The 137,046-nt window shown below is 61.1% G+C and overlaps 5 protein-coding genes across 14 annotated transcripts in view; 3 read left to right on the plus strand and 2 right to left on the minus strand.

Moving 5' to 3' along the window:
• Positions 1-37,245: 37,245 nt before the first annotated feature.
• YTHDF1 (YTH N6-methyladenosine RNA binding protein F1) lies at positions 37,246-50,912 on the minus strand. The gene is made up of 5 exons (XM_045886094.3): positions 50,640-50,912; positions 50,438-50,462; positions 49,094-49,173; positions 40,173-41,693; positions 37,246-38,493 (listed from the first exon to the last, which is right to left on the minus strand). The coding sequence occupies exons 1-5, from the start codon at positions 50,664-50,666 to the stop codon at positions 38,467-38,469; spliced, it is 1,680 nt and encodes a 559-aa protein (XP_045742050.1). The 5' UTR covers positions 50,667-50,912; the 3' UTR covers positions 37,246-38,466.
• Positions 50,913-61,120: 10,208 nt separating this feature from the next.
• Positions 61,121-65,155, plus strand: BIRC7 (baculoviral IAP repeat containing 7). The gene is made up of 7 exons (XM_064571792.1): positions 61,121-61,493; positions 62,031-62,130; positions 62,396-62,477; positions 62,577-62,622; positions 63,867-63,965; positions 64,080-64,305; positions 65,020-65,155. Exons 1-6 carry the CDS (start codon positions 61,121-61,123, stop codon positions 64,298-64,300), a joined length of 921 nt encoding a protein of 306 aa, XP_064427862.1. The 3' UTR covers positions 64,301-64,305; positions 65,020-65,155.
• A 2,135-nt stretch (positions 65,156-67,290) lies between these two features.
• On the minus strand, positions 67,291-95,819 carry NKAIN4 (sodium/potassium transporting ATPase interacting 4). The gene is given in 10 exon segments (XM_064573562.1): positions 67,291-67,415; positions 68,728-68,788; positions 74,692-74,886; positions 75,754-75,834; positions 76,121-76,203; positions 76,206-76,257; positions 83,043-83,141; positions 83,316-83,478; positions 95,545-95,626; positions 95,780-95,819. Coding segments are annotated over 10 exon segments (981 nt in total).
• A 1,129-nt stretch (positions 95,820-96,948) lies between these two features.
• Positions 96,949-109,689, plus strand: ARFGAP1 (ADP ribosylation factor GTPase activating protein 1). 10 transcript variants are annotated; one of them, XM_045886098.3, is made up of 14 exons: positions 96,949-97,091; positions 99,822-99,885; positions 100,059-100,168; positions 100,350-100,521; positions 100,985-101,085; positions 101,904-101,990; positions 102,445-102,541; positions 103,950-104,006; positions 105,236-105,268; positions 106,057-106,086; positions 106,973-107,029; positions 107,506-107,565; positions 108,127-108,203; positions 109,027-109,689. In XM_045886098.3, exons 2-14 carry the CDS (start codon positions 99,826-99,828, stop codon positions 109,367-109,369), a joined length of 1,284 nt encoding a protein of 427 aa, XP_045742054.1. In that variant the 5' UTR covers positions 96,949-97,091; positions 99,822-99,825; the 3' UTR covers positions 109,370-109,689. The 10 variants fall into 10 exon arrangements, with proteins under 10 accessions (XP_045742054.1, XP_045742057.1, XP_045742060.1 ...); XM_045886101.3 differs by having other exon boundaries at positions 96,991-97,091; positions 100,059-100,094; XM_045886095.3 differs by lacking the exon at positions 96,949-97,091 and adding an exon at positions 97,119-99,419.
• Positions 109,690-114,744: 5,055 nt separating this feature from the next.
• Positions 114,745-137,046, plus strand: part of COL20A1 (collagen type XX alpha 1 chain) — a 26,637-nt gene continuing 4,335 nt past the window's right edge. Inside the window, exons 1-26 of the mRNA XM_045886291.1 lie at positions 114,745-114,826; positions 116,823-116,933; positions 119,423-119,566; positions 119,715-119,858; positions 121,093-121,251; positions 121,577-121,696; positions 122,176-122,340; positions 123,082-123,240; positions 123,476-123,645; positions 123,915-124,044; positions 124,789-124,934; positions 125,026-125,149; positions 125,311-125,450; positions 125,908-126,037; positions 126,516-126,658; positions 126,821-126,953; positions 127,298-127,440; positions 127,642-127,771; positions 131,364-131,399; positions 132,120-132,258; positions 134,067-134,209; positions 134,415-134,524; positions 134,989-135,147; positions 135,235-135,312; positions 135,868-135,960; positions 136,543-136,596. Of these exons, the coding sequence (XP_045742247.1) occupies positions 114,745-114,826; positions 116,823-116,933; positions 119,423-119,566; positions 119,715-119,858; positions 121,093-121,251; positions 121,577-121,696; positions 122,176-122,340; positions 123,082-123,240; positions 123,476-123,645; positions 123,915-124,044; positions 124,789-124,934; positions 125,026-125,149; positions 125,311-125,450; positions 125,908-126,037; positions 126,516-126,658; positions 126,821-126,953; positions 127,298-127,440; positions 127,642-127,771; positions 131,364-131,399; positions 132,120-132,258; positions 134,067-134,209; positions 134,415-134,524; positions 134,989-135,147; positions 135,235-135,312; positions 135,868-135,960; positions 136,543-136,596 (3,285 nt within the window). The remainder of the gene's footprint in view (positions 114,827-116,822; positions 116,934-119,422; positions 119,567-119,714; positions 119,859-121,092; positions 121,252-121,576; positions 121,697-122,175; positions 122,341-123,081; positions 123,241-123,475; positions 123,646-123,914; positions 124,045-124,788; positions 124,935-125,025; positions 125,150-125,310; positions 125,451-125,907; positions 126,038-126,515; positions 126,659-126,820; positions 126,954-127,297; positions 127,441-127,641; positions 127,772-131,363; positions 131,400-132,119; positions 132,259-134,066; positions 134,210-134,414; positions 134,525-134,988; positions 135,148-135,234; positions 135,313-135,867; positions 135,961-136,542; positions 136,597-137,046) is intronic.

Below are 137,046 nucleotides of genomic sequence, written 5' to 3' on the forward strand. Positions count from 1 at the left end.
TGAAAATCTCTGGGGTTTTTTCCTTAATCACTCTTACTGGGTGGTTATCAATTTTATTAATCTTTTCAAAGACCCAGCTTCTGGCTTTGCTGATTTCCTCTATTGTTGGCCTGTTTTCTGTTTTATGGATTTCTATTCCTATCACTATTTTTCTCTTCCTTCTACTTATTTTGGGCTTAATTTGTTCTTATTTTTCTATATTCTTAGGTGGAAACTTAAAATAATTGATTTTAGACATTTAGGTCTTTCTGCTTATCTGCTCTAAGCATTTAAAGCTTTCCTCTGTGCACCATTTCAGCTGTACCCCACAACCTCTGATATGTTGTCTTTTATTTCATTTCACTACAAATATTTTCTGGTTTCCTTATGACTTCTTGGTCCCATGGGAGATTCATAAATTTATTGCTTCATTTCCAAATATTTGGGGCTTTTCTGAATATCATATAGCCCTCTAATGTAATTCTATTGTATATAGAACATACTCTTCAAGATTTCAGTCTTTGGAATGTATTGAGGATTATTGTAAAATGTGCATTTTGCATCTGTTCGATAGAGTGGTCTGTCACCGCCGATTAGGTCGAGTTGGTTGGTGGTATTGTTCAAATCATATGTATCATTACTAACTTTTTTCTGCTTATTCTTTCCAAGACTGAGAGAAGGGCATTAAAATCTCCAAAGCTATGATTGTGGATTTGCCTATTTTCCCTTTAGTTATGTTGATTTTGCTTCACATGGTTGACGTTCTGCTATTGGGTGCTGCATGTTTGTGATTTATGTATTTCTGATGAAATGAGCCTTTTTGGGGATGAAATAGACCTCTTTTCTCTGGTGACTTGCGTGATGTCAGTGTGGCTGCATCAGCCCGTCCCCTCCCTGGGTCTCTAGACAGCAGGTACTTGGGTCTTGCTCCTTTGATTTGGTTTGACAATTTCTGCCTCTAAACCAGAGTGTTTGGTCCATTCACATTTAATGTGATTATGATATGGTTGGGTTTAAGTCCACCATCTTGGGTATTTGTTTTCCTTTTGTTCTATGTGCTTCTGACACTATATTCTATTCCCAACTTCCTTGGGGTAAATCAAAGTTTTTTTAGTGTTTCCTTTTATCTCCTCTATTGACCTATTATAAATAAAATAAACCCCCGTCTTATTAGTGGATGATCTAGGAGTTACAACATGAATTCTTAAATTACAGTAGCCACTTACAATTAATATTGAGTCACTTTATATAAAATGTAAGTAAGTTTACAACAGTATAATTCCATTTACTCACCCTCGTGTCTTTTATGCTACTGTTGACATACACTCTTACTTCCACAGATGCTATAAATTTCACATTTATGTACTCAAATATTTACCTTTCCCAGTGCTTTTCATTCCTTCCTATAGGTATGAATTACACCTGGTTTCATTTCCCTACAGCCTGGAGAACTCTAACACTTCTTGTAGTTTGTGTCTTCTGACAATAGATTTTCTCAGCTTAAAAAAAAAGTCTCAGATGTCTTTATTTCACCCTCATTTTTGAAGGATAATTTTCACTGGATGTAGAATTCCTGATTGACAGGCTTTTTTTTTTTTTTTTAACTAAGCACTTTGAAGATGTTGTTCCATTATCTTCAGGAATCCATTGTTTAAAATGAGAATCAGTGGGGCACCTGGTTGGCTCAGTTGGAAAAGCATGCGACTCTTGATCTTGGGGTCCTGAGTTTGAGCCCCACGTTGAGTGTAGAGATTACTTAAAAATAAAAATCTTTAAAATGAGAATTGGCCATTGTTCCCATATATATATATATCCTTTTTCTCTGACTGCTTTTAAGATTTTCCCTTTGTCCCCACCTTGTAGCAATAACTATATGAGCCTAAGTCTGCTTTTCTTTGTATTTGTCCTATTTCCTGTATCCATGGGTTGCTATTTTTAAGCAAATTGGGAAATATTTCAGCATTACTTCTTCAAATATTTTTTATGCCTTATTTCTCTCTTCTCTTTTTGAGGTTACAAGTACATAGTTACTAGGCCACCTGATACCTTAGTCCCATATATTAGCATAGAACATGCATTAGACCCCCTGGTCACTAAGGCCCTGCTGTCTTCTGTGTTCTTCCAACCAGACAATTTCAGACCGGTCTGTCCTCAAGCTAACTGACCTTTTCTTCTGCAGTTTCCAGTCCTCTGTTAGGCCCTTCCAGTGAACGAGCTCATGGTTCCCATGTCTCTGCTGAGATTCCCCATCCGTTCACTCATTCTGTCCATGTTGTCAGTTACATCCTTGAAAATATTTATAATAGACATTTTAAAGTCCTTATCTGCTAATTCCAACATCTGGATCATCTCAAGCTCTGTTTCCATCGACTGCATTCCCCCCCTTTCTTTGTACATTAACATATTTATGTTTAATTTTTAACAGGTTTATTGTATGTCACATGCCATACAGTTTGCTCATTTAAAGTGTATAATTAATGGCTTGTAATACATTTACAGAGTTGTGCAACTGCCATCACAATCAGCTTATCCCCCCCAAAAAGAACCCCATACCCTTTGGCAGTCTTCTGCATCCTCTTCCCCAGCCCCTGGCAGCCGCTGATCTACCTCCTGTCTCCATGGGTTTGCCTGTCCTGGAGGCACAGAAATGTCTGAGATCATCCATGTTGCAGGGTCTCAGTGCATCATCTGTTTTATGGCTGGATGCAAAAGGCTGCCCCAGAAATTGCTGCATTTTTGCCAAGCCCCACCCCCCACCATTGTGATTCTGACATACATGGTCCTGAGACCACGGCAAGAAATTCTGGTCTGTTTGATGAAGAGCAGCTGACATTAACTGGGGACCTCCTATGAGCCTGAGCGAAATGCCACCCAGACACAGCCTCGACTGACTAGCATACAGCTCACATACATGAGGCTGGGCGGCCACTGGCCCCATTTGTCAGATGGGGAGATGGGGGGCAAGGTTAAATGATTGCCTCAAGGTCACACAGCTAGCAAGGTGTAAGAGGCAAGATGGCCCCAAGCAGCCAGGCTCCAGAGCCTACCCCATGCCCCTCCTGCCTTCAGCCACCTCCTGGGACCAGATCGTCTGTCTGTGGGTGTCTCCCAGAGCCGAGGCTCCCAGGGTCAACTTCCCCGTCCCCATCGCCCACGTGTGGTATTTGCTGCAACTGCGCTAACACCCTGCATGGTCTACGAGAAACTGGTCTGCAGGAGCCCAAGCACCTGGTGAGAATATTTAATTTGTGTGTTTCCCTGGCAGCCCTCCAGAGACGTGGAAGTTGCCAGAAGAGCTCACTTTCTATCTCAGCACTTGGGCATCATGTAGCGCAAGCACAGACTTGATTTGAGGCCCCTCAGACTTCCGGTCCCATGAAGACTTAGGTCAGGTCTGTGGCTGGGCTCCAGCTTTGTGGTCATTCCTGCACCTGTCACATGAGCTCTGTCTGTCCAGGTCACTCAGCACTGACAAGAGGTGTCTGAGCCCGGGGAAGACCCCTCTGGACTGTCATGCGGTGGGCAGGCCAGGTGGAAACAAGGCGTGAGCCAGGGACTCACAGAGCGCTAGCTGAGCAGAGGTGAGAACACATACGGGAGCGATGCGGCCACGGCCAAGGACGCCTGTGGCCACCAGCAGCCGCCGGGGCAGACGGGGCTCCCCCTTCGGAGGGAGCACAGCCCTGCCCACCCTCTCACTTCGACTTCTGGCCTCCAGACTGTAGGAGAATGAATTTCTGCTATTCTAAGCCACCAGTCTGTGGTCCTTTCTCACAGCTGCCCTCTGCACCCACTGGGGATCCCAGATCATGCCTGCCCACAGTCAGAACAAACAGCACATCCCTGGAGAAACTCAACCTAAGGGCCAATTTTAAAAGGAGCATTTATTTTTAGAATGTGCTTTTAAATCAGATTGCAGCAATGTAAATTGCAATAAAAACAGTACAATCCCTCCCGCAAAGAGCCCACTCGGCAAAGTGTCCTTTTGTTCAGAATAAAGTACAAAATGATTTTTTGCAATAACACCAGTGACAGGCCGGCCCTCAAGGGTCAATTAGACCAGCTGAGGGGTGCCTCAGTGGAAAATGACTAGCATGCACCCCAACTCCATGGACAGGGGCGTCGCTTGCCTAGGTTTGTTTCTTCCCAGGACAGATGTCCCCTACTAGGATGGACAACAAGGTCCTGCCTGCCTTCCAGGTGGGGGGGCTCCAGGGTCGTGCTCATGAGCACCCCTCTGAGCAGATCCAGACGGAATTCACACGAACCTCTCGCTGGGCCTCTGGAATACACAGGGACCCTCAGTGTGGTCACAGTTCTAGATGCTAACAGGCAAAGCGTCCCATGTGACCGGGGTGTGTCCAGGCTTTGAACTGTGGCAATGGCAGCCGCAGCCGGAAGTGCCAGCCGGGAGGACGCTGAGGCCCAGAGAAGCTGAGGACTCGCCTGCAGTAACACAGCAAGTGTGCAGGGCTGCCATCTGGCCCCTCACCTCCGCCCACACGAGAAGGCGGGTCCTCGCCCCAAACGACCTGTAGGACACAGCCAGATGGGGGTGGCAGGCCCACTCGGCCCCCTGAGCCCCCAGACGGCGGGCGGCGCTCGGGCACGCGGTCTGCGGTCTGCGGCGGCGCCGAGAGCGAGCAGAGCCTGTGTGTGGTGGGTGCCCCTGTGCCCACGGATCTGCTCTGCCTCTGGGCAGCCTGGCACAGAACCAGGCCAGGTAAGGCTGCGTGGCCGCGTCCCCTCCAGAGCGCTGCCCACGCCCTGTTTGTGGCTGAAGTGACGCACAGCCTGGGGCCCTGCCCCCACCCCCACATGCTCCCACGACGTGGACTCCCTCGGCCGCCCCCTCCCAGGGCCCCAGACCGTGTCCAGGGCTTTTCCAGGCAGCCGCTGGAGGGGCCTGGGCTTGGATCTCAGGAAACTTCCTCCTCCGAGGGTGGGGGGGTGGGCCCCCCCGGTCCCTGAGCTGCCCCAGCTGGGAGCTGAACTTCGGGGCCTGTCTTAGGGGAAGGGCCCTTCGCTCGAGGACAGCAGTGTGGACCCACACCTGCTGTGTGACCCTGGGCGAGCTCCTCAGCCTCTCTATGCCCCTGTGTCCTCTCAGAAGGCTGCTGGCAACTGAGCTCCCACATGAAGCCCGAGAAGGCGGGCACCCCCAGGCCGGAGTCGGGTCTGGCCCTGCTCTGCACCCACCAAGGCCACGCAGGGTCGACCCTGTTGTAGGCGCTGGCGATTGCAGGATTGATTTGAGTCAAGACAGCAACCCCATTTTGCTAAAGCATAAAACTTTGCCTCGGTTTTATTCATAATGTTTAGAAATGTGTTTTTTTATTCATTTGTCCTCTGTCCTGCTGGGACTTTGATCACAAAGTGATTTTCATAGACTATGAACCAAGATGCCACTCGAGCTGGGGTCGTCCAGCAGAAGCAAGGCCACCGTGAGGCCACCTCCACCCAACACAGCCAGCAATGATTTAACTCTGCAGATTTTGCCTTTAATTACAATAAACAACAAAGATTCCAGAGATGCTCTCATTTTAATAGAATGCAGAGTTATAATTGGTGACCTATTTTAAGCAATTTAATTTTCCATGACCTGTTTTCCAAATTAACAGAGTAATAAAGGCCGTGTGCTGGGAGTGGGGCCGGACCCTCCAAAGCTGCCCAGGCCTGCGGCTCCGTCTAAAGGTGTACCTCTCGCTCGTGCGAGCACGTGGAGGTGTAAGACCCCTATCCCATCTAACAGGCCCAGCTCTAAGATCAAAGCGTAATCAAAGAACGTGAACAAGGACATCCCAGAGATCTACAAAATCACTATTAAAAGCCACCACTGCAGAAATCTGGCTGAAATCCTTCCCGGGACTGGAACTCGGGTCAGCCCACAGGCCAGGAGCCAGACCACCCTCCTAGCCCCCGACGCCCCTCAGTTCACACACGGGCCTCGGTGTGGGAGGGGTGAGCCTGCATGTCCAGGGACACGCCCACCCACCCTCCCTCTGCAGGCCATGTCCCCTCGGTGCCCTGGACCACCAAGGATGGGGGAGGAGGAGAGGACAGAGGAGCATGGCGGGAAGGTGTCCGCCCGCCCTCCTGTGTGCCCTTGGGCTGGCTGGCCTGCACCTGTCTGGGCTGTGGGAGGCCCAGGGGGGAAGCGCCTGATGGAACAGAGGCCCTTGGGGTGGCTGGGAGATCGTGCTTGGGGGAGCAGGGGTGTCAGGCCTCCATGTCCCCCTCTGTCAGACCGGGAAGGCAAAAGCCCTACCTGGAGCTGCTAGGAGGAGGGAGGGGAAAACAGGAAGTGGTGCCCTCCCCTCCCCTCCCCTTCCTGTCTCTGTCCCTCTCCCTGTCTGTCCTCCATCTCCCTCCTGTCCCCCTCTCCTTCCCCTTCCGGCCCCCTCCCCCTTCTGTCCTCCTCCCCATCTCACCCCTCCCTCTCCCCTCCCCCTTCTCCCTCTATTTTCTGGTTGCCCAATTCCCGCCAGCATCCAAGCGTTTGTTCTTCCCCACAAAGATCCACCCTCTGCTTTTAAACGAGGACAGAAGGCAGTTTCCAAAACACACATACAGAATAAAGATGCACTTTTGAAAATGGCAGAAGGCAAAACACAATGTTCCTCCAAGTTCACGTAAGAGACTCAAGGCAACCCCAATTTTCTAGCGTCTCTGCTCTGTGGAGCCAAGGTTCCTGTAGATCCCTCACTCACTGATCCCTTCAGTCCTGTCCCCACCCCCAAGGACAGCCAAGGCGCCAAGGAGAATCCATGCAGCTGGACCCCAATCATCCCTGGCTTGGGGAGAGAGGGACCCACAATGGAAGTGGCAGGAACGCTGGTCACTGGAGTACAGGAGACGTGTGAGGAGGGCGCTCCAGGCCCTCACAGATCCAGGACCCGGCTGGCACCGGGGTCTCCCAGGGTCCCAGGGTGTGAGCTATCTGAGGCACCTGAACAGAGAGCGGGGGGTGGGGGTCACCCGGTTAACCAAGCCCTGCCGAGCTGGGGAAGAAGGCCCTTGACTGGACTCAACCCCCAGGTCCCCGGGTTGGGAACCCCTGTTCACAGGAGGCAGGACAGAGCTCTGCCTCGGGGCCCACCGGCTACTGGGGGCCAGGACCCCCACCTACCTCCCATCCGCGGGCCCTCCCACCTGCCACACCTGCCTGGGGAGGAGTGGGGCTGGGACAGGCTTTGGGAGACTCACTGGCTTCCGCTAAGGAAATACAGGGAAATCAGGGCTCCACAGCCGAGCCCTCGACTCCCCCGACCTTGGGCACCATTGTCTGCAGGGATGTCCTGGTTAATCCTGCTCTGAGCTGGATTAATTTCCAAAGATAAAGCCTCTGATTTGATTCGTCTACGATGCTATTTGTGGTTCGGTCAGGCGGGTATGGCCCCAGCGGAGCAGGAGGTATTAAGTGAAGACCAATTTCCTGGGGACGCCAGGGATTACTGACCTGCGTCCACCTCCCCCGCCCTGCTGGCCACCAGCCGCTAGAGGGGCTTCACTGCACCGGGCTGCCCATGGTGGCCCGTGCTTCCGCAGAGCCCAAGCTGCGATGCACTCTGGACACTGGGGCTGCCCTTCCTGTGGCTAGACCTCTGGGAAGCAATAACAGCTCTTTCCTGGGTCCTCCCCTGGGAGATTAGGAGCTTCTGGCCCCTTGGTGACTCCCACGCTGGAAGGGCTCAAGGGTCCTTCCACAGCCCCACAGAGCTCCTCCCACCAGACCTGTGGGCTGCAGTCGCCTCTGGTCGAGCAGTGGACACCTGAGGCAGAGCACCTGGGAATGACACTGGGTTCAGCTGGAGGGTGTATGGGTGGAAGGGCAGGATTCCTGTCCTCGGGGAGGTTCATCTGATTAGAGAAACATCCTCCCGTGCCAACAATAGGACTTCATCAAGGGAGGGGAATCTCCATGGTGTGGATAGCCATGAGAACACGTGGGAGTGCTCTGGGCCCTGTTCCCCAGTATCTGTGGCATTGGCCCTCCTGGGGCTTGTTAGAAACGCAGAATCTCAGTGCCCCCCAGTCCTGTGGGTGATTCAAACATACATTTAAGTTTGATAAATTGCTGCCCTAGAAGGCTTCTGGGATTGGCTGGCCTGGTGGGGCAGGTTACAGGATGGGGAGAGCCCTGTAAGAGACAGCAGTGGCCACTGCACTAGACCATCATCCAGGGCCTGAAATTACATGCCGCGTGTCCTGCACACTCCTCTTTTAAAAGCAAGAAAAACCCCAGGATGTAGGTGCATGTGCCCATCACTGCGCTTCCTAGCCTAAAGATCCTCCTGGCATTTGGAGGGCAGAGAGCCATGACCCCACTGAATTCCACAGCTCATATACTCAGGCTTGGGATTCAGAAGATGCTCAGGAAACTCGTGGGTGATGGATGCATGGTGAATGGATGGATGGATATAGGTGGGTGGATAGATGGATGGATGGATGGTGGATGGGTGGATGGGTGGGTGGATGGATGGCTTTAGTGTTCAGAGAGTAAGAGAAATTAAAAAGCCAGATGAACCTTCCCATGCTGCTGATGGGAACATAAAATAGTGCAGTTCTTCAAAAAACTAAACATAGACTAACCCTGTGACCCAGCAATTCCACTCACAGGTGTATGTCCAAGAGAAATGCAAACATATATCCACAGGAAAATTTGTACACAATGTCCACAGCAGCTTTATTCATAATGGCCAAAAAGTGGAAACAACCCAAATGTCTAACACATGACGAGTAGATAAATAAAATGTCTATTTGTACAAAAGAATATTATTCAATCACTACAAGGAACAAGCACTGACACAGCCCCACATGGATGAGTCTGGAAAACATCCTGCTGAATGAGAGTCCACGTTGCACCGTTCTGTTTATATGAGATGTCCAGAACTAGCAAATCCTAAGAGACAGAAGTGGCTCCGTGGTTGCCTCGGGGTTGGGGGGGGTGCAGAGCAATGTTTGTGGCACCAGGTTTCAGGCTGAGCTGATGGGTGTCGTTAGGGCTGCCTAGATCTGTGGACCCCGTGAAAACCGTTTCATTGCACATGCTAACAGGTGAGTTTAGGGTGTGTGAGCTGTACCTCCATAAAGCTGTCATCCAAACACACAAAATAAGGGAAGGGGGAGACTACAAAAAGTGAGCTAGACGACCCCCTCACCTCTTCCTCCCAGGGGCCCAGTGGGTGGGGCTCGAGACAGGGCTGGGCCTGGGGTGGAGGGCCGTGTGTATGCACGTGCCATCTCCCGGTGGAGCAGCCCCTGCCCTCCCTCCGAGGGGCTCACAGCGAGCTGGCCCATGTGCTCCAGCCGTGCCCACTCAGTCCTGGGGCACAGCCACCTGGACTCTGACACCACACGATGGCCGTGTGTTACAGAAATGCTCACTGGAGCTGGGCTCTGGCCCCGGATCAGAAATGGCTTCCCCAGGCCGAGACCCAGGGACCCCCCCCCCCCCCCCCCGCCCAGCTGGGAGTGAACAGGCCTCCAGTCTGGTCCCCGCACGGGCTCAAAGGAAGCTGTGCGGACTTCTGCCTTCGCCTGGATATTCCCGGCACCAGGCATGGGGTCTGGCAAGGTTTCGGTCTCTGTAGGGATAGAGCCCCTCCCTAAAGGTGGGTGAGATCAGAGGAAGGCAGAGGGCCCACTCTGCCCTCCGCCCCACCTTGGGGAGCCTGGCAGTGGGCAGGCACCTGCAGGGCCCGTGGGAGCGGCTCTGGGCACAGCTGTGGGAGGTCCCTCCCAGGCCCACAGAGAGGGGCTGAGGTCCGAGGAGGATCCCAGCTGGCCTCCCCACCTCAGGGTCCACGCACCCTGCACATACCAACCAATTTTCTGGAGGCCTGACCCCCAGGCAGGGTCCCTCCCAGGTACCACAGCAAGCCCACCCAGCTCCCTGGGGCCCCCTGCAAGGGCCACCGCTGGGGCCCTCCCACAATGCCGACTCCATCACACCACAGGCTCCATGGCACACCTCTTCCCGGGGTTTGCTGCGGTGCTGTGAGCAGTGGGGCAGCAGGCCCTGACCTCCCCCAGGGGCACGTCAGTCTCCATGTCCTGCTCACTCCAACCCGGTACCCGGAGAGTGGTCCACAGACCAGGTCAAGGCAGACCCCCGAGCTCCCCTGGGGCACCACGAGGTCCCCTAGCCAACTCCAGCCATCCCAGGCCCCTCCTCCCTGACTTTGCTCACCTTCCTCCCTCTCCAAATCTGCCGGGCTACCCGGGCCCCTCACCTCACAACTGCTGCTCACACCAGCTCCCCCTACACCTGTCCCCGCCCATCAGCCACCCCCTCCCAGGTGTGGACACAGATCAGGAGCCATGGGAGTGACCCCTAATCCCTGAGGTTCTGGAGAAGGCTCTGGGCGCTGCCATCGGAGGCTCCCCACATTGGGCTTCCCAGGGGAACCCACGCATCCTTCCTCTTGGGGAAAGCGCCCTCGTAGCACAAAGCCCGGCTGGTTGGAAAACGCCCTCCCACCTGCCCGACCTCACCCACGCTGGGCCGGAGAGCGCAGCCCTTGCCCACTTAGGAGAGGGTCTCGGGGACACATGGGGAGGATTCTCAGGGCTCAGCGCCCAGCAGGAACTGATGTGGGGCCTCCCACTTGCCCCAAGAGCATCTCCACGTTCATCAAAGCTCCACCTGGTCTTCCATCAGCCCGCGGGAATGGGCCCCGCCGCCCTCCGCACGGCCACCCGGCCGTCACGCATCCTGGGCCCCGTTCCACAGCCGAACAACCGCTGTCTGGCTGCCCGGGCCCCGGGGAGCCGGGTTTGATCTCCTTCCCTCCCCACCGACCAGAGATGAAGCTGCTGCGCAGCTTTCAGGAGAGACGGGCATCTGCTGTGTTCAATCAGGAAGCCGGAGCGCCGCCCACGCGCACGCACACACCTAAGTGCACGCGCTCGCACCGCCCACGAGGAGATGGGCCCTTGAGACGCCCCCTCCGGGGAAAGCCGAAATATGTGCCTCTGGGTGCCTGTCGGCAGTGCGCTCTACTTTGCTGTCTCATGACCCCGATTAAATGTTAGTGGCTGACTTTGGGTCCAGTTCTTTTGATTTCTTAATCCTGACGCACTACTGACGTCAGAGTTAAGTTTCTTTGATGTCTCAAAATAAAGGAAGTTTAACACATCTCCGGGGTGCTTGCTGCAAGCCCCCATCTCCTCCCACGAGAACAGTGGCCTCTCCACGTCCCTCTGGGAAGGTGCGCGGGCCTCCCACCCAGCATCCACCTGGCAAGTGGGCCCTTGCCTCAATTTCCGGGGGCCATCTGCTCCGCCCTGCTCCACCAGCCTGTCTGGACAGGGCAGACAGGACTCCACGACCTAGAGGACCACAGTCGGCACCCAGGAGGGTCCCCTCCCAGGCACACCTGTCCAGGAGCAGGGGACGTGCTGTGCCGGGCACCAGCGCCAGTCTTGGGGGCCACAGGGCATGCCTGGGCCCCTCCAACCTCTGCTCAAGACTCCAAACCTATCTGGGTGGTACTGCCAATGTCCCCAGTTTGAAATCCTCCTTACATCCTTTCTAAACAAAAGGAATAAATGGCAACACCAGTCAGAGAGGGTCTTCCCACCACTCTCTTCCTGAAGGGCTGGCCCCTCAATGTCCACTAGAAACCCCTTCTGGGGGGACAGGTCCAGGACAGAGCAGGGTTGGCCCTTGGCTCCCCTGGCCTCCTGGTGGCAGCCAGGCCCCAGACGTAGGACCCATTGCAGCGCGGGTCAACTCCCACCCACCCCAGTGCGTGGACCTGGCAGTTTGGTCCATGGAGCAGAAGCCCGGTGATCTTGCTGAACAGGGCCTGAGTATTGACATCACCGTCCCTTCACCAAGAGCTACGAGATGGGGTGGGGGTTGCTGAGGACAAGGCCTGGTCCCCCAGTGCCTGTGGCCCCTGTGGACTTGGGGCTCGGAGATCTGGTTGGTGGGTGGCGCAGCAGGTGTCCGAGGACGTCCCATCTGGACCTGCTGCCTAAGCTTCATCATCACTGACCCCAAGCAAGGGATGTGCCCAGACTGAGTGCAGGACAGGGAAGGCAGGCAGCAAGGGAGCACGGGCGCATCCCAAGGGCCTGAGGTCTGCTGGTGGAAGGACAGTCCGTTTCAGCTCCCTCCTTGCACACCCCTGTGTGCAAACATGGGTACACACGTGCACACGCCACGGCACAAAGACATTTCCACCCCAGCCTATGGATTACTGGCTCGGGCTTTAGGAAAAAGGGAAAGAGGGATGAATCGCTAGGCAACCAGCCAGGGTTGCTATGGCATCTCTGAGAGCAGCCGGGCCAATCAGAGCTGAGTGCGGGCTGGTGTCTGTCAGCTCGGACCGAGAGGGGTACGAGGCAGGCACTGCCAGCATGTGGGGGGGGAGGGGGGTGGCGTTGGATGCAGACCTTGGCCTGATGAGGACAGCGCACTTCATGAATATTCATCGGGCTGATTGAGGCAAAGCCAATTAACCACTTGGTGGCTCAAGTATTCCTGGATCCATTTTCTCTTTGAACTGCTGGGTGGCCAAAGGGCAGGCTCCACGGACTTCCTGCTTGGTCCCGGGAGTGGTCTACACGGCTAGATGGCTTGGATCTTGTCAGTCCCAGCCCTGACCCTGGGTGTCCCGGCCACCATGCAGTCAGGGGCCGCAGCAGGGTCTGAATTCCGCCCAGGAGCCAAGAACAGCACGGTGGGGTTCCTGAAGGACAGGTCTGCTCCCTCCCTCGCCCCTTGCTCCCTGACAGGGGCAGTGACAGAGCAGTGACCACAGCCTTCACCAGCCTCTCCAATGTCAGCCCAGCCACTTCCTGGAGCCCCAGTTCCTGTCTTAGCCCAGGTCCCCAGAAAGCAGAGCCTGAGGCAAGGGTTACACACCTCAAGGGCAGGGACCAGAAAGTATGCAAAGGAATTTGGAGGACAAGGTGGGGGGTGCATGTGACTACTGGGCCATTACCTGCGGGTACGCTGCAAGGAGTCCATCCCGGCTGGATGTCCAGAGGACAAGGACCACTCCCCACCCCAGCCCACCCCTGAAAAGTTTGCAAGAGAAACTGCACCTACAGCAGACCACAGAGAGGGGTGGGTTTCTCTGCCTGGTCCCTCCTGTCTCCCTCTTCCTCTGGCCCAGGTTTGCCCCTCAGGAGCCCACCCCGTGCACTTCCATTGGTGCTCTCTGGGGCCACTTGGGGAAGCCAGGTCCCTCTCCATGACGTAGCATTTATCCAAATCTGGAGCTTCTGACCACGAGAGAAAGGAGGGGCTGGGGGCTGGGGGGGGGTGCAGGGGGCTAGAGGAGGGGTTGAGGGACCAGGCTGTCTGAACTCTCTTCCACAGCCTCCAGGCCCCTCCCCGGGGGCACCTGTGCCCCCTCCCCGTGCCCTCTGCCAGAACGCTGCCCCACGCGGGGCTCGTCCTGGAGAAGCAGGAGCCGCCACACACAGCCACTCTTGGCTCTTTGCACGTATTCAACAACAGATGCAACCATGAGATGTGTCCACCCATCCACACCTGACCCCCACCCCTGGCTCCAACCTCGAAGGGGAGGGTCCAGATAATGTCACCACGCTGCTCTGGGCCCAGGGCCCAGCGGATGCTCGGTGAGTCAATTTTTAGTGAGTGAGGATGAGAATCCCAGTAGCTTCCCAACTGTCCTTGTAACAAAAGCTTATCCGTGTCATTCTTTACGTTGACCACAGCCATAAACGGGACGCCCTAAACAGCCTCCCCCTTGGCCTAGCTGCTGACCATCCCTCATGCTGAGTGCCAGGCTGGGGGTCCCAGAAGGCAGGGCTCAGCAGAGCAAGCCCCTCCTGCACTGGAGCTGAACACCCAGAGCTTAGGGCTGTGGAGAGATGGGGTTCAGGAAGGCTTCCAGGTGATTCACGGCATCTGGGCCTCAAGTGGGAAATACCAGCATCCCCATGAGAAGACTAGCAGCCCTGGCCTGGCCAGGTGTGGTCCAAGGAGGACTGCTGTAGCCAGCACCTACCCAAACAGGAGTGGGCCCCAGCCAGGGACAACAGCCTGCCCAGCCTGTGCCCGGACTGACCCCACCCCAGTGCCTTCCTGAATCCGAATCCTGCATGTGGGACTTCTGCGATACCCTCCACTGGAAACACAGCCGCCCATCCCCATCCCCACGGGCACTGGGGAGCATGGGGGCTCCTTCCCAGACCCTGGCTCACCTGTCCTCTCCTCAAGTCTGGATGAGCTGTGCCCCAGAGCTCAGAGGGTGCAGAGCCCCCAAGCCCACCAGCTTTACAGAGCCCTGAGTCTTGAACATGGCCTGGGGGGTAGGGACCCAGCAGGCTCCAAGCACAGGGGTGACCCGCAGCTGGTCTGGGCTCTGCCCCTTCCCACACCCAGGCCCTTGCCTGTGCCAGACCAGGGGTTAGTGTCCAGAGGAGGGCGCAGTGGGGCCACATGCCCCGCAGCCTGCTGCCAAGACAGAGGGGAAGATCTCTGTGGCTCTGCACACCGGGGAGAGGGTGCCGGCTCACTCTCCGCCCCGCTCCTGACCTCCCCTGACCAGCTACAGGCCCTGAAGGGCTACTGCAGTCTGAGCCTCAGTTTCCCCTTCCCTGGGTGACATCAGGCCATCTCACTGTGCCTGGAACAGAGAGGAGGAACAGAGATGATCTCCACAAATCATCTGAGCCTGAGCCCTAGCGGGGTCTACCTGGGCCCTACCTCAGCTGGGTACTCTGCTGGCCTCTCCCCCATCCGCTGTCCTGCTCTGAGCCTACAGACCACCTGTCCAGGCCCTATGCCCTCCCTGCCCACCTGCTTCCTCCACCTTGGCCCTCCCTTGGCCACAGTTTCCCAGGTGCTACCAACTCCCTGCCCTCCCTTGACCCTCAGGCGAGGGGCAGTCACTGCTCTGAGTCCCCCAGGAATCGGCCCTGCACATCTGGGCCTGCAGGGCAGGGCCACCCAGCATCAAGGTGGTCCAGTGCAGACGAGGAGGAAGATGCCAACAGGCAAACACACCCACAGTGTCACATGGAACCTTGGGATCAAGAGGAAAGCCTGAGGGAGACTGGAGGGCTGCTCTGGGCAGGGGCCAGGTGGAGGGTCCAGATAGATGAGGATGGGGGGAGACCAGACAGGGAGGTGGGAGCCGTCATCAGGGCCTGGGGGCCAACTGGACACTCGGGGTGGAGGAAAGAAGCCAGAGAGAACCGTGTTTCCCTGTGGAGTGGACTGCCAGCAGGTGGGGGCTCCGGTGTCCAGGCAAGGGGGAGGGGTCCCAGCCCAGGGGTGGCAGAGGCAGGGCTGGCTGGGGGACCATGCCACAGGCAGGCCCAGTGATGGCTGAGGGTTGGGATTGGGGGGGATGTGTCCCAGCCAGTGCTGTGGGGACAGGTGACCCAGGCCACCAGGGAGGAGAGGGCAGGAGGCCTGGGGCCCAACCAGGCCTTGGGGTGGGGGTGCCAGAAATCAGTGGAGGGCCCCGGAGGGTCCTAAGTACCCTTCCTATCCTGCGGATGAGGCTGCCAGAACAGGGCAGGGTCTCCCCGAGGTCCAGAATTGCCAGAAGCCCCGTAAACAGGACACCATTGCACTCGAGGTGGGGGTGAAGTTTTCCAGCCCTGGGGGTACTTCCCAGGGGTTTAGAAACCTGCCCCTTGCCAGGGTCCCCTGGGTTCCCACCCCCCAGATTATGGGGTGCGAGGCTGACATGTGGGAGGGGGTGTGCTTCTGCCCCCATCACCTGTGAGGGTCTTCTTCACGAAGCACTGGATGTTGTCAGGTGAGCCCCGGGCCAGTGGGTGCCCTGTGTCCTGCATGTGGCAGAACAGGGCAGAGATGTGGGCACCTTCTGGGGGTCCTGACTCCCCCTCCTGCCCTTGGGGTTCCATCAGGGAAGAGTCAGGTCCAGCCAGCCTTCCCACAGGTGGCCTGACTGAGGGGAAGAAAGCCACCACGTGCCTGGACCCCAGAGGCCTCACGGGGGGTGGGGGCCGAGGGCAGCACCCCCTTGGTCCTACTGTCCCGAAGCTGCCAGGCCTCTGCTGTTCTGGATCCCAGGACCACCCCTTTGGCCCATCTTCGGACACGTCCTTTCTCCTGGCCCCTGGCCCGGTCCTGGTGGAAAGGAGACCCTGGCAGGTGAGGCAGGACCCTTCGAAATGGGAGAAGGCGGGGCTCTGAACAAAGCTTCCCGGGGACCCTCTGACTTCAGAAGTGTGCATCTGCATTAAAATGTTACCTTTACAAATGAAACATCTATTCTCCCAGAATTCTCTCCCGGCCGAGGGGGCAGGGGCTGCTATTGTCCCCATTTCTCAGATGAGGACACTGAGGCTCGGGTGGGTCGGAAGCCCTTGATGAGGAGGGAACGAGTGGGACCTGCCCAGGCCTGTCTGCTTCCAGGACCCACTCCTGCACCAGGAGGCCAGGCCCAGCCCGAGTCTGGACACCAGCAAAGGTGACCAAGATCGGCCGCTAAACTCCAGGGGCCGGGGCGGCCCCGCAGGAAGGTTTCTGGAGGGTGAGGGGCGGGCAGGGTCTGCGCGGGTCACCTCAGATGGGAGCGCCCAGGACAGCACACCAGCCAGCGTGGTCTCTTGTTCTCGACGTCGTGGGAAACTTCCACTTTCAGGAACGATTTACAAGAACATATTTTTGCAGAGACAAGAAAGCAAGTTTAGCATGGCCTCGTTCTCTGGGCACCGGCAGTAACCTGAACCAATTATTTTCATTAATATTGGCCTCGGCCCAGCAGCAGGACCAGCCATGGGAGCCTCTGCAGGCAGAAACCAGGGAGGCCCTGTTCTCCCCTGGCCTGGGTCCCGGGTGGGGTTCTGGGCACGCCGTGTGTCCCAGGTCACCTCTTGGAGGAGGGCAGAGGGCGTGGGGCTGAGAGCTGGTGTGGGGCCCCCCCAGGGCCTTGTCCACGATGGACAGTCCAGCCAGCCCTGCCTAACCGCCCCCACCATCGGTGCAGAGGATACAGCTCCCCTCTCCCAAGTCCTCCTCCCACTGTGATCTGTTTTCAGGGACTTGGGGATCCTGGAAATTCCTCTCTGCCATGAGCAGTGGCCCAGAAGCTCATCCTGGTGTGGGGCCCGGGGAAGGGTGGGCGGCTCCTGGGGGCAGAACCTGAAGTGGCGAGTGGGGCGACCATAAAATTGTTTGCCTTTAGAGTGAGAGGAAATGATCGTCCAGGTCAGCCCCTGAAGACAGGACGCAGGCGGGTGACCTCCCCCCTCTTCGAGGTGAAGCCAAGGTGTCTGAGTCAGGAGGAGGCCCCACCCTGGGGAGATGCCAGGGACAGGGAGGGCGCACCGGCCCCCAGGGCTGCACGGCCAGGCCCGGCCCTGACCCACTGCCCCACATGGTGAATGCGTCTGAATCAGCTGTTGCCCTCCCCGGAGAAAGGGCCATGGTCCGGCAGGGAGGCTAGGAGGACCACAGGGACAGACCCACCGTGGGGGTGCGGTCCCCATCACGGCGTCCCCGGTGGTGAGTCCCTGGTCCTCGTGCACAGCCCTCCAGCATGAGACCCTGGGATCTCCCAGGGAAGACGCTCTGCGTCCCACGGCAAGGCTCCATGCTGAGGGGGCTTCCACAGCGGGACAGCAGCCCGCAGACTGCGGACCAGGGCCATAGCAGTTTTGAGACGGCATGTCCTACGTGAAGCCTATTGCCTGTGCAGGGAGAAGAGACACCGAGGCAGAGTCCTGATGCTTCAGCTCTGATTAAACCAAACCGTGCACACTCGGGCCATGGGAGGGGCCGCCGGGGACATGGGGTCGCCATGCCCCTGCCAGGGCCCAGCACCTGCAGGCGTCGGCCTGTGTCCCCCCTCCAGCTGAGGAAGGAGGCCCCTCGCCGCACATCAGGCATGCTGGGCTCTGGCTGCCTCCCTCCCCTCTTGTACAGAGGCCATGACTCTTCCACCCGGGGAGGGTCCCGAGAGAGACCCGCTTCTGTCCCGGGCACCCGAGCCCCACGAACCCCCACGTGACTGCGTGCTGCTCTCAGCCCCCACGGGAGGAGCCGCTGACTGAAGGCACAACATGGGAGGCACAGCCAGGCGGTGCAGCTGGGTCCCTGCCCCTCAGCCCTAGGCTCCCTCATCCTCCTCCCGACCTCCCTACCTGGAAGGCGGATGGGCATGGGGGCCTGGTTCTCAGGGCTTGGGCACCGCTTCATGATCATTACCGGGGGCAGGATGGGAAGCAGAGCTGGGAGTCTCCGGTGCTCCCTCCCCGCAGTGACCCTGGGGTCAGCCCTGAGCTTCTGCAGAGCTGCCTTCCCAATCTGGGGCCCTCGGAGATGGAGATGGGGTGCCCAGCCCCACTCACCTCCCTCCTGCAGGAAAAACCCCCAAGTGCAGGGAGACACTCTCCCCTGGGGGCCCAGCCACTGCTGTCACACGGGGCTTGGAAGGACCCAGCAAGCCACGGGGGCTCCTTCGGAAGCTCTCCTCACCCACCCCCACCCCCACCCTGTGGTCTCCCACGGGGAATGCCTCCACCTTTCTTTCCACGCAATCTGAGTATCAGCCTTGTCTCCCCCTCCCTCGGCCACTGGAGGGGGAGCCCCGGGAGAGTCTCTCGCGCTGCCCTGGCCAGCAGGAAAACCTGCCATGAACTCAGTCCTTGTAGGGAAGGCCCACTGGCCAGAGGCAGAGGCTCCTGGAGGTGAGTGACGTGGGAGAGTTTGGAAAGGGGCATCTTACGAGGGTGTGGGCAGGGGCACGAGGGACTCCTGGCATCGAGGCTGTTCCCCTGCCCAGGCCAGAGAAGCATGAGGGAGCAGGCCCCTGGGAGGAGGTGCCACCGTCCATCAAGGACAGGGCACCCACAAGGAGGGCACAGGGGAAACACCCACCCACTCAGCCTCCGCCCTCAGATTGGCTCGTGCCTCCCACAGCCAAGGGCACCTGGAAGCCAGAGGCACAGGGCCTACGGATGCAGCCACCGAGGGCAGACAACTGCCCACGGGAGGGCAAACAGCAGAGCTTAGCACTCCTTCACGCCTTTGTCAGAAGTAGTATCTAAGACGTCCTCCGAAGGAAGGTACAGTGATCGAGAAGGCTCGAGACGCCCGGTGCCCACAGCACACGTCCAGGGCCCTCCTCGCCTCTGCCCCCGCCCAGCGGCCACTCAGCCCCCTGCGGACTTCCAGGAGGGCCCCAGCTTAGTGTCCACCTGCCTGTGCCCTCCAGCCTGTCAGCACTGTGCCCACGCCAGGCACACCTCCCCCCAGGCAGGCCCTGGGTGGGAAACAGCAGAATCTCTGAAGTCGCAAACTAGGACATGAAACCCGAGGCTGACTCAAGCCTTCTGTGCAGAAGCAGGCAGGGCCCCCCAGCACGGCATGGGGGCCTGGCTCTCAGGGTTTGGGCACTCAGGAGGCCCCTTGCCACAGATGCCCACCCGCGTTCCTCCTGGTCGCTCCCTTGTCCACTCTTCTTCTTAAGGGCTGTACTTCAGAAGAGTTTTATGCTTGCACCGGTAGGAAATGACTGCCATGTGCCCTAAGGAAGCACGAACCGCGATGGACAGACACCAGGAAAGCCGAGGCCTCACTGGACGCCTCGGAGATCGACGGCTCCCATGGGACACAGGCCAGCCAGCACCGAGGGCCCTTGTGCACACACCTGGCCCAAGGTGGGCAATCCCCCAAACTGGGCCAAGCCTGGGCCCCTTTGAGCGTGCCCCCTGTCCCCCGCCCACCACTGGGCAGGCCCCTGTCCACTGGCCCCACAGTCCTCCCCACACTTCCTGTCTCCTCCCTGAATGGCCAGGCACGCGGCCCCGGCTCCCTGTCTGTCCCCTCCCTGGACCCCACAAAGCTCCCGTACCCCATGTAATGGGTGGGGGGCTCTCGTGCCCCTCCCCAGGGTCTGCACTGGCCAGATAGGACGGTTGACTTTCCTGGGGTCCACTGTCCTTCTCAGTCCCAGCGACCAGGGTTTGTCAGCACCTCCAGCCCCCTCCCCAGGCCTGGGTCCCACATGCAGGGGGCTTTCTCCTGGGGGCAAGGACATTCCAGACATTTCTCCCCACAGGGGACACGTCCTGTCACATTTGATTTACAGGGCAGGAGGCATTGCTGCCCCTAAGAGCAGACAAGTGTAAGAAGGCCCTGGGGCCCCTCCAAGGACCCCACGTTCCCGCCAGAATCACTCATGAGAAGCAGGTGGCTGGCCTCCAGGACAAAGGTGTGGATTAGGGAAGAAGAGGGAGCCAGAGACTCTCAGAGGTGGAGAGGGTTCCAGGGCCAGAGAGGGAAGGAGAAAGGGGTGGCCGGGAGAGAGCCGAGGAAGGAGAGACCGGCGGAGGGCAGAGCTGTAGGACAAGAGAGCACCGGGACACTGGGATGCAGATGTGGACAAAGGGCCGGGCCAGCAGGAAGCCATGCTGTCCCTTCCCATGACCAGATCTGGCCCCGTCAGCCCAGCCAAGGAGGTTCCTGCTGCTCCCAAGCCGTTTGCCAGGATCCCCAACCTTCCAGGATCCAGGTGTGGGCGGCTCAGGCTCTGGGGCCCCTGTGGTGGGACACCCTCGTGGGGGGCCCTGAGGATGGAGGGAGAAGGGGGCAGCACTGGGGGCCTCGGAGCAGGGCAGGCGCAGGGCAGGCCACATCCCGGGCTGAACCCATTCTGCTTCATGCTGGGGGAGGGGGCCTTGCTGGGGGGGCACTGCAGAAGGGCCCGAGGAAGTGGGGGGCTGTCTGAGGGTCAGGCGCCCCCGCTCCCCACTCAGAGGTCGGGTTGGCCACCAGGGGGAAGCTATCCCTCCTCACCGGCTGCCCCACAGGGTGGGTGGCCACAGGCAAGGATGAGGAACAAAGCAGAGCCCCTGCCCCTGAGTGGGCTTGGGGGACAAAGGGCCCCCCAACCTGGGGCCAGGCTGGCCTCATCCCTCCTGAGGAACACATAACCAGCTGCGGTGTTGCTGCCCCTAGCTCTGCAAGACCCGGGTCCCAGAAGGAATGTCCTTTCCAGGGTGTCCTTGTCCACGGGGTCCCGCATGCCGGGCTGGGCCCCACAGCCAAGGGTCTCTGACTGCTCAAGGCTGGTGAGTCGGGCTCTGCAGGCCCTCCAAGAATCCCGGGGAGACCAGACCCCAGACACCTGTTCCAGGCCTCTTGAGTGCTTTCCGGAGGACAGCAATGGGGGCAAGCTGTCACCTCTCCCTGCCCAGGGGTCATCTGCAGACACCAAGACCCTAGGTGAGGCCAGTGGGGGCCAGCCTGGGCTCCCTCCCATAACACACCCTCTGGGAGGCAGTGGGGGACGGCTCCGAAGCCAGGACCCAGCCCTGCGGGGTGGGGAGGCTAGCCCGGAGGCAGGGGCTGGAGGGGCTGGTGGGGAAGGCAACTGGCCTTGCTTCTGCTTCCTAGCTGGGTGGCCACAGAGCTGCCTGGAGCCTCAGGGAGGTCCAGCAGGGGCGCCTGCGGAACAAAAGGCCTGTTCCCGCCACTGGCCAGGCATTCAGCCTCCACTCACGGCGGCCTGGGACCAGTGCGCTGGTGTGGGGGTGCTCTGCCTGGCCCAACCCAGGTGCGGCACTTACCTGGTCCCCGCAGCAACCACGGGCTGCCACACAGCCCTCGGGCCCAGTGCCCAGTCCTTCAGGGGTCAGGGTGGAGCCGCTCTGGGCTGTTGGGCCCTCTGTCCGGCTCTCCCGGTGGGGCTGGGCGGGGCCAGGGAGGAGGGAGCAGGGAAGGGGCTGTGGCCTCATCTCCATGTGGGGCCCTGGCCCCTGAGCAGCCCACCCCATTGTGTGCCTGGCCTGGCTCACAATCACAGCCTTTGTGGTGGCCTCTCCCACCCAGGGGAACTCAAGCATGGTGGGGGTCCTGGCCCCCCACCAGCTTGAAAGGGCAAGTTCCTCCTCCTCATGTGGGCCAGTCCAGACCTAAGCCAGGGGACAGGTGGCTGGCCCCAGGCAGGGACTGAGCCTGAGCTTGGGGGCAGGTTTTGCTGTGCTGAACCCCCACCTCCTAGTCCTACAGGGTGAGGCAGACAGGCAAAGCACGCTGAGCACGTGCGGGTGGAAAAGGCCCCAGAATGAGCAGCCAGCAGAGGGTCCCAGCCGGGCCGGGTGGGGCCCCTCTCCCCCGGGCCCCTGCTCTGCGTCTGCGAGCCTCACTCTGGCTGTGGGAGGAAGGGGGAGGAGGACCTGGGTGCGTCCCTCAGGGAAAATTACTGGTCAGGGGAGTTACTGGTGCCTGTTGGAGGGGATCTGGGCCTCATGGCAAGGGCAGGTCGTGGGTGGGGGCCTCCCAAGTCAGAGTCGGAAGCTGTGAACCATTTTGTGGCTACAGGGGACCCAGAGCAGGGAATGGGCTTGGAGTCCCTTGCAAACTGTCCCTGCCTCCCTCAGGCTGGAAGCCTCAGCCTCCCCTCCCCAGGCTTCAGCTAAGGCAAGTGCCACTGGCCTCCCGCTCTCCCCCACCCCCTGCGGGCGGTAAGACCCCAGTCCCCCTCCTCCCCCACCTGGGAATGGGGGCAAAGGTCAAGCGGCCCAGAGCCAGCTGTTCCCAGATGTGGCCATGGCCCCACCCCTTTCTAGAGGCACGATGAGCCCCCGAGGGGCGGGGGCGGGGGCGGGTGATGAGGCAGCCAAGCTGCGAGGGCGGGGGTTCTTCACCGGTTTCTGTGGGTTTGTTTAATCCCACGCCATTCGCCATTCGCAGGCTTTCGCGGAAGGCGGAGGGGAGAGAAGGGGGAGGGGATCTTGGCCCACGTCCCGCCCCCAAGAAGACACCTGACCTGTCTCCAAGTTGCCGGCCCGTGGCGAGAGGGGCCTTTGTGCGCACATGGAGGCAGCTGCCTGGAACCCGGAGCCCTGAACCGCCCCGGCTGCGCCGCCTCCCTGCGTCCTTCACTCCCAGCCAGGGAGCTCACAAATAAATCCACAAACACAAAATCTTGTGTGCCGGGGAGAAACTGCGGCGTGGGCAGAACGGAGAGCGGTGCAGAGTGCGGTGAGCCTGGGGCACGGAGAGGCTGGGCCCGCACCCACGGAGCCAACAGAAGCACAAACCCGCGCCGGGGCCTGGCAGCAGTAAGTTGACTTTTGTGAAACCTTCGGAGGCTCCAGGCCCATCAAGAAGGTCCCCACCAGACGGGGGGAAGAAGGGCGGGCAGGGTGGAGGCTGGAGGCGGGCTCCCTTTCCCACCCAGCACCTACTGGTCAGCTCCACCCCCACACCCAGGGAGGCCCTTCCTCCCGGAGGGCCAGGGTGATGGGTCGCTGGTTACTGGGAACGGAAGGGCTGAGCCTCTGTGCTCAGGACTCTGACATGTAAAAATGGCAAGAGTAGATGCCTGCCGGCTGTGCAAAAACCTGGTCTGATCCAAGAGAAGGAGAGCAACACCCCCACATCTGCCCTGCCCGCAGAGAGGAGGCAGAGTGGCGGTGCGGGGCTCGGCCAGGGACGGGAGCGGGTGGGCGAGGGGCAGTGACTCTCCCGGGGCCCAGGGGGAGCCACCCCGTAGAAGAGGGATCCGAAGGAGGATCTGGGTCCGTAAACCTGAGGAGCACCCCCCTTAGAATGTAAACAAGCTTCAGGGAGCTCGAAGCCAGAGCCGGCCTGGGCCCTTCCAGGAAGCCAAGGGTGGAGGGTGGCCGTCTGCCCTCGCCCCCTGCCTGGACCCTGACCTCTCGTGGGAGAGACAAGGCGGCGGGAGGTGAGACTGGGTCGGGGTTCGGTTTCAACACCATGGACAGCGGACCCCCTGCAGCCGCAGTAGGGCAAGGATGGGCGTCCTCACCACGCTGATACAGTCCCTGTGCTTAAAGTACCAGCTGCCCAGTGTCCCCTGCTCTCCACCCCGCCAGTGAGAGTCCAGCTGCGTCCGGCTGTGGCTGCGAGCCCCATAGGCTCGGGGTGCCTTCCTGAGTGTTGGGCTGGGGGTAGCTGAGGGTTCCGTTTCCGCGTGGATGGGTATGTTGGGAGGGAACATTAGCTGTGTCTCATGCTACAGAGAAGGGCCATCCTGACCCTGCAGAAGACGAGGAACTGCGGCTCCGAGGGTCAGGCTGGAGCGGCACCAAAGGGGGAGGGGAATCCTGCTGGGTTGAGGAGGGTGTGGGGGTTGCAGGCAGAGCGGCTTCGAGTCCAAACCCTTCCCAGTGGGCTCTCAGTGGCCCCCTCAGTGCCAGAGAGGGCCCAGAAGGAAGGAGGCAGGACAGTGCACCTCAGGTCAGTGGGCTCTGCAGGTGGTGCAGGGCCAGGTTGGCTGGAGGGAAGGAGAGGGGAGGAGAGGCCTGCAGGCCGGCTCTGGGCCTGCGACTCCCTCACCGTCTGCACAAGAACAAAGGCCCGTGGGGAAGGCCTGAGTGGTGTGGCTTAGGGAGGCACGGGTCCTTGGCCCCAGAGGCACGGACCAGGTGCGGCCCTCCGAAGGGCTCCAAGCAGAGCGCAGGCTGTGAGGTGCTGCGCGCGATCCCATGGCCCCCATTCCCCACACGGCGAGTGAGGATGGGCGGGGGTTCTGTCTCCCTCCTCCAGGTGAACACTCTGGAGGGCCGCACAAGCGCCTGCACCCTGTGCTCTCTCCACAAATGCCTTCCCGGCCTGTGGAGGCTGGAGGGGGCCCCTGGGGAAGGACGGTTTGTGAGCTGAGGGTGGGGGGAGTGTGTCCTGGGGAGCGGTAGAGGAGCCCAGCCTGCGGGGAAAGCCTGGGGGCAGAGGTGTGTCTGCGGGGGCGGCTCGGGTGTGGGCCGGCAGACCTGGCTGCGGGCTGTCAGCGGGCGCCGGAGGCGCTGCGGCTGCGGGAGGAGCGCTCGGGGGCGGGGGGCGGGGGAGGCGTTTCCGTGGGCAAACGTGTGGCCGCAGGGCGCCGGGCACGGTCGAGGGCGCCCGAGGGCGGCGTCCGGGTGAGCGGAGGAGCGCGCGGGGCGGGACGCGGGGAGTGTGCGCGGGAGGCACCGGGCGCGCAGTGCGTGTGTGCGCGTGTGCGCGGCGCGCGCGCCCCGCAGTTCTCAAGGACACCTCGGGGAGGCGGCGGCGGAGCCGGTGTCCGGGTGACGTCACCGCGCGCCCCAGTATAATCGCCCGGTGCCCGAGCCGAGCGCGGATACGCGCGGAGGCAACTGCGGCGGCGGCGGGCGCTGGTAGTGTCGCGCCCGGGCCCGCCTGGCCGAGCAGGAACTGGGCGCCCACCGCGCTGACCCCGCGGACGCCCGGCTCCCAGCGGGCCCGCGGCGCTCGTGGACTTGCCCGGCTCTCTTCGCCGCGTCCACGCGCCCTCCTGCGCCCGGGGCAGCGGCGTGCGGGGCCGGCGGGCGCCGAGGAGGAGGCGGGAACGGGCGGCGCTGGGAGTGGAGGCGGCGGCGGCCGAGGAGCGGCAGGCGGCGGCAGCTCCCGCCCGGGACGGGTAACTGCGCTGGGGGCCGGCCGGGGCGGGCCTGGCCAGCGGCCTCTCCGGGTCTCCCGTTTCTCCACCAACGGCTCGAGCGCCTTCTCCCCGCCCCGGCGCGTGGGGAGGACGAGTTGGCTGGGTTGAAAAAGACACTGGTGTTCATCTCTGAGCATCGAGATTCCTTCTTTGAACCGCATTCGTTGCGCGCTCGTGGGTCCGGCCGGGGAGGGCACACAGCAGGGGGAGAACAGCTGCAGAGAATCTGGCGCTGCCCAGGCGGAGCGGGCTCTGCACCTCTCGGCGGCCCGCGGGAGGCGGCGGGGCGCGCACACGCTCGCTCACCACCTCGGCTCCTGCTCCTCGCCGAGAGTCCATGGGGCTCCAGGCTTCGGGGTCGCCCTCAAGGGGCTCGCTTGGGGCCTCCTCCCTGCTGCGGAAGGGAGAGAAGAGTGGGCTCCTCAGAGTTGGGGGCGGATCCGGGCTGGAGTCCGAGGAAGCACCGTCGGCCTGGCGCAGCGCCCCCGCCCCGCCCGCCCCGCGCCGAAGACGCTGGAGCGTTCGCGGCCTTGGGGCGAGGACCCCACGCGAGCCAGAGCCGCGGCCCCGACCCCGGCCCGGCCGCCCGCCGCTGCCTGAGGGCCCCTCTGCGTGTTCACAGCGGACCTTGATTTAATGTCTATACAATTAAGGCACGCGGTGAATGCCAAGAGAGGCGCCTCCGCCGCTCCTTTCTCATGGAAATGGCCCGCTAGCCCGGCCAGCGCGGAGCCCCTCCCGAGGGAGGAAGGCGAGCCCGGCCCCCGGCGGCCCCTCGCGCCGCGGACAAATCCGGCGAACAATGCGCCCGCCCAGAGGGCGGCCCAGCTGCTGGGCCGGGGACCAGGCCGCGGGACACAAAGGGGCCCGCTTGCCTCGGGCGTCGCAGGGCGGTGGGGGTGACCGAGGGGAAGCCTGCGGTCCGGACGGAACTGCGGCCACCCGGGCTCGGCCCCGGCCACGTGCGTCCGCAGCACGGGGCCCCGAAAGGCCCGCAGCGGGCAGCAGGGTGTCCGAGGAAGAGCCGAGGCCGGGAGACAAAGAGAGGGTCCGCAGGGAGCGGCGGAGTGGGGGGTGGGGGCCGGCGGGGCGGGGGGGGGGGGGTGGTGCGCCGTGTGCCAGGAATCGGCTGTAGGGGGCTGGGGGGGGCTCGGTTTGGGGAGGTTGGTCCACCACGCGGGCGGGTCGGGCGCTGTCCGCGGTGCTGGCGGTGGGCCGGCCCCACGGGACAGGAGCGCCACGGGCCCGGGGCCAACTGTGTCCTGGAGGCCACTCGCCCCAACTGCGGGCCCTCTGGGCAGTTGCCATGGCAACGGGGGAGGGGGTGGGGTGGGGTCTGAGGTCACTGCAAAGTCTGTCCTTCCTCAGTCCGCTCAGCCGCGGGGTGGGGGTGGCCCTCACTGAGCTCCAGGAGGTGACTCCAAAAGGGATGGGGGAGGGGGAGGACGAATGTACACCTGCGTCCAGGCTCCAAACCGGGACAGGTGTGTGCACCCGGCCGCATCCCTCCCGGAACCTCGCTCTGGACTATGCGGGACTCGGGCACGTGAGGCTCCGCAGCGAGGGGGAGGATGGCAAGTCCCTCCCCCCACCATCTGCAGCCGCAGTGACACCCACTCAGGTTTGCTGCAGGCATTTTTTCCCCCTGTCCTCAGGAGCCAGCGCCACCTGCTGGTGCCCTGGCAAGCGATCTGTGGGGGCTCCTCCTGCCTCCCTTCACCCACCAGGCTCCCCAATCCCTGCTGGCACCTCGGGTCACTCAGCTGCCTCTGCCTCGGAGCAGACGGGCCCTCAGCCACAGTCAGTGCAGGGCGCCCCACCGGCGCCCCTTCCCCTCCGCAAGTCCCCAGCTCTGCCTTTGCAGCTGTGCAGGCTTTCCCCCTTAAAGTCTGGGCAGGGGCTTTGGTCTCCCCAAATTTTCCCTAGGCAGGGACCCGAAACCAGCACAAAAGGGACGACTTAGGTTTCAGGGTGTGGCCCCTCACCCCCCACCCCTCCCCTGGCTGCAGAGCGGGACGCCTGCCTCCCTAGCTCTTCGCTGCTCAGACATCCAACCTGTCCCCGAGATGCACGCTTCAGGCATAAGAAGTCAGGGGACCCCATCCTCCCATCTCCACCCAAGTCAGGGTCACTTCAGAGGCCAAGGACAGAGTCCTCTAATCTCCTGCCCCACCCCCACCCCCAGAGAACAGGGAGGCACCAAGGTGGCGTCAGCCTGACCCTCGTGCGGCAGAGCTGACCCCACAGCACTGATCCTGGGCTTGGTGGCCCCTTCTCCTTCCTTCCCCTGAAGAAGGTTCAGATAGCACCCCCAAAGGCACATCTAATCTGGAGGGGACCCACGGTCACTCCAGGGCAGCACTGAAGGGACTGGGGGTGCAGCCCTGGGTCTGGGTGTCCCTGCTGGGCATGGAAGGAGCATAGCCCTTGTCCAGTCTGAGCTTTCTCTTGGGCTGCTCAGAACGTTCCTGGATAGGCAGAGCGGACATCCCTTCCCAGGGAGGGTGACCCCTGTGTCCCCTGGCTCTCTGGACCAAAGATGAGGCCGAGCTTTGTGCTTCCCACCGCTCGTCCTGGGGACTTGGCTCCTGACCAGAGTAGACCTTCAAGCTGTTAGCGAGACGGGGTAGAGGAGGACACCTAGAGCTGAGGTTCGGCCCTAGCACTTCCCCTGGGGTTGATCAGTCTCTGTTGCAGGTCCCCCAGGAAGAAGCTGAGGAGCTCTGTCCTTCTAGAACCTTCCTGCATAGGAGTCACAGAGCACCTGCACCCCAGCCCCCTGGATGGGTCCAAGGTCTGCAGGGGTCTCAGGGCCTACAATGAGCAGGCCTCGCCAGGACTGGGCTCAGCTGAATGACTGCTGCATTGCAGGAGGGCCGTGTGCCCAAGCCAGAGCCTAGACTCCAAGGGCTGAGCCCAAAGCCTGCACTCTGCACCCAGCTCAGCACTGTCTGTGCTCAGCCCCCCTCCTCACACAGGGGCTCACATATACCCACACAAAGACCACTGATCCCACTCCAGAGGAAGAGTTGGACCCCCGACCAGTACTAAATGCCCCCACGTGCCCGGCCCACAGGATACCCCCTATGGAGGTGCTGGGGAGTCACCCTAGGGGACAGCAAGCTTGGATGAATGCTCACAACACCCAGAGATCAGGCTCAGGGCTCTCCAGCAGGGGGCCACCCCCAGTGTGGGGCGGGTGAGGAGGACATGAGCAGATGTCAAGGGACCCCCCCATTTGGACTGCCAAGGCCCTAGCCCTGCAGAGAGGACTTCTCCACTGTGAATAAAACCTAATAAACTGTCAAGGCTGGTGTTGCCCATCCACAGCCCCCTCCCAAACTCATCCAGGTGTCCCTTCTGGATTTCCCAGCACCAGCCCACTCATGATGCAGCCAAAGATGGAGGCACTGCAGGGCCAGAGTGGCCACTTCCCCCACACTTGGGTCCCCTTGGCCCTGCTCTGGCCTCACCCCCCCACCCCCACCCCAGGCCCCAGGCAGGCCTCTGGTTGGGGCAGATTGGGAGCTGCGCTCTCTGGGCTGTTTGCCCCTAAGCCTGGACACTGGTAGTGGATGATCCCATAGAGTGCAGATCCTCAGCAGCCCTGCCTTCACCTCTAGGCTCCCAGTAGCTGGGTGGGGCAGGGTGCAGGGTAGCAATGTCTGGGGGGAGCTAAGAGTCTGGAAATAAGGGTGAAGTGTTGCTTCCCCTCAGAGGGGACTTGCACAGACCACCCTGGCTCCCCTGTGGGGAGTCAGCAGCAGCCAAGACAAGAATGGCCACAGAGATAGACACGCACCTGCCCTTCCCAGGTCGACACTCTACCTCTGCCAGCCGGGTTGGTCCCCAAACCCTCACCACCCAGGGAGCTTGCAGCAGGAAGGCAGGGGTGGAAATCACCCCTGTGTTGGGCAATAGGCACCGGAAATGATTCAAAAGAGGCCCATCTACAAGCCATTCCTACAGATGCTCTGATGGTGGTGGGGCCAGCTAAACGCTGAGGGCCGCCAGCCCACTTTCCCAAGCCAGAGGCAAGGAACTGAACAAGAGGAAAAGGACAGCCCCTTCAGACAACAAGGCTCTGCTCACAGGGATGCCGAGCCCCATCTCAGGAGCTCAGCCATATTCAGCAGGTCCTTTCTGGCTGCCCCGAGATACCTGTGGGTCCCTGCAGCCTCTCCCTTCCCCACTCCCCAGTCTGGGGCCCCCACGGCCTCCAGGCAGGGCTGGACTTCAGAGTCACCACTGGTGGGGAACTCCACATTCCAGCCTGGCCAGGAGTTCCAGACACTTGGGAGGGTACCTGAGCTGTCCTCCAGACCCTTCTATTGGGACCCCCCAGGCTGGGACCAACACCTGTGCACAGCCCCAGAGAAGTCTGGCCCTGTGGATAGAGTCTGCACACCACAGCAATGGATGACCAAGAACAGGCTTGGGACACTCACAGCTCTGGGCTGTGCCCTGTCATGGCTCAAAAAGTCCAGAGTCATCACTCCTCAGCAGGCACCGTCTCTGCAGTCCGCCCCACACACCCAGCTCAGGTAGAATCTCCAAGTACAGATGCACAGCACAGAATCCTCCATTCCGGCACCTGCGGAGACCTGTCACTGGGCCCTCCTGCAAGGGCCAGTGCATATGACATGAGGGCACCCTGCAGGATTCTCTACCTGGACGGGGGGCCCAGAGGGACCCCGGGCATTGCATGGACAGCAGAGGCCAGCCCGAAAGGCCATCTTCATGAGTCTGACAGCTGGGAGATTGCCCCTTGCCACAGCACCTCAGACCAGGGGAGGAGGGACACCCAGGCCCACAGAAGGGGAGGCCTCTCTACACCCGGATGTTCTTCATTCATTCAACCAACAAATATTTTTGAGCCTCTCATAGGGATCAGGCCACAAGTGGCAAGCCTGGGCAAACCTGCAGAACGTGGGACCCTGATGGGCAGAGGGTAACATGGGTTCCTGCTCTCCTCCCAGGAACCCGGCTGGAATGGAGCATGAGCTTGATGACAGGAGACAGGAAGATGGACCCCCCCCCCACGGCTATCCGACATGAGCAGTCTCAGGCCTCACCCAAATATTTCACCTCCCTGTGCCTCTGTTTCCTCATCTGTGGCTGAAGAGTGAGCTCAGATGTGGTCACTCAGTAAATGTTAGCAGTTATCATCACCACCACCACCATCCTCATCACCACCATCGTCATCAAATTCACAGGGTGAGGCCATTAGAACCCCCTCTGGCTGATCCTGTTTTTAGTTCCCTGAAGCAGTGGGGGTGGGTGAGCACAATGAAGAGGACATAAACCACTGTAACTGCCACAGAAAGGTCACTCAGAAAACCCACGTGCCCCTAGAAGGGTGACCGCATGCTGAGGATACAGGAAAGGCAGTGATGGGGCAGAGGTGAGAGCTGAGTGGTGAAGTGTAGAGCACTCAGTGACAGATAGCTGGGCGTGTGATGCTTAGGTCCCTGACCCCACATGAGGACAGCTGTCCCCATGCCACAGAGGTCCCCAACCATCACTGCCTAAGCAGCCCCAGACCCAGCTGACCCTTGAGCAACTTCCAATGTCCTTTCCTCACAATCCTCCAAAATGTCAGGGAAGATCCCTGTCTCGGCACCCAAACTGCATCTCCCCAACCATTTCACACCCAGAAAAGTGCAGAACCCCCTAGGGGCAAGCAGGTTTTGCTTCCTGGTTTAGAAGACTTGGTGGCCATCCTTCTCAGAGCCCATCTGCCCAAAGATTGGAGATGGTGTCCTAAGAGCCCACAGAAAAGCCTGTTTCCAGCTAAATCCCACTTTCCTCTTGTGCAGAGAACCCAGGAGGTGCTCTGCCCCAGCAGCCAGATGGAGGGGAAGGCAGGATTCCCCCGCGAAGGGCCCCTGTTTGTCTAGGATCATTATCACCTTTACAACTGAGTGTCAGTGTCACCAGGGCCCATGTGTACACACGTGTGTGCGTATGCATAGGTGTGTGCACATGTTCACATATGTTGGTATGTGCACAGCCACATGTATGTGTACAGTTATGTATCTGTATGCCCATGTGTATGTGTGCATCTGTGCATTTATACGTATGTTTGTGTGTGTGCACATATGTGTATGTACCCAGAACACAGAGGGCTGCTTGAGGCTAGGGAAGAACCAGCAGCCCTGCTGGGCCTCTGGACTCCCAGGGGCTCTGTGCTCTCCTGCCCGTCGCCTTTGCCCATGCTCTAATGGGAAGGCTCTCCTCCTACCCACCTCACACGCTCCCCTAATCACCCTTCAGACCTCAAGTTGACGTTTGTCTTCTGGAGGCTTCCCTGGCTACCCCAAGACAGGCATCAAAGCCCTAGTGTTCCCAGGGCCAGGCTCTCCTTTCATCATTTCCTTATTCCTCCCCATCTGGGGTCCTTCACTGGCCACCAGGGCTGGGGACTGGCCAAGAGAGGCAGACCAGAACCCCTGCCATCGTCCCAGGCTGCTCGAAGTCTACCGTTCTCTCCACACAGGTTCTGCCCTCCAGGCCAGGTAGGGCCTCCCTGCCCCACCCCATCCTGGTGTCCACCAGGTGGCACCCCTCTATGGCCAGTAAAACCGTGGACACAGGCAAGAGCAGAGCCAGCTCTGCGATGTTCCCACCTGAAACCCCAGGCCACCAGGTGCAGACTACAGCTGGCCAGCCCCAGGCTTCACTGCCCCCACAGGGGACCATCCTGGGGAGGCCGGGTGGGCTACTTGTCTTCTGGGTGACACCCACATTTACTGTCCTACCTACCCCTGTGTAGCTGGGACTCTGAGCACCAGGAGCCCCCCAGAAGGCTGGGACCTCACCCCTGGCTCTCAGGGGTGGAGACAGACACGGAGCCTGCTCAGGTCGGGGCCACTGTTCAGGGCAGGACCAGCTCCCAGCAAGCAGCCTGGGTACAGCCTCCAGCTTCTGGCCTCCTCACCTGCTGCCCTGACCACGTCCCTCACAGACCACAATCCTGTGCCCTTGCCCACTCCTGAGCTCCTGCTGCAGATGCCTAGTTGCCTGCTGCTCTCCCACCTGCACCCCAATACCCCTCACCCCGACCCCCTAGGTATGGACTCGGCTGCTCTGCCCCATGAGCCCCCCTACCTGTGCTTGCTGGGGAGACCACAGACTTCTGGCCCCCCGCCCCGGGGTGCGAGCAGTTCATAGCCTGGCTCGTCCTGCATCCTGCCTTCTCCAGGAAGACCCCCAGCCAAGCACCCATCCACACTGCCCCCTCCTTCCTCTGGCGCTCCTACAGCAGCAGGCCACGTCTGCTCACTCTCTGACACACTCTGGGACCCCTGGAGGGGCTCATCCCCCAGCTGGCCCAGTGGCCCTCAGAGGCAAGGGACTGTGTCACCAGGCTCTGTTCCCTTGAAGACAGCGGATGACCAGTGTCCCAGAGGCTGAGTTCCAGTTTCCTGGACTTCAGGGCTTCGGGCGAGGGGAAGGGGAAAGCCCAGCAGGAAGGAACGAATCTACTCTAATGGTGGCAGGATTCAGGTGCCTGCACCTGACATCAGCCCAGGGGAGAGGGGAGACGGGCCAAGGGTGCCATTCAGCCGACCGTAAGGGAGGAACCACAGGCACCGTCCCTCTGGCCTTGGCGGGACTGTTGCAGGACTCAGGCATGAAGCATGGGGGGGACCTCACCCTACCAGAGCCGCATGAGAACCTTCACCTGCACCATACCCGGACGCAAGGCAGGGAGCAGCCTTCCTGCCCACACCGCATCTCTGAAACCCACAGCGGGGGTGCAGATGACAGCGTCACTGGGGACACCGCTCAGATGATGGCTCCCACGAGCTGGGGGGCGGTGTCAGCTAGGGGACCTATGCAGGTCCCCCCACCCCGCCAGCAGGAAGGGCTCTGTGGGGCCTCCCCAGCTGCCAAGGAAGCAGCACCCTTTTGCGTGCCCAGGTCAAAAGGAAGGAAGGGGGCATGCTCCTGGCATCAGCACCCCGGAGCCCAGCCCTGGGACCCGACACCTACCTCTGCCAGCAGGTGCCCACCCCTCTTCGTGCCGGCCCCCGGGCTAAACCCACATCCACTTCCAGAGGCCAACCATGCAGGGCTTCCCTGGCCACAAAGACATGCTCACAGTGCGCTGGACCAGAGAGCAATCACCAGCTGCCCTCGACCTCCTACGTCTGCAGAGGCGGCCACCGAGGGACCAGCCACCCAAGGAGCACTGCAAGGGGTGGAATGGACCCCAGGGTCTCCCCATTAGGCTGCAAGAAGGTGTGTGTGGGGGTGTCATCTTCCAGAGCAGGGGAACGGGGTGGGGGCAGGTCAATGGAGTGTCAACCTTGAGGCTTCGTCCAGACACAGGGTGAGAGCCTGGCCCTCCCCAGAATGCTGTAAAGGACACTATTGTGTTAATGACCAAATTAGAATCAGACGGGGCCTCAGGTGAGAGTCGCAGCCCTGTCCCACTCACTGAAGAGCCTAACAAGCTGGGGTCAAAACCACGCTGGAGTATGTGGGTGAAAGATGCACTGCAGACCTCAAATAGTGCACAAAACGTGCACACACACCTGCATATATATATACACCGTGCACACGCCTACACACACCTGCACACCTACACACATGCACGCACGCACACACCTGCGTACACTCACCTGCACTCACAGCTGCACACCCGCACACAGCTGCACACATACACACATACACCCTGCACACACACCCGCACACCTACACCCATGCACACCCGCACACACACCTGCACACCTGGATATACACATTCACACCCTCAGAATTGCACACACACACAACTCCACACATGTAACCTCCATGCACACACACACACCCATAAACCTGCACACACACGTACATCTGATTACACACATGTATAACACACTTGCATACACACACCTGGATACACACACGTACAACACATGCACACTTAGACACACACCTACATGCACACATACACGTATGTACACACATACATGCACACATATGCATGCATGCACATACACAACAAGCACATGATCAAGGAAATGGGGCAAAATGTTAACAAGCAAATCCAGGTAAAAGGTATTCTCTGTACTATTCTTGCTCTTGCGACTCTTCTGTAAACTTGTCGTTACTCCAAATAAAAAGTTTGAAAACAAGAAATGCACCCACACTCAGCTGGCCAGGCCTTCGGTACGGGAGCCCTCTGCTCGGCAGGAATGCCCTCTCCCATGGGGCACGGCACCTGGGTGTTTGGGTCCACCCTTGCATGGGACACCACAGCTTCAGGGCACCCTGTGTCTCCATGTCCGCTTCCAGCTGACGGGCCAGTCTTGGACAGCCCAAGTCTGTCTTGAGGCCTCAGAGCTGGCAGGAAGGAGACGAGGAGCTGGGGTCACTGCTGCACACCGGTGGCACTCAGCATGTGTCCAGAAGGCACTTGACGTCACCCATGAGCCTTGAGCTCCATCCAGCTGTTGGCAGAGGTTGGGCACTCTGAGTCAGGGTAGGCTACACTCTTGGAGGGGGGGCCACAAACACCACGTGGGTGATCGAGAGCGTGGCCTCGCAAGGCCTCTGAGCTGACCCTCCTGCCGCAGGTCGGGGCACCTCCCACGTCACTCCCGGAGCTGCCCTACAGGAAGGTCACCTCACAGGGGCACAGCCCAAACCTGTTACTGGCTCTTCCCGAGCAAGGGCAGGCGGCACAAGCAGAAGGAGACCTCATCTGTGTGCAGGGCTTAAGCCCCCGCCCCACATCCAGGGGGCACCGAAGCCTGTGCCTGGCTGCCAGGGAAGGAGGGATCCGAACAGTTACTTCCCAGTGAGTGTCCAATAGTGGTACACTATTCACACCCTTACCCGGATCCTCTTCCAGGGTGGCCCGGGGTGGGGGGAGCTTTCCAGTAAACAAAGATGGACTCTGGGACAGTCCACTGGGTGTTCCAAGCTCAAAAAAAAATTCACCCTCTCATCCACAGAAAAAATTATAGTAAAAATACCATGCAAGACAACGGTTCAAATACCTTTTCTAACACATTGGTTTTGGGGAAAAAAACCTGAACATGCAAATATTAACTCCAAGCTGAGCAAGAGGAGACGGACCACACAGTGCACAGGCAGGCAGAGCCCGAGGGAATAGGGAGAGGTGGAAGTTTATCTGCACGACCATCGTGCAGGCCCAGGGGCCCTGCCGCTTGCCCACAGTGCTTGCCCTCACAGGCCCAACAAGGGCCCCACTCCCTGACCACAGCTAGGAAACTGAGCAAGTGACCTGCCCTCATCCTACTGGAGGGAGAGGAGCTCCTCGATCTCGGGCCATGAGGCACGCGAGGCGGTACAGAACCCCAGCTGGGGAGAAGCCACCGGCAGGCAGGTCCAGCCAGCGTTCTCTCCGGGACTCCCTCTCGTCACCTGATGCCCGCACAAAAGAGTCACCTGTGAATGGCGTGCCTTTGGGTAAAGGCTAGAGCTGACTCGGTTGGCTTGGGGGGCAGATACTAACATCATGCAGCCCTTTATAAGCAAAACCTGTCCTGCTTAGAAGTGCATGCACCCCTACAGTCCTTCCCCGCCACAACACACACGTTCTTTCCTTCCTTGGATGTGATTCCCTCCCCCAACAGCCAGCGGTCTGCAGCCCCTGACCTCCACTCCCAGGGGCCAGTCCAGCTGGCAGGGTTTGGAGGGAGCCTTCCTACTCGGTGACATCTGAGGAACTGATCTCATAGACAAACCAAGTGGCTGTCCCAGCCCCTGCTTCTCAGTAATGAACAGCCAGCCCCTCCCTGCATGCCCATGAAAGCCCTGGGCCCTCTGTTGCTTCAACCCCAACTGAAGGTGGGGGCGCTGCTCAGCCAGTCATCTTGCAAGCTAGGGACCACTGAATCTTTTAAGGGAGCCCAGTGGCCAAGCACACGGAAGAAAACGGCACCCAAGGTCTGATGCTCACTTTCCAAAGTAAAATCCGAGAAATCATTCTGAGCAAACAGAGCTGCATTTGTAAACGGGTAGAATACTCACCAGGTGGGGAGTGGAAAATCCCCAGCTCAATCTGGCAGGGCGCAGGGCTGGGCTTCCTGTGTTCACCTGCCACGCCCACACACCGACGACCGGGTCCTGGCGGGGCATGTACCCAGGAAAGCATGGGAGAAAGTGTTCTGGGGTGCTGCTCACGTCCTGTGTCCTTAACTCTATCTCAAACTTCAAAACTTTTAAGGTTTCTGCATCTGTCTGTAAATTTTACTGCAACAGTAAAACAAACTGTACAAGCATTAAACTTCCTTTTTTAAAAAGGATTTTATTTGAGAGAGGCAGAGATAGCAAGAGAAGCAAGAGAGAGCACAAGCGGGGAGGAGGAGAAGCAGGCTCCCCGCGGAGCAGGGAGCCCGATGTGGGGCTCGATCCCAGGACCCTGGGATCATGACCCAAGCCGAAGGCAGATGCTTCACCGACTGAGCCGCCCAGGCGCCCCAAGCATGAAACTTCCTGATGCACATGCTGACTTAGGGAGAGTGTGCTGGTGTCTGCAGCTGACGAGTGGACGGAGGAAGGTCAGTGTGGGCAACCGGGCAGTGGACGCAGGACGCTCACGGAACTCCTGCAACTTCGCTTACGTCTGAAAAGGCTTGCAATATGTTCAGGGGACTACACACTGAGTGAGAACTGGATCTTTACGAAGTTGCCTGGCTGGCTCAGTCAGTAGAGCATGCAACTCCTAATCTCAGGGTCCTGAGTTCAAGCCCCATACTGGGCTAGAGAAAATTGAAAAAAAAAAAAGAAAAAAGTTCCTTTAATCTTTTCCACAAAGCATAGCGCAGGGTGAGTGAAGTTAGGATATTGTGCGGTTTCGGGGGATTACTGGCTCCCTGCTGCAGACAACAGAGATGGCGTCTCAGACGCAGCTAAGAATGACAGGACAGCAGACTTGCTAAATAGGTATTGTTTATTAAGGCTTGTATTCTCCAGAGGAAAAGTTATCCGATGTTGTCCGTGACTCCGTACAGGCGGTAACAGTTCAGAGAATGACACGTTCTCAATACAAGTCTAAATAATACAGCTTAAACTTGAACTCAGAGGGTCTTTTGGAGTAAATAGTTTTCAGAAGGTACCTGCTCTCTAAACAGTCAGATCCCCTACAACGGGCGCGTGCAGACTGTGCTGGGGCGACAGGCGTGAGCACCATTTTCATGCTTAGAGTCAGACTCCAGGTGGCAGCGAGTTCTTCAAGGTCCCTCATTCCACAACACAGGACAGCAAACTCAGTTTCTCAAAGGTTTTTTGTTTTTGTTTTTTTTTTCACCCCTTCGACAGGAAAACGAAACCCGCCGCACACCGTGGAAGGACAGTCCCAGCACCAGCTGCACTGGAGGTCCTACGAGGGAAGCTCAGCGTCGTGGGTAAACAACTCAGAACGGCACTGGGACTCGCAAGTCAAGAGCTGGCTCAGGATGGCCGCACACAGCTGAGCCCGGCTGACCGCTGAGCCCAGGCCTCCGCCAGCCACCCCACATCCGCCCCGCCGGGGTCGAGGAGCCGCGAGGGACACTCTGCACCAACACAGCATGCTCACCGAATCTGAAGAACTCAAATCTATCTTTCTGTCTAGTAGAAAAGTCAAGTGGACAGACTAGCATTTTAGACAGATAATGGGCAATAAAAATAGCAAACTGGCCAAACAAGGTGATCATTAACCTGTTGATTTCAGCATTTTGAGAAGTATTTTAACAGAATACAGTAAATGACAAAACAAGCCATGGTTTCTCGTGTTTGCTAGAAAGTAAGAAAGGGTGAGAAAGTCCCCTATAAAGATGTTAAGTGACAGTGACTCAGAGTAAGAACATAACTTCTGCCAAACAACAAGAGAACCTTTGGGACGTATGAGGTTTTCTGTTCTGTCGTGAAGGGTGCTTGTGTTTCACGTTAGGTCTGACTAATAAGCGGACAAAACACATTCCTTTATTAGTGAGCTCTGTAATACTATAATACATAGAAAAATACAAATGAACGCAGATCCATCTGGGCAAAAATAAAAGACAAAGAGCATAAAGATGCAACGAGTCAGGCCCTGCACAAGACAACAGCACCAAGCACACGTTCTTAAGCTTTTTCAGTCAAATGTCAGAACACAGAAGATGCCGGTTCATCCTTATTGTTTGTTTCGATTCTGCCGTTCCTGTAAAAAGAAAAAGAGTTTAACAAACTGAGTGAACATGCCACACACACTCCCTCAGAAGCGAGGTTCCAGGCTGCCCGGTGGGCTGTGGCCCTGCCTGGGACCGGTGCACCCCCCCGGCACTGGCCAGGCCACGGCAGCACGGGAACCAGGCCTCCGAGAGCCACCCACCCACGGCATCCACCCGCTCGAGGCAAGGCCCCTCTGGCCAGGTGTGTCTCCCCTCACACACAGCCCCACCTCTCCCCACGTCTGCCTGTCTGGCTTCTCATCAATAGGGTCAGAAGCCCCCTCGGTCCTTCCTTAAAATGTTGCAACTAAACTCAGCCTGAGACATGGAGACACGGGTCTAAGAAGAAGCACACCAGCAGTGTTCTGGTGGAATTTCAATTCTCTCTCGAGCTCACTGGAGGACAGCTCAAAGCCATGAACAGCCTCAGTCTGCCTGCAGGCAGGACCCCATGGACCAACTCAAAGACTTCCTCTTCCCAAACCCCACTCGCTAACGTACGTTTAGGACCCTAGAACCTTAAAACACCAACCGGGTCATGGGCAGAAATTTACCCCTAACCTCAACTTCCAGAACCTACTGAGCTTCGGGAAAAGACCCAAGTGCCACAGGATCTAAGATAAACCACAGCACAGGCGCTGCCTAAAACCCACCAAGGATCTTCAGCTTCATTACCAATGACCTCTGCTCTATCCCTGTAAAGTCAGCAATTCAGTATTTTATTTTATACCTAAAAGAGTTAAAACACAGACTTTCACTAACTGGAAATAATGACAAGCCCCTCTCTTTTCCACTACGATGAAAGAGGAACCAAGTCATTTTCACGTCTTACAAACTTGCTACAGCAGGTGTAGCTTCTAAAACCGCAAACAGCACTGTTATCTATGTGCCCCATTATGCGCCTTTCAGCTAAAACGGGCCGCAAACCCATCTACTGTCAACCAAAGCTTAAGAAAAGGATATTTTAATATCAGAAAAGCACAGCAAAACTTGGGATGAACTCTCTCAGACAAACCAGCTTTACAAAGTGTGTTACGCTGTCATTCTTCCCATTTCTGGGCCAGTTCACAGGCGTCTGAGCCCTGTTCTCCTACAGCACACAGTCACTCCCATGGGCTACGCCAGCTCAGGCCTGGGACTTTCTCGGTCACAGGGCGGGAAACAGAGCCAACCTCACGGCCCACTACGAGGCTTGCACTCTGGGTTCCAAATGCTCACTGTTACCCCACCCCCAGCTCTTTACCACCTAGATGCAGAGTTCCAGACTAAGACACTAGGGTTTTGAGGGAGAAAGAAGCAACGGCCTCTAGACCAGGGCTTCCCGCCCGCTGAGGGCAGGGCCTGCAGCCCCAATAGCCCCGCTGGTCCACCCCAGTGCCACAGAGTGTCATTCCTAAGTGTTCCTGACAGAGGCTGTGCACTATAGTCCCAATCATTATGTTCTCTGAAAACGGAAAAGTTACGTAGTGACATTCCACTTACACATCACTGCTGGGGACCATGCTTGGGAAGCACAGATGATGCTGCCCACACCCTCCCATGACCGTGCTGCCCCTGCTGCAGGCTACTGGGAACTGGCGGTCCCCGGGCCCCACCCAGCGCGCACGGCCTTCAGCCTCAGCTCTGGCCCGGGGCCTCCAGAGCCCGTGTCTGAGGAAGCCAGACTCACCTTGCGCACCACCTCCTCCTCCTCCTGGCGCTTCTCATAGTGAGAAAAGTCGTCAAAGATGGAGGTTGTGTGCTTGTAGGAAGCGATAATTTTCAGCACTTGCTTTGCTTTTTCTAAGGGCACCTCCTGGGTGTCGCGGGAGTTGGTGACCGGCTTGTTGTCGTTGTTCTCCAGCCTGATGTGCCGGAGCTGGTTGTTGGGCACGTCCTTGACGAAGATCCACTTCACGTCGAACTTGCCCTTCCACTTGTCCTGAGACCAGACCCCAGCGCTCGTGCCGTAGTCCACGGGCGACCTCATCTCCGCCACCCCGCAGAAGTGCCCGCTCCCGTTGACGCTGAAAAGCAGGTACACCGGCCCCTTGCTGCTCGCGGCACGGAACGCACCGTCCAGACGCTTGTTGCCATGCTCGGTGCTGCACCAGATGGAGTACTTGATGGAGCGGTGGATGTCGTCCTCAGAGTAGCTTTTTATGATGAAAACACGTCCACTTTTAAGATTCCAATCAAACTCTTTAGGGTTATAGCTGTGGGCAGCTTTCAGTTTCTCAAGAACGGGGTGGGACTCCACGGTGGGGGCAGAATTAGGCTGGGCATTTCCAGGAGAGTTACCGTCACCGCCGGTCCCTCCACTCTGCCCAAATGCCACATTTCTGTTGCGAGGGGCGACCCAGCGGGTTTGGGGTGGCTGCTGAGGGTTCGGATACTGTGGCTGGGCCAAAGGGGGAGGCTGAGTGGGAAGAGGCTGCACAACCGGGTGGGACTGGGGGGCAGACTGGGGGGCCGGAGTCTGCTGGGGAGCCGGAGCCTTGGGCATGGGCCCCTTGTTGTCCCAGGTGCCAATGTCCATGTTATGCTTTATCGGTGGAGGGGGCAGGGCAGCCCCGATTACAGGTCCGCTCTTTGCTTTCATTTTCGGCTGGGGTTTTGCCGGCTTGCTGGCAATGGCAGCCCACGAGGTCGGCTTTGAACCTGGCATATTTACGCCTGTCCCACCATTGCCAGAAAGGACACCAGTCATCGCCACACTGCTAACGACTGACCCCACAGTCTTGACGGCAGAGGTGGTGACATCCCCGATCTTCAGGCCCACCATGCCCTGCTCCAGGCTGTTCATTCCAGGGGCCTTGTTGAGAGTGTCACTGTGAAAGCCCGTCTGCCCATCCACAATCGTGCCACCCAGAGAGCTTGGTGGGTAAGTGTAGCTGCTCCCATACGCAGAGCTCTGAGCCTGCTGCCCCTGAGACCCACTTGTCCCCCAGGCCGAGAAGGCGGGGTTTTCGGGGAAAAAATTAAACCTGTGTTGATAGATGTTGTTTCCCAGGCCCCCAGGCTGCCCAAAAACAGCGTCATGCATAAAATGATGGTCTCCGTTACTGAGCTGTCCATAGGTGGTGAGGTATGGGATCGGAGGGTCCCCTCCGGTAGACCAGGGTGCCTCGTTGAGGGAGTAAGGAAATCCGATGGACGGTGGGTAATAGCTGGACAGGTAAGGATCCGCCATGGAGGGGTAACTGTTACTCTGGGGAAACAAGCACGGGATGAGTTAGGCCGCTTTCAAGACACAAGCCGGAGGGGATTTCCTACGTAAGTACAGGCTGACTTCAGAGCACGTCCCTGCCGACGGGAAGGCTAAGAGCACCGACTGAGAACGAAGCCGGGACTGAGAGAAGCCGGTGTCCGTCTGCGACGTCCTGGGTCCAGCTGCCGTGACCAGGCTCAGCCACTCTACCACTGGCTGTCTGCAGTCTACTCGGCAGTCCCCTCTCCCCCCACCAAGGAGTGGACCCGGAGTGAGGAATCGACCCATCCGGCAGGCAGTGATGCTGACCCACACACGACAGCGCGGGCAGCACAGAAGGCGAAGACGGCTTCACACAGGCAACGAGAGGTTCCGAGCTGCAGGACAAGCTGGGGTGCTCAGGGACACTCGCCCCACAGCCTGGTCTCACGCTGACTGCTCAACACGCCCAGGGTGTCCCCGCCCCCTGCCCCCGCAATACCCTTTCCCACACGCCTCTCCTGACAGCCCACCCCCTCTTCCGAGTCCAAAGGGGTCTCGCCATCTCACATCCCCACCCTGTCCTGGGCGTCGCCTTGGGCTCTCACAGTGGCTCTGACAGCTCCTTCACCAAAACTCTGTGTCCTCCCTGCTCTCTGAGCCAGAGAGGCCCTCACATCGGGCTCCAACCAAACCTGGGGTCCCTGACTGAGGAACCACCTGTGTGGCAGCCGGGCCGCCCCTCGAGGCAGCAGGGGCTCATCTCAGAGTCTCTGGAAGCCGGCCCAGGGCGCGGATTTACACCTGGGGGCAGCAGTTCTGACAAGGCGCCTCCTTGGGGAGAGACTCACTGGGGGTCTGGCCAGAACTGGGCCCCCCAGGCCATGCCACTGTGGGTGACTTAAATGGTTTCCTGTGGGGCGTGAGTGCTGGGGGGTGTTGGGGGGGGAGGCCTCCCACCCAGGGCAGCTGACCTAAAAGTGGAAAGGCTGCAAAGGAAAACAAGAGTGGGGGGCAGCGGCAAGCTTCCCAGTCTGTGACACCATCTTCTGACTGGTCCCCATCCTCTCCCCTACCTTCCACCCCAAATAGCCAGGAAGTTCTACATGGAGAGCACTGGCTAGAGACCTCCTCCTCCAACCCCGCACCTCTCTCCAGGTGAGAAGACCTGCTGCCCCGGTTGGCACAGGGTGGCTGCTGCCACGTCCAGTCCCAGGGACTGACAAGGCGGGAGCTGGGCTGAGGCAGCCACGGAGGGCTGGAGTACCAGACAAGCAAGCATCTCCGCTTCCCTGCAGTGGGAATGCGGAGTAACTCTGCAGACCCCTGGAGGACCCTGTGGAGAACAGGCTGCTCCCCCAGCAGTCCCAGCACAATACGTGCCTGTGGCGACCCAGCCCCCTGGCTGCCAGTCCCCACGGCCACCTCCCCCCTCCCTGTCCCATCGAGGATTCATGGGGTTCAAGCATCACAGTTCCTTCCTGTTCGCTGCTCTCCTTGACAGCAGACTATTCCAAAATCAGTTTTTAAAATGGAATTAACGATTTCCCCTGTAACAAAACTCCTTAAGATGCTCAGGAAGTTTAAAAAAAAAAAAAAGACAACAAATGGCCACCATCGATGTTCTACAAGCCTCGGAAGAGCCGGAGCTACCCTCCCTTGAAAGGATTTCAGTGATTCTGGCCCCTTTCCTAGAACCTCTCCCTCAGTTTGCCCGCACCCAACCTGGGCCCTCAAAGAAGCCTCCTGAAGGGGCCAATCAAGAGAGCGAGCAAATCACCAGGTCTGGGCAGAGGACATGCTCTGCGAGGTGCGGGGCAGCCCCATGGACCAAAGCCTTGGTCGCTGGACCTCAGCATCCAAAGACAGTTCACGAGACGCCAGGTGCTCTCTGCACAGGACTCCCACAGGGTCGGTACCTCACTCGTGACTCACACTTAACCCTTAACCATAACAGGACATAACTTAAGACCCGAGACAACATATGTTACAGTAACCACTTAAAGTCCTACCGGTGAGTGGAGAAACCTAGCATTCCAGTCCCACGGACCCCGCTGTGCAGAGGCGGTTCTCAGTGGCTTCCACGGAAGCAGGACTGTCCAGGGCAAAGATGAAGCAACCCGGTCGGCATCCCCTGAATCCCGCATCTCTGCTCCGGAGGCAGACAGAGGCAAGGGTGTGTCTGGGAGCGAAGGGTCAGCCCTGGCTGTGAGGACTCAACCCCCTCCCCCTGAGCACTATGTTGCTGGGGTTTTTTTTGAGCACTATGTTCTTATAGCGAAAGCAACGAAGACTCACTTCTGGTTGCCAGATGAAGGAGCGGTCCTGCAGCGAGAGCGTCCACGGGTGGCCGCAGGCCCACTAGGAGCTGAGCCACCGGGCACCGCGGTGCACCCCTGCACTAGCATTTACACGGTCCTCCTCCGCACAGGCCCTGGCACTCCCCGAGCAGCCCACCACCAACACCCAGGAGCTGGGCTCCATGCCAGCCCTGCCCGCCTCCTCCCAATGCTGCCCATCCTCACCGGGGCACGAGGGGCGCCTGGCAGGCCGTGTGTGTGAGCCTACCTTCTGCCTATACCCCATCTGACCGGCAGCTATTTCCTGCTACACCGGTCAGCTTTCTTTCGAAGCTCTGAAAGCCAAGCAACAAATCAGTCTGCAAAACTCTGTGAAGTCAGTCATTCATCCTGTAAGAAGACCTGGATGTGTTCACCCCCTTACTTGCTCTCTGGACCACACACTCTCCTCCCAGCGGCCCCGGTCAGTCTGTCGGTCCACCTGCAATGCGTTGGGGCCGATGGCTCCAGCCTCAACTTCCAGAAAAACTGACATTCTACTCACTTGTGAAGGTGATCTGGAATGTGACCCCCACTGACGGGGCCCCACCCCGGACGAGGCCAGACGCAGCCCGGAACGCCTGCTCCCAAGGAACACGCTGCCACTGACCACGGCTCAGCCTGGCTCGTTGACACCAAACAGGCAGCCTACTCAGCCCGCTGTGCACCCAGGGCTGCCAAAGAGAAGTCCAGGTACCAGGGATGCCAACACACGCCGGGCTTTCCCTCAGCATGTCGGCCTCGCAACAAATCTCCGTAAGGACAACACAGGTAAAACCACCACCCTGACCGATGCTCTCGCACACATTCTACACACGGCCTTTGGTGGAGTACAGGGCCTCAAAAACGGGAGGCTGACCCATCCGCAGGGCAAGAGTAGGCAGCAGAAGTGAGGAGAGACACTGCCAGGCGCTGGACTCTTCGGGGGCTTCCCCAAAGCCACACCCAAAGGGATGAACCAACGGCACAGACAACACAGACTTCAAAGCCAGTGACTACTATCCCCACGTCATTTCCACTGAAAAACCACAATAAAACACAATAGTCTACCCTAAAATTCAAACTTCTTCATACTTAAAAAAATTTAGCCACGCTAAAAGAGAAAGAAAAGGAACTCATTCTGAATGGCCAGAACTGAAGCTTAAGTAAATTAAGTACACAGGGAAAGGATCAAAGGGACGCAGATGCTGGGCACGAAGCTCTGAGGCCCAGCAGGTGCACGTGGCGGAAGCCCTGGGGATACGGGTCCGGCTGCGTGTGTCCCTGAGCAAGAGGACTGTGGCTGCAGGCCCTCGCCTGGTGGGGCTGTGTGCAGGGAGCCCGGTTTCTGACACAGAGGGTGTGTGCCTCGGTCTCCAGCTGGAGGTACGTAGTTTTGAGCAAGGAGACAACGAGAAGTACGCAAAGATCCCACTAGGCCCCGCCAGCCGCACTCCGTGATGACCTGTCCCCACTGGCTGGCTGGCATCACTGGAGGCTACAGCCTACAAGACCATGCACTCCTCGCCAGCCCCTCCTGTCACCCAAGCCCACCACGACGGCCCAGCACAGAGCGAGCCATAAGCCACGGGGCTCACGGGCTCTTCATGTGACATAGGCCACCAACAGGGCATCGGTGTAGCCTGGCTTTGTGCTGGTGGGCGAAATCCCCCAACCTGCCAGAAACCCTGGGCGACAGCTGAGCACAATTTTCAAGACGAGTTTGTCTTTATAAACCGAACACCTCTCCAGGCCAGACAGAAGCTCCCTGCAAAGCGTAAGGAGGTACAAATTTCAACTTAACCAGGAGGTAACTTCTGAGAGCTGGCGTACCAGGTCCACGAAGAGACACAGAGAGCCCAGGACACCCTGACCCTAAAGCACCCCCCGCTAGCACTCAGGTGGTCCTGCTCCAAGTGCAGAGCAGGCCTCCCTGCACCGGGGTGACAGCTGGCATTGCTTTCCAGAACAATGCTTCAGGACGAGCTGAAACCAACTACGAGCAACCAGCACTGAGACTCGGAACAGGAGAGTTTACACAACATTCCTATAAAGTGAACATGTCCTATTAACACTGACAGCACAACTGAATTATTGAGAAAAAACTAGGAAAGTTTACTCCTGTTCCCTTCTGTCCCTGTCTCACATGACCAGGCAAACCAATGTGTTGACAACTGAGTACGTAGTCCCAGCTGCCCTTGCTTAACTCCCATAGTGCCCATACTGCCTGGCCCCTCCCCCAGAATCCCCACCCAGAATGCTGCCCCCAGAATTTCTCCAGAGCCCCTCCCCCAGAATCCCACCCAGAGCCACCTCTCCCAGAATCCTCAGCTAGAACCCCTCCCCCAGAATCCCCCCACAGAACCCTCCTCCCCCAGAATCCCCACCCAGAGCCCCTCCATAACCCCTCCCCTAAAGCCCCACCCAGAGCCCCTCTGCTCCCCAGGGTTCTCCCTCCCCCCACCATTCCCTAAAGCTGACTGAAACGTGTTCCATGTCACACAAGGGGATCCAGAGCTGCTACGTCAATGTAGGATGGTCCTGGGGGCAACTAGGAAGGAAAAAAAAACACACCAGAAGCAGTGTCCCGAGACTTTTCTGTGGGAAAAAAAAAATCACCTGCCCCGAGGACAACACTTCCGTTACAGTGCATTCCAAGTTAAATTAACTTGAAAGGCCTGCTCTGAAACACTTTCCTAATCATCCCAGGTATTAAAACTTCAAACACAAAAACCGAAAGAGGCTCCAACTTGCTACTACAAACATCTGGGTGAAACAAACCACAAAGCACCGCGGGGCTGCCGGCTCTACCCACCGCCTTCACCGTGGTGGCCGCGCACAGGACGAGTCACTTGTGTGCACCTTCACATACGTGCAGCCTGTCACTCGAGACGAGCACACGGCGGGCGACTGCAGGCGTGCGGCTCCTGGCCACCCAAACCACTTCTCTCACTCACTCAGCAGCAGCCGTACCCTCAATCCGAGACCCGGACGACCAGCATGCAGGCGCTTTCTTTCCTCAACAGCAATCTTCACCAGCAGAGTCCAAAACTGGACGTGTCATCCATCCCCAGGGACTTGTCTGCAAGGAGGCCACACTGCATGGTGCCCCCCTCCCCCCAAGAAGAAAGGAGCAACAGACACAAGCACAAAAGGAGCCCTTGCCGTGGTGGGAAGAGACACGTCCCCCCACCCTCCCACCCCATCACTGGGGAACGGAGCTCTGCCACAAACTGGCTCCATCACTTGGGCAAACCAGGCCTCTTCTTCATCCACAGAACAAGAGGACCAGGAGAATTAGGATCTAAGAGCTCTCCAGTGTTACCTGCTTCCTACACTCCAACAGTGGAGTGTTTCTGGAAAACCTGTTCGCAGCCAAGAACGTGGATTTACTCTCAAGCAATGTGCTGATTAACCATCTTGCTGAAAACTACACACGCTAACAGCCGGGACAAACAGCGACTGTTTTATGGCTGTTCATGGAGCGTCTACCTAGAGCGGTCTTCGCAGCTGGCTTCCCCAGGGTGAATAGCTGTAACTACCCTCCTGACGGAAAATCATCTGCTCCACTTCCAACCAAGGCCTCCCAATTAACATGAAAGCTCCTGCCTTATAAAAACACTTCAAGTGTATTTGAAGCAATCCCCCCACCACTTTTCTCTGGTTAAAACTTAGAACACCCTACTGCTATGATAGTCAAATCACGTAAGGAACAAATAAGATACCAAGATAAAATAAGTCCATTTAACTGCCTGCCATTATCTCTGGCAATGCATCACTGAGGCCAGGGCAGTTCTCCTCTGCAGCACCTGGTCCTGCCCAGAGGAGGGGCGGATTCTTGGGGGGGGGGCTGGTGCTCTATAAAGAGTCTCCTGGGTGTTTTTGCTGCTGACCTGCTCAATGCAATAAGAAGGACAAAAATGGGGAAAAGTTCTAAGTTCTAAGACACTTTAGATAAGAGCAGACTAGGGAAAAAAAGAGGCAAAATAACTTTATTCCTCTGCAAGAAGAGGCTAAACTTGGTTTCATTCTAAAGCAAACAAACATAGTACATTTAAAAAGTGGTAGACATCATGGGGCGCCTGGGAAGCTCAGTTGGTCAAGCAACAGCCTTCGGCTCAGGTCATGATCCTGGAGTCCCTGGATCGAGTCCCACATTGGGCTCCCTGCTCAGCAGGGAGTCTGCTTCGCCCTCTGACCCTTCCCCCTCTTGTGCTCTCTCTCTCTCTCATTCTCTCTCTCTCAAAAAAAAAGTGGTAGACATCATGCTTAAACCTACACTTCAACTAGCCTGGTGGTTTTAACAAGGGCAAGCCGGCCCCCAGGAGACACTGCCAAGACATTTTTGGTTGTCCCGCTGGTGTGTGTGTAGGGGAGCCAGTTACTAATGGCATCTTGTGGATGAAGGCCAGGAAGGCTGCTAAACATCCTACAACACACACACCTCAAAGAATGTTTCAGTCCAAAACATCTGTAGTGCCACGTATCTAAGAAACGGGCAGCTGTGACCTACCGGGGCCTGCACAGCTACCAGCTGGAGCTTCATGTGGCCCACCTACTGTTACCCTCCTAACAATTTTATATGAGCAGTTACCACAACCAGTTCCACAGAAAAGGGACCTGAGACACAGAGAAGGCAAGCCACCTGAGGAAGTGTCATGGAGTCAGCGATGTAGCAAAGATTTGAACCCAAGGCCAAAGTCTGACGCCAGAGCTTGGTTCTTAGATGCTCTCCTACACCACAATTCTAATGCCCAGAGCCAAAACAACTCACCAGGAAGTTTCAAAGAACTCCACACACCTCCACTCTGCCGAAAGCAGTGCATCACTGAGTCACCAATGCTGAGACCAAGAGAAGTCCACGTGCATACCGCCCCCATGAGACACTGTTTCCTCCAGAGAGCACAGCAGCCCCACCCATGCCCCACATGTAGCTCAAGGCTACTCGTCCAAGCAAGTCGTCAGCATGCTACTTCTAATGTTTTATATTGTGCTTCTTGGTTGTTAGGATAATAAAGTCAGAAACGTAACAGTAAAGGTACATTACAAAACTCAAGAAAAACTAACACAGAAAGTAGGTTATTAAAAACAACAACAACTCACCTGATTTGACTGTCCAGAAAGGTAGGGCTCAAAGTCATTGTCATGGACCGTATCCTTCTGATGCAAAGAACCATTTTGCACTAGAAGAAGAAATTGAAAAATATTATCTCTGAATTAAAGAAAATCACTTTTAGGCATAGAAATCAAAAGCTGTAAAGTCTACATCCATCAATTCCTAGAAGTCGCTTTTATTTAAAAAAAGAACACGATCAGTATCCCACTGATATTTACATAACTACCTACAATGGTGATGCAGAACTTCTGATAATTTTGATTTTTTAGAATTTCTTTTTGAAGATTTTATTTATTCATTTGAGACACAGAGAGAGAAAGAGAGCATGAGCAGGGAGAGAGGCAGAGGGAGAGGGAGAAGCAGGCTCCCCGCTGAGCCAGGAGCCCGATGTGGGACTCGATCCCAGGACCCTGGGACCATGACCTGAGCGGAAGGCAGACAGACGCCCCACCATCTGAGCCACCCAGGCGTCCCAATTTTGAGTGTTTTTGATAAAGATTTAGTCATAGTTTGGTAGAAGTTGACAAGATGCAAGTGCAGACAAAATAACGCAAGGCGTGGTCTGGGAAGACTATGTAGGCCAAACAGAGGTGGGTGCTTCCACAGGCCCCACAGCGCGTGCAGGACAGAGACCCAGGGAGCTTGCGGCTCAGCTGGGAGGGGCTGTAACTGGATGACCTTTCTGAACTCATTGCTGTCCCGCTCCCCACTTACTTTCCACTGTTACAATGCTCAGCCAAAAAGGGAAAGCAAAGGTAAATAAAGCGTTGGGCCTTTTCCAGTCTTAAAACACGATGCACCGTATTTGGTTACACCCGAGTAACACACACTGCTTAAAAACCGCCTACCCGGTAAACATGAAGTGTCACTTGCGGGTTTGCCCCGGAGTTTCGGGGGTTTATCCGAAGCCACAAAATCACAAGAGATGACCCGAGACTCGCAAAGCAAGGGCTGTAAGTGCTGGGGTCCCGAGCTAGCTGGCAGGGTGGCCCCAGAGCCGCCCAGCGCGCCCGCAGCCAGCCCGCCACCCCCACCCCGCCGCCTCCTTCCCTCCCCCCACTCCGACCCGCCCCCTGCAGTGGGGACGAGGGGGATCACTCGGACCGCCCATTTGTTTACTTCTCCTTGAAAAGCCCGCTTTCAGACTGCCAAACCTCCCCAAACGCTACAACCTAAAATTTTATCTCCCGGAAGCACACGGAGAAAAGTTTCCGGTTCCAGATGCCCTTCCTGGACCTCTCCCTCCCCCGCAGAGCCCGCTGTCGCTCGGGGGGCTCCTGCCCCCCCTCCGCCTCCCCGGGACCTGCACAGCCCGTGCCCACCTGGCTCACCTTTAGTATCTTGTCCTTTTGTTCTCTGCGTCGCCGCAGGCCGGGACGTGCGTGCAGACGGAACCCGGGAGAAGGGAAACACAAAGTTATTCACGAGCACCCGTCCCAGGCGTGCGGCGCGCTCCGGCCCGAACGGGCCCCGCGCGCACCGGCGCCCCCGACGCCCCCGACGCCCCGCGCCCCCGGCCCCCGGCCCCGCTACCTGGGGGTCCACGCTGGTGGCCGACATGCTTCATGAACAGCCCGGCGAGGCGCGGGGCCGAGGCGCCCGCCGGCTCGGGCCTCCCCGCGAGGCCGGGCCTGTCACCCGCGCTCTCGCGGCCCAGGGCCCGCCGCCTCCTCCCCGGGCGCCGGCCGCGCGGCGGCGGCGGCGACCACTGGGCGCGCGGGCCGCTCGCGGGGCGCGGCGCAGGGCAACAAGCCTGGACGGGACGCACTGCCGAGGAGCCGACCCCAATGGCGGCGGCGGCGACGGCGAGGGACGAGGCTGCGCGACGTCAGCGCGCGCAGAGCAGGCCGGGAGCGCCGACAGGCCGCCACGGCCGCGCCTGCGCGCCATCGCCCGGCGGGACGGATCTCGCGCCCGGGTCTCGGAATGGCGCGGCGGGGGCGGGGCGAGCCCGGGAAGTCACGTGGGCGACCTGCGGGCGGGCGGCGGGGGGCCGAGCGGGAAGCGGCGGGTGGTTAGCGGCTGGGCTCCTCGGTGCGCCCCTCCCGCCTCAGCCCCTGGCGCCTTGTGCGTATCCCCGAGGTCTGAAGAAGCAGCTGAGCCGGCGAGCACGACCACCTACCTGAAGCCGCTTACGGCAGGCTGGACCCCAGACTACCCTGCCGCTCACCCAGACGCCCCGCAGACATTCCTCAGAGGGGCACCCTCAGTGGAGCTCTGCGGCCGTTGGGGCTGCACCTCTGGGCTTCCCAAGTTTTGTCTGTGTCCTTGCTTTCTGCAACGGCTGTTCCTGGGGAGCCCTGTACTTGGGCCTCCTTGAGGGTCCTGCTTTTCCAGCGCTCTCTTGGGTCTCTAGTTTGTCACCGGTTTGCGTGTTGGAGTCTTGACCCCAATTTCACCATGGGGAGGAAAAGAGAGTTCAGCCCCACACTGTGCCGTAGTCCAGGAGGGGCACGGGGCCTTTTGGTCTCTGGTTAAGGATGGACAGCCCCTCTTGGCTCCGACTTCCTGAAAGGAGTCCAGTTCTATTCCTCACTCACCCCCACCCCTCCCAGTGTAGGGCCCCCAGCCTGGACCCTGCTCCCAGCTCCAGAGCCCCTGTGGCCGCTTCCTACCTTGGCTTCCAGATGGGTCTCTTCTTCCTTCCCCTCGCTCTCTCTCCTGCTCACTCCTGTAACCTTCACAAGCCCAGGGTTCTGATGAAGGAGAGAGGCCTAGGATGCTGGTTCACGGTGGGGAGCCAGGCAGGTGGGCATCAGAAGATCGCTCTCCAAAGCAGGGCCAAGGGGGATGCCAGCAGGCAGGTTATGCACTAAGCAGGGTAGATGGAGACTGCTAGGATCATAGTGGGATCCCAAGACAGGCTCAGAGACTACACCGGCGCTGGAGAGACAGGATCAGTGGGGTACCAGACAACATCTCTAGCGGCTGTAGGAGGAGGTGTAGATGGCTCCAGCAGGTGGGTGGGCCATGGGGGAGTCCACTGCACCACATTGCTCATCGTTGGGTCTCCCTGGGGCCCTGTCTGACCTAAGGATGGGAAAGGCAGGCTGGGCACAAGGCCCCGAGGAAGATGTGATGCCCTGCAGATGAATCTGGGTCCAGCACCTTGATATACTTGGGCCATGGGCAGCTCAGGCTAAGGCAAAACCCCATCTTTGTACTTGAAGGTACAAGGTGGGAGACATCCGCAGTCGCACTCCCTAGCCCTCCACCCGGACTGCACATGTACGCATGGGTCTGTCTGTCCCCTGCACACAGCTCTGCATCTCCCTGAAGCGATCAGTGACCACCCACTGCTACCCTCGTCCCTCCCAAGGTCATTCCTGGGCTGTTCAGGCTCAGGCTGCACTGAGCATCCCCGCCCAGGTGGATTCGCTGTGTCAGATGTGGCCCATGGCTCCCAAAAGAGGCTGCGTGGACTCATCCAAGCTGGGGGCGGGGCCTAACAGCTGGTGGCCCTGAGTGCAGGTGACTGCCTGGCTGGAGCAAACTCTCCGCTGGCGGCTGGACATAGCTCACCCAACAACTGGCCTTTGGGGGGCTGCAAACGACACCTGTCCACCCAATGAGTAGTGAAAGCACCCATACCAGCATCCAGTCGCTCTCTGGTCACCTCAGCTAAACTCCAAGTTTATTCCTAATCAGGGGCCTCCTTCCGGAAACCCCCTCCTCTGTGGAGCTTTCCGTGGAACTGCTTCATCCCCAAAAAACCTGCTCATGTTCTCCAGACATGTGCCCCCCCACCCCCAGAAGTAACCTTGACATGCCTGCTGTGAGTCACAGCATTTTACAGGTTCGAAACCTCCTCTTTTTAAATATTTAATTGGGTCGTTCATTCCATAAGTGTTCATTGAGTACCTGCTTATGTGGGGTGCTGAGGGTATGCAGCAGTCTCTGCCCTGAGGAGCTGGCAAGGGGACTGGGGAACATTGACGCAGCCTGAAAAGTGGCTCAGCTTAGCCATTGAGCGCCTGCTGTGTACAAGGAACCACGCACAGGGACAGAGAATGAGCCAGATGCTGCCCTGTGACCCAGAAGGGAGACAGATGGGGATAAACAGGTCACCTTGGGTTAGAGCTGAGACAGCCAGGAGGGGCGCTGGTCTGGCCTCAGGAAGGCCTCCGGGGCCCCGTCCAGCACAGAGGCTCGGGGGGCAGCAGCTCGTCAGCTAGGACTTGGAGCCAGGATGCAAAGCAGCTGCATGCCCACTGGAAGGGCAGCTCCCCGTGGCCAGGCCGGGCTGGTATCCACTGCTGCGTGCAGTGCGGGTAGACAGCCTGGCGCGGGGAGGTGCACGATAACGGGTTGAGAGCAGACCAGTGAGGCGTCAGCAGCTCTGGGGGCCAGGAGCAGCTGAGCCTCCCAGAAGTTAGAGAGCTCACCGGGGCCACACAGTGAACCCATGGCCAGCTGGAGGACTTTAACCATCCATGGCACCCAGCAGTCTGTCCTGTCCTCAGCGGGCACCCTCAGCTCCACCCCCTCTGCATGACTTCCCGAAGTGCCGGCCGCACCCCTCCCCATGCCAGTCTCTGCTGGTCAGCTCCTTCCCTGCTTTTCCAGGAGCTGAGCTTTTAGAATCTTAACTCCACTTTGCCAGTGGCATCTTCTGCTTCCTCGGTCCCCAAAGACAGTGCCAGGTGGTCACCCAGATGTCTCACCGGTGTGGGGGCAGGATATAGAGGCACCCTGCTGGCGGTCGATGCGACAGTGGGAGCTGGGGTGCTCTGCACTGTTGTCCCAGCTCAGGCGGCATTAACCTTGGCAATGAGATGAGGCTGTGGCAAATCACCCTGCACGGCTCGGTCGGGGGGGCTCCCCTCACCTGGCAGGGGGGGGCAGCTCTCAGCCCAGGAGGGCCCAGCACAGCTGGCTCTGTGCAAGGTGAACACCTGGGCTCACTCTCTGCCATCTGTCTCTGGGCCTGTCATGACATTTATTATTTGCTGCTTAAGGTCACACTCCCTGGGGCAGGGGGTGTTCAGAGGGGGAACACAGGCCCTCATAGGCTCCCCAAGCCCATGCTTGTGACTGGGTGCCCTCCATGTTCACACCCAGACCCCTGCTGGGGGGACGGGCAGTAGCGGTGACCTGGCAGAGGACAGTGGAGTGGACAGCTAAGAATCTGTCCTAGGGGAAGGGGAACAGGGAGACCCCCAAACCCCCAACACATCATCCCATGGGATGTCACTTTACAAGACACAAGTTCAAGGACAAAAATATTAAGAATATCAAGATGGTGACCGCAGAGGTTGAAACGTCAAGCGCTGGCCCTTCTGAGTGCGGTGGAATGCCCTGAGGGCAGGCCTGGGTCACAGGGCCTCCAGGCACCATGAGGACTCTGCACCAGGGGTTCGCAGGGAGAGGGGACTACAGAAGCCAGTGGTCAGAAAGCTGGGGGTAGGGGCTGGACCAGGTGCCTGGGGAGGGTGGGCAGGTGAGGCAAAAATGAAGAACAGGGCACATCCTGCTTTTCTTTTGGGGAGACTCCCCTTGGTCCCTGTGGTTTGGAGGTGGCACCTCACCTGGCCCCGTCGGAGCCTCAGCCGGGACAGTGCCTGGGTCTGGAGATGAGAAGCTTCCCCTGGTGCTAAGCCGTGCACACAGGGGCTGCCAGTGGCCATGCTGGCCTGGAAGTAGTTGGACACAGAGGGCAGGACCCAGAGTGGGAGAAGCAGGCCCGTCCAGACAAGCTGGAAGCAGTCCAGCTCTGCGCTTTTGGCCACAGGAACCAATACATTTCATGTCTGCTGAAGCTTTCGGTTTCTGTCACTTGCACCTGAGGGTCCCGACCACAGGGATGATGCATGGCGTGCAAACCCCGGGCCCAGACATCAGACTCACCAAGGAGGGTGTCTGCGGAGCCTGGGTGACCATCACCAGCCGAACGCTGCTCAGATAGCACCTCTCAGCTGGCTCCAGGGTCCCCATGACCTGCCCCACACAAGGCCTGCACCTTCAAATGCCTCCAGTCCCCACGACAACCAACTACAGGCACGTCCCCCCCCCCTGTGATACTCTTCCCAATCTCTGACAGGCACACTCAGCCCCTGCTTCACCTCCTCTCCCAAGCCTGCCCTAGACTCTTGGGTGGTCTGTCCCTCCCTTCTGTGGCTCCCCTGAACATCACACTCACTCTGGGGGATCTTGGGGCTCAGCTGAGTCATCACTTGTCTGCAGGATCCGTGCTGACCTGCGTGTGAGATGCCGGCCCCAAGCGATGCCTCTTCGTGAGTCTGAAAATCCAAAGTGAGGGAGAGATAGAAAGAAAAAGGTTTTGCGCCCCTATAATCCCTCAACCCTTGAGCTCTGCCTGCACGGGGTTGGGGAATTTGGGACCTGTGTACTGGTGCAAACTGTCAGCTCTGCTTTCCCTGGAGCCCCCCTACCAAAGGTGGGTCGAGCTCCCTGATCCAGCCGTCCCCAAAGCTGAGCCCAATTCCCCGAGTCCCTAGGCTGGAATCTGGGCCCAGATACGGGATCTTTCAAGGTTCCAGCTGATGCCCTGGTGGTTGCAGACGGCAGAGCTGGCCAGTGGACATCCCAGGCTTTCCGGGCAGTGGGGCAACAAGGCGGCTGCTCATCACCCCTCCTTCCCCTTCAAGCTGTGCAACACACCCTCGGTCCACCCCCCATCCTCCTGGCTCAGCTCTGAGGGGCACCTGGGCTCAGGGAATGGGCAGGAAGAAGCCAGGCTCATCCGTACTGAACTGTTTTCATGGAGAGGCCAGTTGTCCTGCCCAGGCCTGGGCCCACACATGCCAGGAAATAATCTGATCCAATGAGCCTGAGGTGATTCGGGCTGGCCCACCGAGGCAGCCCTGAAGCTGTGGGTCCAGTGGGGTCCGGTGCGGTCCAGTGGGCCCCCAGCTCGGTTAAGGTCCCGCAGGTTCATCCTCAGCAGGCGGGGAGAAGCCCTGAGCCCCACAGCTGGTGCTCGCCTTTCCCCGCGCCACCTGCTGGCCTCTGGCGGCTCTGCCCGTGGCTCCCTCTGGCCCCCTCACCCCAGAGCCCATGTGCCAGTCCGGCTGCCCCTGGGGTCCGCAGGCTCCAAGGCTCCCAGCACGGCTGCCGCGGCAATGAACCCTCAGGAACACCCCCCAGTATCAGTGACCTGCCCACTCCCTCCTTATGCTTCCTGCAGTGACCCCAGAAAGCACTTATACCCCAGGGTCTGCTCTGGAGAACTCAAGGTAAGACGCAGGGGTGAAGAAGGCGGGATGACACAGAAGCCTCCTCGGAGAGATCCTTCCCCCCTCGTTCTCTTCCCTGGGCCCCTTCCTCCCGCAGGTCCTTGTGGCACCGTGGCCAGGCACCCTTCTGGGCTCTGAGGACCACGTCTGCTGCGGTTCTCGCCCTCCCGCCCTGGTCATCCATGGCCAGCCCCGCTCAGTGAGATGGTGCAGATGGCCACGAGGCCGTGTGTGCTTTCTGCTGGCCACAGCTGTGAGGACAGAGTCCCCCATCACCATCAGCGAGGGGCCCAGCTGCAGCACTGGGTCAGAGTGGGCTCTTAGATGGAGTGCGGGCCACCAGGCAGGAGCTGGGAAGGCTCTGATGTGGACAGCAGCGTGGACGTGGCGGCAGGGGTCCCATCACCAGCGGCTCTGCCCCCACCCTCCCACACCTGTTCTTGCCCCCTCAGAAGCCCAAAGCCTCTATGGGCCTGTCCTGTGCTTGCCTGGGGCTCTGTGGCCACAGGAGGGGAGCTCCTGTGACAGCCAGGCTTCCGGACCCCCCCAGGGGAGAGCTCATGGAGCCCTATTCTCAGCCAGGAGAAGGGGTGCACAGAGAGGGGGTCCCCTGCCCCATCTCAGAGGAGTTTATGGGATGCCTCCTGGCCTGGGCAGCAGGGGAGATGAGGCTGTGCCCAAGTGCCAAGGACTCAGTTCCCCCTGCCCCTCCCTTGTGTGGACCGGCCTTCACCTGGCCTCAGAAGCCTCACTCCAGGGGAATGTGTCCAGTAGGTCGGCACGCCCGCCCAGGCGTCCTGACCCCAATCATCTCCAAGGAAAGCCAGGCTTGGGCGGACAGCATGTCACACAGCTTACGTGTGAGAACATTCTCAGGTGGGTGTGGGCTTGGGGGAGGCGGGGACTGTGGGTGGTGATGCTGAGCTGGCCCCTCTCCTACTCTGACAGGCCAGCCCCTCACACTGGTGGGGAGAATTCGGGGACATTCCCGTCCACACCCGGCTGACTCTGAATCTCTCAGGCAGAGCGGGAGTCTTGTCTGGCTCCAGAGCAAACAGCGCGGGTCCTGGGTCGTCTTCAGACCCCCATCGGTAAATGACTGGGGTGACCTGTCTCACCCCATCTCCCGTCTGGCATCCTTTCACCTGGGGAGATTTCGCAGTAAAGATACGGCACCCCTGAGGTCAAAGAGCTGAGCCATCGGAGACACTGACGGAAAACTGACAAAGTTAACTGAGAAACGTGGGCAGGTAGTGGGTAAGCAGGGCACGTCTGGGAGTCAACCATGGGGCAGTAATAGTGCTGATGTCTCAGAGGGAGAGGCTGACGGCCGTTCAGCTGCTTACTTTGAAACAACTGTAGAGTCACAGTGCCTTTCAAAGAAACGTGCAGGGGTCCAGCTCCCCCACCCACCCCGTGGTGAGACCTTGCGTAGCTTCAGGGCAAGGTCAGATCCAGAAACGGGCCCAGTAGTGCCACTGAATGGGTTCAGACAGTGACTTTTATTTTCTTTGTATTTTCAGTATTCTCAATATTTCCAGAATAAGCATGTGATTGCTATTTTTACCTTCGTGTTTCTCTTTAATTATATAAGCAACTCATGGATAATTCTTTGTTTCAAGAATTTCAAACATGGGGTGCAGATGAGCAAGGCAATGGACGCCTGGCCTCCTCCTCCTTCCTCAGGGGTCGACCCGTCTGCCCCTGCTCCATGCCCACCCTCAGATGCACAGGGATGTGGGTACCAAGTTTCCAGCCCATCCAGCCCCCGGGTCCAGGCTTCTGCTCCCACGGACGGTTGTGCCCAGATGCACAGACCCACGCTTGCCGATCATCTGCCCCTCGGCTCAGGCAGCAAATCCCCCTTTCAGAGCCACTTCCTTCCTTCCACTTTGTAATTAGCCAAACGGTGCAAGTTTGGGATTTCCAGAATCGAGGGAGACTGCTTCTATCTTGCCAGCCCCAAAGTGGTAGGGTCAGAGGGAACGGACCACAGAGGTGCCCCCAGGGGAAGCTGCCTCTGCTGCCGGGGGCACCTGGGAGAGCCCCCCCCCCCCGAACCCGTCCAGTCCCCAGGTCCAGAGCGTCCACAGCAAACCTGGGGGCTGCAGAGCTCCCCGCTGAGGGAAAAGCAGACTGGAGACTTGGTACCCACCTCCCTGTCCATCTGAGGGTGGGACTGGAGCAGGGGCAGAGGGCTGACCTGAGGAAAGCTTCCAGAAGGACTCCGGGGCAGGTGCCCTCAGGGGTTTGCTGAAGCCAAAGATAAGGATACCTCTGCATCCTGGGCAGTGGAGCATGGATGGGGCAAAGGCCTGACATCTTGAGACCGACATGTTGAGAGGTCCCATCTGGGGTCCAGCCCCCACAAACCCCGAGCTGTCCCTCTGTCCCTCTCTCCATTGCCTACCAGGCCACCCTGGCCCGGGGAGGCAGGAGGGGGCGGAGAAGGGGGTGCAGCGCCCTGCTACTTGCTGCCTGGTTTTCCAACCACACCCTTTACTGGGATTTCCTGCAGGGAATCCGGTGGCTCTGGGCCTCTAATAGGAGAAGGTTTCAGGGACTCTCTGGGATCCTGGCAGCATCGGGGCTGAGTAGCTGGGGTAGCCAGGACAGTGACGGGTTTCCTCGAGGGCAAGGTGGGAGCCTCCATCCCCGGTACGGGAAGCACAGGTGTGGGCTGGTATATAGGAGCCCGGGCTCCCAGAGGCTGGGTTTGCGGTTCATGCAGCCCCACATGGAAGGTGAGGGAGGGCTGCTGGGGCAGGTGCCTGGCCAGGGCGAACCGGAGTTAGACCCCAGACCCCTCCACCCCCTCCCACTTCTCTGTGACCCTTGCTGTGGTATGCCCACCCTGCCCACAGCCCTGCCATGCCAGAACAGGTTAGGCCTTCCTGCCCCTGCCCCCGACTGTCAGCCCCCTGCCCCCCACTGTCGGCCCCTCCTGCACCCCCACTGTCAGCCCTTCCTGCCCCCACTGTTGGCCCTCCTCCCCCACTCTCAGCCCCTCCTGCCCCCACTCTCAGCCCCCCTGCTCCCCACTGTCTGCCCCCCGCACCCCACTGTCGACCCCCTGCCCCCCCACTGTTGGCCCCCACCCCCAATCTCAGCCCCTCCTGCCCCCACTGTCAGCCCTTCCTGTCCCCCCACTCTCAGCCCCTGCTGCCCCCCATTGTCAGCAATGACCCTACAGAACCTGGTTCCTTGCTTTATTCTTCACAAACCTGTTTTTAAAGGGCTGCACACTGTGAGCAGACGGGTGCTGACACTGGATAAGAGCTGCCAGGAAAAGCATGTTAGGGATGAGAGAGGGTTTAGGGCCTGAGCGGGCAGAAGAGTAAGGTCTGCCCCAGGAAGCAGGGAGTAGGTTTGAGCTCCTAGGCAGGGGCCAGGGGGGCAGCAGGGCCATGGCCCCCACACCCCATCCAGCCTTCCTCTGCATCCTTTACATCAGAACATGCTCTGCCCACCTGGGAGCTCCAGCTTCCCTGGGTACTGCCCTCTTCCCATGTTCCCTAACTGTTGGGCTTGGGGGCACTGGGGCCCCAGGGCTTGAGCTGGTTGGTGGAGACCCTGTGGCCATGACCAGGTCTGAGGAAAGCCTGTCCCATGTGGCCGGTGGCTCTGATCTGGGTCTGGAGCAAGTGCAGTTTTGAAACCTGGGACCCCTGGCCGGCAGTGGGGCACCCCATGTCTACCTAGGAAAGCGGAGGTGCCCAGCCAGGCCCAGGGGGGTGGGCTGGTTCTGAGGCAGAGCAGGGGGCACCTGGGAGGGCAGTGTGCAGCTCTAGCCCTTGAGCCATGAAGATCAGGGACAGCCGGGTTTGTGTCCTTCCCGAGCTCTGGGGAAGGGGCTGGCCTGAGCTCACCTCTGTCACCTCCTCAGCCTCAGTGTCCAGGTGGGACTAGGCTGGAGGGTGAAGCCACACGGTGCGGGCTGTTTTCCCGTTGGAATCATAGCCCCCAGGGCCGCAGTGACCCGACACCAGGGACCTCTGGGAAGGGGTCACAAGAGTCACCATTCCAGCTACTGTACCTGCTGCATCAGACTGGTCCTGCTGCTTGGGCGCCCAGACCAGGTGCCCCCGCTCTTCAGTGCTGCACACTGACCAGCTGAGACCCTCCTGGCCGGGCCGGGCGCAAGGATGTCTCATGCCCCCTCTGCTCCAGGGTTCAGAGCAGAATGTCCAGGGAAACTGCTCCAGTGCCCGGCCCGGCACTAGGTAAGCCTATCCCTGGGAGCCCGGCGGCATCCCTGAGAGGGGGATGCCCTCCCCTCTGGGGGGGGCACTAACTGCATAGTTCAGAACCCCTGGAACCTTCCGCCTTCAGAGGCTGGCACTGGCACCTGGCCCGGGAACTCGGAGCTGACCCAGAGCATCGCCTCCCCCTTCTGCCTGCCTCCCCCCTACCCCAGGTCCTTTAGCCAGCAGTAGGCCTCTGGGGCCTCGGGAGGGATGTCCGTGCTCCAACCCCTCCCCCTCCGTCCCGAGAGTCACCGCCCACCCCTGTGGAGTGGAGCGAGGCCCCCGCCTGGGAGCCCCGTGACACACCCCTGCTGCCGAGAGCGCGTGATGCTGACTGCCACGCTGCCCCTTCCAGAAAGCAGTGGGGCCCCCGGCCGCTCCCCGCGCTGGGGCATCCGGGGCAGGACTGTGCCGCCCTCACTGCCCAGCTGCTGGACGCAAAGGCCCCTGCTGTCCCCAGGCGGGGCCCAGGGCTCAGGAGCCCTGAGGCAGGCTGGCTGGGCACATTCCGGGACTGGCTTCCGTGGGCCCCGTCACTGCTGCAGGACTGGTCAGGGCTGGTGCTTGCTCCATGGGGCCCGAGGGCAGGGCCAGGTGCTGGTGCTGCGGCCCAGAGCTAAGCCGCTGGGCGGCTGACAACAGTCCCACACAGGGGCGCTGTGGGCCCCTCTCTCTGTGTGGCCACACCTTGGGCCAGGGCACCTGCTGCGCTGTGTCCTGGGGAGGCCAGGACCACATGGATGGGCAGATCCTGGGCCAGCTGCGCCCCCTTGCAGAGCGGGAGGAGGAGGAGGAGGAGGAGGGGGCCAGGGCTGCCCCATCCGCAAGGCCGGCCTTCCCGGGGATGGGCTCTGAGGAGCTGCGGCTGGCCTCCTTCTATGACTGGCCACTGACCGCCGTGGTGCGGCCTGAGCTGCTGGCTGCCGCAGGCTTCTTCCACACCGGTGAGTTCTGGGGGCCTGGGTGCCATTCGGGACCCTGCTGGCCTGGAGCCCCTCCCCCAGGGCAGGGCGGGTCTGGGACTGACACAGAGGGGGGTGGGGGTCCTGCGGCCTTTCCACACCTGTCCCTCCCCCTCGGAGTCTCTCCTCGGGTGCTTCACACAGTGGCGAGTACACGGGGCAGTTGGGATGGGAGGTGTCTGGGGTGTCCACGGGGCCCCTGGGGTCCAGGGACAGGCCTGTAGCAGCCCCGACCTGCCTGCCTTCCTGTGAATGAATGTCTGCATCAGTCCCAAGGCCCTGCTATCCCCACTTCACCTTTGAGAAAGTGGGGTCCATGTGAAATCCAAGGAGAATACAGGGCAAAGGGGGGCAGAGAGCAGTGGGAGCCCCCAGGGTTCCTGAGTGACCCCAGATAACCCTTGCCACATAAGGAAAGACCACCTGGGAGCCCCCACGGCCTTGGGGGGCACACCTGGCCAAGTGGGTGGGTGCTGAGAGGCCGGGTGTGGGCAAGGCCAGCATCCGTGCTCCACCTAGGCCAGCAAGACAAAGTGAGGTGCTTCTTCTGCTATGGGGGTCTGCAGAGCTGGGAGCAAGGGGATGACCCCTGGACAGAGCATGCCAAGTGGTTCCCCAGGTAAGGACCCTGCAGGCCGCTCCTGGGGCTGGGCACGGGGGGGGGGGGGTCGAATCCTGGGGATGGGGGCCTCTGGGGATAGCATTTTTGCTGTTTCTTCCCTGATGCTCCACAGAGGCTGTCTCCAAAACAGCCTTCCCAGCAAGTGCCTGACACTCAGCCCCAGCTGCCCTCTGCAGGGCACTAGGGGGCACTAGGCTGGCTGGAGGGGTCCTCCAGCAGCCCAAGCCCGCTGCCACGAGACCTCCCAACCTGCTTTCTCCAGGTGCGAATTCCTGCTCCAGACAAAGGGATGGGACTTTGTCTGCAATGTCCAGGAGGCTTGTTGCCACCTGCCCGGCTCCTGGGTGAGTCCTGCCTCTCCTTAGGGCTCGGGTGGGGCGGGTCCCTCCCCACCCCCACTCCTCCCTCTACTCAGGGCACAGATGTTCTCTGGCTCCTTTCAGGACCGATTGGAAGAACCAGAAGACAGGGCCCCTGCCACCCCCTCAGGTGAGCCGAGGTGCGTGCCCCGTGCTCTGCTCCCTGGGCACCTGCGGCCTGCACTGTGGCGGAGGTGTTCAGTGCAGGGACAGTGAGGCTACTTGGCCAGGTGTGAGGGTGCTACCTGGGCTTGTGTGGGGGGCAGGGGGCTGCATGCAGGTGCCCTGTGTGTCTGGTGCTCGGGGGAGGGAAGGCAGTCCCCGCTACCACTGAGCAGCCCGCTGTGGGCATCGCCAGTCCCACGGCCGACAATGGGAGCGTGAAGAGAGGCAGCTGTGCAGCCCATGCCCCTCGCCCCGGAGGGGGCTGCAGTCGGGAGCGCGCGGGGGTGGGGGGCGCTGTCTACACCTGCAGCGTGTAGGGACTGCAGGGCAAGGGTCCGAGGGCTCCAGGGTTCAGACCCTGGCTCTTCTAAGTCTGTAGCAAGTGACCTCTGCTCTCTGAGCCTCATCGCCCTGAGCTCTGACACAGGGATGGCGTCGCCCTCGCCTGGAACCGAGCCGGTCTGCGTGATGCTCTGGGAGCAGCGCCCGGCGCCTGGCGGGGTTCTGTCTGTAGTGGCCTGGCGATGAGCTCTTACTATCTTTCCCGTGTGGTGGCGCCTCTGAACAAGGGGGAACAGCCCTCCCTGGAACGTCAACAAGGTGGCCGTGACGGCCACAGAGGCCCTTGGGGGCCGGCCACGGTGGCAAGCCGCTGCCCCTCTCCTGTGACCCTGAGCCCCCCCCCCCAGCCCTCCCTGCCCTCGGCCCAGTGCCCCTCACCCTGCCGGCAGGTGCCAGGGGCAGCCAGGACTGGTCCGCGTGGAGCCGGTGCCCAGCGGTGCGGGCCGTGCTGCGCGTGGGCTTCGGGCCGAGCCACACACAGCAGCTGCCGCAGCAGGCACCAGTGGGCGGCGCCCGCGGGCATCTCCACATCCCAGCTGGCGGCCGACCTATTCCAGGAAGAGGAGGGGGGCCGGGTGACGGCGGCCAGACGTGCGTCCCCGCCCTGGCCTCTCCCTGCTCGTCCCTTCTGGGCACAGCTCTCCTCGCAGCCCCACGGCGCCGGGCACAAGCCCCTCGGCCACCACGCGGGGTCTGCGGGGGCACGTCATGGTGGCGTGGGCCCTGGGGGTTCCGGCATGCCGTGGAGGGGCAGGAGGGGGCTGTGGGGCTGGGTGGGCTCCTGCCAGAGCCAGGCCTGGCCTGTGGCCCCTCCGCGTGGGGTTTCACTTCCCCGGGGGCCTCTAGTCCGTTCCTCACCACCTACAGCTCCTGTCCACACGGGTCCTGAGCTGCCCACGCCCAGAAGAGAGGTCCAGTCAGAAGGTGCCAAGGAGCCAGGTGAGGGTGGGACCCACGGGGGGCAGGGCCACCTCCCCCGCATCCTGACGGAGGGGTCCCCCATTAGCCCAGGACAGAAGGTGGAGGTCTGGGGGTGGACACTGTGTCCTTGGAGGAAGCGGGTGGAGCCCTGGCCCAGAGGGCGCTGCTGGGTTCTCGAACCCCCAGGAGCCCGGGATACAGAAGAGCAGCTGCTGTGCCTGTGGGAGGAGCGGACCTGCAAGGTGTGCCTGGACCGCGCCGTGGGCACCGTCTTTGTGCCCTGCGGCCACCTAGTCTGTGCCGAGTGCGCACCAGCCCTGCAGCTGTGCCCCATCTGCAGGGCCCCCATCCGCAGCCGCGTGCGCACCTTCTTGCCCTAGGCCAGGTGAGTGGCCACGGAGCTACCCACAGGCAGAGCCCAGCCTGGCCTGACGTGGGCACGTCCCCACGCGGGCCTCAGAGATGTCAGGACGGGCCTGGACAGGGACCCCCAGCACACCTTGTCTCCCGCGATCTCAACACCGGGGCTGACTGGCGTGGGCGGCGGCAGGAGGGAGCACCTCTACTTCTTCCAGCTCCCTGGCCCCGGCAGATGTTGCTGATCAACCCATTACCTTCCCTCGACGCTCACACCCACTCTCTGGGTCCTTCTCAACGCAGCACCCCGGCTGGCCACCACCTGCTGGGGCACTTTAACCATACCAGCTGGGCCCAACTCTGCCTTGACTTCCCCAGGGATCGGGGGGATAAAGCCCCTGTCCAGCCGGGTGTGTGGGCTACAGCCAGGCCCAGGGGAGGATGGCTCTGGAGGTGGGGCTGTCATGAGGCAGGGCCTGGGCAGAGACCTTAACCTGGCGGCCAAGGCCAGGCGGGAAGGCGTGACCGGTGAGGGAGGGGAGCGTGAACCTTGGATTTTTATGGCTGGCAGGAAGCATGGCCTCCTCCTGGTAGTCAAAGGATTCTGTGTCCCCCATCCCGTCTCTCCGAGCGTCTTCCAGGGGGGTCAAGTGGCCGGGGAGGGAGCTTCCTGCAGGCTGGAGTCTTTGGTCCATGGACAAGCCAACCAGGAGTAGCCCACTCATCCCTCCTTCTCTCCCAGGTCCTTCAAGAGCTGGTGGGCACCCTGCCCATCTCCGCCTGTCCCTCGGGCCACACGGCAGGCCTGCTGAGGACAGCTGAGCTGGCATCCACAACGGGCTGTCCCAAGTCCCCAGACGCAGCCCAGGGTGGAAGGGAGCTGCAGACGTCATGGCAAAGGGAGTGGGTGTAAAGGTGGTTTTACTGATGCTTGGATGCTTTTGGAGATTCACAATAAAGTGGGTTTTCCCTGGATGGTGCTCAGCAGCCTCTGTTCCAGAAGGTCCCCCGCCCCCGCCCACTTATCAGCGGGGCAGCACGGCCACACATCTCCCCACATGCCTCCTCGTGTCCACAGGGCCCCTTCCGTCCCCTCTCCTCTCCCTCGTTCTGTTCTTCTCTGCGTTGTGAGGACTTCTAAAACCTCTAGCCCCGGGCCACTTCGGAGACTGAGCTTGTAATTCTCCACCAAACTCCTGCGTCTCAGGGAAGGAGGTCTACGGGGCAGCGTCCTTTCTACTTTCTATTTGGGGGTACTGTGGGGACGCTGCAGGACCAGGGCTTAAACCTCTTCTGTGAAGAGCACCGCTGGCTAAGGACAAGGAAGCGCCTTGCTCTGTGGACAGAGGGAGCCTGTACTCCTGGTCAAGCCCAGCGGCCCACCCAGGGCTCCATCGGTGGCCCCTGGGCAGGTGGGGGCTTTGTCTGGGTGACAGCTCACGGCAGCCGGGGTGTGCAGTATTTAATCAGGAGCCCGGCTGCCCGGGGCAGGGGGGTCACTGTGGGTTTACACTGACCTTCGTGGTGGGGTCACACATTCCTGTCTCAAAGTCCCTGTGGCCACCCCTCCCCCAGCCACGGGGTGTGCAGCCTCGGGGGGCCTGGGGCTGGCGTAGGCACCCAGGGTGGGCTCGCCGGACAGCAGTCCCAGGCCGGCTGTGGGTGACAGAGATCCCAGCGCTGCTGGAGGATTCTGTGTCTTCTCTTTGTTTTCGTTTTTTAAGAAAAAGGAAATTATAAATTGTTTTGAAGTTGCAGCCATCCGAAGCCTGGCACTGGCCCTGGCTGGTGTCCCATCACCTGGCCCCGGGGGCAGATGCTCTGGCCACCTGCAGGGCCCTGGGAGTAGGGAGGCCAGGTGAATCTCCCCACAGTCTTCGGTGGTCCCTGGGCCTGGAGGTCGCACACGGGAGGGATTGGTGCTTCTTTACTTACGCAGGCCTGTGGGGACAAGGTGGGGGTGGGCAGAGGTCAGAGCGCCCTGAGGGGCAGCCCTTAGCACCCGGGCAGGAAGGCTGGGGCAGTCAGCCCTCAGCAGGGGCTGCTGTGCCCTCTTGCCTTGGAGAGCCCCAAATGCAAAAGGGACACCATCCCAGCAGCCCAGGGCTTCCTGGCCTTTGGCAGGGGCGGGGCTTCTAGGCAGGCCCCGCCTTGTGTCTGCAGACAGCAGGGTTTGGGCCACCAAGCTGGGGGTGGGGTGAGGGGCCCACCCAGGCTCCAATGGCTGGAGGAGATCCCTAGAGGCCCGTGCAGCCTGGCGAAGTCCCTCAGAGCCCCGTGTGCCCGCGTGTCTGCTCTCATACTCTGCCCTGGCTCGGCGGCCTGAGTGAGGGCTGTCCTGTCACGGAGATGGGACGCTTGCTACCCCTGATGGCCCTTGGCTGAGATGGGCCTTCACTTATAGGGCAGAAAGGGTGAGGCTGCCAAGAGCGCCGGGGTCCCCCGCCACAGGTGTCGCCGGAAGGGCAGGATTGTGTCCGAGGGCCTGCGTGGGATGGAGCAAGTCCAGCTCTATGGAGAGAAGGACCCCCAGCTGGCTCTTGGACCCCAAATTTCAGGATTATGTGTGGGACCTGGCAAAGGCTGCTTGAGAGGAGGTGGACAGAGGCCCAGGTACCCCCACCCTGAGCCTGGGAGAGTGCAGGGTCCTGGACACTGCTTTTTAAGAGCAAAGAAGCCTGATTCTCCAAAGAAACCAACACCCCAAATTTCCTGCTGCAGTGAGACACCTAGAGAACAGCCACGTTGCCCTCCTGGGACGTGGCCTCTCCATGCCCCCCCAGCCCCCTGGCACAAAACCGTCCTAGACCCAACTCCAGAGACTCTGCTGGGCTTGGAGCTCCAGGGGGTGGGGGCCGAGCCCCGGAGCCTTGACACCTCCCTACCCAGCCCAGAGCTGGCCTACGTAGACGAACAGATGATGGATGGATGGATGGATGGGTGGATGGACAGACGGATGTCTGGTGAGGCTTCCACAAGGAGAGAAGCCTCACGGCTGTGCTAACCCAACCGGCTAGACCCAGCCAGGGGCAGGCTCTGCTGGCCAGACATACAAGTACGCCTGCTTGAACAAGAGGTCGGAAGGCTTTTCATTGACATGGTGGAGAGGAAATGGGTCAGATCCACCAATGAAATCAACTGAAAGAAACCAAGACCCAAACAATGGAGAAGATGGCAGAATGGAGAACACACCCAACCACAACCCTGGTGTGGTGATGGCAGAGGCGGGGGCGAGCCTGGGGGCCCCGGGGGAGGGCAGGCACTGCCCCAGGCCCGGCCCAGACCTGGCCATGTCCCTCTGGAGATGAACACTGTGACTCCCGTGGTAAAATATTCCAGTGGACACTGACAAGCTCAGCAGGGGGAGGTGGCCTGCAGGGATGGCCCGGGTCCTTGGGGCTTCGGAGAGCTTCACTGTGACCCAACCATGCCCCCACCACATCCACCAGCATCAGCCACCTGCCCCTTGAAGCTGTGCTGGGCAGCCAGTGGGTAGCTGGGCTTGCTGGGCAGAGCTAACGCATTTCCGAACCCCCAGGTGTGGCTCCCATCCCAAAACATTTCAATGTAACCAACACGTGAATTCCCTCTGGTTCTCTCCCAGCCAGCAGTGGTCTGAATGATGGTTTGGGGGTCATGCAGCACGACAGCTGGGGGAGCTGGGGGCTGGTCCAGAGCAAGCCTGGTCTCCCAGTATAAAAGGATGCCATTTGGACACATGGACTGCCAGCTCCACAGCCACCTGACCCCTGGGAACAGAAAATCTGGATCCCCGTTCTGACCCCAAGGAGGGTTCTGCCCACGGGAGCCAAGGCCCCCTGGGTGCGCCCAGTCCCCATGCACGCCAGCTTTGTCCTCTGTAGAGTCTTCCCAGGAAACTACGCCAAAGCCGGGGCAGTCAGGGCCGACAAGAGTGCCTGAGCATTGGAATTATAAATCAGAGGAAGGTCAAGGGGGCCCCCCTCTGTGAGCAGGAAGCAAAAATACTGCTCCGACGGGTCCAGCGGGCACTGAGGGCCTGATAGGGACACCACAGCCAGGAGGGCCCAATCTCAGCTGCAGGGAGGCCGAGGGGTCCATCCCTCTGCAGGTCTGAGGGTTCAACCTCCCACCCACAGCTGCTGTGGGGGCTGTGGGGGACCAGCTCTGCAGCACAGGAGCCCTTGGACCTGGGGGCTTGGTATGAGCTGACCCCTGATGCCCACAGCCCGGGGCCCCTGCTCATTTCTTCTCAGGTGGCTTGACCCCCCACCCTCTCTGCTCAGGCAAGGACCCCTGAGGGCAAGGGGGATCCATCTAAGAGGCGAGGTCTCAGGCTTTGCAATGACAGGCCAGGAGAATGGCCAGAGTCACTGTGAGCCTTCTGCTCCCCTCCCCGCCGCCACTGCCTGGAGGGTCCAGGCCAGGCAACCAAGAGGCTGTTGTGGGAGCCCGGCAGCCACACACTCACAGCTGTCCTCCTCCTCGGTGAAAACGCTGACCATGTAGCAGCCATAGACGAAGCCCACGAGCTGAAAGACACCCAGAGGTCGGGATGAGGACAAGGCAAGCTCGAGGCGTGGGGACAGAAGCCCCAGAGCGTCCGGACCACGAGGCCACAGCCCCTCCTAGGCCTGTTTCCTTGTCTGTAAAATGGACAAGGAGAGCGGATCTGTGCAACTTCTCTAGCTTTGATGTTCCAGGCGGCGTCTGACTTCCTCTGTGGGGGGCACTGCAGGGATGAGGGTGAGCGGGGTAAGGGCTGGCCAATGGACGAGTCGGGAAGATGAGGCTGAGGTGCAGAGAGAAGCCCTCAGACACACGACCACAGCTGATGGACCCCCAAACTGAACCCCCCCCCCCCAGTTCCAGCCCGGCCATCATCCCCAGGGCCTCTTGCCATAAGCAGCCAACCACCAGCTTTCTCCTCCTTGGGGAGGGGGCACCCACATGCAGCCCTGGCTGGAGAAGTTGGAGCCAGCCAAGCTGGATGGTTCGGCTGCAAGTGCCAAGGACCCAGCACAGCAGGCAGTTCTGGGCAGAGTGGACAGGGCTGGCTGTTGTCCCAAGGGAGTCAGGGTTTTGATTGGGCAGAGGCTCCCCAGCCAGGCTCACAGGAGGACGCTCAGACTTCAGGGGAGAGGGCAGGCAGGCATTAAGTGCCCCGTGGACACCCAGGCACCAGGGCCACTGTGGGAGAAAGGGCTCTGGCTGAGACGGTGCGGGGCTGGCGCTGCCCGTGGTCCAGTCTCTCCACACTTGTGGGGCCCAGGCAATGCTAACCAAGGGTGAGCACCTCCCAAGTGTGGCATTCACCGCCATCGGGGAACTGCATTCCCCTTAAATGAGAATGAGGGGACCACCCCTGACTCACAGCCAGAGCACAGAGTGGTCCCTGAACACAACTGCCTGTTTATAACTTGACAGCAAAACGCATCTCAATGCCACAGGGCAGCTAGAGGTTCCCATGAAAGGCCCACAGCCCCATGTGCTCACAGGGTCTTGGAAGGGGCCGGCAGCCCCAGCTCATCTGGGAGGCTCTGCCCAGGGAAGCAAAGTCAGCCTCCACCGCAGATGCTGGGAAGCTGCCGATGATGGTGAGGTCGTGCTGTCGGGCGTCTGAGCATCTCCCATACCAAGCAACGGTCTCCACCCCAAGGATGGAGCTTGGAGCAAGAGTCTGATGGCGGTGGTGTGAAGGTGCTCCACCTGACCCTCCTCCACATTCTCCACCCTTTGCGGTGTGGATGGTGTCCAGACTCCAGCATCCTCCTGCTTGGGCTGGCCAATGGGGAGCCCAGCAGGAGAGGGGAAGGAGAGAAACAAAGCGTGGATCCCTCGGTCCCTTCTCTGCAGGGCTGCCTCCCAGGGGCAGGGGGACACTCCAAAGAGCTCTGCCTGGATGTAACTCCTCCCCACACCCCTGCAGGCCAGAGGGGCCACAGCTCGGTGGCTATGCACCCAAGGGAGTGGGATACTCTGTGTAGTCCCTGGCATGGCACCCACACTTAGAACAGCCCCTTCACCAGCCCCCGGGAACTGACCTTACCTAAGTGCACCATCTCAGTCTTGCTGGGATCCTGACTGGTCAGAGGGACAAAGAGAAAAGATGCTTCACAGGGGTGACTGCTACGGAGAAGCCCCAGCAGATCTTCTGGGAGAGGGTGGTGGGGTCTGTCTGAGACTAGCACAGCCCATGATGGGGTGAGAAATGGTAGAGGGGAAGGAAGGTGGCCAGCAGCACGGACCTCGGGAAGGACAGTTTCCGGCAGCCTTCTGGGCGTGGCCAGCCCTCCACCAGCAGCGGTGAGACCTGAGGGGTTTGCGTGAGCTCTGGGTCTTGTTTCTTCATGCACAGATCAGGTCCAACGGTCCCCCTCAGTGCCGGGAGGGAGGAGACAAGGTGCTGTGCCCTGCTCTGGAAGCCCCCATCCTTCTAGGCAGCAGGCAGTGGGCCTGCTCTATGCTGACTCAGACAAGCCGGGCTCCTCCCAAACAGCCTTCCGGGCGCTGCTGTGCGGCTGGGCCGGCCGCGGTACCTGGCGTTCCTCCCTGGAAGGGCCCAGGGCCGGAGCTGGCCGTGGTGCTGAAACCGCCTCCCACCCCAGGGCTCTTTCTCCACGGGGTCCTGCAGGAGGCCACCCCATGGCCACCCCTCTGCCTTCCCACCTCCTGTCTGTCGTCCGCGCTCCACCCCCAGCTCCTCCCTGGAGCTCCCAGAGGCCCGCAGTACCTGCAGACCCCGTTCCACCAGCACTGGGCTCTCTGCCTCCTTTGGCTGGTTCTCTCCTTGCCAGCCAGACTTCAGGCCAGCCAGCTAAGGGCTTGCTTCTCCAAGCCCTCCAAAACAATCATCAGAGGGCTGGCTCCTGCGAGGCCAAGCACATACTAGCTGACCAGTATTTAGAAACTCGTATTTCTCGAGGGAAACGTCCATCCCTGCAGGTGAAGGATGGCAGCAACGCAGTGGTTTCTCCCACCAACACGGGGAACTCTCCTCCAGTACCAGCACCAGCATGTTGGAAACTCCCACCAGGAATCCTCCTTTGTTAGTCCCCAGTTTCCTTCCTGTTGCCTTTTCACAAATTCTGTAAATGACTTCAGAAGCATCGAGGAGTATCCTTGTCAAGTTGGTTCTTTCTCCTTTCGAAGGAAGGCACCTGGGTTCCCATGCATTTTCAGGTAACCGTGGCCCTCATTTTATATTAGTGAGTGAGGTCCGCAGCACAGAGGGAAGGGCAGCTCTGGTTCCTGGCTATGGGGGCAGAACCCTAAATGCTGCATAGTCTGATTGTCTGTAGGGCCTAAAACCCGGGCAGGAGGGAACCTTGAAGTGTGCAGGCCACCTGAACTGCCATGTTTTCTCATGCCATGGACCCCCATGGACAGCCATGGATGGCCCTAGATTCGGAATTCATTTTCCAATGTCAGCTGCTGGTTGCAGAACCTCTGTCCTATAAATCCAAAATCCACCTGGACACATTGATATTGACACCACTGTTTGAACCAGGCAAAGTCAGGAGCCTCCAGATCTGACCGGTCCCCTCCAGTGACCGCAGAGGACACGCCCAAGCTCCCGTGTGTCTTCCTCCAGTGACCGTAGCAGACATGTCCGAGCTGCCCGTGTCCTTTGCCGTGTTCGTGAAACTACTATCCAACACCGACTGAGCACCTACTGCATGTGTGTTTACCGGAGCCTTTACCTGCTTTCCCCCATCAGGCCCTTCCACCAGTGCTTCCCAGTTTACAGAACAGGAAGCTGAGACAGAGAGGTTAAGTGGTTCACTAAGGTGGCACCAGCCGGACCCAGGTCATCAGCACTGTCCAGGGCTGGAGAACTTTAGCCAGGTTGGACTCTGTTGTGTGGTGCCAGGCTCACCTGGATGAACGCTCTGAGGTTCTGGGGCGAAGCCATCTGGCTCCTTACCACTAGGCCTTAGGTTCTGTGGGCCTCCTGTGACCCACGTGGGCTCAGGGAGCGTGGCAGAAGTGGGGCAGGACAGGAGTAAGTGGGTCCCGTTGGACAGTCAGCTCAGGAGGTCCCTTGCCCCGCCTCCCCAGGGGCCAGCAAAGCCTGCAGCAGGGCCTGTCCCTGGCCTGACCTGACCCTCCACAACTCACCCCAGCCTGCACGACACGCAGCTTCAGAAAGGGGCCCGGCCAGTCCCCGGGGGCAGCACTTTGCCACGTGAGTCCTCCAGGAGGACCCTAAAGTCAGTGACTGCTGAGATTTAAGGAAAAGGGTAATGAGATCTGATGCAGAAAATGCACAGGAAGAAGGCTGTGAGAAAACAGAGCCGCATCCGCCGGCCGGGACAGATTTCCCAGGCCCCGGCTTTGAGGGGCCTGGTGACGGGGCCATGCTTTCTGGAATACATAGGCCACATGCTCACGGTCAAGGCCAGCCTGGGCTCTACTGACCAGACAGCTGTGTCCACAGCCACCCAAGTCCCAAAGGAGGGCATGTTGCAGGTGCCCCCCACTCCCTGAACAGGGCTTGTCACCCCCCTTTCCCCCCCCACGGCCTCATCTGGGTTCAAGCTCCTTGCAGCCAGCTGTCTGATCTCAAGTCAGACTATGGGCCTCCATCTTCCTCTTCTTCAGATGGGCCCTTATCTCTCTGGGGGAGATGGCGGGGAGAAAGAGTCTCCCCAGGACTCAAATCCAGAGATGTTGGGCCTTGGTGGAAGATGGGACTCTGGGCCCCATCTGCCTTGTCCCAGCAGCGAACCAACAGCAGGGAGAGTCGGTGCTCCTGCAGAAGCCCCGGGGCCGTCCTGGTGGGCCTCCCCGGAACTCACGCCCTGCAGGGCCATCTCCCACCCTGACCAGGGCTGACCTGTGCAAACACTGAGATCCTCCAGAAATGACCGAGTGTGATGTCCAAGACAGGGTCTCAGAGGCCATGCAGCTGCCCCTCCCCGTCCCTCTCCACCTGCTCGCCCTGCAGGACGAGCCGCCCCATGGTGAGGATGCCCCAGCAGCCCTGGGGAGAGCCCACGTGCAGGGGCCTCCTTGGAAGCAGCACCTTCAGCTCCGGTCCAGCCTTCAGGTGACCAGAGCCTCTGCCGACCACTGACTGTAGCTTCGTGAATGATCTCAAGTCAGAAGCAGCCGTTTAAGCCATTCCCAGACTCCAGACCCGCGGAAAGATTTATTGTCTCAAGCCACGATATTTCAGGATAATACGTTACAGCTGCAGCCAACAGCTCCTACAGGGGGTCCAGCTCCGTACCCGCAGTCGCCCGCGCTGGCTTTGGTTTTCCCCGTCCACACGCGGGGGACACAAGGCAGGCACAGGAGAATGAGGGGGCGACATCAGCCACGCCGTGTGCTGGTGCCCTGCGTCCCCCACGCGCCCTGCCCCACCCCAACTGCAGCCAGCCGGAGGCACAGGCGCCGAGTGCCACTCTGCAGCGGATTTCAGACTCTCCCCTTAGAACAGGGCTCGTGAACGTGGGTAGAAGTAGCTTCTACCACACCCTCATGGGCTCCACGAGGCTTAGCGCTTCGGTGCTGAGTGCAGACCCCGGACCCTAGCAGCAGCAAGCCGGGGGCGCTCTGCCGAGGACTCCGGCCTCCCACGCAGTTGGTGCTTCAATCCTCCTCCCTGCTTCCCATCTAGCCCCAGAGCCCCTCCGTGGGAGTCAGAAGCCAGGCGCCCAGACCTCCGTGGGGCGTGGGGGCTGACTGTCTGGGTCACAGAAGAGAAACTGAGGCTTGGAGAAGCCACGGGTTTATCGCTAGACTCAGTCCCCCAGGAGAACTGCTCGCCCAGCCTGGATGGGGCAGAGGGTGCCGGGTGCCGGCTCAGCTCCTGAGGCCTGCAGACTCTCGTGCCCACTCCCAGCCCCTGCATGAAACCCCTCCTCTGCTCGGGACTTGCAGATAAAATACAGGACACCCACTTAAATTTGAATTTCAGATACGTGATGAACCACCGTGTCAGCGTCAGAGTGTGTCATAAACACCGCGTGGGACGCACGTACGCGAAAACTTGCTCGGTGTCTGTCTGAAGTTCAGATGTGACCAGGAATCCTGTCGTTTTATTCACAGGGTCACAGCCCCCCATCAACACAGCAGTGCGGCCAAGCTGCGTCTCCACCCCCCTGACTGTCAGGCGTCCGTTCTGACTCGGAGGAGGCTGGGAAGGAGCCTCCAGGGCCAGCAGGGGCATCAGATACCTCCAGTGTGGTCCCCTGCCCCCCCCCCCCCACAGCACCAGCAGAGCCTGTGGGTCTGTCCCTTCTTTCCTCCGCACACCCACGCTGGGGTTTCCTCCGCACACCCACACTGGGGCTGGAGCTGGTTCCAAGGCCACTTCACAGAGCAGCCTGCTGAGGCTCTACTGACAGGGAGGGGGACCCAGAGGAGGCAAAGTGGGAGGCCTGGCCCAAGAGCAGGGTGAGCCCCTCCCCCAGCCCCCCCCACTCACCGCCAACTGGATCTGCAGGGCACTGTGCAGGGCTTCGGCGTAGCCATGCTCCAGGACACAGCCAACGCCTGGCCCCAAGGCCGGTCCATCCGGGGGCCCCAGACCAGCTTCTGGCTCCTCACGCAGGCAGCCCGGGCCGTGCTCACGCCACCAGGACCAGTGCCGGGAGAGGCTGAAGGTCAGGAGCTCGCTGTCCTGGGGGTGAGCATGGGAGCAGGTGAGCAGCAGGGACCCTGCCCACCCACCCGTCACAGTCCAGTGTGGGCCCCCCAATGGAGGCAGGGACCCCAAGGCCCTCTCAGCCACTCCCCTGCAAGCAGGCCTCCCTTTGCTTGCCCTGGCCCCCTACCCGGCTCACACCCCCTCCTCCAGGAAGGCCTCCCTGCCCAGGTCAGACCCTGGGGGTGTGTTCTCACGGTGCTCCAGGCCCCTCCTTCACGGCTTTGGCCATGGCTGCCATTTTAGGTGTTTGAACTAACGTCTGTCTTCCCTACCCTGCTGCCCCAGGTGTGACCCCACAGAGCAACAGCCAGTCTGCCCCACGGCCTACCTGGAGTCAAACCCCACCCGCGATCCTGGCTCGGAGCTTCAGGCAACAGTGAAATAAAACCTCATGGACAAAGTGCCCAAAACCACCGCTCAGGATTTGTTCACCACCAACACTCCCCGCAAACCATGGCTTGGATGTGGGCCCCTGCCTCCACGGGAGAGACCGGTGGGCTTTACCAGCATTTGAAAGAGCCTGGCTCCCTAGAGGTGTTCCCACCTGCACCCTCGCAGCCCTGGTCCTTCTGCTCCCTGGCCCCCAGCCCTGCCTCTCCTGCCCGGCACTGCCCTGGCTCCAGGGCCCCTCCTCCAAGGCCACTGCCCACCAGTGCCCACAGTCCCCTGTCGACCCATCAAATCACTAGTCTTCCCCAAACCTTTACTGAGTCCCTCCTGTGGGCCAGGGCTGTCCCGGGTGCCAGGGCCAGAGCCAGGAACAGACCATGGGGGAGACAGTGACCAACAAGCAGGTGCGGGTAATGCTCACGGGGGCCTGGCCACAACCCCTCGACTTACCTTTGAGAGTCCCCCCACTTCCAGGTAGAAGCAGATAATGAAGACGTTCCAGGTGACCCAGATGGCCGCCCACACCGCGTACTAGAAAGTTAAGAAAGGGGAGAGGTGGAGAAGGTGAACTCAGAGCACCCTTGGAGGAGACTTGAGCCGGGGGGACTCTGCTCCCCAAGTCTGGCAGCCAGCATGCTCCGTTTGGAGGAGGACTTCCCCGAGCCCACCCCAGGACAGGTCTCAGGGTGGAGCGGCTGAATCCCGGACTTCCCGGGATGTTCTGGTGGTTTCTAGGACATGATGCCGCCCAAGGCCCCGTGCTGGTCATCCCGCCCCACCTGCCCGTGGGAGGGGTGCGGGAGCACAATGAACTCACCACCACAATGTAGCGAGGCCAGTACTGGATGGTGCCCAAGGGCTCCAGGATGACCATGACGATGTGGACGAAGGTGGCCAGAATGGTGCCCACTGAAAGCCCAGAAAGTCAAATACCTGATGCTCCAAGGCAGTGACCTAGGGGTAGTGGGCAGTTGAGGGGCAGCGGGCCCCCGAGGGCGCCCCAGGGCCTGCCTCTCCCACCCAGTCACCACCACCCAGCATCTGCTATGGTCTTGGGCCCTCCAACAAAAATCTCCGAATGCATCTGGCCCCCAAGCCTCACCTTGGGGTGTCCCTTCTGCCTTGAAAGGCCCTCTTTGGGCAAGCACCGTCCCCTCCGTCCTGGACTCCCTCAACCCAAGCGTGGGAACGCCGGGCCGCTCTGACTCACGTGGTTGCAGGCCCAACCACCAACCCAGGGCAGGATGCCTGAGGCCAAGTCACATGGCTCTGGGGCACTCTCGGCAGGAAGCGGACGCTGAGGCTCTGTGGCCTTCAGGTCAGCACCCTCCCCGTCTACTGGGCTCTGTCCTCACTCCACGGACTGTGGTGGATTCCCGCCCTCCAGCCCTGCAGGCACGGCCAACAGAGGACCAACTGGAGGCACTCAGAGATATCTGGGGAGCTCGATTGTTTTTAAGGTCTGCGTCTTTGTTTTGTTAGTGATCTCTACACCCAGCGTGGGGCTCACGACCCTGAGGGCATCAGTCACATGCTCCCCTGACTGAGCCAGCCAGGCAGCGCAGGAAGGTGATATTTAATCCGCAGGGGAGACCTGCTGGCTCTGATCGCAGTCACAACTCCAGAACGCACCCACGCGTTCACGCGTTCGTTCACGCGTTCTCTGAACCTGGCCCATCACCAGGAGAAACCAGGACCGTATACACTGGGAGAAAACACGGCCAAATCCACTGCACCCGAGCCAGCACCTTCCCGTCCATGTGCAAGACAAGGCGCGTCCAGCAGGGGTTGGAGGGGACTGGCCATGTCCTGGAAGGGACAGCGGCAGCGAAGGGACAGCATCCTGGCAGGGCTCCTGGCTGCACTCTGCAATTCCCCTGCGCCCCACTCACCAGCACACCATTGGCACGGGGAGAGCCAGTCCCCGACCCAGAGCTAGCTCAGCTGGGTGGGCTGTGTGGGGGCCGCCTGCTGACTCGAGGAGAGCCCCTCTGAGCAAGCCGCCCTCAGGTCCCTCCCACAGGCTGGGTGGGCTGGAACCATGAGCGAGCGGGCCGGACAGGCCTCCAGGCCCCACACTGCCCCGCACCGCAGCGAGGGACGGACAGAGCCTGGCAGGGTGGACCTTCGTGGACTTCACACCTGCACTCCTGCAGGAGTGCCTGGCCCTGCCTCCACCCTGGCTCCTCACAGGACCCCGACCTGCCCCGGAAACAGCTGCTGTGGGTGCATCCTGGGCCCTGCTGGCCGCTGTGTATGGCCCCAAAGGGGTGGCGGATATTTCCAGGAGGACTCTGGCAGGGGGACATTCCAAGTATGCCCTGCAGAGGCTGGTCCGTCCAAGGAGACAGCTGGGAGTGGGGACTGGGGAGCGGGCCCGCAGGCAGGGCACACGCCAGGCTCTGGGCCACTTTCCTGCATGCCACAGCCCTCCCGCCCCGCAGGCCTGCCGTGGTTGGGTTGCTCCAGACCAGCCCCCTGAGGCTGGGCGGCTTGGCCAGGAGGTGATGGGCATTGTCTCCCAAGACGCAGACGGTCTCCAAGGAGAACCAGGGCCAGCCAAGCCCCCACCTTTTGTCTCCTACTTTGCTCAATGCCCAGCGGGCGTACCCAGGGTCCAGCAGGTCACTAGACCCCCCCCCCCGCCCCCCGCTTGCTGTGCAGAGAATGAGTGGTCTATTACCAACACCGTCTCGAATGCTCAGTAAAGTTCTGGAAGGGTGTGCGGCGCCGTCTCTGTGGTTAAGAAAGCTTCAGTCGGAGCCCGAGTCCCCAGTGGGCAGCTAGGACCCCTGGGCCTGGCCCCTCCCCTCACTGGAATGCCCTCAGAGCGAAGAGGAGGGGGCTGGGCAGCTGCTGGGAAGACTGTGGGCCCCCGTCCCCCGTCTGATGCTATCTGATTGTGGCCTCCCCGACCTCTGTGCCCACGGTTGTGGACCCCAGGGGACATCCTGGGGCTAGGGGTGTTCCTGCCTGGTGGCCTCCCAGGAAGGGGATGGAGGTCAGAGGGCACTAGCAGGTCAGGAACGGGGGAGGAGGGCTGACTCAGGGCCGTGGGCACGCTGGGCAGGACGCACAGAGACCCAGCTGCCCACGGGACGGCCACCTTCACCACGTGGACTCTGCCGTCAGCGTTGCCACGGTGTGCTCATGCAAGTCTGTCTGTCTGTCCCCTCCCAGGGCATCCATCCGTGGCACGAGCCCGCGGTTGAGGGAGGGACACTCACCAGGGCCTCCAAGCCATCCTTCCCCCACCAAGAAAGTGGCCCCGGGGGCACAGTCTGCTCACCAGCTGCTGCCTGGCCTCCTGCCTCCCACCCTTCCCGTAGCCTTCTTTTCAGTTCAGGACAGAGAAAACGCTCACGCTTCACTGGCTCCCAAAGCCTGCACTGATCTTTTCAAAACGTGGGGCCCCCATGCCCACCCCCACTCCCCCAACACGCACACATGTGTGTACGCACCACTCCCCGTGTGCATGGCTCATGGGCTTCAAGCCCCTTCCTCCAGCAACGCTCCAGCCCCCTTCCCTGCCCCCAGGGCCGGCTGGCGGGGGGGGGGGGGCAGTCCACCTCCTCCCGGCCTTCCCAGGTCTGTGGAGCAGCACCGGCCCTTGGCATGCTGCACCTCTCGCACTCAGAGGCCCCCCCAGGATCTCCAGGTCACTCTGGGGCAGCCAGTCCCGGTCTCAGAGGCCAGGGGCATAGCCACCCCTTCCACGAGGCAGGATGTCCTGGCTGCAGTTCAAGGCTGAGTCAGAAGGACAGAGAAGCTGCCCTACATCCACACTGGCCAGGATGGGGGCACGGGGCGCAGGACCCAGCCAGCACGGCACCCACTCAGAGGGCCACCTCCGCCGTGACGGAGGCTCATCGACCCCATCAGGAAAGAGCATCTGGATCCTTGTGCCCCTCTGGACGCTAGAGCTTGAAAACAAAAGCTCAGCGCAGAACTGCTTGAGTCTCTCCGAGAAGAGCGTCATCCTGGGCATCCTCACTGCAGCCTCACCGGGACGGAAGCTGGGGCCCACCTCACAGCACCACAAACATGGGAACGAAAGAAAGCTTCAGGCTTGGGGCCTCCTCCTCCCACCACCTGAACCAAGACAGGGTCACAGCTAACAAAGGCCAAGTCAGAGTGAAAGAATTATCCAAGTAGAAGCGCCCGCGTGGCTCAGTTCTTGAGCAGCCGACTCTTGGTTTTGGCTCAGGTCATGGTCTCAGGGTCGTGGGATCGAGCCCCGCGTCGTCGGGCTCTGCGCTCAGCAGGGAGTCTGCTGGAGACTCTGTCTCCCTCCCCCTCTGCCCCTCCCCTTGCTCACGTTCTCTCTCTCAAATAAATAAGTAAATCTTAAAAACAGAAAAAAGAATTATCCCAGGCAAGGACCCCCCAGGAAGAGGCACCAGAGCTCCCTCATGGAAGGAAGCACGCAGTAGGGTTCTGAGTCATGGTACAGAGTGGAGACCGTAGCACCGAGCTGTTTTCAGGGGATGAGGACAAGCAGAAATAAAGCCCCCTCCCCAGGACCCCCATCTCCTGGCTCACCAGAGGTCGCCCTGCGCCAGCCCACCGCCCAGCCCTCCATGGCCCCATCACGGCCAGGGGGCAGCAGCCCCCACCCGGCTTGGGTCCCGGTGCCGGGTGGAGTAACAGAACTTCCTCAGCTACACCGACTGGGGGAAAAGAGACAGGCGCCTGGAGGCAGAGATCCTGCCTCCCCTGCCTCATGAGAGCCCAGCCCAGCCTGACCGGACAGCCGAGGGGGGGGGACTCAGACCTGAGCTCTTGGCCAGCCCCACGACCCTGGGCCTGAGGGGTCAGGGACTGGGTGGGCAGGGGAAGCCTGGCCAGGCTCAGATGGGTATGGTGGGTGGCGAGGGGCGAGTGGAGGGACTGGTACGAGGGCAAAGCTCTGGAGGTGGGCGGGGGTCCCAAGCATGAAGGGCCTACGCTGTGATGCGGGGCCCTGGGGGCAAGGAGAAAGAGACATGCACACGCGTGTACACGCAGACACGCGCACACATGTGTGTGCACATCACAGCCTTCACGGGCACAGCTGGCCAGCACCATCTGCTCTCGACTGAACGAAATTACCCTCTGAGCCCCAGGCCTCCTCTCTGGCCCAGGTGACCCTAACCGAGGGGCTGGGGTACATGCCCTGCCCAGCACCCCTGCCAGAGTGCCACGGATGCGGGGGAGACCCAGGTCCCCTCCCAGCTCCCCCAGCCCCGCACCGTGTCACGCCGGCCCTGTTCTCCAAGGTCCAGGCTCGTGCCCGGACTGGAGGTGCGTCCCTGCTACCGGCTGTGCTCCCGACAGACCCTACAGCTCGTGCACGTGTCCAGCACAGGCAGGGCCTTTCGTTTCTGAGCCACGCACCAAAAGGCCTAGCACTCCATGGTGCCGTGTGGCTCGGTGGCCACGTTCTCGAGGCAGGGAAAAGACGAGTGACTGAGCTCTAGTGGCCACCCACCCTAAACCGCGTGGCTTCCCCCTCGTCCGCGTGGCTGGGAAACCATCACAGTGTGCTCCGCCTGGCTCAGAGCCGGCAAAGCTCACGCTATTCCTCAGGGAGAGGGCTCGTGGAAGAGGTGCTCGGGCCTTTGTCCACTAGCTTGGTAATGAGAAAACTCTCAAGCTTGTCAAAAAGAGAAAAGAAAAGCCACAGGACACACACACACCCCCCGGCGCCCCCGCTCCACATGCGGTGACCAGAGCGGTGGGTGGTGTCAGAGCTCTTCCTTCTGCCTCCCCCTCCCCCCAGCAGAGGAAGCACAGGGGTGGCCAGGGCTGAAGGCCTTTCATGGCTCTCCGCTGCTGTTCAGCCGGGGCCCGACTGGCCATGTGGGGACACAGCTCTGCCCCGGCCCTAGAACTTGCCTGGCTGAGACCCAGAGTCTTCAAAAAGCCCCACGTCCAGGGGAGCCTGCTGCCCTTGGGGGCAGGCAACTTCTCCGGGACCTGTGGGGGTACCCCCCGGGGCACCGTCCACTGTCCACTTTGGAGGTGAAACAGGCAAATGACCCTCTCTGAGCCTTCAAGCCCCGGGGCCACATCCCTCACCCAGTACATCTATTTCTGCTGCCCGGAGCCCCAAGTCACAAGCCAATCCTGACCACATCCCACACACCAAACTCAACACATGGAAACCAAAGTCACACTAACCCCCGAAGGCCACTCTGCTTCATGATGTCCAGACGTGACCAGACTGCTGACCTCCTGATCAGCCTGGGCTCCTTGCCATCCTTTATCACATAGACCTTTCCTTCCCCTCTCCTGCTCCCCCACCCCACCCCCAGGAGCCTCCTACCAAAACAGAGAGGGGGACACTTCTGCTCCAAGATGGAGATAGCTCCCTGCTGCCGGTGGAGTAGCCCTTGGGCTCTAGCCTTTGGCGAAGCCCAGAGCTTCCTCCCAGCCTTATCTGTCCAGCACAAACCCTGCAGATGTCCACCTCCCCCATCCTCCCATCACCCCCACCCCCTCAGGCTTCCAAAGCACTGTGTGTGCGCCCACAGGGAGCCTCTGGCCACTCCTTCCTTCCTCCCCATGGGACACACCAGCCTGGTATCTCAGCCCCCTGCCAACTCTGCACGCAACCCTCACCCCCACGCAATGGACAGGCAAAGGACAGGATGCCCTGTGTGTGGGAGGGCTTTCTGCTTAAAACTTCATCCTCCATGAGCCTTCAGGCTTCCAGGGAAGGAAGACCCCTGCCCGGCTGAGCCAGAAGCCCACCCAGCCTGACCTCCACAAGGCAGCATTTCCTTTTTAAGATGGGAGACCCCAGGGCTCAACAGCATCTCCTCCCCAGGCCTATGGCCAGGGACCTCAGTTTAGCACTCCACCACCCCACCCAGGGCCTTGGGCTCTGGGAATGGGACTGACCAGGCGGCCTGGATCTCCGAGGGCAAAACGGAAACTTGGCGGAGGGATGCCCACGTTCTCTGACAAAGCTCTGGATCCAGAGGACCAGCTAATCCCCAACACAAAAGGCGCCCAAGTGCAACTCTGGGCACCAGCTCGCACCTCTTCTCTCCTCCGCACTCTCTCCAGGACAGGGAAGGGGCGAGGGGGCCGCATCCCCCAGCTTGGGAGGCGCCAAGGGCAGACAAGGCCGCGCTCACACACCGCTAACACACACACTCACGTACTCGCCAGCTCACAAGCACACCCCCACCCCCAGGCTGTCAGGCTGTAGAAACGGGCCGCCGCCGCTCACCCAAGGGCCTGGCGCTGGCTTTGCAAAGTCCCCGCGCGCACATTCGGGGCCACACGCGCCTTCGACACTCGCGGACGCCGCGCGCAGCAGCGCCCTTCCGCGACCGCGACCGACTACCCGACTCACGCGCGGGCCAGGCTCCCCCTGCGCCCACGGACGCGCCTCGCCCGAGGCGCCGGCGACAGCAGGGTCCAGGAGCCCCGCCCGAAGGCTTCTGTTCCTCCCGGCACCTGTCCGCGCCGCTCGGGTCCCGCGGCTGCCCCCTTCCCCGCGAGCACACACACCCAGCGGGGCGCTCGGGTCCCGCGGCTGCCCCCCTTCCCCGCGAGCACACACCCAGCGGGGCGCTCGAGGTTGGCGGGAGGGGCCATCGGGGTCGCGCGCAGGACGCGGCTCCCGCCCCTCCCCGGACGGCGGCGAGCTTCGCCCCAGAAGGCCGCGGGCCCGCACCGTCGCCAGCGGGAACCACCCCCACCCCGCGCGCTGGGACCGCGGCACCTGAGGAGGGGCCGCCACTCACCAGCTGGAAAGCGCAGACGAAGATGAGCGCCGCAGCGGCCGGGCAGCAGCCCCTGGGGTCCGCGCCGTCCCGGGACGCCGCCTCCGCCAGTCTGGACCCCTGGCCACGCGCGCGCGCGGGGTGCGGGGCCCTCGGGCCGCCCCGCCCGTTCTCGGCCGGCTCCGCGAGGCCCCACCCCGAGGCGGCCCCCGCCGCACAGGCTCCCGACCGCCGCCAGCCGGGTCTCAGCCCGCGGTCACCCGCCCCTCAGCCCCGGGCGCCCCCCGCCCCCACCCCCTGGCCCAGCTCCGCCCCTCCGAGTAACAGCTGCGCCGCCTCGCCCTCCTTCCCGGGAGGGTGGGTGGGGCTTCGCGCCAGCTGGGGAGGGACGCGAGACCCCTTCTTAAAGCGGCGACGGCGCGGCTCCTCAGGAGTACGGAAGCCAAGCCCTACGAGCCTGCCCCAGACAAATCCGGCAAAAGCAGTAGCCCTCCCCTCCCCTGCCCGTCACCCCCCACTAGGCACCTCCTGCGTCTGCCCCCATCACCTCCTCCCTCGTGGAGCCCCAGATGCACCCCATCCCCCAGGCTCCTGGACAGGGCTCACAACTCAGAGGTCCCCTCCCAGGTTGGAGAACTCAGGAGTAGGAGGAGGGGTGGGATGGCCTACCAAGAGCTCACCAGCCCAGAGAATGTGAGGAGACCTGGGGGCCAGGTCCTCTCCAGCTGTGTCTGGGGCAGGGCAGGGTCCGGCCTGAGGGGGAGAGACCCTGGGGAGCCCCCAGCATTGCAGGCAACTTGAGGCATAGGTCTTGTGCGTTGGAGGGAGGACTGGGGGACAACCCTGCTATACCAAGATGTGGAGGTGGGGCTGAGTGGGGTCAGGGGCAGATGGAGAAGGGAGGCAGGTGAGGTGGGATGCAGACGCTTCGCACACATTCTGGGTTGCATTTTATCCTCCAGTCATAGGGAGCCGCTGGTGTTCTTGATCAGTGTGAGCCCTTGATCAAGCCGGTCCTCAGGAAGTGAATCCTATGCTGGAAGCCAGGAGGCAGTCCTTGAGCAGAGCACAGGGGGGTGTGGGGATGAGGGTCCTCCTCCAGGGCGGCACAGCAGGTGACACTTCAGCCTTGGGCCATTGCTCTTGGCTCCAGCAGTCCAGGGCCAGAGGGTCCCAGCCCCTTGGTGATGGCTTCCCTGGCTGAGCAGCTCCACCAGGCAAAGGGGCATCTGCAGCGTGCTCACTGCATACGCTCCCAGGAGCTCTGAGCATCCCCTTGTTGCCAGCCCCTTCACAGGGGGGCGAACTGAAATCAGTTTCCCATGGTGACCTCAATTCCTGACCCCACTCAGGGCATTTATAAGGCACCGAGAATTTTCACCTACATGATACGGTTAACAGTCCCACAGCCCACTTAACAGAAGAGCAAGGTCAAGTTCTGGAGTCTCTAGCCAATTAGAGAGGAAGCCACACCAGATCTCTAACCCAGGTTCTAATGAGGGGTGCAGCTCTCAGACCCCATAAATAGGAAAGGTTGGGAGGAAAAGTTTGGTGGAAGGGGGAGTGTTCTCAGATGGGGGGGTGTTTGTTGATGGGAGGGAGGGAGGGAGCATGCAAGATTGGGGCACAGGGAGGTCCCTGCAGATCACTCAGACAGCCTTAGTGGGGCTGGGCTGGGCAAGAAGAAGGGACCTCTAGAAGTACCCCCTCCCATGTGAAGTCCAGTTCCTGACGGGATGATTCAGCAGGCTTTGGGCAGGGTGGGGGCGCTATGGTGACAAGACCATGCATGGGAAACATGGACTCACCACCCAAGGTCTTTGATCTTCTTTGCAAGACTTGACCTTTAGAACACCCTGAACGAAGGGACTTCCTAGGAAGATGTTCATAAAAGATTATTCAGTGAAAAGAATAGGTGGGAAAATATTACATGCAATGGGGACTCAAAATCAGCATCACAGGCATGAAGGGACAATGACTCTGTGCTATGGGGGGCTGGACACTATGGGGCTCTAGCAGCATCCCTGGGCTCTTCCCACTAGATACCATGGCATCCCACTGGTCATGACAATCAAAAATGTTTCCAGACATGGACAAATGTCTCCTAGGACAGTCCTCACTGCTGTAAAATGTGGTCTCGATTTTATCAAAAGGAAAGTGCGATGTATGCTCCTGGGGGGCGGGATGGCAGATCTGGTCACCAGCTGACAGCGTGTGAGCCCTTGGTTCCTTGGCTTCCCGGAATATCTCTCCCGGTTACGTTCTCCCATCTGCACCCATGTGTGGGCGATAGCTGACACTGTCCCATCTGCAGACAAGAGACCGGACAGCCCAAGGCCCACACAGGAGGCCAGCGAAGCATCTATAGTTCCCAGCAAGCACCTGAAAAGGGAAATGCAAGTCAAAACTGCAGGAAACACCACTTCACACCCACCACGGTGGCTGGAATCCATCCTTCCATGTGCTGCGCAGGATGTGAATGGGCACAGCCACCATGGAAAACCGTCTGGAAAGCTCCTCGAAAGGCTGACGTATAGTTACCATAGGAACCAGCAATTCCAGGGACATGCCCAGAAGAAACAGCTCGGCCGGGGCAGGGAGAGCTCGTGCACCCTGTTTGTAGCCGTGTCATTCGTAAGAGCCCAGGGAGGAAACAGCCTGAGCGTCCCAACATAAAAATGTGGTCTATGCATACAATGGAGTATCACTCAGGTGTCCGTAGGAGTCTGGTCGTGATGCACACGACACTGTGCACGAACACGGAAAACATCACAGCACGTGAAACCAGTCATGGCGCCTGTCGGCTCTTCCTCCCGGGATCAGACGCCAGTCGAGGATGGAACTGGGCCAGCCTCCTCCTGCGGGGGCCATGGAGTATCAGAACAGGCCAGCGCCTGTTCCTGAAGCTGCAGTCCTTGTCACGGGGCGGGGGGGGGGGGGGGGGGGGGAAGACGGGGGTCGGCCAGAGCAACTGAGACTGTGAGCTCTGACATGTGGGGTCTGCACAGGATCGACGGCGTGCACCTGCCATGGTCGAGTGCACGCTGCTGTGGCAGGCAGTGGGACCCCCAGGGTGCAGAGTCACCCACCTCGTAGATAAGAAGGCTGTGACGGGGCCAGGTCACGCGGTGGGCAGCACTGTGCAGTGCTGGGGCGCAGCCCCCTCGGGGCGGTGAGATCTCGCTCCTCACTCCATGTGCTGCTGGCTGAGCATTAGGGATCTGGAAAGCTGAGCAGTGCCAAACCTCCTTCTGCAGAGACTCCCGGAGAAGACAGCAGTCAGAGCCCCCACCTGCCTCGCCCCCGTCAGATTCAGGGCAGCCGGAAAGTGGTTATGGTGGGTGAGCCATAACCAAAACAGAGAGATGGGCTGTCCCCAGGAGCCCCCTCCAGCCTGTGCAAGGGGCGAGGGGCTGGCGGGGTAGACAGGAGCCCGACACCCACCCAAAGGACTCAGTCATCAGAACGAGGCCGGGGATGTCACCGCTGCCTGTCACTGGGGGCCGCGGGGGGGGGGGCTAGGACAGCGGGGGGGGGGTGCCCCTGACTTCCAGGGGTGAGAGCCAGACATGCAATGCGTGTGGGGCTGTTTCTTCCTGGGGGGAGTCTCCAGGTGGGGAGCTGGGGGACGCCACAGCTCTTCAGCCCCGGACGACATGTGTGCTTTCCTTTTCCTCCTGAGTAAACCTGTGTGTTCACTTGCTGTGCAGCTGTAACCATTTACTACCAACTTGAGGGCTTGAAACAACAGAACTTTATTCCCACTCAGACCCGGAGGCCGGAAGTCCAAAATCAAGGTGTCGGTAGGGTTGTGCTCCCTCCCGAGCTCCAGGGGCTCTAGCCTGGACTTCCAGGGCTTGTGGCCGTGACCTTCCACCTCTGTCCTCAGGTGGCATTTCCTCTCTGTCTCTGCCCTGCGTGTCCCTTATAAGGATACTTGAGACACTACGTAGGCTCCCCCAGGGAACCCAAGACAATCCCATATCGGGGTCCCTATTTCAGTCACACCTACAAAGGTCTTTTTCCTAAAAAGGTCACACCCACAGGCTCCAGGCATTAGGAACATATCTTTTGGGGGCTACCAGTCAACGGCTGCACTTAGAGAGGCCGGATTGAGGTTCTGGGACGCTCTCCCGGACCCCTCCCACCCTGCACCAGAAACAACAGGGAAAGCCCCCACACCTGGGGGCCCATGTGGGGTCAGCTCACATCAGGGCTGCAGGAACCTCTTCGCTATCATAACATGTGATGTTTCCACAAGCCCAGAGCCCTGGAAATTGCCATGCGCACAAATGTTTTCAGATGGAACTGGGAGAAATTTCTAACTATCAACAGACACTCCCAGAAAAACAGAGGCTGATCCCCAGAACCACACGGGGTAGGCAGCTTGGCCCCTTCCTCCTGACCGGATCAAAGGCGGCCCAATGGGTGGTGGTGTTGATTCCGTTCTTCCTTTGAGAGATAATGGCATTGGCTGGTTTCCAGCTGACTGCGGAAGAGCATGGAGAACCCCGTCCTGAAGGGAAGGTCATCCCCACTGCACCAACAGCATGGGATGTGTTTCCCGTGTGGGCGGGCTTGTGCCCTGGGAGCCTTCTTGGGGGTGCCTACAGTTGCCAAAGGCTCTCTCAGGGGAGCTTCACCCCCGGCTGGCCCCGGGCCACATTCCTGCTCCCTGGTCCCTCAGAGTAGATGCCGTCATGCCCCCTCCAAGCCACTGGATCCTTGGAACTCTGAGCTCTGAGCTCCCGGGCCTGACTCAGGGGCCTTGACAAGCAAGATCACAGAGGTTTGCACACATGAATGCGGCAGTCTCTCCCCCAAGGTGGCTGCTAATTGGGGAAACCCCCTCTCCACCACAACTCCACTGATTTCCTTCTCCACCTCCCCGTGCACTGACCCCCAGTCTCTTGCTGGAGAACCCACTCCTTCCCCTTCTGGCCCTGACCCCGACGGTCCAGGCCAATTTCCTGGCACCAGGTGTGGTGGGGACTGTGGTCCCGGTCCTGGCTGAGCCTTCTGCTGCTCCAGCCTTCTCTGCACCTCAGGCCGGCCCAGCCTGTATCCTGCATAGCTCTGCTGGCAGACAGCAGAAGGCCAAGACCCGGAGCTGGTGGACCTCCGTTTCTGGTGCTTTGCAGTCCCTGGGGTCCTGGTGCAGCCTCCCCGTGGGCTGGCCAGAACCTCCCTGCCCACCAGCTCTCAGCCTCTGGGAAGAGGGGACCATAAACTGGAGCAAACTTGGAGAGGGCTTTTGCAGAGAACACAGTGGCCCCAGGAGCAGCTGGGGCTCCGGGGGCTCCTCCCTTGGCCCTGGGCAGGAGTGGGTTCTGGGCCACAACAACTCCAGTCTGCAGCTCAGACCCTGGGGCTGCCTAGTTTGCCCTGTCTATCCCCCAGCGAGGCCCCAGCACTGCAGTCCCACCCCAGCCGTCCCCAGGCCTGCGTGCCATGGCACGTTGTCACAGACCCTTGTGGTAGTGCACCTGGGCTCACGCCTGAGTCCCAGACGGCTGCTCTCACGAGCCCCCGGGAGGTCTCCCGGCCCAGGAACAGCTCCCAGCTCCTCGGGCTGCTCACACGGTGCAGGCAGTGGAGGGTGTAAATCTCAGCGCCCGCCAGGGCCACACATGGAACAGGCACCAAACCCGTTCAGGGCATTTCTCTCAGACGGGCGGTAGAGGCTTTGGGGTCTCGCCCGCCGGGTGGCCAGTCCAGGATTGGCTACAGATGAGGAATTAGGCCCAGGAGCCCCGGACTCCTGGTGAAGTGCTCGTGGGAGGAGACGGCTCACCACCCTGACCAGACACAGCTGGTGCAGTCCAGGCCTGCAGCTCCCGGACCCAGAGCATGTGCATGCGGGTGTCCTTTGGGACCTCATCATTCCTCTCAGCAACTGGGGGTCACAGAGGGAAAGCAAGGCAGAGGCAGGGGCTGGGGTTTCTTTCTTAAGCATTTGGCTCATTAAACAGGAAAAGCACAAGGAGAAGGAAAGAGGTCTGCAGGCCTGTTTGTCTGTCCTCCCCTGAGGTCAGAGGCCTTCCTCCTCCACTTGGTTATCTGCATGTGCTCTCTCCCTTCCCCCTCTGTCTCCATCTGTCTGTCTCTTGCTGGGGAGGCTCTGGTGTGGGACACATAAGCATCACACGAAGCCAGTGTCTGGGGGGCATCAGGGAGGACTCAGAAATGACCCCCAGCACCCCTCTCTCTGGAAGCGTTCCGCAGCTGACATACTCTTCCTTCCTTAGTTTTATTTATTCTGCAGTGGCCTCTGGAGAAGCCTCTGCTTCTGTCCCCCCCACCCCACCCCGTCCCCGGGCTGACAAGTGACGGGAGGCCCCGCCCTGCACTGAGGAGCTGCAGTGGGGCTCCCTTCTGTCCCAGAACCCTCGAGGGAGGGCCTAACGATGCCTCCATTTTACAGATGGGGAAACAGAGGCTCAGGGGTGTCAGGGGACTTTCCCACAGCCCAGAAATGGCAGAGGCCGGATCTGACTCCAGGCCTGTATAACTCCAGCAGGAGCCCGGGCTCTGTAGCGCCTCCTCACCCCTACTGCTAGGAGCTGGAAGGAGCAGCCCAACGTGCCTGGGAGGAGGATCTGCCCCCGCAGGCTCCCTCCGTGATGGCTGGCTCAGGCCCCGGAGGTAAGAACGCAGGCTCTCAGGCCCCCCTACCGGCCAGGAGCATGCTCAGCCCCTGTCTTGATTGGGCTGCATTTAGTGCTCCTGATCCGCACCTCCCGGTCCTGCAGGCCTGGGGGTCAGTGCGGGTCAGTTAGCAGCTGTTTGTCTCTCTTGGGGTGTCACCCAGCCCGTGCTCCCTCCCCCTTCCAGGTCCCTGGTGCTGTTCCTGTTCTGCACACCAGCCCCTCGGGCCTCCCTGGGGGCCCCAAACTGGACATGCCCACATCTGGACCACACCCTCTCTCCTCCCCTACCCTGGGCCAAGCTCCCACCTCTCCTGACAATCCACCTGTCCCGCTGCACCTGTCTCACTCCCTTCCAGCAGCAGCCTAGCCTTGAGAAAACAGAAGAGACAGGCCGAGCCCCGCCCACCTGCCACGAGCATTTACATCACGCTAGCTGTCACGTCCTGCTTCATGCTGCACCCCGGACACACAGACGGAAGCCCCGACACCCAGCCTCTAGCTCTGCCCGGGGGAAGCTTGCCTGGTCCCCAAGGGCCCTGGGCTGGGCTGCAGTAGTGCGGGTACATGCCCTGGTTGCTCTCCAGCGTCTTGCCTTCTGGCTCCCCAGCTCCTCAGACCTCTGGTCCTAGAGGACCCACCTCCCCCTGCGGCTCCAGGGCCAGAGCTTGGGGCTCAGATGCCACAGGCTGGCACAGACCTCCGGGCCCCTGATTAGCTTAGAAGTGGACCCGTGACCCGAGCTGGTCCAATCAGAGGGAATGCCAGGCTTCTCGCTGGGATGCGGTACAAGCTGGATGTGAATCAGGAGTTTGCAGCTTTCGAAGCTGCATCTTGGGACCTTAGGATAAAGAAGGAACCACAAGGCAAAGACACAGGAAGAAACCTAGTTCTCGACAGTATTGTTGAGCTATTGGATCGAGCCTTGCCTGAAAGCCAATTTACCACTGGGCTTTTCATCGCATGAATCAATAACTTTGCTTTGTTGTTAAGCCATTTGCGGTTGGATTTTCTGTGTCTAGCAACTAGCATCTAGAAAGATTCCCGACTAAGATAGGCATGGGAGGGGCTAAGACAGAGTGTGGGGGTCCTTACTGTCTGGCTCCAGGATCTGAGCCATCAGGCTTGCAATCCGAGGAGCTGGCCCAGTCTCAAGACATTCTTGGCTGTGAGTCCTTAGCCCGTGTGGACAAGTGTGATTCAGCAGGCTCCTTGGTGCTGGACGTGGGATGGTAGCTCCGGGCTTTGGGGAACAGGTGTACCTCTGTGGGGAGGCACAGCCTCTCTGATTAGCACCGCCATATGTTCTGGCTTCCCCTCCGTTTCCTTCTGCCCCCGCCCCAACTCATCCTGTGCTTCATTCACAGGCGATGCCGGGGAGTCTGACGGGTGGGCCAGCCAGGCCCTTCTCCCCTTGGGACCGAGTCCTGCCACCCACAGGCCAGAGCCAGGAGCACGGCAGCCCCAGACCAAGCTCACGGTCTTCTCTGCAGATGCAGGACGAAGCCATTTCAGGAAGGACCTGGTGGTGGAGAACAGAGAACAAACACAGGGGTTCTCAGGAGGGGCTGCACACTGCCCGACGCACCACCCAACGCAGCAGGGACAATGCATATACATGCTTCTAGCAGGACGGAGGTGAGCCACCCGATGAACACAGCAGGGAGAGGGCATGAGAAACAGGCATGCTCACAGCAGGACACTCGGTACAAAGATTCTGGGAACAACTGGCTAGAATCTATCAGAATTTATCCAGTGCTTGCACTTCCAGAGATCAATGCGTACATGGCCGTAGAGAGGTCATTGTACCCAGATGTCCAGTAAACCATGAGGATGAAGCAAAATAGTAACAAAGCGATAATGGTGATAACAGAACCCCCAGAGAAATTCCACTGTGGATCTGTGGCTAGGAAGAATGAGGTCCCACTGCAAAGGCAGATGAGGGAAAAGTGCCACAGAGGGAGGTGCTTCATGTATGTTGATTTGGGAGACCTAGTCTGGGCAGGTCTACCCCAAACTTTTGGCCATGGCCACCTCTGGAGGGGCCTGCACCAGGACCCAAGAGGCCCCACAAAGCACCCTGGGGCAGGGGGTGCTTCCTTCCAGCTCCACGAGCCCCTGCCTGGCCACGTGGGTGAATGGGCCCCCCAGCCTCAGCCCATTCCTGCCCACTGTGGTTTGAACCTGTTGTGATCTTGGTGGCAAAGTGGGACCCTTAGGAGTTTACCCCCAGCCACCTCTGTGTGAGGGACACTGAATGACAGGGAGAGGAGGAGGGCGTGGGCCAGCCTGCCCAGACCACAAGGCAGTCTGGGCAGGGCAGGGAGGAGGATGCAGAGGAATGAGCAGGATTCCTACGAGCAGAGGGCGGGGAGGAAGGCCTGAGTTCCAGGACATGGGGCAGGACAGTCACCAGACCAGAGCCCAAGTTCCCAGGAGGCCGGGAATACCAAGTCCGGATGATTGGACTTTATTCTGGGGACTGACGATGCCTGGGTGGCGCCTGGGTAGGAAACCATGAGGGAATTCCTGACGGCAATGGGTGAGCCCAGGGGCTGGAGGACACAGTGGTTCTATGACAGATAAACCTGGGCCTCATCCCACAGCCCTGAGCACAAGCTGTGTGACCTTGTGTGAGACACGGTGCGTCTCTGAGCCTCCGCCTTCTCCCCTGAATGGTTCCCACTCCTGGGGCCAGGGAATGGTTTGGGGCTCTTCCTGGCTGTGGTCAGCGTGACCAGGTGTGACCTCACAGGTTGAAGATTGTGACTGAGAGCATGGGAGACATAAGAGAGAAAGGAGAAACTGCTGGGTCTTTGCCTCCGCTGAGAGGTGCTGGCATCTGTCACAGCAAATGCCGGCCCCAGATGCCGGCCCCACGACCCAGTGGTGCCTGTGGGGTGCGGCACGCAGGCTGCCCCTCGCATCCAGCCCGGTCAACAGTAGGCTCAGTGTGTAGGAGCCCACGCGGGATCCTGGCCCCAGGCCCTCCGGCTGGGAACCCCTACACCTTTCTCAGCCCCTGGGATGTTTCCTCAAAACAGCTCTCAGGAGCTAAGGATGCCCCATTTCTCATGGAACCTGAGGCCCTGCTGTCCTCAAGGTGGGTTTAAGTGCTCGCTGGAGGCCAGTGAGGGCCTGCAGGCCCAGAGGCTCCCTGACAGCTGTGGGAAACACCCCTGGACCCTGAGCTGAGCCTGACACAGGAGGTTTCCAAGATGATCCGAGTCCAGAGTGATACCCAGGGCTCTGCTGACATCTGAGGCCAGCCTCCCCCTCTGCGGGTGGCCCTGGAGCCCTGGCCAGTTAACGGGATTAGAATGTCATTTCAAGGGGCGCGTGGGGGGCTCAGTCGTTAAGTGTCTGCCTTAGGCTTGGGTCATGATCCCAAGGTCGTGGGATCGAGCCCCGCATCAGGCTCCCTGCTCCGCGGGAAGCCTGCTTCTCCCTCTCCCACTCCCTCTGCTTGTGTTCCCTCTCTCACTGTGTCTCTCTCTGTCAAATAAATAAATAAAATCTTAAAAAAAAAAAAAAGAATGTCATTTCAAGATGCCCATTGGTCCCGCCCTGCCCCGAGGCTCCTGGCCCTCCGGCCCGCGGGCTGTACCTTTGAGGTTAGGTAGTGGGCTTCCCAGGAGGTGGCGCTCACGCGGAGGGCAGGGGCGCCGAGGACGGGCGCGCGGCGCCCCACACCGCCTCCCGGCGGCCGCGTGGCAAAATGGCCCGGTCCGCGCTGGGTTTCCCGCACCCCAGCTCGTGGGTCTGGACCCCGGACGCGCCGCGGAAAAGCGCTCCGAGGGACCGTGAGGCAGCCTTCACTTCTCGCCGTGGCCTGGAGCCCCGGGCGAGCTGCTGCTGGGGTGTGCCTGCGCGTGGGGGCTGCACCCTTGCTCATCGCGCGACGTTCCAATGAGGCTGACCCCGGGGCCTCTGGGGTGTGAGCGGCCTGGGACCGCCTCCGGCAGCTGCTGCCACGGGCCGGGGCCGCGGACTGTGTCACAGCCGACACAGCAGGACCCGCCTCTCGAGGAAGCCCGGGCATGGCCCCTACCCTGGGACACTGCCCAAGCCGCCCCTACTGTCGCTTTGCCGAGGGGTGACTCAGGACCGTGAACCTGAGCCTCACGAGCCTTCAGGCACGGACCCATACACGCGGCCCCGCGCACACCTTGTACCACTCACGTGCGTGCATGGACATGCGTCCAAGCGCACACGTCTGTGTCCTTCCACATCACATACACACATGCACACACAGACACACACCCCTACACGCACAAGCACACACAGCAGTACACAATCACACGAACACGCATGCACGATGTGCAAACGTGCAAACCCAAACACGCTCACAGATGTGTACCCTTACACACGTGCACACACACGGCCCTCACTAGCCCTATGGAGCTCCGGCTGCTTCCTCGGCCACCCCTGCTGGCTGCTGGCTGGACCCCCTGGCCCCAGCTGACCCAGCTATGGGGCCCAGACAAGGCCACCAAGACTGGGGCTGGGTGTCCTGATCCCAGGACACGCCTGGTTACCCCCTGTGGATGCCCAGCTCCACACACCTGCCTTCTTCTACTTTGAGGAGGGTGTTAGAGAAGCTGGGTGAGAACCTTGACTCCATTAAACCGCCTTTTGGACCTTGGGCAAATTGCTTCTTTGTTCTGCACCTCAGTTTCTTCATCTGAACAATGGGTTCGTATCAGAGCATGCATGGTGGCTGTGCAGCCTAACGAGATCTTGCTTACCAAGCCCACAGCCTGACTTCTGGAAAGTGTTCAGGAAGTATGGGCTCCTGGCCTGAAAGGGAATTGTAGACTTCTTTTCAGCAGTGGGGAAACTGAGTCCAGGACAAAGTAGTGATTTGATGCAGCTCCCCCAGCGACTTCACAGGGGACCTGCACCCCTGCCTGGCTTGCAGTGGCTTCCTTTCTGCCCACCCTGTGTGGCTGGCGCCAAGAGCCCTGCAGCTTTGTGTGGCCGCTCACCGCGCGGCTTTCATTTTGCCGCTCCAGGAATTCCCTTCAGTTCCATTCCCATCCAGAACTTCCCAGGCCCGGGGAGGAAACCACAAACAAGATCATATTACTGTAACTGAAAATTAATGGACTGCTGGCAGTTCTAAAAGAAAAACAAATTATCTGAGTAGTTTAGATGGAGTCATAGAACGTTTCAATTTGTAGCTACACGTTCTGCCCCATTCACCACACCACTGCCCAGCCTCCGCTGTTGTCCTGTTGTTTGGACACTGTAAGAGCCTTCAGATCGTGGAAAGAGACAAAAGCTGTCCAGATGTTGTGGGGCAGTAGGTTAGCCCTGGCCTTGGAAGGCCACCTGTCTGGTCTTGGCTCCAGGGACGTACCTTGCTCTAGGGATGAACATAGCCCCAGGCCTCCCAGAGCTTAGGGCAGGTGGGTGGTTGACCCTTTTGCTTTGTGATCAGAAAACTGAACATTCAGCCTTCACTGATTGTTTGGGCTAGTGGGTGCCAAATGCCGGCTCTAGTTCTGCTTTCCAGGAGGGTCTTCCCTCCTCCTCACCTCCTTTTCAACATCCTCTCACCCCTCACAGCCCACCTCCTCCAGGAAGCCCACTGTAAATGCAGCACCGGCTCTCTCTCTCTGAACTTGTGGAGGCTACCGTTCCGACCACAGGCTCTTGTGCTGAAATCTAGTCTCATATTGCCACCGTGTAGACCCTAGTGGTGCCTGTTTATTTCCGTGAACCCAGTGGCTCCTTCCGGAGGGTTCCCTCCGGCTGCAGGACAGTGCTCATGCTCAGCCTGGTGTGAGGCAGACTGGGAGTGCTGGGAAGTTAAGATAAGCACCCAGGGCAGCTTTCAGCCAACCACGGAGGGAAACGCAGTGAGACCCCACGGTGTGCCCACCAGCGTGGCTGCTGTGAAAGCCTGAGAACCCACGTGCTGACAAAAGATGTGGAGCAACTGGAGCTCTCTAACTGCGGGGGGGGGGGGGGGGAGGAGTAGAAAACGGCACAACCATTTTGGGAGGCTGGCAATTTTGTATAAAGTTCAAAGTACACCTGCCCATCACCCAGCAATTGTACTTTTAGGTGATTGATTAAACGAGAGAAATAAAAAAATATGCCCACAAAAAGACTGGTACACGAACTTCAAGGCAGCTTTATGCATAATGCCAAAAACTTAAAAATGACTCGGGGGGGGGGGCGCCTGGGTGGCTCAGTCGTTAAGCGTCTGCCTTCGGCTCAGGTCATGATCTCAGGGTCCTGGGATTGAGCCCCGCATCAGGCTCCCTGCTTGGCGGACAGCCTGCTTCTCCCTCTCCCACTCCCCCTGCTTGTATGCCCTCTCTCGCTGTCTCTCTCTGTGTGTCAAATAAATAAAATCTTTAGAAAAAAAAAAATGACTCCGGGGTCTAACAGAGCGGGCATTGCATTTAGTGGCATATACCATTCAGCAATCACAGGGAATGGGGCGCCGAGAGCTACAGCACGGATGACTCTGAAAACATGATGCTGAGCGACAGACCCGGTAGGTCACATACCGTAGGATTCCATTCATATGAAGTGCCTGGGGTAGATCCACCCACACAACAACATGGGTGGGTCTTCAAATCACTCTGTGAACTGGAAGAGGCCATTGGGAAAAGAGTACATACTGCATTCATTTATACAAATGTCTAGAACAGACCCAGCTAGGATGTGAGGATGAAGTGGGAATGGTGGTTGCCTCGGTGGGAATGCTCCCGAACTAGCTGATGGCGCTGGTTCCATGGGGTCTGCATTTGTCAAGTCATTCAACTGTACGTTTTATTGCCTGTAAATTACACCTCAATAAAAACGTCCATGCGTGACCATTCCGAAAGTTACGTGGACGAAGAATAGGCACAGGGAACACAGAAATGTCCAGAAAGCACAGAGCAAACCACGGATCGCTTGCGATTCCCCCCTCCCCCGGGACAATCCTTTTAACGGAGGCTTTGCTGCAGGCGTCCTCGGGGACGCGGGATCCGGCCGCTCCCCAGCTCTGCAGCCTGCAGGTGACCGCCGTGCGGCGCGCTCCGCCCGCCCCGCCACCTCTGCAAACCGCTCCCGGCCGGAGGGCCCGGGGTCCTGCGGCTGCAGCCGGGCCCGGCCCCCGGTCACGGGCCCCTCCCCCGCTGGGCCCCCTCCACCGCACGCCGGGACCCCGCCGGCCCGCCGCGGCCCCGAGGCGACAGGGGCGGGGCCGCCCTCCGGCCCGACGAGCGAAGGCGGAAGCCCCGCCCCGCCGGCCCGCCCCTCCCCCGGCTTCCCGTGATGCCCCGCGAGGCGCAACGTAGCCGGAAGCTGGTGGCGGCGGGGCGGGCGGCCGGCGCGCGTCCTCGGAGCGGCTCGCGGCGCGCCCGAGCCCGGCGGACTCCGGCGGACCCCCGGCGCGCGCGACCGAGCCCGGACCCGCCCGGTACGCGTGGCCCGAGGACCCGGCCCGCCGCCCCCTCTCCTCGGAAGCCGCCCCGCCGCGGCCGGGGCCCCGCGCGCCCCGCCGCTGCCCTTCCTCCCGGGGAAGGGGGGCAGCAGGCTGAGGGGCTTCCTCCCTGCGAAGCTAGGGTGCCGTCGGCGGGCGCGGGGAGGCCGGCGCGGTCAGCAGCGGCAGCCTCGGCCTCGCCCGGCGCCGGGGACGGCCCCCTCGGGGAGGGAGGGGAGCGCCCGGGAGGGGCTCGAACGCCCTTCCGGCTCCCCGGGATGTGCCCGCGTGTGCCCCGGCCAAGGCTCCGCCGCAGACCACCGACGCTGGGAGCGGACGGTGCTCGTTCGGGGCAGGCCGAACGCCCCTGCCGCGCTCTGGCCGCGACGCGCGCCCGCGGGGCTGGCCCGGGGGATGCCGAGCTCGGGCTTGTCTGGCGTGGCCTCCCGGGAGGGAAGGTTCACGACAGAGCCGTGCGTCCGGCGGGAGGGGCTGCGCTTTCACACAGGTGCCCCGGATGCTCGCGGGGGTTCTGTCTCCGTCACTGCAACAGCCCTGGGGGCCCAGCCCTGCCCTTCCGTCGTCCCTTTAATTAGTGTGTGACACGGACGAGGCCCCAGCTTCAGGACCAAGCGTTGTGCAGTGAACAAGTGGCTTATGTGGCGAACCAAGAAAGAGTGTCCTCGTTCGGTTCAGCGTCTACCGAAGTTACGTCCACTTGCGGAAAGCTGCATTTTACCGTCTGGTTTCAAGCTTTAGAGAGTTCTTGGACGGTTTTTCGAGATAGACCGTATTTGTGTTTTGAAAGTTAGGGTGCATTTTCAGGGATCAAAGTTAGCATTTCAGAGAGTTGAAGGGTGCTCGCATCCAAAACTGGCCCCCAAGGGGAGTTTCTTTAAAATCCAGGTCATCTCCTTTTCACGCGTTACTTTGCTACTAGTTCCGCAAACGTTTGGTCTGCCCGATTTTATTTTACACGATTAGAAATGCGGAGCATGCTCAGCCCAGTTCTGACTTCTGTTTGCCGGTGCCTTCTGACCAGAAAGTGAACCTCTGAGGGAAGGCACAGTTCTCTGGAAGGAGCACAGGGCTGAGTATGGAGACCTGATCGGCAGCAGGCCACAAGGGGCCCTCCGGTGAGACAAATGTGTGCGGAGGGCTTTGTGAATTCAGATCAGCCCGATGTCTCTCCAGGTGTGCGTGGCGTTCACCTGTTGATGCCTTTCTCATGCGGTGGCATAGATGCTCAGTGTGCTGAAAGTGTCCCGCTTGAATGGGTCCGACCAGGATGATGTGTTCAGGTGTTTGCCCTTGAGAGCCGATGGTTTTGGTAGACTGTCACACATAGTAGAGAAAACTGCAGAGGGCAGAAGAGCCACGGGTGGACTCTGAGTTTTGTCCGTCAGTTGTAAAAAACGGAAAACCAGTGTTTATTTGTTATTTCCTTCAGCTAGCTTCGAAGTGGGCACTGATGAACACAGGAGTCCTGGCCTTCCAGATTTAGAAGGTTTGGTTGTGCAGAGAGTCAGGGTTTCCACCCGTGACTTATTTCTGCGTACTAAGATTACAGGTGAGGTACAGCCAGGGATCCTGGAATGTTTACACTGCACGTCCGTAGAAAGCTGCAGCTTCACTATCAGCAGAGAAGCTGGCCGCATAAAGTGTCCAGCAGCTGGGCAGGTGTCCAGTTCTGAGCCACTTACAGGGTCCCTGCGTGTTCTGCAGTGGGCTCGTGTTGCCATGAGAGTTAGGGGCAGCAGCTCACAGGCTCCGTTCACGAGTGAGGGAAGGGCGAGCTTCAGGGGGACACACGCGCAGTTGTGCGTTGGTGGTGGTAGAGGCGGCCTGGGGCCAAGTGGTGGTGGGGTGTGCAGGACCGTGGGGTTGCTTTATGGACAGCACTGTGCTGGCTCCCTCCCCTTCCTCCAGCTTGAATCTGCTATATCGCTTTTCCTGGTCATGAATCCAGTGGGCTGTTGCTTGAACTTGAGCTTTGCCAAAGCTAGGAGCTGAGTAGAGACAGAAATGGTTTTTCTCTTCAGCCTGAATTAAGGGCCGTGGTGCCCCGGCAGTGTCCCCGTGAGGCATGGTGGCAGGTGTGCCCTGCTGTGCTCATGCCGTCGGTCACCTCCACCCTCTGTGATGGGCCCTTGGAGGACATCCCTGTAGGCCCCCCACAGACCGGCCTCTGCACCTATCAGTCAGGGCTTCCGCTTCGGCCCCACACCACAGGCTGGGGAGTGGAAGGAAGATGTGGCGTGCAGAGAACTGGGGTTCCCTGTCTCCGAATGTTATTGGCCCCAGTCTGCGGTGTTGGCCTTTCAGGTGGGCAGTCAGATTGAGCGGCCAGTCTGTGTACGTTGTAGAAAGACCACCCCTTGTTATGGGCTTCGTCACAAGACGGGACGTTTTATAAATTATGCAGTGCGGGTGGTGTATGATGCTTAGGCAAAGCGGACGCCGGTGATCATGTTATTCTTAATAATTGCGTTGCCTTTGGCTGGAAACCAGACGGCTCTGGGTTTTTCTTAGCATGTGGAGGACAGATTCCTTCGGTAAGTGGTTCCCCTCGTGCCACCTGTAGCAAGCAGGGGCGTTACCCCGTAGCTTCCAGGCAGCTTCGTGGGATTTCTCTGAAGCCGTGTGTGCTAGTGTTTTTGCACTCACTCGTTTTCTTGTAAAGTATCCTACTGGTAAGTTTTAAAACTTTGTGTTTCTCCTTTGCAGCATCATGGCCAGCCCCAGAACGAGGAAAGTTCTGAAAGAAGTCAGAGTGCAGGATGAAAACAACGTAAGCGTCTGCTCTGCTCTGGTGCTTTGAGGTTTGGCAAACCTCTCAGAGCTCTCCCTGTTACTGTTAGTCTCGGGCCAGTCTCCTCTGCTTCCTCTTGGGGCCACCTGTCGGGTCTTTGGGGTCCCAGGGCCCCAAGTGCCTGGGTGAGTCGCACGTGACCCTCTCCGCAGGTGTGTTTTGAGTGTGGTGCGTTCAATCCTCAGTGGGTGAGTGTGACTTACGGCATCTGGATCTGCCTGGAGTGCTCGGGGAAGCACCGCGGGCTCGGGGTGCACCTCAGGTCAGTGCCCTGCCCCTCTTGCCTCGAGGGCCTCCTGTCGGGTGTGCGGTGACAGGGTAACGCGTGCCACCTTGCCTGCTCTGCGCTTCTGTCAGGGGAAGTGCCTGCACCAGATTCACGACCTGGCTGGGGGCTCTTGGACGCTTAGTGCTAATAAGTAGGTTGGCTCTCTGGTTTGTAGCTTCGTGCGCTCCGTGACCATGGACAAGTGGAAGGACGTGGAGCTGGAGAAGATGAAAGCTGGAGGGAACGCGAAATTCCGGGAGTTCCTGGAGTCTCAGGAGGACTATGACCCCTGCTGGTCCCTACAGGACAAGTACAACAGCAAGGCTGCGGCCCTCTTCAGGGACAAGGTAGGGACCGGCTGATCAGCGGTGCTGAGGCTCTGCCCGTGGGAGCTGGCGTTCTCCTGTGGGCTCTGACCTCCCTGCAGAGGCCGTGCGCAGTCTGTCCACAGACAGGACACGTGGGCCGTCTTGTCCCACCCGGGGCAAAGTAGGTGGCACGTTGTTAGCAGGGGTGAAGAATGGGCCTTCCTCCCCACCCTCGGGGAGAGTGTCGCGTGCCCGCTCCTCTGTACGTGGTGGGTGAAACTGCCAAGGATGGCAGCACGCCATGTGGGGTCGGAGCCACTGACCAAGAACTCGCCAGCACCGCTGTTCCTTGCGGTCAGAGTGAGACCCTGTCTCGGTGTTGACATGTGGCAGAGAGCCCCCAGCCCGTGGCCGCTGAGCCTGGGAGGGACAGCAGACAGGACACGCTAGAGCGGGTGACGTCTCTGTCCTGGGCTGGCTAATGCCTGTGTCCCCTCGGCAGGTAGCCACTCTGGCTGAAGGCAGAGAATGGTCTCCCGAGTCATCGCCTGCCCAGAACTGGACCCCACCCCAGCCCAAGACACTGCCGTCTACTGCCCACCGGTAGCTACTCCTCTGGCCTCTTGTCTGGCTCCAGACTGTTCTGGGCCTGGCCCTGATCTCGGCCGTAGCTCAGGACCCCCTATTGGTGTGGGAACAGCTCCCATTGTGAGTTGCTCCCGAGAGTCAGTGGGAAAAACAACTCTGTGGGTCATTGAAGCAATACAGGCTCTCAGTAAAAATGCAAAACCCATAAGCGGTTTCTGAGTGAAGGGAGTACCTCCCCATTTCTCAAGAGCCCGTTCGATGCGAGTCCTTCCAGACACGCACCCGTGACACACGTGCATCTCCGTAGGAAACGTCCCAGCTGAGTGCTGTTTACCTCCTGTGTCCTCTCTGAGGATTGCCCACCCCCGAGTGCAGGTGTGATGCGGACAAGCTGGTCCCCTGCGTCCTCTCGCATGTGAGAGGCTGGTGTTCTGGAGTGACCGGTCCACAGAAGGCTCCCTGTTTGCACCGTGGGTGTCTGGGGCCCCCCACCCCACCCCTGCACTGTGCATTTTATGTGGAAGGTCCCTGGACCACTGCTGATGTGCCTGCTTCAGCCTCCGTCTCTCCAGCCTCTCTGCTCTCTCCCTGCCGGCATGGGCAGGCGTGGTGCTGCTGTCCGGCCCTTTGGGGCCGGTGTGTGCCCGCTTGTTGCCAGCTTGAGCCTGAGCCGCCTTTCAGACAGACTTGGAGGCCAGCTGGCCTTAGGTGCTCCATTCTTGGAGGAGCCCAGGTGTGACCAGGCGGATGTAACAGCATAGAGGCCCGGACGGTTCCCTCAGGCACCTGCCTGTCCTCTGTTGGCCTCGCTGACCTCTGACTCTCCCTTTCAGAGCCTCTGGCCACCCACAGAACTCGACCTCCTCCTCAGACAAGGCGTTTGAAGACTGGCTTAATGATGACCTGGGCTCCTATCAGGGGTGAGGCCACGGGCAGCAGGGGGTTCAGTCCCTCAGGGCTAGGGCCTGCTGCTTTCCGTGTGCAGGGCCTGCACAGCCCGCACGCGTCCGGTCATGGTAATCCCCGGGCCAGCCCAGGTGTGAAGAGTGGTTTTGAGTGGAGAGAAAAGGAAGAAAGAATAGTTTTCCTCCTTGGAACCAGCCTGACCTGTAAGCGAGTTTTGTTCTTGGGGCTGTTGGATTAAATCATCTGGATGCTTCTTGTAATAACAGGCTGTGGGCTTTGGGTCTTGCCAAGGTTCCTGGCTAAATGCAGCAGGAGGGTGTTCTCCAGTGAGCAGAGGGGAGCTTGACTTGTGTGCCCGCCTTGCTGTGGATGCACGTCCCCCCCGGGGCCCTCACACCTCTGCCCGGGGTCTGGGTGCCTCCCGCCTCGAGGCTTTCAGGAGCATGCTGCTTTTTGTCTCCCTGTCAGGGCCCAGGAGAACCGCTATGTGGGGTTTGGGAACACAGTGCCGCCCCCGAAGAGGGACGAGGACTTCCTCAGCAGCGCCGTGTCGTCCCTGTGCTCGGTGAGGACCGCGCCCTGCCCTGCAGACCCACAGCCGGCCCCGCCTGCAGGACAACCTCCCCTTTCCTTCAGCGAAGTTTCTCTATGACCCGGCCTATTCCTTCTGGTCCCTGCGTGTGCAGTTGCTTACGTACTTTGTTACAGAATGTATGTTTCCCGCTAGTCAGGCGCATTTCCTCCAAGCACAACGTCTTGTGTGGTGCGTGCCCGGCCCTCCTGTCCTGCCAGAGCACTGGGCACAACTGATCCCGGCGCTCTGCCCACCAGCCCCGCTCTCCAAGCCGCGTGGGCTCTGGCACCCTCTGGGTTTGGCGCTCGCGGCCCTGCGCTTTTGTCCTCAGCTTCAGGTCAAACCATCGTCTTCCAAGGGAACTTACTGTGTTCTTAGACGACATTCATTCGTTTCAGCGCCGTCTGTGATGGTAGCTGCAGACCCCCAGGGGTCTGGCCGGTGACGACTGGCAGCGGCCCGACTCTGGGTACCGCACGCGTGAAAAGGCGAGGAGACGTCCTCCACGCTAACAGGACGGGGTCTTCGGTGCCCTGGGTGGGGGACGCAGCAAGTGCAGAAGGAGCAGACGTGACGGGTGAAAATGCAGGAAGCACCCGGGAGTGGCCGTGTGCCCGCCGCCACTGTAGGGTCCTGCGTCCTGGGTGCAATGGGAGGCCTGCTGAGCACCACTGTCCGCTGTCCTCTTCTGATCCGTGCACACGTGCTGTTCCCGAAGTGATGGAACTTGTCAGGAATTAAGGCTGCCCCTCCAGAGCCGCAGGCACGGGCAGCCGCAGGCAGCCAGGGTCCCTTCTCCGGGTCCCACCAAACGTAGCGCATTTGTGTTTGTGTCCCCCTCCTGCGGGTCTTTAATTCACCGAGGAAGCTGAATGTGCTTGTCTCCTGAGCTAAGGGTTCCTCTGCTGCCTTGCGGGGGAAGAGGCTCTGCTGGGAAGTTGGGGTTTGAGTGAGACGTCTGTGTCTGTAAATAGTTTCAGTCGGCTTTGGGGGCTTAGGGGGAAGACCTTGAACTCAGAACAGGTCTGCCCGCAGACCAGGTGCCAGGCCCTGACTCCTCCGAGGGGAGGTAGGAGGGACCGAGGGCAAAGGGAAGAACGGGCACGTGCATGCAGTGGAGGTCCAGTCAGGTGGACACGGCACAGATGCACGCATTGGGCCGGATGCCGTGGCTGCCAGGAGTTGGGTGCGTGGCGTTCAGGTGTGCCCACGGCTTGCGTGCCCGCTCTCCGTGGGAAGTGGGGTTGCCGCTGGGAACGGGACCCTGGAGGTGGCCGTCCTGCCCATCTTGGGGGCGGAATCCGTCAGCCCCTTGCTGAGCGGTGGATGGCATGGCAGACAGCCTGCCTGTTTGGCCGCCCGTGGAACCTCGACGTGGCCTCTCTGTTGTTCTTTCCAGGGCTGGAGCAGTTTCACCACCGGAGCGAGCAAGTTTGCCTCGGCCGCTAAGGAGGGTGTGAGTAGCCCATCCCAGCGCCCCGCCTGCAGGCCCACACAGGCTGTGCTAGTCTGGGGTCTGGGGGCAGACGGGGGTCCTGAAGGGGCTCCGATGAGGGGTGGAGGGCGTTCCCAGCCGCAGGGCTCCCTCCCAGGCCGTGTGCTGTTGGCCCTGAGTCTGCAGCAGATCTCAGGGCCCCGCCGTTCGCTGCTTCAGTGGCAGGCATCGTCTGCGCGTCAGAGGTGAGCTGGGTGCAGAGGGGCGCCGCTCTAGAAGAGGGGTGTGCCGTGCTCCAGTGCGGCATGTTGTGAGCCCTGCAGGCTGAGTGGTCCTGCCAGCCCTCCAGTTTCTGCTGCTGGGCACGGAGCAGGGTTCAGGCGCTGGGACTTCTCTCTCCCCCTTACCTGCTCCTCTGCCCAAGCGAGGGAGGGTTGGGGATTTAGTCAAGACACACAGGTGGGGAGTGGGCATGACCTTGGAAAGGAACAGGCAGAAACCGGTCTGAGGACGTTACCCCGGAGGGGAGACTGTCGGGGGCGTCTGGCAGGTTTCCTGGTCAGCGGGGCCTTGGTGAGGAAGGTGACCTGGAGAAGAAGGAGCCCAGGGCAGGCTCAAGGGGCCGCCCGGCTAAGTAGCCCTGGACAGGAACGTTCTGAGGGCCAGACGGGTGGCCGCAGCTCCACAACCAGCAGGACCGCAGGGCTGGCTCTGGGCCGGAGCGAAGGCACTATGGACCCCTCTCCATGCTCCCCGTGGGCCGCAGTGCCCCGCATCCTCCCCCATGTGGCCTCGAGGGGCACTAGGCCCTGTGGCACCTCTGCTCTGGTGCGGGGCCTCCGCTGGTTCTCCCCAGGCCTCGTCCCTGGAGGGCACAGCCAGGAGGTTCAGGCCCCCTTCAGCGGGAGCATCTGTGGCCAGGCCTTTTCTTTCTTTGTTTATGAAAGTGTTGGGGGTGCTGTGCTAAGGTGAGCTGTGGGATGGGCCCGCACTGGGCGCCAAGCAGGTGGCATGGTCTGGGCCAGGGCAAAGCCCACAGCTGACGGGGCTGGGGTGGCCACCCCCTACCGGGGACCTGCTCCCCCTCCAGCGGGGCCTGGCCTAGTGGGCAGCTTTGCTGGGTCCCTTGGAGCTGCTGGGAGGTGGGAGGCCATCAGGAGACAGGCCTAGGACCGAGTGCTGAGACCTGGGGATGTGCAGCCAGGGGTCTGGTGTCAGGACTGGTGACTGAAAGCCATGTTTCTTTTCAGGCAACCAAATTTGGATCTCAAGCAAGTCAGAAGGTAACAACGGAAGCTTCTGCGTTCCGTGCTGTTAAAATTTCTAGTTCTGTCCTGTCGTCGTCTAGACGCTGCCTGGTCTGCCCTCCTCGGGGCCTGTGCTTGGGAGAGGGGGCGTTTCTGTGTGCATCACTTCAGGTGCTTGTGGGTTAGGGGGGTAAGAAGCTGCGCCTATAAGGGCCTGCAGGGCTGAGGGCACCCGGACAGCTGTAAGGCTCGTGTGCAGTCGGCTGTCTGCACCCGTGGGTGGAAGGAAGCCTGGTGTTGCCAGGACTGCGGGTTGTGGGGTGGGGCAGGCTAGTCCTCCTTTCCCAGTTAGTTTCTCGCGGGCGGTGGTTTGGGGCGTTGGCGTTTCTCTCTTTCTTCAAATCTTGGTTGGTAGCCCTGGCAGTCCCCAGGTGGTGGCAGGGCTCTGGACCGCCTGAGCCCTGGTGGTGGGGGTTATCACACAGGCCGGAGGCAGCGGCCCCAGAGGCTGTCCCGGGAGGGGGGTGGCTGGTGTTCGAGGATGGCCCGTCCGTTTCGGGCTCCTGACCTGCTTGCGCACGTGTGGTTCTGGAGGTTGTACGTTGGGACTGGAAAGCAGTGAGGTTCGGTGGCAGTGAGTGGGCCCTCCAGGTCACTTGAGGACGCCTGCTGGGGTGACGCCATGAGAGCGTGAGGCTAATTGACCCGTCTGGGGGTGCTTCCTGGTGGTTGCTCACCACTGCTCCTGCCCGAGCTCGCTCGCCCTCTCACTTTCTCCCTCTCTCCCCCTCCGCCCCAACCCGCTCCTTGCTGTCTGGGTAAAGTTTTGGGGCTCCAAGCGGCAGCCCGAGATGGTAAGGCCCCAGTCTGTTCTCGTGCATGCCATTCCCCGTCTGTGCTGACCACGCGCTTCGCCCTGAGCTTCCCCGGACCGTGGCCTGTATGTGTCCTCGCTTACGTGCCCTCACCCTCGGAGCTGCCCGCCGGCCTGCTGGGCTCCTGTCTGGCCCATCCTTGCTGTTCAGGGACCTGAGACCCCGGCAGGAAGCCAGGGGTCCAAACCGGGGGGCACGGCTCCTCCTGGGGTGCCAGGAGCTACTGGGCAGGATTTTCATTTCGTGGCTTGATCACCTTGAGCTCAGTGAGCAGAAGGAGGGTTATCCCAGTGGCAAGGCGCTCACAGGCACGCGGTTACCCTGTCTGTCGAGGCTACTGCTGCCTGGCGCGCTCTCTTAGCGGCCCGTCGTCCCGCCGCCGCCCCACCCACCTTGGCTCTGTGCTCTTCCCTCGGAGTCAGGTGCCCGGTGGCGGGCAGGTGGGCTCACACCCCCTCCAGGGACCAAGGGTGCACCCGCCTGTACCCCAGCCAAGGGGGGTAGCATGTGACCTGCTGCCAGCACACGGGCTGTCCTCACGGGATGGGATTGCGTGGGCTCCGATGGGAGGACCCGCGGGAGGCCGCTGGATTTGGGCCCCTCTGGGCCTCTCCCCTCTCGAGCGGGTAGGCCTGGGGCAGTGTCTCTGGCCGCCCCCCAGCCAGGGTGCCGGGGGGGCACTTCGTGCAACTGCCTTGGGTGCCGCGGCTGCCGGGGTGGGGGGGTGGCAGGGGAGCCCTGGGTGCTGGTGGGCCGCTCACCATCTGCTGCCTTCCCTCGGTCGGCCAAGCTCGCGGCCACGTGCTGACCGGTGTCCTGGCTGACATGCTGCCCGGGCTCACCTGACTTCCCTCTCATCACACAGGCTTCGGAGCTGGGCCACAGTCTGAACGAGAACGTCCTCAGACCTGCCCAGGAGAAGGTAACGCAGCCGATGCCCTGTCCCTCTCCTCCGTCCCCACCCCCGTAGGCCCTCGTTCCAGGGGAGCAGCGGGTGCTGGGGGCTCCGACTCCCGCCAGTGCCGCGTGTCCCAGGGGGCCCCCACCCCCGGGCTCCGGGAGGCCTGGCCTCGAGCTCCGTTCCTCAGAGTGCGGCTGGGTGTGGGCAGCGCGGAGGTGGCTGACTGAGCCAGGGAGGCCCCCCGCGGTCTGGGGCCTCGGGGGGCAGTGCCAGCCTGCCCTCAGGAGGTTGTTGCTGAAACAGAGGCCCCCCCGGGAGGATGCTGTGTTCCAGCAGCCTGGGCTGCGGTCGGCGGCCCCCGCCCCCTCTTCCCTTGTGGGGAGGGGGCCGCCCAGGGGGAGACGGGGTCACACACAGCTGCCGCCACATCTCTTCTCAGAGACGGTGACAGTGGGCTTTCTGCCGCTCGGCTGACGGCACTGTTTTAACCCACGCAGGTGAAAGAGGGAAAGATTTTTGATGATGTGTCCAGTGGGGTCTCTCAGTTGGCGTCCAAGGTAGGGCAGGCCCCGCCTGGTGCTCAGGTGCAGCCGGAAGCCAGTCTCCACATTCCGGGGCGCCCGGGCCGAGAGCAGGAAGGGCCTGGGCTCTCCGTGCCCCCGCGCGCTCGTGCGGCCCGAGTGCCCACTGAGCGGTGGGTGAGGAGACTCAGCGAGACGCTCCCGTGCCGGCCGCCAGAGGAATATGGAAACGGCTTGGCGGGGGGAGGGTCTCTCACGTCTGCTAACTGTCGCTTCTTTCTCTTCTGCCCTCATTCTGCTGCCGCTGCCCTTCCCCCGGTGAGTGCGACCTTCCTGACGTGCTGGCGGAGGGCCGCCGTCGTCCTCCAGGCTGGTGTGGGTGTGCGCGGCCCCCTGCTTCCCAGCCCACCACTCTCCGCACGGGGAAGCCTGCAGGGGGCTTCGCACGCATGCTGTTTCCTCGAGCTCCCGAGCCTGTGGGCCAAGCTTGGCCGTGCCGTTCACGTCTCTAAGCTTTGCCGGGACTTTGAGCGGGACACCGTGTATGTGCCGTGTGTGAGAACCCACCCTGAGCTGCCGCCTCCCGTCCCCTTCCAGGTCCAGGGGGTTGGCAGTAGGGGATGGCGGGACGTCACCACGTTCTTTTCTGGGAGAGCAGAGGACCCGTCGGACAGGTACGCCAGTTCCCTGGGTTTCTTCCCACAAGGCCTCTGGGAGGCAGTCGGCATCCCCGCTGAGGGACAGGCATGTTATCCCCCAGGGGCACGGGGGTCACAGCAGCCCCCAGAACCATAGAGATACCAGCCCTGTGGTAACTGCTGCTGCCCGGGGCAGGGAGGGAGTGGGGAGGCCTGGAGAGGAGGGGCGCCAGTGCCGATCCCCGTCTCCAGTCTGGGTGGGTGGGGCCGGCGGGGGCGCCTCAGCGACCCTGTGCCCTCACTCACCGCCACTCCAGGCTGGCGTCCTGGCCTGTCTGCTGGAAGCCCGGTCGGCCTGGTTTCCCGTTCTTCAGCCGCAGGGTGGGCGGGGCGGGAAGACCGGCCGTGGTGGGGGCCGCTCCTGGATGGGGGCACGTTCCCTGTGCTCACGGGCACGGGCCGCACGTCTTCCTGACGCGCCATTTGGTGGTTCAGGCCGTGTGGCTGCGCTCGTCGGGGTACAACTCTGCTGAGGGGCTCTGCGGGGCCCCCTCTGTCTCGACAGCGCGGGGAGGGCTGACGCACTCAGGGCTCCCCTTTTCCCTCAGTCGCTGCAGAAAACCGGCGTTGTATTTTTTCCTTCACAACGAGCTCCTTTTGGGGTGGGGCTGACCCAGCTGGGCTCTGGCAGCAGGAGGCCCGAGTGCTTCTGGCGGGTTCTGTGCCCAGACTCTGAGGTGGAGCTGCTCAGGCCCCGTGGGCGTCGGGGTCTGGGTGGGGCCTCTGCAGTCTGGGGCAGGACACCAAGGGACGGCCTGGTGGCCCGGGCCGTTGTTCAGTCTCTCTCTGTCTTCCCAAGACCCCTGGAGGGCCAGAGCTACCAGAACAGCGGTGGGGACCACCCCCAGAACCGCGCTGTGGACCAGAGCTTCTGGGAGACCTTCGGGAGTGCCGACCCCGCCAAGGGCCACAGGTCCCCGAGCAGCGACAGCTGGACGTGTGCGGACGCCTCGGCCGAGAAGAGGAGCTCGGACAGCTGGGATGTGTGGGGCTCGGGCTCCGCGTCCAACCATAAGAACAGCGACCACAGCGACCTCGGGGAGGCCTGGGGGGGCGGTGGGGAGGGCAGAGCCAAGACCGCCAAGAAGGCCGCGCTGCCCGCGGTGCCGGTGGACGAGGGCTGGGACGACCAGGACTGGTAGGCCCGCTGCACCCCAGCCCCAGCAGCTGCGGTGGCCCCTGCGTCTGCACTTTGCCCCCACACTCCTCCTGTCTGAGCCCAGAGACCAGCTGTGGCGTGAAGACAGCACCCCAGTGTGAGCCAGGGGTGGTGCTGCCGGCTGGCTCGGGCGCCGGCCCCGCAAGGCCGCGGTGCGGGACGGTCCGCGTCTCTCCCGTGGTTCTGGGGCAGCCCAGGGGAACCTGGCCAGGGTGACGCGGGGGCAGAGTCTGCTCCTGCAGGAGGCAGGCCGCGCCATCGTTCCCAGAACGCCCTCTAATAAACCCTCCCGAGTGCGGTGCAGCTTGTGCCGTGTCGTGTGCGAGGCGTGCGTGCTCCCAAGCGTCGGGTCCAGGCTTGTTCCAGGCCAGCCTGCCTGCGTGAGGGATGTGCCCAGCTCCCCTCCCTGGCCCTGCTTTGCTGCTGGGGCTGCTCTCCTGTGTCGCCTCTCGAGGGCCCCGCACACGGCCCCAAGGCCTCCGGCTCAGCCCCAACACCTGGGTCCTTCGTCCGCGCTCTCACTTAGCTGTGCCCGTCTGAGCCGAGGCGGCTCCCCCAGGATGCCCCAGACGGCTGAGGAACAGGGACGTGAAAGTGAAGCGTAGGGAGGGGGAAGGCAGGCCGGCACGCTCCCTCCCGAGCCCGGGTCTGGAGGTGCACGGCCGCGGGGTGGGCTCGAGGAGCCGCGTGGCATCCGGGCCTTCCCAGCGAGGTGCGCCTTTGTCGGGCTGGGTTGCCGCCGCGTCCCTGCTGGCACCTCGCTGTGCCCGCCGCGGCGGCCTCCCGTGCTGTGCTCCTGGGGCTCGGCTTGCGGTGACGGATGGAGCCCACCTGGCACTGAGCACCCACGTGCTGTTGCCCCCTTGTCCACGGTCACGGTCTGGTACTGATGAGCCTTTCTCCACGTGAGCCGCGGCTGTGGTGGGTCCTCCGTCCCCACACCCCCTTCCTCTGGCTCTCGGGTTGCTGTCAGCCGCCCTTTGACCAGGCATTGCGTGTGCCTGGGTCCTCCTGGGTGATTTGTGCCGGACGCGTCCATCACGGCCTCCGGCCGCTGCCGGCTGTTGGCGTCCCGGGACAGGCCCCCTGAGCGCGGGCGCCGGCGGCAGCCACTGTCGGTCTGTGGCGTGTCTGAGCGGGTGGTCACCGCGGGGCCGTCCCGGGACAGCCCGCTAGCGCCCAGCTGTCCCTTGAGGAGGACCCCCCGGAGGGGCAGGGGCGTCCAGTGTGGAGCAGCTGTGTGTTTGCTGCTGTGAAGGGCTCGGTCACTGAGCACCAGCCGGCTGTCCCTGAGGGGAGGCTGGGAGCCAAACCCACGGGCGGTCTGCCTGCCGGGGGCCAAGCGAAGGGTGACGGTGCTCAGGAGGAGCCCGAGCGTCGGGCGTCCGCGCCCTGTCGGGACAGGCGCTTGGTTTCCGTACTGGGGCCCCCACCCGTCGGGATGGGAGCTCACGGATCTGCTGGCGGCTCGAGAGGCTTCAGCAGTGTCCGGGCTATTCTCTCCTGTGACTTCTCGTCGGGAGGCCACGTTCCGTCGGGAGCGAGCCACCCTTTGGTCTGGGAGCCTCCTTCAGTGCCGCCTGCAGTAATTAGGGTGGCGTTGAGTTTTTAGATGTGTGCCGGCGGGGGGCACTCTGCTTCCCGGACCCCCTTCTGGAGTGCTGGGACGTGGCGGCCCGAGACCCCTCACGGGCAAAGACGGGTGCTCTTGTTGTGCCCGGGATGGGACACAGGGGCTTCCAGCTCTGCGAGGTCCTGGGGCTCGAGCATCTCCCTGGTCCTCTCCTGTGCAGGGGTCACTGGCACAGAGTAAAGCAGAGTGATCTGGGTGAGCACCACGTGGTTGAGGGTGGCACGGGGCTCCTGGAGGTGCAGGTGGGAGGGCAGGGAGGTCTCCAGTGGGTGTCTGCCTGGGACCTGGGGCCAACGGCGGCTCGCCTGGCTCTGGGTAGAAATCCTTGGAAGCCGTGTGCCCTCCACCTCAGCCTGCATCCCCCCGAAGCCACCGGATGGGGAAGCGGTCGGAGGCCGGCAGAGCCGGGGGACACGGAGTGCACTTTCCAGAATGGAAGCTCTCTTCCTGGGTGGTCTCCCACAGGTCATCCTGTCTGGGTGGGGCTGGGTCCTGCACCCGGCAGACCCAGGGTCAGTTCCTGGCCGAATCCCAGTGGTCCTCCCCCACCTGTACGGTCTGGCCAGCCTGGGGGGAAACTGGGCTAGTGGCCACGAGGCTGCCCTCACCCCCTCTGGCCTTCTGCATGCAGTCCCACCCAGACCCCTGCTCCGGGACGCTGGGCCGACCAGGGACTGGTGTGACCACGAGGTGAGGCCCCCTGGTTGCTGCAGATCCCTTGCCGAAGACGCTGAGACTGACCAGCAGGTGCACTAGAAGGCCAGCCCTGCTTAGCTTCCTCCTCTCTCTGGACTTCCCCGTGACCTTTCCGCACTTCCTCCTGGCCGTGCCCCTCACGCAGGTTCACCTCTGCCACCCGGTTCAGTCGTCCGGCGGGCCTCACACCCAGAACTGGGGCCTTCCTGGAGCCCTACTCTCTGCCCGGTCTGGTGTGCACCCCCGTCCCACCGGCCCTGCTGGGTCTGACCCAGATGACATGGTCAGGTGGCTCAGCCCCTGCAACCCTCCTCACAGCTGGGGGCTGGGGGAAGTGGGGCCTGTGCTTGGGGTGGGCTCAGGGTCCCTACCTGCATGCTGGGTGAGGGCCCATGATGGGTGACGGGCCAGCCAGCACGCGGTGCCGTCCTGTCCTTTCTCAGTGACCCGGGTCAGCCCTGACACTGCTGACTGGTTTCTGGGGCTTTTGGGGTCGCAGGTGATGAGCTCCTGCTCTGTGCAGGACTCCAGGGGGGGCACACAGGTGAGGTTGGACAGGGTCCAGCCAAGGGTGCGGAGGAGTTGGCTTGTATGTGTGCAGGGCGGCGCCTCGGTGGGGTGCGTGTGAGTGCGTGTGTGTGTCCCGAGCGCCCACGAGCCACACCTAGACACTGTCCAGGGCACGATTGTCTGTGGTTGCTGTGCCCAGCGCTCTCTGCTGGTCTGCACTCGGGCGTGTGGGTCCCAGGACTGGGCAGGTCCCCAGCACCCTGGGCACGGCATCCATCAGCACTGGGTCTGTGTGTCCAGCCGTGGGTCCTCAGGCTCAGGCGGCTCCCGGGCTACAGCGTCAAAGAGCTCCATCTGGCCTATGGCCTGAGGCCCTTCCTAGCCCCCAGGAGGGAAGCTGGGCTCACAAAGCAGTCAGGACGGGGGTGGGGGTGGGGGGAGCCAGAGGGGCACTCGGGCACCTGGAGCCAAGCCACCTTGGTTTCCTGGCCCAGGCCTGGGACCGTATGCCCCCAGCCCCCAGCCCTGTTCCCAGGTTTGGGGCTGGTGGACCAGCATGGGCGAGGCAGTGTCCTCCCTGTGGCCAAGAGTGCGGGGAGGGGGCTGGCTGAGCCCCCCTGGGAGTCGGGCAAGGGCTCCCCTCCCCCAGCAGCTCTTTGCCCACTGAATGCTGCCAGCCTGCAGTGAACACCATGTCTCAGACTGTGGGCTTCTCCCAGCCCAAGAGCCCCGTGCTGTGCCCGCTCCCCAAAGTGCCTCTGTCCCCGGAAGCTGGACCCTGCGTGGGCCGCCAGCCCTGCTGGGCTCCTGATTGTCAGCTCCCCTCACCCCTCAGCTGCCTGGGGTGGGTGGTCCCGGGTCAGGTGGGTCCAGGGGTGGGGCTGGAAGGGGTCTGGTGTGGTCAGTGTCCCCGCCCAGGCAGCAGGCCTGGGGCTCTGGGCCTGGGGCTGTCTCACTGGCAGGGAGGGGCCGAGCTTGGCTGGCCCTTCAGACCCAGGAGGCCGAGGAGAAGCCAGGAGTGTGGGGGAGGCTTCCAGGCGGGGGCCAGAGTGGGCCTGGGCACTGGGGCTGACGCTGGAGGAGTCGGGAGGAAGTGATGTGCCCCCACCACCCCCGGCCACCAGAGGCACCCGGCCCGCCATCTGTCCACACGTGGTGGCCGTGGTCCCTGAGATGCCTGTCCCGTGATCCCCGCTTTGGGGCCAACCCAGAGGAGTGAGGGATAAAGGTGTTTGGTGCCGTGGGATCCCTGCCCTGCGGCGACGGGGTCCTTCATGCTGGGACTCTGTGCCCCCACTCTTGGGCTGTAGCTGGGAAGCGGGGAGAGCCTGGGGAGGGGAGGAGGCCAGGGGTAGGCCAGGGGTGGGCCAGGGGTGGGCTGAGGCAGTGACGTCAGAGGGACAGGGACCTTGATAAGCCCTCGCCTCTCGGGGCTGCGGCAGGACCAGAGTGGGGTGAGTGTCTGGGGACCCAGGGACGCCACCCTCGTCCAGAAGGTTAGTGACTCGCCTGTGGTCCTGGGGGGCTGGGTGATGGGGAGGGCCACCAGGGGTCTGCCCAGGTCTGTGATCGGAGGATGATCTTGCCTTTTAAGAGGCCTGGGGCATTGAGGGCAGACTGTGCGGAGGGTTCCGGTTCACAGCCATGACCTCTGTGGCCCTGGGAGGGGTCCCCCCAAGTCAGGTTTCTGGGGAGCGGAGGGGTCTGGCTTCAGAATGTGGATCAGGAGGGGACTCTGGGGACCTGGAGGGTCCAGAGCCCATGCACTGCCGTCCAGCCCCCTGCAGCCCCAAGGATGCCAGCGAGCTCAGCAACTCTGCACCGCGGGGCTGGCCACTACCTCCCTGGGGGTGGCTGGGGTCCCGAGGTGCTGTGCTGTGTGTCCCTTCTGCACTGTCCGCAGAGGCAGCCCCCCAGGCCATGTGCAGCTTGGGGATGGAAGGGTGACCCCAGAGGGCTCCCTTGGGACCCCAACCCTACCTCCAAGGACCTCTCAGCCCTGCTGAGAGGCTGACTGGGGCCAGTCCTCAACCAGGACACACCCTCCTGGGTCTGGCAGAGGGCAGCTGCATGACCCCAGGGGTTGTGCTCAGACTGGGGTCCCAGCTCTGACGCCCCTCAGCTGCAGACAGGGTTTGCCCCTTCCTGGCTTCATTCCCTCCCCAGGCCCCTTGGCCCCGGCAGCGGCTGTCCCAGTCTGTTCTAATGATGAGTGAGTGACCAGGCCAGCAGTCAGGGCCCCATGCCGGCCTGTGAGAATGTCCTGAGGGCAGGATGCAAGACCAGAGGCTGTGGCTGGGCCAGACGCACCCGGGAGCGGGCAGGGGAAGGGCAGCTGACTCTCACCCAGAGAAGCACCTGCCCCGCCTTGCAGGACACAGGTCCGCTGTGGACAGGGCATGGAGCAGCTGTGGGGTCACTGCATGTGGGGTGCCCGGTGTGGGTGGAGAAGCTCAGGAGTGGTTGGGTGGACGGACGGATGGAAGGACGGACGGCTCTCCTCCCACAGGCAGCGCGCCATGAGCGCCCCCGTGTGCCCCCTCCTCGGGCTCTGGCTGTGGCTGTGGCTGGGTATTTCCCTGGGACTCGGCCAGGGACAAGGTAAGGACACCGGTGGTGCTTCCTGGGAATGTGGCGCCGGTCCGTGCCCGACCCACCCACTCCGAGGGGCCTCTGCCTCCACTCCTGACGCTCCGCCGGGAGCTGTTGTTCAGGTTGAAGGCGTGCTCGAGGAGGAAAGACAGGACACCAGAGGCCACCTGTGTCCTCTGCCCAAAGCACCACCCGCGGCTTTTTGCGGGACCTTCGGCCTTGCCGTCAGCCCAGCGCGGGGAGGCTGTCGCGTGCTCTCTGACAGTTACTGACACGCTTGGCCCTGAGCTCTGTCTTACATTCATGCTTTATTTTGAATTATTTCAGGACACCTCTACAATGTAAAACTTCCAAACAGCCCAAGTCTAGAGTAAGGAGGGAAACCCCCTTTCCCTCCTGTCCCCCCAAGGAGAGCACCGTTTGCTGCCCTCTGCTCCTGCTTCTGGTCCTTTCCCTGCTCACTGTCAGGCACAGGGAGAACACAAGGCTGCCCGGCTCTCCCCACAACGTCTTGTGACCCAGTCTGATCGCTTCCCTTTGGGAGTGACACTCATCTCCGTGTCTTTGGAATACCCCAGAAGGGACGCAGTGCGGAACGTGGTGGACGTCCTTGCCGAGCTCCCCACGAAGGGGGCCGGCTTGGACTGATTCTGGGAAGGCCAGTCTGCGGCTGCTGACGCCCTGGCTTTGCCGCCGGCCTGGGCGGCTCCCGGCGACTCCTGTGAGGGCAGGAGACCTGCCTCCTCACTGGTTGAAGCTGACCCTCCTGGGCGACTGCCCGAGTCTCGCTGTGTTTGACTCACGGTCCCTGTTGAGAATGCGTGTGTGGTAGAGGGGCATGCCACACGGCCACCCCTCGCGTGGAGGGAGGCACGGGTCTGCCGACCGCTCTTCCTCAGTGCTGGTTTGGCATGCAGACTGGCCGCCGTCATCAGGCGTGTCCCTGGGTCCCCGTGGCCCTGACAGGATCACGCCACAGTGGGGCCAAGTCACTAGTGAGCCCACGGACACACTGAGCTCCGCATTCGGCAGGGTCCCTGCGGACTCTGGGCAGCCCTGGGTCTCCCGGTCCCGAGGAGGGAAGGGTGGGTGGGGGCCCACATGTCCGGGCTGCCTGCCCCGGGGGTGACCCTGGTGAGGGGGCGCTCCTGGGGGGTTTCCCACTGGCAGGCCCCCCACTGTCTGCCCCATGCCCCACCAAGGCCCCCTGACATGCAGATCCCGAAGGCAGCTGGGAATGTCTCCCCCAACGTGTCAGAGGCACCACGAGACACAGAGGGCCCTTCATGAGCGGGAGTTGGGGGGGTCCCGCTCACAAATGGCTTTTCATAGCTCCCCCATCAGGCATTCCTGCCTTTCAGCCTGGTGCTCCCGGGAGCCGCTGGGCACATCCGGAGGCCCAGTCCAGCTGCTTCTCCCTGTGAGCCGTTGCTCATTGTGTCTGCCCTGGGCGCCCCCCACCCCTGCCCTTCTCCCGTGCCCCAGCTCTCATGGGGCAGCCAGAAGAAGCCCATCTCTGTCCCCCTTTTCCAAAAATAGCCACCCCTGCCACAGAGCTTCCGGAAGCTTCCCCGGGAGGCCAGGCCGTATCCCAGGCCTCAGTCCTTTACTGCCCCTCCTCCTCCTCCCAGGATGGCCACGGACCCCACAGCGCTGTGTAGACTCTGCTGGGGAAATGAGGTGGCTCCAGGCCCCGGGGCAGGGGCCACGTGGGCTCCACGCTGCTGGTCGCCAGTGGGGCTGTTCCTACTGATCCTGGATGCTTGCCTGGGCCCCAGCTGGCAGGGTGGGGGGCGCCCCTCACAGAGCGGGGCAGGCCTCCCTGGGTGGGGGCAGTCTCCTCACTGGACCTCCCAGGTGGCCCTCGCCCCTGGGACCCTCGGAGGGCCCGGTCCCCCTTCAGCCCCAGACGGGGCCTCAGGTTCTCCTGTGTCCCTCTGCTGGGCCCCCACAGCTGCTGGGTGCTGTCCAGGGTCAGTCCTGACCACCGGTCGTGTCCCCCCAGCGAGCAGCCGCCTGAGGCTGGCTGTGCTGCCCGAAGACCAGCTGCAGATGAAGTGGAGGGAGTCGGAAGGGGGCAGCCTCGGCTACCTGGTACAGCTGAAGCCCAGGGCAGGTAAGGGGCCGGCGGCCGGCGTGCTGGTCTGTGCCCAGCTCCTCCATCCCAGCACCCATGTTGTGAGTGGTGGGGAAGTACCGCGGGAACGGGAGCAGGGGAATAAGTCCTATGAAGTCCCATCCCCACCTCCAGCTCATGCCGACGGCGCAGTCAGTGCCTTTAGAAGAAACAAGGACTCCCTCCTCGAGCTTGGATCCCTTTCAGAACTCTGCACGCCAGCGAGCTGGCATCTGATGGGCAGGATTAACTCACATTTTACAGGAGGGAGGCCACGAGCACCCCCAGCGTGGTGCTGGCTGCTCGTCTTAAAAAGTTTTCAGCAATCGGGGCATCTGGGTCACTCAGTCGGCCAAGCGTCCAGCTCGATTTTGGCTCAGGTCTGATCTCAGGGTCATGAGTTCAAGCCCCATGTGAGGCTCCACTGGGCATGGAGTCTGCTTGAGATGCTCTCCTTCTCCTTCTGCTGCTCCCCCCACCCAAATAAAAAGAAAAAGAAAACTTTTCAAAAATTGAGGTTTGACACCCACAGAAAAGCCCGCAAACAGGAGTGCGTAGTTCCAGAAATTGGCAGAAAGCCAATGAGCCTGAGCTCCCCTCCCAGAGTGGGAAGGTGCTCCCCCAGCCCCACTCAGGCCCCTTCCCCATCACCATTCTGTCTCTGCCACCAAGAATAACCCCCTTTCTGACTTGGGGGCAGTTTTCTGATATTTTGATTAAGCCAAATTTACTTATCCTATTTTTTAAATCTTTTTTATTTTTGTTAATTTTTTGGGCTACTTATCCTATTAGTCACGGAGAGAAGCATCTTAAATCCCCACCATGCTAGAAATGTCTTCCTCTGCTTGTCTCACCAAATTTTGCTTTGTATGTTGAGGCCATGTTTCAGGTGCACACAAGTCTAGATCTTTCCATCTTCTTACTGGACAGAGCTTTCCTGCTGTGCAGTGCTCCCGTTCTCTCTCGTCAGGTTTCCCTTACGCCCCCTCCGCAGCCAGGGCTGCTGGCTCCACTGGGCGTGCCTGCATGACATCATCTACTCAGCCTTCCCTCACCTGGCACCGTAGGTGCACCTTCTAAGGAGCACGTGATCCCGTGGTGTTCGTCCAATGTGACAATCTTTGCCTTTTAATAGAAACATTTTTTTCCATTTACATTTAATGAAATTACTGACATATTTGGATTTAAATCTATCATTTTCCTATGTTTTCTTTTTGTTATACTTGTTATATATATGTGTGTGTATTTTTTCTCTCCTTATCCTCTTTGAAACTCAATTTTTATGGAAAAATTTAAACACCTGCAAAAGAAGAGATTGACCATAGTGTAATGAAGCTTCATGTTCCCATGATGTAGCTTTGACAGTTATCAACATATGGCCACTATTGTGTGACCTCTGTCTCCAACCCCTTCTATATATTGCATTATTTTAAAGCAAATCCAAGACATCGTATAATCATATAATTCTGTCTATAAATATTTTAGTAAAGGGAAGGACTCAGAAATAACTCCAGTCAACTAGCATGCCTAAAAAGTGAAAATATTTCAGAGCTACCATTAAATGTTTTGTTGTGTTCTCATCTTCCAACTTGTCTGATAAATATTTTTTACACTTAATTTCTTTGAATTGAGATCCCAACAGAATCCACACACTTTATGTGGTTCCTAGGTCTCAAGTAATCTTCAATTTATTTTTTTAAGGTTTCATTTATTTGAGAGAGAGCACGAGCAGGGGGAGCAGCAGAGGCAGAGAGAGAAGCAGGCTCCCCACTGAGCAGGGAGCCTGATGCGGGACTCGATCCCAGGACCCTGGGACCATGACCTGAGCCGAAGGCAGACGCTTAACCCACTGAGCTACCCAGGCATCCTATTTCTCCATTCTTAATTCTGTGTTTTCTATCCTGATCTGTATTCCACTATTTATCTCTTCATTTATGTGTAAGAAGCTGTTAAGTCATTCTTTGAATTCCTAACTTCAGTTTTTTGTTTTTCCATTCCAGAATTTCCATTTGGAAAATGTCCATTTGGTTTTTACATTCTAGAATTTCCTTTTTATTGTTTCTAGTTTGATACCCAAATTCATAGGCTTATCTCTAAGTCTTCAGACTAGTTAGTATAATTAATTTAAAGCCCCTTGACTCCATTGTCTGGAAAATCCGTGGGTCTCTTCCTATTGTCTGTTGTTTCTCTTAACTTTCTGTCACTTCCTCTTGTTCCTTGTACACCTGATTGCCCTTCATTGAATGCCAGCTGTTGTGAAAACTTATGGAAATAATTTATGACCTTATGTAACACTGTCTTACTTCAGAAAAAAAATTGTGTTTGTTTCTGACAGAGGCAATTTGGACTAGCAGTTTCGGGTAATCTTTTTAAATTTTAGATGTCGAGAGTATTTACCCACTCTGTGACATGCTCGCACACACGCATGTGCATAGACACACACCTGCCCACCTTGGTTGTCTCAATCTCTCTCCCCACCCCCACCCCAGGGGATGCGGAACAGGAGGTGATGTTGACCACCAAGACCCCCAAGGCCACGGTGGGGGGCTTGAGCCCCTCCAAGGGCTACACCGTGCAGATCTTCGAGCTCACCAGCTCAGGGAATGCCCTGCTGGCACAGCAGGAGTTTGTGAGTAAGTCCATAATCCTGTACAAGGAACCCAGCCTCAGAGTGGGTGTGTGTGTGGAAAGGAGCTGTGGCCCCCCTCCCCATGCAGCCCCCCAGGCCCTGCTCCCACCTCAGGGTGGGGGACCCTGACAGCCCCTCGCATCTTTCTGCAGTTGAGGATCTGAAGAGTCACTCTGTGAGCAGGAGTGGCCGGATGCCGCTGGAGGCAGCCGTGGAGCCCATGCCTTCCCACGTGGGGAGCCCAGACCCTGAGCCCCGAGTTGCCTTGTCCCCAAGCCAAGACCCGCCCACTCCTGGTGGTGCAGAGTCGGGTGAGGGTAAGTCACCTTCCAAGGTTTGCTCTTCATGTGGCCGGGATGCTCTTCCTCATGCCTGACCTCACATTCCAGCTTCTCCTTGAGCATGCTGGCTGCTCTCCTGCATTCACCCAGGCTCACGGGGGCAGGTCCCCCACTGGGGGTGCGCTTGGGCCCCAGTGCCCCTTGCTGCCCAGTCTGAGTGTGGCAGGTGAGAGGTGACACAACTGTGACCTCCGCAGGACTGCTTGGCGAGGAGCAGCGCCCACCCAGGGGCTCAGGGGACAAGGCCCCTTCTCAGCCCACCACAAACCTGGAGAGGCAGAGCCAGGCCCGGGGCTCTGCGGGAACGATGGAGAAGTTGGGTAAAACCACCAGGGCACCAGCCTCTGTGGGCTTTCGGGGTAGGGGCTGCGTGACCCAGGGCAGGGCAGACAGGTGTGACATTTCTATCGGCCATGCCTCCTCCCCCAGACCCGGGATGTCTCTGACTTTGTCTCCCCATCAATCACACTTGGGATGGAAAGAGGTATCTCCTTCCTCAGAGGGACACGTCCCCTCTCTCGCCCTCACTGTCCCCCATTGGACTTGGGGTCTGCCAGGACGGTCTCCCCAACAACACAAGGCTTTGAGGGCAGGGCTGTGCCCATTAGATGGGGGTCTCCTTGCACTCACGCTACCCAGGAATCCTCATGAGGGGCCTGTCCTGGGTCTGGGGCTTGGCCTGGAGGCACTGACAGTATAGACTCTCGGGGAGCCCCAGACCCAGGCAATGGCTTTGTGTCCAAAGAGCTCCTAGGTCATCAGGACAAGCCACCACCCCAGCCAGCGAGGCCTCAGCCCAGAGCTGCCAACCATGCTGACCGCCCCCCCAGTCAACACCCCCTTGGCTAGCCTCTGCCCACTGGCCCCCACATTGACAACCACACACAGGGACTGGCCCTGCCGAGGTCACTGCAAGGCAGACGCGCCTGGGAGTCTCATTAACCCTCCCTGGGGGCACTCAAAGCGTTGACACGATGAACCAGGGCTCACGTGGGGTTTTCTGAGTCCAGTGAGGGCCCCCAAGACGTGGCCACCTGCCACACTTGAGGCCAGAGCCCCGTGACCCCTCACCCTCCACCAACCCCAGGGAAGGAGACCTGGGGGGCTGGAGCCCAACCTGGAGCGGATGGGGGCTCCTGCAGTGGTGTGGGCCTGGCCCAGCTCCTCACCTCCCTCCCTCCCCACCCAGCTAGCCCCCAGTTCCGCTGCACACCCCCCACACCCGTGGACATGATCTTCCTGGTGGACGGGTCCTGGAGTATTGGCCACGGTCATTTCCAGCAGGTCAAAGATTTCCTGGCCAGCGTCATCGAGCCCTTTGAAATTGGGCCAAATAAAGTCCAAGTCGGTAGGTACCAGCCCCCTGCCCTGTGGCCCTGCTGCCAGGCGTCCCCACTAGTCCTACCAGCACCCACGGGAGGCCCAACTCTGAGAAACGGGAAGTCGGAGAGGAGGCACGGAGCCTCCTGGGGAAACCGAAGGACAGCCCTGCCAATCGGTATCACTGGCCGCCAACCCACTGACCCCCCCGCCCAGCCAGGCAGTTGGGGGCTCCCACAGGGGCTGGGGGACGTTCTGGTGACTGTCCGTGTGTAAACGTGTGCCCTCCCTGGTGTCCCAGTGAGGCTGTGTGTTGGGTGGGCGGCTCAGCCGAGCACCTGCCCCCCGCCCAGGCCTGACTCAGTACAGTGGAGACCCCCAGACCGAGTGGGACCTCAGCGCCTTCCGCACCAAGGAGGAGGTGGTGACAGCTGTCCGCAGCCTCCGCTACAGAGGGGGAAACACGTTCACAGGTGTGCCTGGGCCCCCAGTGACCCCACCCTTGGGGGGTCTGTCCAGGTCTCTGTCCCGAAGCCCCGGCTCCATCCCGCAGGTCAGCCTCCCAGACTTGAAAACCCGTATGTAAATCAAGCCGAGTGTGATGTGGGTGCTAAGCCTGATTCACACCTTCGTAAAGAGCAGGTTGCCCCTTAATTATCTTTGACGAAAACAGGGCTTTCCATCAGGCTGTCTTCCTAGAAGCGAGCGGCTCCTCTGATGGGTAGAAGCTTCCAGGAGGGGCCGCGAGTGGAAGCAGCCCCCAAGGAGCGTCTCCCGCAGGCAGAGCCCCGGGTCTCGCGGTGGTCCCTGCCTCTGGAGCCCCCAGCCTGGCGGGGCCGGGACTGACTCAGTGGGCCCTGTGCTGGGGTCCAGCCGGTGGAGTGGGATCGGGCAGGGAGGGCGCCAGGAGGGGCGCGTGGGGCCGCACGCCCTTGATTCTCGATTGCGCAAGGCCTGGCCCTGACTCACGTGTGGGAGCAGAACCTGAAGCCCGGAGCGGGAACCCGTCCAGAGGCGGCCAAGGTGGTGATCCTAGTGACGGACGGCAAATCCCAGGATGATGTCCGTGCTGCTGGCCATGTCCTCAAGGACCTGGGTGTTGCCGTCTTTGCTGTGGGTGAGCAGCCCCCGGCCCTCGGCTGGGGTTCTCACGGCCGCGGGGGGCAGTTTGCACTCCCACTTCTTTGCCCCGGGGCTGGGGGTCCTGTGGCGTCTGTGCCACAGGGAGGACCCGTCCCTGCTCCGAGGAGCTGAGCACCCATGGGCGTTCGGACGGGGGACACGATGTGGGGTTCCCGAGCAAAGCCCCGAGTTCTCAGTGCCATGTGTGGATGTTCCCCCTCTGCGTGTGCCCCATGCACCTTGTCACAGGCCCTGGCGCCCCCGTGACCTCGTTCTGCTCACTTCACCAGTCACTTCTTATCTCTGTCCCTTGGGAAGGGAACTGCAGATCTGAGGGCTCTTGGGGGCAGAGTACCTCCTTGGTGCCCAGATCCCATTGTATCATGGTTTTATCCCAGGCCCCGGGTTCACGAGTAGGTCTGGGGGTGCGTGGGACTCTGAGGAAAGCACACTGGCCTCCCCCCTGGCCCCAAACTCCATAGAGACCCCAGCACAGCCTGCAAGGGGCCTTTGGGAGCCCAGCCCTCCTGTACCAGCGCCCAGTCGCCATCTCTCGGGGGCCCTGTCAGGTGACGCGGTTCCGGGGCCCGTGGGATCTTGGGTACAGGGCTTGGGAAGGCCCCCGCAGACCACTGGGTGACTCAGGCCGGGGGCCTGTGGTCGTGATTGTAGGATGGGACAACAGCGCTGGGTGGGTGGGGTCAGGTGCGTCCTCACCGCCCTCCCCTGTGAGCAGGCGTGAAGAACGCGGATGAGGCTGAGCTGCAGCTCCTGGCGTCCCCGCCGCTGGACATCACCGTCCACAACGTGCAGGACTTCCCGCAGCTCGGCACCTTGGCAGGCTTGCTCAGCCGCCTCATCTGCCAGAAGGTGCAGGGCGGGAGCCGGGGCCCTGGTGAGCGGGGTCACCCTTGCTGGCTGCGGCCCCGCCCGGCCACTCTGGGCAAAGGGAGGGGGCGCTTGTGGCCCCTGGATGGGACGCCCTGAGCCCCACGCCCCTCGGCTCTCAGGGCTCTGAGGGTGTCTGCAGCTGGGGGACACCTGCCCTCCTGGAAGTGGCCACCGGGGAGAGCAGGTAGCACCGCTAACGCAGGCTGCCTGCTGGGCCCCTGACCGTCCCTCGCACCCAGGTACACCGGCCGCTGCCACCCCAGCCCCGGACACCGCCTGCACTCCCACCAGCCTGGTTGTGACCCAGGTGACCTCTTCCAGCGTCCACCTGTCCTGGACCCCAGCCCCCCAGCTGCCGCTCAAGTATCTGATCACGTGGCGGCCTTCCGGGGGTGGCACCCCGCGGGAGGTGAGTCAGGGCTGCACGTGACGCGGCGTCATGGAGGAAGGGCCCCGGCCGTGGCCCGCGAGCCGAGGGGAGAGAGGGAGTGTGCGTGCTGCTCACGCCTCCCATGGCTGCTTGGTGGCCAAGGTCACCGTGGGAGGCGAGGACTGACCTCAGCCCCAGCAGAGCGGATCCTGTCCCCGCCCCGCACCCCTGCGCCCTGCACCCCCTGCACCTCTGCACTCCCCACCCCTGCGCCCACCCCGCGGGCTCTGCTGTGGTTCCTGTTCTAGGTGGTGGTGGAGGGGCCCACCTCGTCCGCGGAGCTTCACAGCCTGATGGCCGGCACCGAGTACTTGGTGTCTGTGTTCCCTGTTGGCAAGGCCGGGGTCGGCCAGGGCCTGCGGGGCCTTGTGACCACAGGTGGGTGGGGTGGAGCCGGGCCGGGGCTGGGGCTACCCTATCCATAGCCTCCCTGGAGCCTCCCGCCAGCAGGGGTGGTGCCGAGGCTGGCCTGGTCTCAGCCCACCTGCTGTGGGACCAAGGCCCGGTCGCTGGGCCTCTCTGACCCTCGGTGTCCTCTTCTGAGCTGCTCAAGCCTTTGTGGGGCTCTCGCCCTCTCTGGCCTGCCATGAGCCCCTTCAACAGCTTTCTTGAGACATAATCCCCACGTCGTGCAACTCATCTGTTAGTGTGAGACTCAGCAGTCAGTCTAGTCCCCGGTGTGTCTGCGGTCGACTGTGGAGTATCATCCTCACCGGGAGACAAGCTCTGCACCCCCGCTGCCCCCAGCCCCCCAGCCCCTGTCAATCCCCAGTCTTCATCTGTCTGCATGGATTTGCCATTTCTGGGCCACACGATACGTGGCTTCCTGTGGGGTTTCTAACCTGAGGACATGGCACCCCCACACTCAGGGCAGGTAGCCTTAACCAGAAACCCACAGGTGGCTGTGTTCCCCCAGAGCTGTCAGCTGGAAACCCAGCCCGAAATGAAGTCTGGCTGGGTCAGACTGGCCTGTGGGGCGTCCCCCACCCTCCCACCTCTGTCTCCACTGAGACCCTCCACAGGGTCTGCACTTACCTGGGCCCTTTGTCATTTGAGCGAGGCCCCCCGGTGTGTGTGCTCTCTGCAAGGTGCTGCATTCCTAAAGTGTCCCCCCTCCCCCAGCACCTCTGCCTGCGCCCCAGGCCCTGACCCTGGCTGCCGTGACCCCCAGAACCATCCGCCTGACCTGGCGGCCCTCGGCTGGGGCCACACAGTACCTCGTGCGATGCTTGCCGGCCTTCCTCCGGGGCCAGGAGGAGGGCAGAGAGGTTTGAGGCCAGTTGGGAGGGAAGGCAGAGGAGGGTGATCCGGGGGCAGGTGGGGTGGGCAGGGGCCAGCACGAGTGCCACACCCCTGCAGGTGAGGGTGGGACAGCCAGAGGCGCTGCTGGACGGCCTGGAGCCTGGCACAGACTATGATGTCTGGGTGCAGAGCTTGCAAGGGACAGAGGCCAGCGAGGCCCGGGGCATCCGTGCCAGGACCGGTGAGTGCCCCGCCCCACAGGCTGCTGCCCCTGGGGCAAATGCCCCGCTCTGGCTCCTCTCAGCCCTCCACCAGGTGGGGAATCCCAGACCCCTCTGGTGGCCCCTAACCAGTTAGGGAGAGGGCACTGGCTGGTCCCTGAGGCTACAATGTGTTCCACAGCCACCCTGGCGCCCCCCAGACACCTCGGCTTCTCGGATGTGAGTCACGACTCAGCCCGCGTGTTCTGGGAGGGCATCCCGAGGCCCGTGCGCCTGTTCAGGGTCAGCTTTGTCTCCAGTGAGGGCAGCCACTCCGGGCAGGTGAGAGAGCCTGGGCCACTGGGGGACCTGGGGTCCAGCGGGGATGAGGTGAACACAGGGGCCAGCACCCCCAGCCCCCCACACCCTGCGTTCACAGCTGTTGGGTGTTGGGAGAGCCCCCAGGCACCAGCTTTGGCCTGCTGTGGAGCTGACTCCATCCCGGCCTTTGGGGGCCCCAGTCTGCAGGGGCAGGGAAGGCACAGGTGTGAAGCTAGGAATCAGACAAATACACATAAATGACATCTGTGATGCAGGGTGCAGGGCACGGGGCTTGTGAGCCGGGCTCTTTGAGAGAGGGGGTGGGGGCGGGCGAGGGCCCGGGAGGCCCCACACGTGGGGTGGGTACCCCCTCCAGTGTACATCCCAGGCCAGGGTCTCCTTCCTGCCAGGGGCTGACCCCTCCCTGGCCTGGGGAGTTGGCTCCAGGCCTGCACCCATGTGCCTGTCCGCCTTGCAGGTGGAGACCCCTGGGAACGCCACCTCAGCCACTCTGGGCCCTCTCTCCTCCTCCACCACGTATTCTGTCCGCGTCACCTGCCTCTACCCTGCGGGCGGTTCCTCCACGCTGACCGGCCGCCTGACCACACGTGAGTGGCTGAGGTTAGGGTGGGGTCCCCAGGCTGGCTTCATCCCTCCCCCGATGGATGGTTCAAGCTAAACACGTCGGCCCAGGTGCTGCCACGCGCAGTGCTGAGCTAGGTGGGTGCACATATAACCGGACACATGTGATGCGGGGCATGGGGCCCTGGAGGGCGTGACCCGGGGCACCTCAAGAAGCAGGGCCCGTGCCCAGCCTGCAGCCAGGCACTGGGAAAGGGGAGGAATGGCATGGCTGTTGTGTGGGGTCTAAGGTCCCCTCTGCCCCGCCATGGGCAGCCACCCCCAAGTGTGGTCCTGCAACAGTGAAACCTTCATGCGCACAGGGGCGGGTCTCTGGCGAGTCGCCCAGGGCGGGGGCGTGTGGGGCCCCCATGAGCCCCAGTGGGGCACAGCGGCCACTTCCTCAGGGCTGTTGCTTGTCCAGGCCCTGCCGCCCCAGCCTCAGTGTCCCTGCTCTGTCTCCAGGGAAGGTCCCCAGCCCGAGCCAGCTCTCGGTGACAGAGCTCCCTGGGGACGAGGTCCAGCTGGAGTGGGCGGCCGCCGCGGCTTCTGGAGTGCTCGTCTACCAGATCAAGTGGACCCCCCTGGGAGACGGGAAGGCCCGTGAGGTGTGGTGTGGGGAGAGGAAGACCACCCTCCTGCCCCCCAGCTCCGGGAGAGCTCAGACCCTGGCGCTTCATCCCGGGGCACCCGCCTCCCTGCAGCCTGTGGGCAGAGCCTGCACAAGGACACCTGTCTGCAGGGCGCACGCCTGTCCCTTTTCTCTGCAGATCTCTGTCCCAGGGAACCTGGGCATGGCGGTCCTGCCTGGCTTCCGAAGCCACTTGGAGTATGAGATCACCATCCTGGCCTACTACAGGGACGGGGCCCGCAGCGACCCAGTGTCCCTCCGCTACACCCCCGGTAGGTGACCCCTGCTCCGCCCCTCAGCTGCGTGAGGAGCAGGGACAGCCCAGAGGGACCCCAGACTCCAGAGCCGTAGACAGCTCCCTGAGTCCCTGGCCCTCTGGCCTGAGTGCGGGGTCCACAGGCTCTCCCCAGACCCCCCCACACCGGCAGGTGTTCCCAGGGGGGACCGAGGTTTCACGTCACTGTGTATCCTCTAGGCTCTCCTGGGGCTGGCCTGTGGCAGTGGCCCCGTCGTGCTGAGGCCAGGGGCAGCAGGACGTGGTGGGAGGACATGTTGGCCACCCTGCGGGCCGCCCTCTCTGAGCCCCCAGGTGCTCATGGGGGTACCTGCCTCACAGCACTCCGGAGCCCACCCTCCAACCTGGCCCTGGCTTCCGAGTCACCCAGCAGCCTGCGGGTCAGCTGGACCCCCCCACGCGGCCACGTCCTCCGCTACCGGCTCACCTACGTGCTGGCCTCGGGCTCGGGATCCGAGAAGTCGGTGGGTCTTGGAGGAGCGGGGAGGCCATGCCCCTCATGGGCCCCTAGGTCCCGGGCACCGTCGGGGAGGCACGGCCCACCCTGTCTGCTGAGGGGGGCGTGTCTTCCCCGGCAGGACACAAACAAATGAGAGCAGAGATGCCCAAATGAGCAAAGATGCTCAGGGGGAGGGAGGGTTAGGTGACTGTGTCCCCCCTCCCAGATCTCTGTCCCAGGGCCCAGCAGCCACGTGACGCTCCCCGACCTGCTGGCAGCCACGAAATACAGGGTCCTGGTCTCGGCAGTCTATGGAGCAGGGGAGAGTATGCCAGTGTCGGCCACAGGCCAGACGGGTGAGTGGCACCAAGACCCCCAGACCCAGCCAGACCCCAGACCCTCACACCCAGCCGGACCTCAGCTGGACCCCCAGCCAGACCCCAGACCCTCACACCCAGCCAGACCCAGCCAGACCCCAGACCCTCACTCTCATCCAGACCCCAGCTGGACCCCCAGACCCTCACTCCCAGCCAGACCCCAGACCCTCACACCCAGCCAGACCTCAGCCAGACCCCAGACCCTCATGCCCATCCAGACCCCAGCTGGACCCCCAGACCCTTACTCCCAGCCAGACCCCAGACCCTCACTCCCAGCCAGACCTCAGCCAGACCTCAGACCCTCACTCCCAGGCAGACCCCAGCTGGACCCCCAGACCCTCACTCCCAGCCAGACCCCAGCTGGACCCCCAGACCCTCACTCCCAGGCAGACCCCAGACCCTCACACCCAGCCAGACCTCAGCTGGACCCCCAGCCAGACCCCAGACCCTCACACCCAGCCAGACCTCAGCCAGACCCAGACCCTCACTCCCATCCAGACCCCACCTGGACCCCCAGACCCTTACTCCCAGGCAGACCCCAGCTGGACCCCCAGACCCTCACTCCCAGCCAGACCCAAGACCCTCACTCCCAGCCAGACCCCAGCTGGACCCCCAGCCAGACCCCAGACCCTCACACCCAGCCAGACCTCAGCTGGACCCCCAGACCCTCACTCCCAGCCAGACCCCAGCTGGACCCCCAGACCCTCACTCCCAGCCAGACCCCAGACCCTCACTCCCATCCAGACCCCAGCTGGACCCCCAGACCCTCACTCCCAGCCAGACCCCAGACCTTCACACCCAGCCAGACCTCAGCCAGACCCCAGACCCTCATTCCCAGCCAGACCCCAGCTGGACCCCCAGACCCTCACTCCCAGCCAGACCCCACCTGGACCCCAGACCCTCACCCCCAGCCAGACCTCAGCCGGACCCCAGACCCTCACTCCCATCCGGACCCCACCTGGACCCCCAGACCCTTACTCCCAGGCAGACCCCAGCTGGACCCCCAGACCCTCACTCCCAGCCAGACCTCAGCCAGACCCCAGACCCTCACTCCCATCTAGACCCCACCTGGACCCCAGACCCTTACTCCCAGCCAGACCCCAGACCCTCACTCCCAGCCAGACCCCAGACCCTCACACCCAGCCAGACCCAGCCAGACCCCAGACCCTCACTCCCATCCAGACCCCAGCTGGGCCCCCAACCAGACCCCAGACCCTCACTCCCAGCCAGACCCCAGACCCTCACTCCCATCCAGACCTCAGCCAGACCCCAGACCCTCACTCCCATCCAGACCCCAGCTGGACCCCCAGACCCTCACTCCCAGGCAGACCCCAGACCCTCACACCCAGCCAGACCTCAGCTGGACCCCCAGCCAGACCCCAGACCCTCACACCCAGCCAGACCTCAGCCAGACCCCAGACCCTCACTCCCATCCAGACCCCACCTGGACCCCCAGACCCTTACTCCCAGCCAGACCCCAGACCCTCACTCCCATCCGGACCCCACCTGGACCCCCAGACCCTCACTCCCAGCCAGACCCCAGACCCTCACTCCCATCCAGACCCCAGCTGGACCCCCAGCCAGACCCCAGACCCTCACACCCAGCCAGACCTCAGCTGGACCCCCAGACCCTCACTCCCAGCCAGACCCCAGCTGGACCCCCAGACCCTCACTCCCAGCCAGACCTCAGCCAGACCCCAGACCCTCACTCCCATCCGGACCCCACCTGGACCCCCAGACCCTCACTCCCAGCCAGACCCCAGACCCTCACTCCCAGCCAGACCCCAGACCCTCACTCCCAGCCAGACCCCAGACCCTCACTCCCAGCCAGACCCCAGACCCTCACTCCCAGCCAGACCCCAGCTGGACCCCCAGCCAGACCCCAGACCCTCACTCCCATCCAGACCCCAGCTGGACCCCCAGACCCTCACTCCCAGCCAGACCCCAGACCCTCACTCCCATCCAGACCCCAGCTGGACCCCCAGACCCTCACTCCCAGCCAGACCCCAGACCCTCACTCCCATCCAGACCCCAGCTGGACCCCCAGACCCTCACTCCCAGGCAGACCCCAGACCCTCACACCCAGCCAGACCTCAGCCAGACCTCAGACCCTCACTCCCATCCAGACCCCAGCTGGACCCCCAGACCCTCACTCCCAGCCAGACCCCAGACCCTCACTCCCAGCCAGACCTCAGCCAGACCCCAGACCCTCATTCCCAGCCAGACCCCAGCTGGACCCCCAGGCCCTCACTCCCAGGCAGACCCCAGACCCTCACACCCAGCCAGACCTCAGCCAGACCCCAGACCCTCATTCCCAGCCAGACCCCAGCTGGACCCCCAGACCCTTACTCCCAGGCAGACCTCAGCTGGACCCCCAGACCCTCACACCCAGCCAGACCCCAGCTGGACCCCAGACCCTCACACCAAGCCAGACCCCAGCCAGACCCTCACACCCATCCAGGCCCCAGCAGGACCCCAGACTGAGCCAGGCATCCGGAAGCCTAGAACCTTGGGGGCCTATTCAGCTGGGGTCCTGCCAGCAGGATGTGCTGTCTGTTATGCTCGGCACACGGCCCAGCCCTGCGGAGCTAGCAGAAGGAGATTGGGGTTTTCACTGAAACCTTCCCCATTGAGCAGTGCAACCACTAAACCCAGGGTTAAGACCAGATTAGTCCAATAAAACGGGTGCAGGTTGGTGCGGCTGGGGGCTTCTGGCTGGAGCCTTGCCTGCAGGGGCTCAGAGCTGCGGAATGGGCTCATAATTCTATATCTGCATCCAGGAGGTCAGGGCAGACGTCCAGCCCGGTGGGAATCCTGGGCCAGCCGAATGCAGATCACAGACAGGGCAGGCAAGGGTCACAGGGAGACTACTTAGGGAGGCCCAGGCTGGCCTCCCTCGATGCACCAAGCTCATGGACAGGACATCCATGGTCCCTGGGGGACTGCCACCCACAGGCCAGGGCCCAGCAGAGAGGATCCTGCTGATTCTGTTCGTGGCTGTATGCTGGTTTTCTTGGAAAATCACAGACGCTCAGAGCAGAGGACCCTCAGAGGCCATTCAGCTCGGCCACTCCAGCTTCCCTCTGTGTCCCTCCACGGGGTCATCTAGTTTTTGGCTTGAGTGCCCCTGGGCATGGGGGCCTCCCTCCTCCGTGGTGCCCTCACCAGCCCATGGACAGCTTCAGAGCACCTCCTGTGCACCTGGCCATGGAGTAAGGCTGCATGGCCAGGCCAGGTCAGCACACGCCCCAGGTTAGCGTGTCCCCACAGCCACGCATCTCCCTGGCCTTGCCACCTGGGACACGTTGGGTGTCCAGTGTTGGGGTGCGGCACCCAATGGGAGCACCCCTGGCCAGGCACTGTCCCCGGGGGAGAAGGACACCGTCCCTGTCCCTTCCCCATGCCGTCCCTGAGGTGTGGGGACCACAAGCCTGGAGACCAGCAAGCGTGTGTGGATGGGGACATGACTCCAAGGCACCGTAGACTTGAGGGCAGGGCACCTGGCCATGAGGGGCCCCAGGTGGAGGCGAGGACCCTCGCCCTGACCCGGACTCCCTTTGCCTCCCAGCAGCGTGCCCCGCCCTCAGCCCCGACGGCCCCCTCCCAGGTAGGCCCCCCACCGTGTGACAGCTGAGCTCCCTCGCCATCCCCCACCTGTCCCTCCTCCTCCTCCTGTTGCGTCCTCCCGGGGAAGGTGGCCTGGGACCCCCACCCGCCATGAAGGGGCAGTGACAGGGCACCAGGGTCACGGGGTCGGTAGAGGCGGTCAGGCAGGACTCTCACCTTCGTAAGGGGTTCCCCATGAGGCTGGCCGGGCCTTTATTCTCACGTCTCTGTCGCGGTCACAGCTGGGACATGGCCATGCGGAGACGAGGCTGGGGCCCTGGGTCCTGTACGGCTTCCTGCAGGCTCTCTGATAACCGGGAGCTGGGTGAGGGGCCAGGGCCGGGGGTCACATGGGGACGCTCCCCGACACGGGGCTGACCTGTGAGTGGGAGATCTGCCCGGAGCGGGGGCGGTGCCCCTAACGTCAGAGGAGATGCACACGCCTTGAGCCCGCTGAGTCGGGGCGGGTGCTGTGGCCGGCTGCTGGGCACCCTGGCCGCTACCGGGTGTGGTGGGGTCACCCCCTGGAGCGCGGTGGGGGGCCCCGGGCGCCCGACTCCCACCCACCTGCAGGTTCTGAGTGTGCGTCCGTCAGTAGTCTTCATGGTCACCGTCTTCCCGTCTGCGCGCGTCCTGTGCGGCTCCTCTCTGCCCCTGCCCCTGCCTCCCTCCCTCACCTCGAGTCTCTGATCACCCTTTCGTTGCTGCCGTGGCCACACAGGCTTCGACCTCATGGCGGCCTTCGGCCTGGTGGAGAAGGAGTACGCTTCCATCCGTGGTGTTGCCATGGAGCGCGCGGCGTTCAGCTGTGCCAGGACCTTCACGCTCTTTAAGGATGCTCAGCTGACCCGCCGGGCCAGGTGGGGGGCCGGGGGTGGACTGGGCCCCAGAGGGGCAGCTGCAGAGCAGGGGTGGGTGGCCACATCCTCCCTGTGATGTCCCCCGAGCCCCCCTGGGGGGGGCTGTGGCAGGTTCAAGCCCCCAGAGCCGACCAGGGACTCCCCTGAGCAGGTGGGGTTTTACAGATGAATAAATCTTGCGTGGGTGGAGCAAGGCCACGTGCAGGTCCTTTTCCCACGTGGCCCCAGCATTGATCAGACTTGCAGACTTCTGCATAGAAGCTTGTGTCCCTTGAGAACTCCCACGTCCCGGTGGGCGTGGGTCAGGCAAATCTGCAAGCAGCCGAGTGCTCCGCAGGCGCCACCCGGTGACCCGCCGTGAGCAAGGCTGGGGGCTCCCAGCAGCTCACAAGCGCCCGGCCTTGTTTGTGGAGAGATCCTGAATCAAACGGGAGCTGTGATACGCATAATCCTTCCTTGAGTTAAGATGCTGCTCGTTATCAGCACGGTCACATGCTTTGTGCTGGGAGTTTGAAAAGTACGAAGCAGATCACTGCACAGCACTCCCCGCGCGCTGCTACGATTCAGGCCTTTCTGCCCAGCACGGGCACGGCGGGCGTGGTGGTTGTGGCTACGGCAGGTGCCGCTCTGCCCGCCGCCGTCCTCCCGTCTGAGCTCACAGCTCCTTCACCGTCCTCTTCCTCCCGTCCAGCCCAACCTGCTCCTATGTTAACGTAACAGGTGGTGACGGGTCTCCCTGTGCATGTGGGTGGCTGAAGCCGGTCTCTTTCTCGGAGGCCCCTTCCTCCCGGCCAAGCTTGAATCTGGGGTTCTTTATCGGGGCGGGCTGCTCTGAGCGTCTGGGGCCCTGAGGTCTACCCTCCCTGGATGGCGGCCACACGATGGCGGCTCTGCAAGCGCAGACTTTCCCAGGCCCTCGCTGTCGACGGTTCTGCTGGTGTGGCCCCCGCTCCAGATGTGATCAGCCACCCCAGGCGAGGCCACCCAGCACAAGTGTCCCCCCACCGTGGTAGCTGCCACAGAGGGGTTCTGGGTTGCTAAAAGCAGAGGGGTCCCTCCCTGTGTTGGGGTCAGAAAGGCTCCCCAGGGAAGTGGCAGACAAGTAAGGGCCACCAGGGAGACAATAGGGAAAGGGAAGGGCACTGAGGAAGGAGCAGCCCGTGCCAAGGCCCTGGGGTCAGTTTGCTTAGAGAACCACAGGAATGGTCAGGTCTGGGTCTTTGGGGCTCTTGGTTATCCTAAGAGCAAATAAAGGGCAAAGAGCGAGGCTGTAGGCCTTTAGGAACACTGTTGTTGGGTGACCTAACACCCTGTTCCCTGACCTTCCCACCCTTCAGCATGCCCCAGTGGGCACTGGCACAGACCCCCCGCCTGCCCACTCTGAGCACTCCAGCAAGCTCGGGTCCGTGGGAGCAACTCCCGAGGGCAGAGCTGCCTGTGGGCTTGTGGGCTCCTGACCCCAGGACACAGGCCCAGAGACCCTCCTGCCAGGCCCCCATGACCTGCCCCCTTCCGCCCCCGCAGAGCCCCTGGAGGATGGGGTCTTGGAGGACCCTGCCCAGGAGTGTCGTGAACACAGGCTGTGGTGGGGTGGCCTTCGGTCCCAGCCACAGAGCATGTCTCGCTGAATCCGCACCAGCCTGGGGGCGCTTCTGTCCCTCACATACCCAGTGTTACTGCTGGGGAATGGAGGCACGAGAGGCCCAGCTTGGTGGTGGACCCCCGCCCTGCAGTCCCGTGGTTCTGGGGGATGGCGGGACCCCACCCCGTCCCAGGCCTGCAGTCGCCCCCCGCCTGTGCTCTAACAGTGGCCTCCAGCTGGCTGCCCCCCCACCAGAGTACACGGTGGTCTTCCTGCTGCGTGTGCTGCCCGAGACCCCCCGCGAGAGCTTCGCGTTGTGGCAGATGACGGCTGAGGACTTCCAGCCCGTCCTGGGGGTCCTGCTGGACGGTCAGTCCACAGGGAGGGTGGTGGGCCCAGGTCCGTGGGTCCTGAGGAGGTCTGCGTCCGGGCCAGGCCGGGGATGCCCCAGGCTCAGCGAGAGGCGTCCACAGCTCGGGCCCCTGAGGCTTGGGGTGCATTTGCATGCTGCCCGACCGTGGGGCCACCCCGTTCTGCCCTGGGAGTCTCACGTGCTCCCACCCCTCCCCTGCAGCTGGCAGGAAGTCTCTGACCTACTTCAACCACGACCCCAGGGCCACCTTGCAAGAGGTCACCTTTGACCTGCCTGAAGTGAGGAGGATATTCTTTGGAAGCTTCCACAAGGTCCTGGAAGGTTCCTGAAAGACTGAAGTGCGCCCCTCGAGACCCGCCCCCGCTCCCCAAGTTCTGGAGCAGACCCCCCCCACACACAGGACCCGCAAGACGTGCCTACCTCCCAACCCGTCACACACCGGCTCTCCCCGCCCCACCCCCGCTCCCCCCCCTTTTCCTTGAAAGTCACGTTGGCCTGTCCGAGCCTCTGCCCCACGGTCCCCTCTAGACAGAGGCCTTCATTTGGGTCAAAGAGCATCCAGCCCTTCCTGGGTCCCACAAATCCCTGGGAGGGGTCTGCAACAGGTGTGATTTGGTCTACTCTATAAAGGGGAAACTGAGGCCTCGTGAGACCTGGGGTGGGGTTAGGATCCTGACCCCCAGGTGCTGGGCCCCGCTGGTGGCCTGGCCTTGTGGGCACAGGCGGGTGCCCACCCTCGCTGGGGCTGCGGGGGAACCTTTCTGGTGTCCGGCAGGTGCACGTGGCTGTGGGCCGCTCCAGGGTCAGACTCTACGTGGACTGCCGGAAGGTGGCCGAGAGGCCCATCGGGGAGGCGGGCAGCCCGCCTGCCGCGGGCTTCGTGATGCTGGGGAGGTTGGCCAAGGCCCGGGGCCCCTGGAGCAGCTCAGCCACAGTGAGCACGGGCCTGGTCCCGCTGGGCTGGGCCGGAGGGGGCCGCAGAGCCGCAGCCTCGTCTGGCCGACCCTGCTCTGTGTCATAGTTCCAGCTGCAGATGCTGCAGATCGTGTGCAGCGAGTCCTGGGCAGAGGAAGACGTGTGCTGCGAGCTCCCTGCGGCGGTGCGTGGCCTAGCGCCTGCCGCGGGTCCCAGAGTCTGGGGGCGGACAGCATGTCCACCATCACGGTGTGGCAGAGATCAAGACAGGCTTCCTGGAGGAGGTGGCCTCTGGGCCAGGGCCGGAGCCCTGGGCAGCCGGATGCAAGTGTCCCGGAGGCCCTGGGGGCCAGGCAGGCTGGAGCATGTCAGGAAGTCCCAGCGGCAGGGGTGGCCGCAGCCTTTTTCTGTGGGCACAGCTGGGGTGGGCACAGCAGGCCAGGAAGGCGCTCATCCGGCGAAGCCAGAGGGACGGCCAGACTCGGGCGGCCTCCGCACCCTATGGGTGTGGGCAGGGTTCCTCACGCTGTACCCACACCGGGCTTGGCCACGCCCCAGAGGGACTGGAAGACAGCCTGGGCGGGGCAGCCTGGGGGGTGGCACCCAGGGTGGGGTCCTTGCCCCTCATTCCCAGCCTCCCAGGCGTCCTGGAACCCAGGTGTCTGTGGCCACTCGGAGCTCTAGGTCAGATGAGAGCAGCTAGGGGGCCACTTAATGAGTGGGGTCTCCTTTCCCCCAGAAGGATGGAGAGACCTGCCCTGCCTTCCCTTCCGCTTCCGCCTGCACCTGTTCTTCGCAGACCCCTGGGCCCCCGGGGCCCCAAGGACCTCCGGTGAGTCCATCCTCTCCTCCCCTGGGGTGACCCAGGCTCCCGGCAACATCCTGCTGCCACAGCACTGAGCAGCTGTCCCAGCCTGCCTCCAAGATGGGACGTGCTCCTGCGTCCCCCAGCTGCCTCATCCACCCAGCCTCTCCTCCCCACCCCCTGCAGCTGCCCTCCCCTGGGCTGACCCCTGTCTGGGGATCCAGCATATCCCCAATATCCCGGTGGGAGTGCGGCCCTGTGCTGGGGGTGGCCAGTGGGTGTGGCGAGTCAGCCACGTGGGTGGCCTCTGTCCTGGGTACTCGCTGTGGGGCCTGGGAGGCGGCTCTCCAGGCCCTGGACCCCCCATGGGGCGGGGCCTGCAGTGGGAATGCTCGGCGGTCCACGCCAGACAGGGGCCAGGATTTGAACCAGGACCTGCCGGAACAGGAGTCTGCTCTACCAAGAGGTTGTGGGAGGGAAGGATGGGCTAGGATTCTCTTGCCCCGAAAGACCCTTCCCCTTCTCCACCGAAACTTGGGGACTGCAGTCCAGGGCAATGCTGTGGGGCCCTCGGGTGGACGGCGCTGAGCCCTGACCGTGCCCTTGCAGGGCCTCCCTGGAAGGATCGGAGCCCCAGGAGAGCAGGGCTTCCCAGGGCCCAGGGTGAGTAAGGGGGAGTCCCACGGGGCTGGACCCTACCTTTCATTAGAATGCAGGAGTGAGCCCCACAACTAGAAGCAAGGTGCCCTCCCCAGGGAGTGGCCAGCTTCCCACCCCACCCCAGAAATTGCAAATCTCATCTCGTCTCTGACCATAAGCACTCTGACAGGTGAACTGTGTTGACACCGTCTTAACTGGCTTTTCTCCTAAAGCAGCTTCAACACCCTGTGGAAGTTGCTGGAATTTTCTTGTTGGACAAATGTCCTTTGAACGCTTTCCCCTGGGTACTTTTCTTACTAATTCTTGGGAGCGCAGTATACTTTATGGAAATCAGCCACACATGTGAGTTGTGACCACGTTTGCCACACCAGTGTTTGTGCGGAGCAGGCTTGGGAGCAGAGATGGATGCGTTGGGTTGTGTGATCGCCATGTCCGTGCGCTCTTAGATTTAAA

The sequence above is a fragment of the Mirounga angustirostris genome, unplaced genomic scaffold (genome assembly GCF_029215605.1).
Source record: "Mirounga angustirostris isolate CCGP_5_RB_7025 unplaced genomic scaffold, mMirAng1.0.hap1 SCAF_10, whole genome shotgun sequence".
Taxonomy (NCBI): Eukaryota; Metazoa; Chordata; class Mammalia; order Carnivora; family Phocidae; genus Mirounga; species Mirounga angustirostris.

What these genes read in the sequence shown, in the direction of transcription:
- YTHDF1 (XM_045886094.3), bottom strand. Translation starts at nt 50,666, where the DNA reads ATGTCGGCCACCAGCGTGGACCCCCAG. An exon ending in CCACCAGCGTGGACCCCCAG is followed by an intron (nt 50,463 to 50,639) that starts GTAGCGGGGCCG and finishes GCGGCGACGCAG; the next exon opens with AGAACAAAAGGACAAGATAC. An exon ending in TTTCTGGACAGTCAAATCAG is followed by an intron (nt 41,694 to 49,093) that starts GTGAGTTGTTGT and finishes TTGTTTCCCCAG; the next exon opens with AGTAACAGTTACCCCTCCAT.
- BIRC7 (XM_064571792.1), top strand. Translation starts at nt 61,121, where the DNA reads ATGGGGCCCGAGGGCAGGGCCAGGTGCTGGTGCTGCGGCCCAGAGCTA. An exon ending in GCCACCTGCCCGGCTCCTGG is followed by an intron (nt 62,478 to 62,576) that starts GTGAGTCCTGCC and finishes GGCTCCTTTCAG; the next exon opens with GACCGATTGGAAGAACCAGA. An exon ending in TGGGACCCACGGGGGGCAGG is followed by an intron (nt 63,966 to 64,079) that starts GCCACCTCCCCC and finishes CCTGGCCCAGAG; the next exon opens with GGCGCTGCTGGGTTCTCGAA.
- ARFGAP1 (XM_045886095.3), top strand. Translation starts at nt 99,346, where the DNA reads ATGTGGCGTGCAGAGAACTGGGGTTCCCTGTCTCCGAATGTTATTGGC. An exon ending in GATCTCAAGCAAGTCAGAAG is followed by an intron (nt 105,269 to 106,056) that starts GTAACAACGGAA and finishes GTCTGGGTAAAG; the next exon opens with TTTTGGGGCTCCAAGCGGCA. An exon ending in GCAGAGGACCCGTCGGACAG is followed by an intron (nt 108,204 to 109,026) that starts GTACGCCAGTTC and finishes TGTCTTCCCAAG; the next exon opens with ACCCCTGGAGGGCCAGAGCT.